Below are 140,999 nucleotides of genomic sequence, written 5' to 3' on the forward strand. Positions count from 1 at the left end.
AATCAATTTTATTACCTTGCCCTCGCGGGCGCGTAGATGGACACAGACCAGGAAGATGAGGGTTGCGAGTGCGATTTGCAGGGTGTAAAGATCGAACAAAACTCAACCTCCAACAAGAACAAATGTGCGAAATTTGCGCACCAGAAGTGATATAAAATTCTGCCCAAAACCTTATCTTTCCTTTATCCGATGAAAAATGAAAAAAAGTCGAGCGCAAGTCGTAAAACGGTCCCATCACCAAACAAACGATCAACCGATGAAGAAATGGGTGCCAGAAAAAAAACGAAATAGGACTCGAATATCGAACAGAATTGACCAGGAAACAATAAACAACCGTTCGCGTTCAACGCCGTACAGGGGAGGCAGCTGGTTAATCGACAGAATTGTGTGACTGACAGGAATGCATCCCCTCGACATGACGTTTCGTGTCCGATTAGTTGCAGCGTCCGGGCTTAACAGACTTTGTCAGCTGATCGAATTTAGCCGAACGAATCCCAGAGAGCAACACCAAGCCATTTACAACCAGCATTGCAACTGCCGGATCACTCCTCGGTGCTTCCTGCATTGGCATTCGCGATCGTGGCACGACTCCAAAAATTGCATCTTGCCATCAACATTGAGCTCGCACGCTCATTTGCGACCAACCATCCAACCTGCTACCCAAAAAAGGATCTCCCGGCGAGCTTTCTTGCCCCGGGCATGGACATTAGACGATGCCTTGCGGTGGTCGCGGGTAGTGCACCGGAGAACGTTACTTAACGTCATTTGTACTCATTTGTCTGCGAAGCAATGGCAGGCAGGACCGGTCCATAATGTCGCCGATCGAGTGTACTGCGCCGGCAGAGAACCGCACAAACCGTTGCGACAAATGAGGATCTCGCTGCCGATTATTATGCATCGTTGTGTTGTGCAGCAAAATCGAAGCGCGATCGATCACGGCAGATAAGTGGCAGCAACGTATATGGTGTGTTGGGGAGCGAGCTCTGGAGTTCGGTTTCAATTAGTGTCTCGTAAGTGTAATCGACCACCGGGGAAGTGCTACGCCATTCGGAAGGAAGTGATTTAAAATTCTAATGCACTAACTGTGCAATGGGACAGTCCTTCAATGGTCAAGGACTGTAATTTGTTTGCGATTATGAGATACCTACAGTATTGGACAAAACATGTGCAACTCAAATAGAGCAATCATAACAAAGGATCAGGTAAATTTCAATTTTTCAAAATTGAAAACGGGACATTTACTGCAGTTGACGGGATGAGGATTTCATTGGTTCTACGTTCTTCAAAGTCCAAATTCTTGTGATTAAGGATTCTGAGGATTTTTCACTAGAATGTCTTTAAAATTTGAAACAAAAAATCGTCTTCAATTCTAGAATAATATTATCAAATTTCCCTTTAAGTTTGATCTCTGATCTTACCATCCGGACGCCTCTCTTATCCGCCTCTCTGAATGTCCGAAAAAGGGCTTCTAACAGTCCCAAAAACAAGTAGCAACCACTTACTGCATTTGTCTGATGCAGCAAACTGCACCTACTGCAAATATTTGCTACTGCCGCTCACAAACACACACATAACACCGGAATCTCCCTCTTGCACAATGTGCCAACTCATCCCTTTGGTATTCTTCCCTTTTTTTTTTTGTTTCCCTCCGCGTCACTTATCTCCTCTCGCTTCGCGTGTCTTTCTCACTACTTTGTTGGCTGAGTAGCAGGCAAGCTCACGGGTGTGAAATTGTTCTCATCTCTGCACCGGTCGCCCGCCACGTGAGGAACATGCGCTTTCATCGAAGGAAACCTCTCCCATATGCCACCTCCTGATTCTTCTTCTCTTGCCTCGCCACTAGGTAAGGCACGCAATGGTCAGGCGCACGAACTAAAATATTATATTTCCACTCCGTGTGTACGATGCGAGACGAACTCATCGCTGCGAGAAGTTAAAAATAATACAAATTCTAAAAAAAACACACGCCCCATCACACACAACGATCCCCTGAGACTGCCCACATCTCCTCATCTTGCCTGTCAGGGAGATTAATATGTAGGACAATAAATAGTACAGCAAAAGCAACAGGATAAAGCTATAGGAATATCCTATCCTGCGGCGTGTGTGGCGTATTATGGTTTAAATAAACCTATTTCTGGCGCATCAAACGAAATAAAACAGATATTAAAAGAACGTCAAGAATGTCACACCCCACTTACCTGTTTCATCTCCTTTAGAGGACAGGAGATGAAACAGGAGCAGGAGTAGACTACTTTGTAACGACTTACTGCGCCCGCACACACTGCTTGGCGGCGTACTTTGTACACCGTGTTGAATCGCTAACTAATTAATTAATTGATATTTAATCCAACTATCATCAAAACACTTCCTCGGATAAGGTCTGTCCCTCTTAACTTAAGGAAAGAATTACCCCAAACACCCGTTTTTAGCTACAGGCAGGTAAAACACACGAGAAATGCTGATTTATTTTTATGGCCATTACCTCTTTTTTGTGCGTTCGAAACGCTCGTAAAGCGACGGCACAAAGCGTTCCCCGTGTCTAGGTTTCGTGATCTCGATGAACGAGAGCGAGCAGTACACTCTGCTGCGTAGTAAACAGGTCGTGTGTATTATATCTACCTGCCGTTAATGTGTGTGTGTTTTTAATGTTACTTCGCATATGGGATTGGGAGGGATTTCCCTCCCCTGTGTGGCCACCAGGTAGTTGGGTTTGATCGAGCGCGAACCTCTACTAACGAGCAGATGAATGAATAATCATCCATCGCAAAATTGAAAGCGACTCCGTGTACCGAGTTAAAATACCGGTCTACCAAAGTGATTGCGAGTGACTCTAGTGAAAGATACGGTTAATAGAGTAGAGTAGACATGGCTTCAAATGTGGCCTGTAATTTAGAGGAAGTCTACGACCAAACCACCTGACTAAAGGTACACAACTTTAGGCTGATTTAATAGGCCTGATATTTGGCTAAGTCAATTAGCTAACCACCATCCGAGTGTTTCGGGATGAGTCCAGCTTCGAGGGTGCGCTGAAAAGTGACCGAAATCCTCATCCTGTCGATCAACAGCTGGACCGAGAAATAGCAAAAGCGTTCAAGCAAAGCAAAAGGAAACTTCCATTCGCGTTGTGGCTCAATTGCGATCGGGCTCGGAAGTTGTACGACAAGCTGCTGTGTCGCCAATCCTCTTGCATCGTGATGGACGATATGTTGTACGTAAAATTTTGACTACAAAAATCTTCCGGGTGATCAATACTACACAGTGCTACCAAAGCCAGGATGTCGAAGAAGCCGACAAATTTATATTTCTCGAAAAATTCGGAAAAAAATGGTGTGGCAAGCCATTGGCGAGTGTCTGAATCGAGGTTTGCTGTCCATGATACGAAAACATGCCGGTCCAGTGTTATTTTGGGCCGGATTTGGCCTCTGTTCACTATGCCAAAGACACGATCGCATGGTATGAAGAAGGCATACGGGGTACGTGCCAACAGAAACCAATCCTCCGAACTGGACGAGGATATCGACAGTTTGCAAAAAGACTGGAAAAAGTGTTAAAATCGTTGGGGACAAGTCTGTGCTGAACCTGATGGGAGGCGTCAGATGAAAATTGCGATCATTAGCATGCGATTGAATTTTTTCTAATTTTTTCGGGGGCACCCTTTTCGGCTAAATTGATCTGGAGGAAGATTACTAGCGTCTGTTCTACATATTGGGGGTGTTTACATATGTCCTAGCATCCTACGGGATTTTAATCCATTAAGATGAGGGGCCCTCCGACGAGACTAGAGTTTGGGGGAGAGGTCTTGCAAGCCTCAAGATTGTCCCGAGGTGTCCGGAGATGTTGGATTTGACACTGGTCCCTCCAGGTTCACCTCTGGAGCTCGATTTTTGGAAGACTTGTACTTCCGAGTTAGGAATAATCAATGCTATCAACATGAGAAATTGAAATTAAATGTTGCATTTGCCATACACAACAAACCTCCGCTCACAATTGGAAAACTATTGCCGAAACCCGGAAGAACCTCTCAGGGCATGTAGATATAAACCTCTTTTCTTGTTATACCTTTCACATTGAGTCTCTCCCTCCTTTTTCGCTCTCCTCATAACCATGCTGGAATTTCTAGTCTCAGTTACAACGGATAAATTACACCGCCAGTTCTCCTTCTCCTCCTCTCAAGGTTCCAACATTTCGCATCGTAATAATAATAATAGTTAAATTATGAACAAGCGGCAACTCCCATGGCCCCACAATTTACGCTATCGTTAAGCCGTTTTTTACTGCCAACTTCATCAGGCGGAGGAAACTCCGCTTACTGGCTCACTTACTTTCCCATGACCGGACTGGTTTGATTTAAATTGTGGCAGTGTGGTGAGGTCTCTGACTCTCTGAATCGTGTGTAAGAGGACTGTGGCGAGTTTGACGGGGAAGGGAAGGGGGACCGCTAGAGTAGCGTAGGCTTCGCTCACGCAATCACGCAGTTGTGAGCCGTGATCGTGTGTGTTTGATCGCGCTTTCCTTCTGTGAAACATGTCGAATGGTTTAGGCGCATCAATTTCCCTAGCGTCAAACCCTAGCCGCCATTTCTTTTCTGGCGGAAGGGAAAACTCACGGGGATTTATGGAGGAAGTGTGCTTCACGCGAGAAGATTTTTCCTCTTCTAATTTTTGCGTGGAAAAAAAAATGCGCACACACACGCGCACCGCTTTCGTGATGCACGCAAGAGACGCATTTCAATTGCGGCCAGGCCACATTGACTGTCAGAGCTGTTAGAGACGTACCTCCAATAAGCGCCATATTACGTGATTGGGGGCACCCAACAAGTACTCTTCGGGACGCACTAAACAATAGAGAAATCTACCAATCATGCCAATGCTTCATCGGTAGTGTTTAGCACATTATGCAAAAAAAAAAAACCTTGAGTTGGACAAAAAACGAACTACCGTTGGTCATCTGGTCTGGTCTGCAGAGGCGCATACATGTTGGTGTGATGATGAAAAGACAAAGCTTGGCAAACCCGATGCATTGGAATGCGGAGTTGATTGAAGATGAGGTGTGGGGCTTTTCATGGGTTTTGCTTAAGAATTCCGTGCACGCCATTGCCATTTCGCGCATTCAACCTACCAAACACAAAGGCATTTAAATCAATGTGGAGTTCAGATTGGCACACGGCAAACACTGTTGGGTCAATATTGTGTGGTAATGATGCTGATGAGGACTATGCTGCAGTATGAGACAATCTCCCAACAGATGCAGATTGCAGTTGTCTATTGCAAGAAGGGCGTTTAGAATTTTATTTAACAGTCCTATAACCACAAAGACAAAGAATGAGCGCAAAATAAGATCATTCGATAGAAAAAATGAAGCTCATAAAGACCTCAGAATATCCGTCCACATGTTAACAATATTATTCATTATTCAGAGTTTATAAAAACAATTGATAGGCAGCACAATTGAAGCGACACACAAAATATGCATAGACAAATTTTAAAGACGCAATGAGCGATAAACAATCAAATTGATGACACTTAGTGAATATTTTGTAGCAAGTTATCACCGTGACCTTGGCGTTTTCCGATAGTTCCGTGATGGATTAGTAACGCAAAAAGAACGATACGAAATCGCATCGTAGGATTAACAGTTCCCTCGATAAAGCTAAATTCTAGTTAAGGAAACAAACACTGACTGGTCAAGAAAATCTTTTGAAGTTGCAGTGCCAAAACAGAAGAATACGTCTTTGAACTTGATATTTTACTAATCTTAAGCTAGAAATTTGCCTTTTTTCAGTGGGCAAAACAATTTTGGGCTTTTTTCTTGAGAAACAGCTAGATTGCAAAAGAGCATCAATGCGAAGAAGACAAAATACCTGGTTGCAGGAGGCTCGGACCGTGAAAGAGCCTTGCTCGGAAGCAGAGTATCAGTTGACGGCGACGAATTCGAGGTGGTAGAGGAGTTCTGCTACCCTTGTACGATCGTAACTTAGGACAATCACGTATTATTCAGGGGAATCGTGTCTACTACTACGGACTCCACAAACTCCTGCGTTCCAGAAAACTTCAAAAACACACGAAACGTACAATTTACCGGACCTTTATACGTCCGGTAGTCCTCCCTCTACGGTTATGCATCTTGGGCTATGCTGATGCAAGACGCCAATGCATTGGCCATTTTAAAGGAGCATGAACCACGAGCTAGCTGAGCTGTTTGGCGGTCCCGATATCCTGACGGCAGTCAAAGCCGGAAGGATACGTTGGCTGGGGCACGCCGGATGCCGGACTCATGCCCCACCAAGAAACGAGCTCGTTGGTTGGATCATGTGGAGTCTGTCAGTCAGGAAATCTGTCAGATAACGGATGCAGTAGAGCCCTAGACCGAGTTTCCTGGAAACAGATTTGCATGCAAGCACCACCGTTTGCGGCACTGATATTAGAAAATAGACACAATTTGCTATATCGATCGTTCAAACATGCCGCTTGAAAAATCATAATTGCCGACACGAACCCCCAAACAAGCTCTAGGGCTTCCAAACGTTAGAAGACAGGTCTCCCTTCTAGGCAAAAACGTAAAATCCTCAACACAACACACACACAAAAGCGCAATCCCGCCGATATGATGTTTCGGTTTTGTATGCTTCAAATGCTCGGTCGTCAGTGCTCCAAGTAGGCTGGATTCCCCTTGCAAATGAATGTGCGGTGTGTGCACGGAAAAATTCCTGTGTGCGTTATTTTCCTCCTGTTCTTCAAAAGTTTTCTTCCCTTGTTGGAGAGAGGGATATTAAAACATAAATCGCTGAACCTTTCGCACTGGTGACACTGCTAATAAGAAGACAGACGGGATGTTCTCAACCACAAAATTGTCCCTTTATGCGTTATGTCTGTGCTGGTACCAGTATTAGTGGTGTAGTAGAAGTAGTAGTGGTGTGCTGTGTGTGTGTGTGTCTGTAGAGTACTATTTATAGTACGAGACCAATAAACCAAAAACCAGCCCGCCATGAATGACATTGGGAAAGCATACGGGTACTCTTCCACTGACCTCGCCCCCCTACCATAAGCATCCCCCCCCCGCTCCATTGTCGCGCTGTGCATTAAAAACAGCATCAGCGGCTCCATAAGGGGGTGGTATGCGACTGTGTGTGAATGTTTGTATTTGGCGAGCAAACGTACGGGGAAAATATGCATGCGCGCGTGTGCGGCTTTTGTTTGTGGTTCCGGCACATATAAATGTATGTGTGCGTGCGTGTATGTGTGTGTCTGTATACTACACATACTGTACACACTGCATACACATGACGAATAAATTCTTGGTTGCAGAGTCCGACTTAGAATTTTTCACGGGATGACGTTGAGGGGTCAGTGAAATGCCAAAAATTGCAAAAGCAATGCATGTCACATTGATTAATTTTGGTTTAACGAGCGAGAAAAAAAAAAAACAATGAACCTCAATGGCGTAATTTTATTTCGAAAACTGCGCTATTTGGGAGTTTTTTTTTTTAGTTTCGGACCGGACGGCGTGGCTGTAATGCTTTTAGGGAGTATATGAGTTGAATAAACTAAGGAGCGGCCCGGTGGAAGAAGCGGCAGCGGCGCTGGTCTTTGCACGGCAAGGACCTGGATTCTAATCCGATCTGAACCGTTCCCTCGTAGTGAGGACTGACTATCCAACAAGTCTAGTAAGCCATTCGAGCGGCCGGGCGTTACCTGGTAGGGTCGTTCAGCCAAGCACAAAATCCTGGCAGAGCCCATCTGCCTAGGTACTGCCAAGTTTTTACTTACTGAACCCTCCTTTACCAAACATTCCCAGTCTTTCATGAGCCTTCACATTCTATGTGCAATGTTCTTTCAATTTCTGGACTCTGGGTTGAGGATAAAGTGACAACTGATTTGAGATCGTTTGGTATCATTTACAAAGCAATAGAGGACTGCTTCCAGTGTCTGATTCTCTAATCCAAGCACACCCGTAACCCTGTCCAAATGCTTGCGGATGAAGATTGAAAAAATCAACATTCAAACACAAAGAGTCCCGTCACCTTCGTTAGCACATTGAAAGATCAACTTTCCGCCTTCTTCCCTTCCGACCCCCCCTCCCCCCCCCCCCCCTTCAGCGTCCCTTAACACATACTTCCCCCCCCCCCCCCCCCCACTTCTCTTCTAGGTCGATTGGTTGTTTATTCATACTGTAGAGGTGTTGTATATGCTACCTCTACCCCCACCCCACCCACAACATTTAACTCACCTTTTATGGTCGGCACACGGTTGTATGTGCGTCTGCCCGATGTGTCGTTTGCGGTGTATGTGTGTGTCGACTGTTTTAGTACGACGCAACACACGGGGGCTAAGCGGCTACGCTTGCTTCAATCCAATTTTGCGTTCCACTGTAGTTGTTGGTAGCAGCAGGCGCCTTTCGCTCTAAATTGACAGCTGACAGCGGAGAACACTATGAACAGACACACACGCGCACGCACAAACACAAACGCAGCAGGCGAAATGAGTCGATTCTTTCGCTTTTGTTGTGTTGTTGCACTTTTGACACCTTTTTGTCGTTATCCCGTTGGTTTATTGGTTCTAGATGTACGCAGGCACGCACGCACACAAACTGTAGGAAAGCGAACAATAGCTTCCTACACACTACACTACACTCTATTCACACTCCATACACACTGCATAGGAAACCGAGGCACATTACAGAAAAAAAGCATTAGAAATTATGTTGCTTTTGTGAACGAAAACAAACAAACAAAAAAGAAGCTCAAGAATTCAACTCGCAACCCTTTTAAACGCAACCCCCGCACAACACAAACAAACAATAAAATCGCGTTTAATCTCGTTTCCGATCGATCGGAGCATTTTTCCCCTCTCGGTTTTCACGTCTCTTTCTCCTATTATCTTCAATTAATTCGCGCATTTGATTCACCATCAACAACCCACCCAAAAAGTGTATAATGACCTGGTCCGTCGTGAACGATCTGAGCGGAGACGCACACAGGAATTGGGCACGCACGCACGCCTCCCACGCTCACGCGGAATGAAAACAGCACACATACACACACGTTTGCTCTTGGACACATACGCACACGTAACGAAAAGCACACGAATCGTAACACCCACGCACTAGGAGGCTACTAATTCATGCTCGGTTTGCCTTGGAAGGTGCAAGCATATGAGCGTGTGATTGAGATGGGGATACTCAGTGCGTGAGTGAGTGAGAAGAGGAAAGAATGAAGAAAAAACAACTCTTCTTCTTTTTCTCACTCTTTTGTCTCTGTGACGCATGTGACGTAGCTTCCAAAGTGTCACCACGGGAGAAGTGAAAGAGAAAGAGAGAGAAGGAGAGAGTGTATGTGTGTGCAAAAGGTGACAGAAAAACCGGTGCCACACTTTCGCTACCACTTTTGCACTTTTCCTTCCTCTATTCCACACACATATGCAGGCACATTTCTCTTCCCACTCTTTCTTTGCCATGGAAAAAAAATGCAGGCAGCCAAGAGTGTAGAAAAGTAAAAAAACGGAAACCTCCGTCTAGTGGTGTGGAGAACATATTTCCTTCCCGAAAAAAGAAATCAAATTTTTCTCCTTTCCCGGCCGCCCTACGAACAGAAAAAGGATCGCCGCCATCGACAGCGAGTCGGCGTAGTCAAGCGCACACAATAGCAATATCGTAACTACATACAGGGCCACACACAAAGCCACCGAGCGACATCATCTACACGGCGAACAGCACAGCAGTAGGCTATGGAGCGCTACCGCTCGGTATGTTGTTCCACTATCCCTCCAACGAAAAAGAAAAGCTTCTCGACTTCAACGTGGAAATAGCGTACGCAGCACGGAGACGACAGGCTCGATTTCGCTTCAGATTTGCCTTTTCTTTTAATACAACGCGCGGTTCTATAATCAGCGCACAACTAGGCAGATTTGCGTTGTTGCCCCCTTACGCAGGGTTGCACCACACACACGGACGGGAACGAACCAGCCAGCCAGACAGACGGCTCACTTTCTTCTTCCGCACACACACGCACGCAAGCACACACTTTAGGCCTTCCCGAGGGAGGAGAACAACTCCACTGTCGTCGCCATGGGGGTCACGTTGGCACGGCTTCTTCGGCCACCGTTAGCCCGTACTTTTGTAATCACTTCACACAGGCTCGATGTAAAATTGGAATGAATAAAACGGTTTCACACACTAAACACAAAACACACAGCGTGAATGAGATGAGCTTGTAACATATTTGGGAAGAGAAATTCGTCCAACACGTACCACATACACACGGTCGCAAGTAGAAACGCGTCCGAACGCACCGAAACTGAGCGAGCTCATTGAAGCAGTTGGGTTTTCTTCCGATGGTTGGCTACTGCATTCCAAAATTCTTCCCACATCGACCGAAGCACTCGTTCGATGTGTCGGAAGGGATTTTTTTCTTGTGTTTTGTTTTTGACGAAACAAACGTCAAAACAGTGTGCTCTGTTTTTTAACGAATATAACTTTCCAACAGTTTTCTGGGGGTGCTTTACAACCAGGCGAGAAAAAGGGTTTCGGATACTGAGCTGATATTCGATTCGACGCATTATGAATGGCTCTTCTAAAATAATTCCTTTACATTTAAATGTAATTATTAAAATTTAAAAAAAAAGAACAAAATCGAATCTAAATTTTGTGTCGTAAACTGTCAGCTAGTGTAAACGCGTACATATGATCCAACCTGACACATTCAAAATCCACAAAAGGGAGAAAAACAATCGGGGTGCCGTACGCGAGCTGTGGTGTACGCTTGGGATATTAATTCGTTTCCACTACTAAAAATGTTTGCCGAGGAATTCGGTACCGAAACCAGACGGCGAACAATTTAAGGACAACGTGTGCAAGCTAAATCACTTTCGCTAACCACTCACGCCAATGTCAAATCACTATGATATTCCATCTTGGTAGGCATCGAGCGGCTCCTTCGATCTGCAGCTCACGGTTCCTGTAATCTGTTGCGATTGCTCTTGCTTGTAGGGCCGGAAAACCACCGACCGGTCTGCATCTGGATGTGATGAAGGAGGACAAGCTGATCCAGAAATTGATGATCGACGAGAAACGATGCTACCTGTTCGGGCGCAATCCGCAGATGAACGATTTCTGCATTGACCATGCGTCCTGTTCGCGTGTACACGCTGCGTTCGTCTATCACAAGCATCTGCACATCGCCTACTTGGTAGATCTAGGCAGCAGTAAGTGCTAGTAGAACCGGTAGTGTCCCCACGGCATGTTGCTTTGAGGTCGATCTTTTTTTTTCTTTCCCTTCCCTTCCTGCATTACACTAGCGCACGGCACATTTATCGGTTCGGTCCGGCTGGAAGCGAACAAACCAACGCAGCTACAGATCAATAGTCAGTTTAGCTTCGGCGCCTCGACACGCCATTACATACTGCGCGAGCGACCTACGGTCGGTTCCCGCACGAACATTATGGAGGACATACCGATGATGGACATCAGCGATGGCACCTTCCTGGGGTTGCCCGAAAGTCAAACCGAGCTGGATGTAAGCGCCGTTATCAGCGTGCTTTGCTGCTAGCGTGAAATAATTCCCCATTGACCCATTGGCCATACCGTTTCAGAATCTTACCGAGTACAACACCGCCCACAACCGGCGCATTTCAATGCTGGGTATATCGGACGACGGTGGTACTGTTGGTGGTGCGGGTGGTACCGGTGGACCGGGCGGTAACGGTGGCAATTCGTACAAAAAAAGCAAACGAAACAAACGGAAAGGTGTTGCGTTTAATGAGGATGAAATTATTATTAATCCCGAGGACATTGATCCATCGATTGGACGGTTCCGCAATCTCATCCAATCGACTGTAGTGCCAGTGTCGGCGAAACGTGCCAAACTGGAGGTTCAAAACAATATGGGCATTGTGACGTCGGTTATGAAATCCGGTGGCTTCCATCTGCATGCCCAGCATCATACGCTTGCCGGTGGTGGCCAGCAGCATCCAAACGCACCGCCCAGCCTTTACCATGGAATTGATCCGGTAGATGGTGGGAATGCGGGTGGAACTGGCGGTGGATCTGGATCCGGTAGTTCCTCATCGGATGGGCGTGGGTACGGGAGCTTCGATATGGACACCACACCGAGCGGACTGTCGACAAAGTTGGGCATACTGTTGCCTAATCCGGCACCGGATGTAAATCCAACGCCAGTACCGGTACGGGAGGCAGCATCGGTTCCGATGTTTGCTGTACCGGGTACGACCACATCCGGTGGGGGTGGTGCCATCAGTAACAATGGTAAGGCAATGTTTTTTTTTCTTCTCAAGAGGTTCTCGCTTGAATCGCACTTTCTTTTTTTATTGCTCAAACTAAAGCAGGCGAGAAACAACCGGACACGTCGGATGAGCCGAAGAAGAAAAAATATGCCAAGGAACAGTGGCCTGGTCGGAAACCGCTCGGGTTGGGTAGCTTTTAGAATGGCCGCACTACTACTACTACTACTACTGTGTGCCAGTAATGTAAAATTAATTCATAAACAGCAAACCTCTACTCTATTATTTTAAGCTTAAGTGAGCTTTGATCGAAAGTAAAAGTGTGGTACAAACATGTACATTGAGAGTAAAATAAAGAACATTAAAATGTATGCAATTATAATTGCTAATAGAGTGCAAAACTGTGTCTGGTTACAAAGGGAAAAGTTTTTCTAAAGTGTGTTGCTCTTCGCTAGAGTGCGTGATAGAACATTAAGGTCACTAGTTTTTTGAGAATAACTGGAAAAGTTGAAGAGATAGGTAAAAGTGATGTTCTGCAACGTTTACGTTTACTCACAGTTTTCCACATTTTTACGAACACTATTATAATTTTTTGGGGATGGAAAGAGCTTCAAATATCATAATAATATGGCCACTTCAAATAATCCATTATTTTTTATGTCAATCGTCATTTTAGAATTCGGTAAAAACTACAGGAAGTAAAAAAGGCTCCCGAATAATGCAAAAACAATTTTAAATACTGTTTTAAAATGTTACCTGAACCCTAGCGTGCAATTACTTGAATTTTTTAGCCAACTGTTTGATATTTGAATGTAAATTACGTAGTGAGGACTGATCGAATTAAAGAAATATTAATTATGGTGTTGCCCGGACTTACCTGAAGGCGCGTCCACGTCCAGGACCTGTTGTTAACAGATGAACTTTCGCCTGGGATCTAGGTACAGTATGATAGTCATTCGCCAGGTAAAGTGCGTTACCATAGCAACTTCTCCAAAGCCTTTCCGCATACACACATACGATGGGCCAAGGATCGTTCGGTGTAGCTTCCACACAAACAATTCGGCGAAAAGGATCTGAGTTTCTGTGCCGGAAAACAGCAATGCACTTTCGGGTGGAAAAAAGCAAACGAAACCTCAAAACCACTGCTCTAATGCACCACCAACATTTATGTTTCGTTTCGTTCTTTTGCATCCCCTGCAAATAAACACACAAACAAACAAAAGAAAAAAACATGTAAAACTTACGCATACAACTAATACATGTTTTATCCTTCCTGTTCCTTAGTTTTCTTTCTCTCTCGTGCCACGTGTGTTTGTGTGTAGACGATTACAATTGGATTTTAGTTCTCTTTTTGCGTTTAACAATCCTCTTTCTTGGGTTAGTAATTTAACTGACAGAAATTTGTCAGCCAGTCTCATTTATCTTCTACTGCAAGTGATCCGGTCCCCCCTATGAAACGCACCTCTGACCTTCACACATATTCACACAACCGCACAACCAACGATGCGATGTGTAATAATAATACCATAATATATATATCTATATACTCTTCCATTTCATTAGCAGTTTAGCGGTACTATGTGAAACAAAACAACTAAGAAGAAGAAAAAAAACCCACCCAGGAAAGGAAAATATATGTTCCTAGTATGTTCCGGGGGTCAGAATTTTTGCCTTTCCCTTGGTAAATGTCTTATCCCTGTGTGTGTTTTTTTTGCTTTAGCAGCTCTTCCGGTTTTGTTTCCGTTTCCTGATTCATTCATAATTCTATACATATACAGTAGATATATTTGCGTAGAGCGGTTCATCTAACCACATCACCACCTCCACTCACTGCCACACCGCCAGTCGGTCTGTCTAGCTAGGCTTGCGTCGAATATCGGGAAACGAGCAGGAATGGCGACGCGCCGTTGCCCGCTACTCTGGGTCAAAACTATCGTACTAATTATACACCTGTTTTCAGGCTGCGAGTCGAGAGTCGCGGTACCGCCTACTTCGATTCGCTCGTTACCGTTACCATAGGAATCGCACCGCCGCCTATCAATGAATTTTGACAGCTACGACCCTAGGCCTAGAAATAGGTGTTTGTATTAATGTGATTCTATATGCTTCTTTTCTTTAATAGTTTTTTTCTTTTTTTCGTTTAGCTAAATAAGTAATTGCCCTACAATTCATCTCTACACACGTTATCTCCCTCCTTTTCTTTTGCTCTATGATAGTTGTGTTTTAGGGCTATTGAAACACGTCGCAATTTTGCTTGGAATAATTCCGGAATTTTGGCCGTCATACTTAACAATAAAATAATTCCGGAATTTTGCTGTCAAAGCGGGTTGACAAAAGTTACTATGGAGGGGAAAAATTAATTGGGCTCGACCTATTTACTTTCGGTCATTACGCAGAAGAATTCCATTGATACGATTGCCATGCAAAGCATGGTATTTTCCATCAAAAAGGAGGAGAGGAGAAATTTTTAGTGTAAAATTCCGGAATTATTCTAACCAAAATTACCATGTGTAATAGTCCCATTAGACTGGAGTCAACTTCTCGAAGCTACGAAGCTTTTGGACGTACTCATCTGTCGAACCCCATATAAAATTTCGAATATTCGTACTACCAAAAATCGTACGACCGAGCAGTAATTCCAGCCTTAGTTGTAGTTTCTACATACGGGATTTTTGCATCGGATAGTTAATCTGTTTCTTTTTTCCTTTCCTTTTTGCTTCGCTTTTGGCCGGACGGGAAAAGGTGAACGATGATTATGATGACGTGTGGATAATAGATATAAGTTACTCGGCCTCGTAGGTCCTTTTCTTCTATTGCCACACATCCCGCAGATTCATTGTACCGAACTGATTGCTTAGCTTGTCCTGTTGCTGCGACTGCTGCTGCTGCTGATGGGGGACGGTCTTGGGAAAGTTGGCGAACGCTGATGTCGCGGGCATTGCTTGTCCGTGCTGTGGTGGAATGCCAACCATCGGTGGAAACCCTGCAGCACCTGGATACTGTGGCATCGGAGCACCGTACGGAGAAGGAACCATTCCAGGTGGTACACCACCACCCTGTGCGTTGAACATGGAACCACCACCAGCCGGCATCATGTTCGGAGCACCATTGTTGTACACCAGCTGCGGTTGAACGCCTCCAGCAACCGGTGCCACACCGCCCATCATAGGATACTGCTGTCCAGGAGCACCGTTCAACCCGGGGAACGTTTGGAATGCACCGAATGCGTTCGTTGGCATCATCCCTGCACCACCAACACCATTAAACGGTACAGCAGCGGCCGGTGCATTGGCGGCGGGTGGGAATGTACTACCGGCTTGCTGGAATCCACCGAACCCAGGCCCACCAAACCCACTCGGACCAACCTGTGGTACCGTGCTTGGTGCCGATCCGTACAGAGCCATAATTTTGTCCTTCGTAAGCTTACCACTCGCATCCGTACCACTTCCACCCGTTCCGGATTGATTGAAAAAGTCCGCTTCGACCTTTGCCAGATCGTCCGAATCGTTATTTTTCCGCTCGAGCAAATCCATCCCATTGCTGCTGGCGGTACTAGCTGATACTCCATTAGCCGGTTTGCCGCTGTGACTGATCGTCGTACTTCCTCCTTCACCAAGCGAAAGTCCTAACAGATCCGTCCCAGCGCTCGTATTACCAGCTCCATTTCCACTACTGTTCAGCTGCGTGCCAGGATCCGAGGATGCAGAGGATGTGGAACTGTTCAACGACACACCCGATGTCCGGCTGGACGATTTCATACTGCTGGCGGGTGCTTTCAGCTTTGGCACGGCGGCGCCCGATAATGTGCCGGCGGACGATGGTGATGCTCCGGCCGAACCGTGCACTTTCTTGTCGGCGGGTGAGGAAAGCGAAAGGGACCCACTGACCGTGCCGAGTCCACCGGTCCCGGATGAGGAGGCTTTTTTCTTGCGCTTTTGCCGTTCGATCTCTTCATCGATTTCACGGTCCCAGTCGACTTTCGGTGCGGGCGGTGGTACCCATTCGCGGGCAAGATACTTCTTGTGCTCGTATTTGGCGCGGATGAAGCTCTCGAGTGCGGAATCGGTTTGAGGGCGCCGGAAACCGTCAGGTATCATCGCTTCGTATACGGCGCGGGCCCGTGAGTTGCCCATCTGTTCGAGTGATACCTAAAAGAAAAGTATATTGAAGAAAATATGGTTACGAGCAGATTCGAACTGATATAGACTGCAACCAATTGGATAGGGATCACAAGTGGTTTTAATGGATTTTTTCCTAGCTATCGTGAACCACGGATCTATCTCAAGTTGAAGTCTAACAAGTCTGAAGTCGAGGTTTCCTTGAAAATAGCCTTTTGATTTCTTCTATTCTTCAATAGAAGAAATCTTGCAATCATTATAGTTTTACTTCAAATTTACTTCACCGATTCGAAAACATAATGAATAGACTTCTACATTACAGACAGAAGCATTATCAGGTATTGTTAATCTGATGTACATATCGCGATCAGAACGACCTGGGCCTCCTGAAGTAATCCCTCCCAAGGATCAATATCAATGAAGCCTTGTCGAAGGTTACTTGACCAAAGGGATTTATTTATACTATACTCTCGTTCTAAAGGGACCAGAGATAGAAATTTGATACCCAAAGAATGGATTAAAAGTTCATCATCTTGATCTTCTTTGTTTGCACTACCACTATTAATTTTAGCCTGCCATTACTGACTTTCGTGACCTTTATTTAAGATGTCGAATATGAGGAAGGGCACTGGATGAGTCGCTACGAACTGTACAATGACCTTATCGTTATAAAAATCTGTTTAAGTCTTCCTCAAAGATAAAAAAACCCGCCAGCATTGGAGGATACAAGAGCACAGCTCTGATTAGTCTACAGTAGAATCTTCGTTTAAAAGGACCGTTAACGTGACGAAGTGAAATTAACGCACTTCCCCGTATCATTACTACCACATCTACACACGAATCCTGGCAAAAAAAAAAAAAATAGAATGGATAGAAGGGATCCGAGGAAACCAAGGCAGGAAATAAAGCAATTAATTAAGACACACCGGGATTGGCGGTGCAGGCTAGGAGTGAAACGGCGCATGGGCGCCACGCACCGGCTTCCAAACCCTCCCATCCCTCCGCCCTGTGTCACGTGCTCCGATAGCGTATATCACGCACACACACACACAAACAAAACTTACCACCTGCTCCGGTGTCCAGCTGTCCAGATTAACCGACTTTACCCGGCTAATGTGCACGCCCAAATTACGATGTATGCCGGCACAGCGTATGCAAAGGAAAACGCCCAAATTCCATGACGCCCAGCGTGGCCCTTTCGCATCACAGTCCACACAGTACTTGTTGTCATCGTCCCGCAGCATCTTCGTTAGCAGCATTTGACACTTTTCCTGTATCTGCTTCTGCCGTTCGGTTTCATTTTTTCTGCTCATCGTGTTTGTTTCAGGTGCTTCCTGTATCCTTAGTACGGGATCTTCTTAGTCTGGCAAATGTTTCTTCTTATCTTTTTTTGCTTTTAATCCAAGGAGTCCGTACCGCAAAACCACACACGCTTACTTAGATCGGTGGCAAAGATACTGCAGAGAATGAAGGTTAAAACAAAAAACAAATCATTAATATTCAATGTAATTAACAAGTACGTACGCATCGCGGTTTGCTGTGCGATGCGAAATACATATATACAAGATTCACTGCACACACTTCGGCACTATCACGTACCGCACGCCCCCCGAAAGTGGACCGGAAGTGGACAAATATAGGCGTAAAATGGAAGTCAAACGACGGACGGGCGAGAAGTCTTCGGGACGGGGGTCGTAAGGGTGATAAAAGTGAATTGATATTCCTTTTGCCACTTATCTACTGCTGTCGGTGAAGTAGCTTTTCTTGACTCCGGGCAAAATGAACGACATGAGAGAAACAAAAAAAAGCAACCATGAAATGAAACTAATTCACTCGATTGTGGTGAGGGTAGCTTATAACAGGCCGATTTTTAAATCAATTTACGATTGTAACAACTCGACCGAAAGTTTACATTTTCGCTTGTCGTTATGGAGTTGCAGAAGGTCATGAAAAGTGTGTGTTTTTCCTGCATGATTCACCACAGTGGGGCCCATCGATATCGAGACGCAAGGACGACGAACTTTTTAAAGGGCTTCCTCCTTAATTTCGAGTACAAAAGCAAGGCATTTTGGATAGCATAGGCGTCGCGTATGCATTCGTCACTTTTCGATAACATTTAGCTAGGCTTTGTTGGTGGGGGAAGACGAGGGAAAGCGAGATTGGACCAGGCGCGACATTTCACACACACATAACTCACTTGCACAACAGTAGTGTGCATTGTGGTGTGTGATAAGACGATTTCTTTTCGCTACTGGTATCATGACGCACAGGCGAAGAAAAAGACCACCAACAACTTGTGAAATTCTGTACCGTTTTTTGACCTTCGTTAACATTTCCAGGGAGCTGGGCGTTGTTTTTCCTATTTGCTCCATTTATCCATCACGAAACCGCTTTTTCCTGCTTAACACTAACGATCCTAATCAAAAGCGGGAGGGGGCGTAGGACAACATACACACCCTCTGCCACCCACTCCGTTATCGTAGATTATCGTCCATTGCTTCGCTGTTAGAATCGGAGATGTGCAAGGGAAAATCTGTTTCTATTTACCAACATACGCCCACACACCTTCGGCAACTCGGGAAAACAATTTTTGAGACCGGAATGTATCGACACCGTGTGTCCTGAGTATCCTGGGAGCAGCAGCAATTTTTGTTGTATTTCCACTTTCTGGGAACACTTCTTCTTCGATGGCTTTTTGCTTTCCTTCCTTTGTCGAACAGGAACACACTCCGGTTTGATCGAAACACTTGCTATTCCCGGGGGGAGAACTCATGCAATAGATGTTTGATCTTCACACACAACCTTTATCACAAACGTTCACCAATCTCATCAAATGGTGTGCAATGCGTGTTTAAAGTTTGCGTAAAATCGGGTGAAGATATTTTTGCCGAGTTGTACCTGTTTCGTTGTTTGTTTTCTTCGCAGCGTTTTTTGTGTGCGTGCGTGTGTGCGGAAGAGACTGTCAAATTCATGTCACAGAAAGTGACATGTTTAAACAGTGTCGTTGAGTTGACATAATTAGCAGCTATTGGATGGAAAATAGCAGTTGCTAAATATAATTTCCACATGCAAACAAAAAAGAGAGTTTTTTGTGAACGTGATGGATGCAGAAATTAATTACATGATATTTACCAATGCTGAGCTTCAACTGAAAATGAATGTCTCTGAAAATTGAAAATGATTGAATGTCGCTTTCAAAATTGATGACAATACAAGCAATTAGTTGCAAACTGTTATTGCCGTTGCATTTGATCAAACCTGCATTTCAAATCTCATTCAAATAAGTCAAATAAGTATTCAAATTGTAAAGGTAGTTTGCTCTACAAAGCATTTGCGAAAGTTACACAGGACCTTCGCAAATTTTTTTTTATTTGTTTTGATAGTGAATATCCGTTTTTGTTTTTGCAAAACGAAGATAAAACAGTTTGGGCAGTAATAGCGCTTCAGTCCCACGCATTCGCACATCTATTTTGGGGAACTTTGTATTCAATTTTTTTATGTAATTTCTAAAAAAAAAACTATCAAGTTTTTCATTTGCTTTCACCAAATACACTGCTTTTTCGATACAATTATTGAAAATTGCAATCCAGCACTAATTCAGTTAAAATCAAACAGATTCAAGCAGTACTCAACCACTCTAAATAAACCACCGAATAGCCATAGCAGAAGCTGTCACTCTACTACGGAACAATATATACAAGCTCGTGCTCGTTTGAAATTGGAGAGGACGCAAATACTACGACAAATATTGTCTTATTGCACCGAAATATTAAGCAAGAAGCATATTCGCTACTTAAATTTAGCGTTAGTTAGATTAGTTTGGAGTTAAAAACAGATTCAGTTGTTCCATCTAATCCAGAAGTTAGAGCAGTGCGTGAAAGCGTGTTTATGGAAGTGCGAAAGAGAGAAAGAGAGCAAAAGTATACATTCCAAGCATTGACGGGTGAGTAAAACAGACCAAATAGCGATTTGGTGCGTGAGAGTAAACGAAATAGAAACACTCGCAAAAGAGCAAGAGCCACGATCCTACGCACCATAGCGTGAGCGAGAAGGAAAGACAACGAAAAACATGCGTGTATGAGAGTGTGTGCACGCCCGCGACCGACGTACAAAGGAGGATATCGAAATCTTTTGCTCAGCGCAAAAGGAGTGGTGTGGTAGCGTTTTGTACCGTGTCCGACAGTTTAGTGTGATTTTTGACGTGTTCGGGCGAGTTTCAATCGCTGTGTTGGTGACGAGATTACTGCTAAAGGTTAGTCGTGTCTAAGAGAAACATTAGTTGAGTTGGAAAAATGTGTGAAAATGTTTAGTGGCCGTTATATGGTAGCAGAAAAAACCGTACAGTCCCATCTTCATTTGTCCACGGTGCCTACGGAACTGCAAATAAAAAATTTAAAGAAAACGACCAACATGTCGTCTCGGTTCCACCGTCGTGAACGAAGGTACACAGCAAGCGTGCGGTTATCTCTTTTTTTCTTCACAGCTCCGCTTGAAGCCGCCGCTGATGCTGCTCGTTCTCGGACGCGGGCTCTCTCTCGCTCTCTTGCACCTCGGCACAAAGCAAGTAGTCCGTCTCGTTCGAACGCGGCTGTCGGTGGGTGCGAGCGAGAACGTGCACATAACCATTGCAGATTTAAATCGTTCGCGCGATGTGACACGAGTGTTTGTCTTCACGCACATAACTCTGCACATTAAGATTTCGATATCGTGTGCGTGTGTGCGCTTCTGTTTTTTTTTTTAATGTTTCGCGAGATTGAGATGCATCTCGCGCATCTCGTTACCGCCGCTGCTGGATCAGCGATGCGAAGAAACAGGCACGACACAGGGTAAGCGAGCAGGATAGGGATGTAACATATCTGCGCTCATCTATCTTGTGCAGTTGTTGGGAGGATGAGTATAAAGAAGGGCTGGGAGTGGGGTGTGGGTTGGTTGGCGGGGGGTTGCAAAACAACAAAAAAAAGGAACCGGTTAAGACGGTGTGCTGCTTAACGCACATGGTGATGGGGTTCGGATGGCCAATTTGGGTTCCCTTGCCTCTTGACACACCTTCACCATCCCCTTCTACATGCTCGCGAGCTTGTTTTGGATGTGGCAGCACAACACACAACAGGAGCATAAACACTGTCCGGCAAACCAGTTGCCATTAGCTGCCGGTACGAACTGTTTGATAAACATTAGTTTTAACAAGAGCTCAGTCCAGAACAAAAAGCACTTTTTACTCATTAAAACTCTTTTTTCTAAAAATTGCAATAATATTCCAAACAGTTTGTGAAATTGGTTAGACGGTCGGCATTAACGGCTAGTTTATCTAAATGATTCAAATTTAAAGGCATTTTTTATCATTCTGAGACGAATATAAAATATATATGTATGAACTAGGAGCGGTACTGGAGGAGCCTATCTAAACACGGCAGGACCTATAGTTCAAATCCCATCCGTACCGTAGTACCGTATCCGTAGTGAGTACTGGCCATCCAACTATGTGGTATCAGCAAGCATTCTAAGCCATGAGATGGTCGGCGTCACCTAGGAAATCGTTAAATCAAGAAGTTTTTACAACATTCTAACTCTAGTACACTTATCGTTACTTTTGAGGTGTAGAAAGATAACTAAAAATGTATATATCATTTGTTAAATACCAATTTCTTACAATTTTTGGCTGAAAGATCAGGACATTCTGGAAGGTCTTGGCTTGCGTGTTTGATAGATTGCCATCCCATCCGGGGATAGAAATCTAGTAAGCCATTCGATGGCCGGCGTTACCCTCGTTACAGGTCGTTAAGTCAAAAAGAAGAACTCGGTGATAAATCTTCCTTAAACACACATAAGAGTGACTCGTGATGGGAAAGGAATATTTGATTTGTTGTGTTGAAAAGGATTATTCATTCTAAACAAGACCATCTTTACATTTGAAGTTGTTGTCCGAACATTGTAATGATAATTTTTCCACTTCCCTCAGCGGTAAGTTTGCACATCACTGTGGCACGTAAGGTTGTCGTGTCATGTCTTTTCACGTTTTATGCACACTGCAACTTCACTGTTCGTTGCTGCTGCTGCAGCTTTCCATCATCCAGTGTGGGGTCTCGTGTGAGTGTGTTTGTGTCACGTTTGTGCCGGGGAAAATCGGTCGTACAATTCTTTCGCCCCCTTCCAAAAAAAAAATTTTTTGCTATTTGGCCGGTTCTTGGCCCGTGGTATGCCGTGTGTGAATACAGCGGGGTATGTAAATAGGAATGGGAAAGGTGAAAATATACAAAACAGATGTTGTTTCGTGCTAGAGAGATGCATCATGGGGACATTAGAACATACGCAATGCATATACTAGACGCTTTTGGGCACGAAACACACCGAGCAAAAGCATCGAAATGGCGGTTTAGAATGTGCGAAACAGGCAAAACACAGTGGTGAAACTAGAAAAGAAAGGAAACACATGAAAACTGGTTTAAAGACGGTTTTTTGTTGCTGTTAGTAAAGTGAGCGCTTCTTCTTCACGTCCAGGGTCCGTCCGTCCGTCCTTCCGTTCGTTTGGTATGTTTTTAAGGGCTCAACTTTGGCTGCATGGATTCGCGCGCTAAATCAATTACCATTCAAACTCACCTTTTTGCCCCGTCCGATGTTGAGGTGTGTACACTGCGCGATGACATCGTTTGCGCGTTTTGTGTTCCTCAAGGAACCCCCTAATTCACATACACATTCATTGTGCGACGGTTGGGAGAGAAGGTAACAGACTTCATAATATATTTTGTCGGCCATGCTTAATATTATTTAGCTAAAATGGTGCACAGTTTTGTTGCTCTTTCTAGTAACAGGCAACAGCAAAAGTCCCAATCCAATATCTTGAACGTTCTGACGGCTTCATCATCTCTATTTGTGCCTTGACTACCTAATATTCCTCCTCTATCAGTGTGATCTTCTCCATAGACTCCGTCTGGACCATCGTCCAATACGTAGTCTATCCAGCTGCGGATAAAATCGGGTCAAGAAAGTCAAAAATGACAGACCGAAGCCTCTTGAGGTTAAAGTGCCAACTTCAAGAACAAACAGAAAAAAATCTCAAGCACGATCGCTTCTGTCGTCTGCTCGATCCCCTGCTACATAGTAAAGCGTCGATTCCAAGACGATTCCAAGAGGTGCTCCTAACACGTGCTTCCCTGTAGGAAGGCCAATTTATCTGAAGATCATAACGCTGTCCTAGAACAGGGATGAAGCTCCATATCGCCATGTCGAATCGGACCTAACGATGGCATATCCATTCGACCAAATAATGTGGGTTCCTTAGTCTAAATACAGAGGAGGCCTGACTATCAGTTGCACCTGTGAAAGACATGTTCAAGCTTACAGCTTGGTCATAATATTTTTTCAGTATATTGTCGAAAAAAACCTGCCTTTTTCTATCTATTGTATTAGAAGCATTACTTTCGAATTATTCAAAATTAAAGCGCTTTTCTTTTGCTTCCTGTTTCTCTACAGATATTCTTAACTCGTAGCGCGCGTTGTCTTTGGATAAACATTCGGAATAAAACATATAAAAGAAGGAATAAAGTCTTACCATGGAAGGACTTTCGGTAGCGTCTGCAGAGGATGATTCGGCCGCGGATGGAAGTGGTGGCGGTGGTGGAAAAGCTGGCGGTGGAGGAGGAGGCGGAGAAAGAGCAGCAGCAGTGCCATGTACCAGCAGAGGAGAAGAAACCCGTCGATGCAATGCGCCACGGGCAGCACGACCTGCAGCATCTATGTATGAAGCGAGTGGTGGAGGAAGCATCGGTGCAGGCGGTGGCGGAAGAGGCAGTGGTGGTGGTGGTGGCCATAATCGCAAAACGAATCAGCAGCAGCAGCGACATCAACTGCAACAACACGGAGGAGGTGGAAAGAAACAAAAGAAGGCACAAAAATGGAAAGCAAACAAGTATCGTGGTCGTGGCGGTGGTGGAAGGAAGGAAGGTGGCAAACCAGAAGATACCAACGCATCGAATGGTGTGGCAGGGGAAGATCATATGACAGCCGGAATGGGTTCGGTTTCCGGTGAACCACAACAGCAACCCCAATCGGAACCGGGATGCTTCCATCAGCTACAGCAGGGACCGTCCTCTTCCGGCAGCGCACAACAGCAAGCGTCCGGATCGCAAACGTTAGCAACCGGACATCAGCAGCAACAGCAGTCTGGTTCAGCTGGAGGTACAGCCATAGCATCAACATCCTCCGCCTCCTCCTCCACCACCGCCGCCATGCCAGCACAGAAAAACAAACACTCGAAGCAACAAAATCTAACCCCAATGGAGGTACGCAACAAGCGTCTGCAGTCGGTTTCGAAATTCTTTCTCCCAGAAAAGCGACCGCGCAAGGAATGTATCGTCCCGCCGACCAAATTCCTGCTCGGCGGCAACATTTCCGATCCGCTCAATCTGAACAGCTTGCAGAACGAGTCGGAAAATGCGGTCACACCGAAATCGTCCCCAATACCGACACCGCCACACTACAAGGCAAAGATCGAGGTGATCATACCGCCAAATATTAACGATCCGCTCCATCTGCTCGATCCGGTCGATTCGGTCGAGTACGAGATGCAGCTCTGTTCGCCGATGAAGCGCAAGCAGCGTACGCGCAACAAGCGCAAACGCAAATCACGCACCGCAACGGAACGCAATCTGGTGGAGTCGGTCGATCAACTGCTTCTGCCACCGCCACCCGGTGGGGACGAGCATAAGGCTGGAGGCAGTGGTGTTGAAGGAGCAGGACCTTCCGGTGCTGGCAAGTTGGAAGAAGCAACAACCGCTGAGGAAGCTTCCTTCACCGGGATTGGCCAGAAGCTGGCTGATGCTGCAGCTGCTGCTGCTGCTCCTCCTCCGGATAATGGGGACTCAACCACACACTTTAACTTTGCGGGTCAATCGTCGTCATCCGGCGGAAGCACATCATCAGTTGCACAGATTGGTAGCATTAGTCAACCGGGAGCGGAACGGAACGCTTCTACCAACGTTACGATAACGGAGCAAGATCGTACCGAACGGGAGAAAGCAATGCGCAACTTGAAGCTCGATCTCGAAAGTGCCGGTGGCCGGAAGCGGCGTACGAGTGAAAGTACAAACAGCACCAAGAACAAACTGCGCCGGATGGATTCGATGGATAAGATCGTGAGTCCGGTAATTCCTCAGCCGGGTGGATGGAAGCGTGCGCACTGGCCACCGAATGCGGGCGGCGGTGGTGGTGGTGGGGCGGTTGGTGGAATTGCGGGTAGGAATCGAACACGAACGTATTCCGCCGCGTCCAATACGGAAGAGCTGCTGGTGCATGGGGAGGATGGAGGAACGGTGGTGAACTCTAGTGAGTCACGGGTTCAGGCACCACCACAAGATAGTCAAGTACAAGAAAATGCCAACCGTAAGCAGGAGACGTTGGATGATTTTGCCATGCAAGCAGTAGAACCGGGTGCGAATGTACCGAAGGAAGGTGACGTTGCTCTGGGCGAATCGATCCAATACCGTCAGCAAATGGCGGCGGATGATAGCGTTGAACTGGTGGATCGTCCTTTGGCGCTAGCGCACGGTACACCGGAGGGAATACATCCACCGCCACAGACAGCGCACGATGCGTCCGGGCAGTTGCACTTTGGGAATTACGATCGATACTACGGCTATCATAGCCTGAACGAGTACATCGACGTACGGCTAAAGGTGTTTCTGCGCAATGCGTACCTGTTTCGGGATAAGGACGTGCTGGACATTGGCTGTAACGTGGGGCTGATGACGATAGCCATTGCGAAGATGTTGCACCCGAAATCAGCCACCGGGATCGATGTGGACGGGAAGTTAGTGGCGAAGGCGCGCAAAAATCTTTCCAAATATGTTCGCGTACCGCGTACGGTTGGAAGGAGAGCGTATCGGGAATCCGTACGCAACCTCGTGACTACCGCAACCTCGATGGAAGTGAACGAGGAGGAGAAGAACGCAAATCGGAATAGCAGCAGCAGCAGTACAATTCCATTAGAATGTGATCCGCTGCAGCTTTCTGTAGGTGAAACAACACCACAATCGCCAAGAACTACGACTAGTCAAACAGGTTGCGAAGAGGAAGAATCTGTAGCTGCATCCGTCGTCGTCGCTGGTGCCACAGCATCGAGCGTTGCTGTGACAATTCCCGATGCCGAAGTGTCAACAGCAGACGATGAACTACCGGGTGAGCCCATCCTACAATCCTCGGATGTGCTGACAGAAGAGGAAAAACAATCACCAAAGCCACCGGAAATAATGGAAGATCAACCGGCGGATGGTGGAGATGGCATAGTACCCACGGAAGCCGAAAATAATGGTGATAAATCCCTGCTACTGCAACAGCGACAAATTCGTCGCCGTAAGCAACGAAGGAAGGCTTGGAAGCGACGTCAGTATCAACACCATCATCACCACCACCACCATCATCACCAGCAGCATCAGCTGCGGCGGCAAAGGGCGGAACAGTCACAGTACTTCCCGATCTCGTTTCCACTCACCATGGGCAATCTCAGCGGGAGGGAGTGTCAGATGGATATAGGCCGGATGGATCACAAATTTCCGCACAACGTTCGATTTAAAACGGTAAAAGGATACAAGGCAGTAATGCTCTTTTAAAAAAATATTATTTTCAACCAGGGTGTTTTTGCTTTTCGTTTACAGATGAACTATGTCCTGAAGGACGAATCGTTGATCAACTACGACACGCAACAGTACGATCTGATCCTGTGCCTTTCGGTAACGAAGTGGATACATCTGAACTACGGTGATCTAGGGATAAAGATTGCGTTCAAGCGCATGTTTAATCATCTACGGCCGGGTGGTAAACTTATACTCGAAGCACAAAACTGGCCCAGTTACAAGAAGAAAAAGAAGCTTACGGTATGTGTGTGGGACGTGGGACGCCAACAGGCCCTCTAATCAACGTTTTTCCTTCCTTTCCTTCTCATCGGTTAGGCTACAATATTCGAAAAGTATAGCGGTATACAGATGTTGCCGGCACGGTTCCACGACTATCTGCTCAGCCCGGAGGTCGGTTTCAGTCACAGTTTCCCGCTAGGGATACCGCGCCATCTGAGTAAGGGTTTCCGGCGACCGATTCAGGTGAGTGTTAGTCGCGATTTTCCTCTCAGTTCCTGCACATTTCAGAACAGATGTATAGCAAATTTATCATTCGATTTCACAACAAAAGGCTAGGGACTCTCCGGACAAGGTTTCACTCTTCAAGCTCTTCATCATCAGTGAACGTAGAGCTATCGGGAGGGGCCTCACCTCTCACATGTTAATGAGTAGTTGTCGATTCGTTTGATATCAATACTTGCAGATAATCGGAGATAATCGAAAGAATCTAAAGATCTCAAGCTTTTCACTTCACAGTCAGCCAATTCTCGACTGCTACTGTTTCGGCTATGGCTACTCTAATTCCTCCAATAATTTTTTTTACAGTTTGAATCGTTAAGGACTTTTGAATACGAAGTTTTAAAGTACATTCTCATTTCCGCAGCTTTACATCAAGGGTGATTTTACACCATCGCAGGCAAAGTGGAGTGACACGTATCACCCCGGCACACCGTACGAGAACCATCGCGGTATCTACACGGACATTGTCACCGCATCACAGACCCAGGCCGGCTGTATGTGGGGTGCGACGACACCGTACGCACCGAGCTACAGCTACCGGCAACCACCAACGCCATCACACGGTGGAGGAGGAGGAGGAGGAGGAGGAGGAGGAGGAGGAGGAGGAGGAGGAGGAGGTAGCGGCAGTGGCAGTGGTTTTGCCTCCACCTCGCCCTACTACAATCCCCGCCAAACGGACAGCTATCTGCCGAGTTATGACAACATCGGTAATGGGCATCGGCCCGGCAGCTACTGTTTCGCATCGCCTCTTTATTCGACTACCTGGTCACCACCGTCGGATATGCTGGCGACGAGCGGTGGTGGTGGTGGATCATACCGACGTTCCGCATCCAACACACCGAACTCGGCCAGTATTCGCAGCGCAGACAATGACGAGCATTACTATCCTGGTGCGGTCGGTGGTGGTAGCCAGCGGCGCCATCATGTGTACCCACCGATCGATGTACTGCCACCGTTGCTCGGTTACGACGGGATGCGTCCCGGCAGCTATCGGGGTGGTGGTGGTGGTGGTGGTGGCGGTGCGATGACAGATTCGGATTCGGAACCGTCGTCGAATTCAGCATCGCAGACACCGACCCGTCAGCAGCAACTGGCGGGAAGCTTCCTGACGGACGATCAATCAAATTCTCCCAGCGGTCACTCGCAGCCAGATAAATAAGGGTGTTGAGGGAGAGAGTAAAGGAAAAGAACACGCTTTTTCTCAATCTACTTAGACACGACAGTATGTTAGGAGATGACAGATGGATCGTAAGGACGCACAAAAGCTCTTAGCGAGGAGACGTTAGAAGCGGGAAGTTGATGGCCGGTAGATGGTTTATAGACGGCCGTGTGTGTGTGATATAGATTTCATTCGAAAAAGGTGATAATCTTTCCAACCAAAAAACAAAACAAAAACCCCCAGAATGCCGAATAGTAGTAACGCATAGTGGACACAGGTGTACAGATACAGATAAGTATCGGCAAAGGTCACACACACCCATACAAAACTCACATAGTCTCTTGACTTTTAAAGTTCAGTATCATAGAATGGCACAAACTTGTAAACGCATTACAGAGAACTATTCTTCAGCGGATTAATGCTAAATCGGCTTTAAATCTCCGTCAAAGATCGTTCAAAGATGTTCCCCGCCTGAAGTATTTAACAAAATTTTCTTTCTGTTATTTCTTACTTTTATTATCTTGTTTGTTGCGCCTGCCTTCTCTCACATTCTCTTCTTCATTTTGCACTTGGATTAATTATTTTTGTAAGGGAGTTATTGTTTTTTTCCTTTCCTAATTTTTTGCTCTAATAATTCTTATTGCAAAATTATGCCAGTTTGTTTTTTCTTTTATTATTATGCATTAACGTAAACCGTTGTTATGGTAGTTGTTTTGTTTCGGAATCATCGTGACCACCAACGTATCCCACAACACACGCATCATTATTATGCGCGGACATTGTAAACCGAGTAAATAGAAATAGGTATTAGAGGGTGTTACACGCGTGTGCGATAGGTTGACAATTGTAAATTGTACGACTAATATGAAAAATTCGCTTAAAAACGTACTCACTTCCAATGTTGTGGAGTGGTGTGGATGTGTACGCGAAGAAAATAATATACATTTGAAAGAAAGTGAACTCCTCGTTCAAACGTATGCGGTAGTTTACATACAATTGCGGTTTGTAATACAGAGCATCATCCGAATATTCCCATATTCCCTCATTTAGGACCCTGGAATGTATCCTTTTAATGCTGTGTGTTGTGGCGGTGGCCTTTTGGTAAGTTTAAAACCCAGGTCCCTCTACACCTTATTCAAATCGGTCCCATCGGGACCTTTTCTCCGTGCTTTGAGGACTTGGTTATTCAACTACGTGGTATCAACCAATCTAGTAAGCCATTAGATACCCGGCGAGACTCATAGAAGGTCGTTAAGCCAAGGAGAAGAATAATGTTATGAGCTCGTCTACCGTTTGGCTACGATTCAAAACCGTCAATTTTTCGTCGGCAAACGTTTAGAGAAATCACCTTTCTGAAAGCGTCGCAACCACTCCCGACAGCTTGTTTCGCATAGAACAGCATCACCGTAAACATTTGCAGGTTGTAAAAATCGCGACACAAAGTTCGGCTGGCCCTATCGATTGCAATACAGTCGTTACCTACTTGCGGACATAAGCATATGTCCGCATGGCATGGCTTCTAGCATTGACTATCTATTTAAGTATACTATGAATAATAGAGGTCTTCACGATAACAGCTCCTCGAATTTACGATGGAACGGTCCGGATAGCGCCCGGAATGTTGAAAATATGCAAAATCGAACGTTCTGTTTAAAATTATCTCCTTGTCGAACGATGTCGGAATGTCGTGACATGCTGAGAAGTTAACTTTGGCTTCTAACCGTACAACATTCCCGACACGTGCCAAAAATGTTTTGTATTTGCTTTCCGCTTGTAAAACTTGAGAGTAAATTGAAAATCTCTTTTTACTAATAGGCGTTGTAGGCTTTGTTGATTCAATTGCAACACTACAATAATTTGCCTTAGCTGAAGCGTAAAAAAAGTTGTTTATGTTCTCCTTTGTAAAGGGAAGTTTGTTTTTGTTTTATAAAGGGAAAGTGCTACTAAGCAAATATTTATTTTAACGATAAATTTGAGCGTGTTTTTCCACACTCAGTTGCATGTAAATTAATTAACATATTTTATAGAATTAATTCCCGTTTGAATTACAAAACGGAATGAAATATTTCAACCCGATTCGTTCGTCGATCGGGTATGCTTGCTATATCGATCAGCACAGAATAGACCCCCATGACATCAAGCGAGCAAACCCCTTGGCGGGTAAAAGAGACAGCGGGAGTCACCGCGAGCGAGAGACGAACGTTTGCTGTCACATCTTTAGGCATAAGCAAGCGATATACACACGGGCTCTCGTTGCTTTTCGAAAATCTCCAGCATAAAAGACGCGTTTATTGTTGTGTAAATCGGGCAAAACCGACGGCAACTGTATTGGCAAGTAGCTGGCACAGTTCATACGGCTGAACGCTTGGTTGTGGTGAAACAAGAAACGGATTCGGATTATCCATAAAAATCCAGCCTGCACAAATCGGGCTGTGTGCATTTGTGAGCAAGCGTGTGTGTGCTCAACGAGAGAGCGAGAGAGATTAATCGAGAGCAGAGTGTGAGCGAAAGATCCGTGCGGGAGAGCAGCACGGCACATCAACGCGTTGAGAAAGGGAAAGAGATCGAACGAGTGAGAGAGAGAGAGAGTACGAGCACAATAAATGCGAGCGCAACAAACCGAGCAAAAAAAAAAGCACACACTCACACAAACACATGCAAAAAAGAGTCGTTCCTGTCGGACGGATCTCGGTCGTCGTTGCTGTGCTGTGCTGGGTTCGGTTTTTGGTGTGTCCCTTGGTACGCTTCCCTGGCCGTGTGTCCCTGTGTGCCTGGTTGGCAGCCAGCATTGACCTGTACGGTGCTGTATGTGTGTGTGTGTGTGTGTTTGGTGTGCAGTTAATGTTGTTGTTGCGGGGATGTAACTAATAGGAACGGTCGCAGCAACAGTCCTAGCAAGCAGCAGCAGCACTTCTGCTGACTCTGTGCACGGGCGTTGTACAAAAAGGCAGGGCCAACTACAGTGCCCACAGTACAAAGGCAGTGTGTGCAAAATCGGAACACCCTGGAGTATCTCTTCACGGAGCAGTACCAGTATCAGGGGGGGGGTGCGTTTTCCGCGAGTTTTCCTTTTTTTTGTTTTATTCGGCAACGATACACGGTGCGTGCGTGCGTGCATATGGAGGAGGAACAGGAGAAGGCAAAGTGTGCGAAGAAGAAGGTTTTCATTCGGCTTTAGCGTTACACCTACCGTGGAGGGCTGATCCGGCCAATGGTGGTGTGCAGGAGGTTGTAGGAGTCACACGACACGAAAGCACCTCATCGCTTTCTGAGGGGCAAGTTTTTCATTGTGGACACGCGCTGGAACTGGAAAACTTTTGGCAACAGAGAACAAGTGGCAGAAAAAAACGCCTCCTTAGGACGAATGCAGCAGAAGGGAAAAACTGGAAAAAAATTGCATCCAAAGCCCCACACTCCCACAGAATTTTCAGCGAAGGAAAAGAAAGAAAAAAGAAGCAACAAAGAACAAAATCTGCCTGCCACCTACATTGGAGCAACCGTGAAAATTGATGCGTGCGTTTTGCTTCTTCTGGGCAGAAAATCTTCTTTCCGACCAGAGAACAGAGGGCAGGATATAATTCACCATTTTCCACCAACGTTGTCGCCCTGTTCAGCTGTCAATCTCATACACGGACCTACAATATTCCTCCAAAAGCGTGGTCCCGAAATTGTGTCCGGGGTTCGTGTCGAACTCTTAGGACGGGAATCATCAAAGTAGTGTTTTAATTATATATCCTTCAATATCCTTTTTTTTCTCTCTCTCACCACCCTTCAATATCTCTAGTGCGCGCCCTGAATGAAAAGTGAAGTGACCGTGTATGTGTGTGTATGTGCGTGTTAGTGTTTATGGTGTCATTTTTTGTTGGTGGTACTACTAAAAAGGGTGTTTGCGATTATTTAGTGTAAAGTTAATAGTGTGCGGTGCGATTTTGAAAGAAGCCATTGGCCGTCATTAGTGTCTAGCTTTTTTGTTTTTCTAGTGAACAACGATCAACTAGGGAAGTGCTTATTCCAGTGTTAGTATATCAAAAGGGGCAACTAATGGAGTGTGTCGCCTCTCCCCAATGATTGTGATGTGTTTATGTAATTAAGTAAGGCACAAGTAAGGCTCGGTTCTAGCGTCCTAGGGTGCCTCATAAAGTGTTAAAGAGAAAAGTAAGATTCCACCAAAGCGACGCCTACTGGTATGTTGCCGGGAATAGAAAGGACGACGCAGCAACGTGAAGTGATCCGTTTCCGTCTAGGAACCGCACAACAGGATCTTGTCGTCCAGGCGCGATTGTTGAAGAGTCTGCGTTCTGACGACGATCAACTGTACGCCTCCGTCTAAGTATACCCGGCAGCAGTCTCTAGTATACCCAAACAGAAGTTGGGATGTGGATGCTGTGCTGAAAAGGGGATAAGGAAAGCGTTCGCAAAAGGAGTAACTGTTGCAGAGCGCTTCCAACAACCTTCCAACATTCGACAACAGTAATTGCCCAGTGCAGTTTCCCCAACAGCAGCAGTCGTAGTCGCCGTTGTCGTCGCTCACGGTTCCGGTGCCCATGTGCAGTTACAAAAATGGTGAAAACAGTGCTGCTACCCCAAAATATTAGTATATTCGAGATTTCTAATCATGACCGAGGCATATGAAGAGTAAGTGCACCAAATCTGCTACATCTGTCTTTCAAAACGTGAAGTATTACACCGCAAATGTGGTACATGTAAATAGAATAGTTTCTTCCTCCTTTTTTTTGTCCGCACGATCGTCAGAAAAGAAAAGCGAAAGTTTTTTCCCTTCAAGAAATGGAATTTTGCGATTTTCTCTACTCACTAGGTCGCTCTTTCTCTCTCTCCCTTTATTTCTCTTGTTCTGATACGCCTATAGGGCTTTTTTTTTTTGGTTGCTGTTGTATCAACGCACCAATCTACCTACCGAAGGGCCTTTCTTTTGCAAAATCAGGATACGGGTTTTATGGTTGCTCTCCGTCATCTTTGTGCCAGTGCCTGATTCTTGGCCAGGCTTGTTGCCATCTCTTGTTGGGGCGCCTCCGCTTGCATTTTGCCATTTCATTGGCCGGAACATGCTTTTTGCTCCCAGGATTCTCCAGCAATCGAGGCTGCTCTCCCTATCACTAAGGGTTTGTGCTTGCTCTCTCTCTCTATCTCTTCTCTCTGCTTCCCTCAACTTCTTTGATATTATTTTTGAGTATCCTTGTTTTTTTTTGTTGCTGATATATTATCTTAAAAATAAAGAAATACATCAACGTAGCCTTTTAGCTCACATAGTGGAAACTTTGACAGGTTGCACAAACACATGCAACCCGAGAGTTGTTGAAGTTTGTTTGACAGTTTTGTAGGAATAGTAGGTCCGAGTCTCAGAGTCAGAGGTGTCTGAATTTCTTTTATACACTCCACACAGGTTCCTTAGATATATTTCATTTTACATAGATTACGTCAGGATCAAAACGTTGGAGACTAACGCCAAACATCGCAACTATGAAGCACTGCCACCTTGACAAGATCTTGCGGTTGTAGAACTTCAGCGTAACTATAAATCTGTATAAGATGTAATATAAATATATGCTCTTCAATATTTGTTATTATACTAAAGAGCTATCACCTGCCAAAGGGCTTCAAATTCACAAAGATCTTCCCTCCATCCAGGTTAGCAGATTCAATTTGATAGTGGCCTCAACATTTCACTCCGCTTCAAGACCTCCGAGGGGCTAAATCAGCCACTGGATGTATGACATCTCTCATGGAGGTCTTCATTTAATGTTCTGTCACATATATCTAGGACTCTGAAGGGAATGTTTGAATGTATTCTTCATAAAGACGGTTCCAAGAGACCTATTTCCAATTTGAATAGTGTCTCAAGTCTCAGCGGATCTTTTTCGAATGGTTTTTCGTTGACCGCGGCGCGTAACCATCACAAAACACTCTTTAAAAGACCTTGAAAATGCTATTATTTTGCTTAATATTAGCAAAGACTTAAGGTCGAGTTTTAGTAGGAAATAAAAATTGTAAAAAAATACATATATTCAAAATAATTACCCTAGTTTTATTACTATCTTTAAAAGAATGCCAACCTACAGCACCATAAAATATGAATGAAAGCGTCCATCAGTGGGCTAACCGTTGTGAATAGCGTGTGCCATAATAGTAATACATTCATGCCATTTTCGTGCTTCGTGCGCGGTCGGGACAATACCGCACAGCAAAGAATCAATGGAACATCCAGTGTACCCAGTGCGCTATTGCCTGGCCTTGGTGGTGGAGCTTTTGCTACACAACGGTAACGGGGAAAACGCGTTTGGCATTGGCAACACCTATCGCGAAGGGGGGGACTGGAAATCATTCATCGTTTCGGAGCGCACCCGACGGTGTGTTCAGGCATTCAAGGGGGTGTCTCTCGGTGTATGTGTGTGTGTGTGTGCGCACACGCCCTTCGTCTGTGCGCTAATTTCCAACGCCATATATATAAACCAAGCCCAGCCTAGTAGTTTCAATTATATTATCCTTTTTCTGTTCAAACTGACGATTCGAGTTTAAGGTTTTTTGTTGTTTGTTGTTGTTTGTTGTTTGCAGACATTCTGGTTGGGGCTGTTGGTTGCATGCTCTCGTGGCGGAGCAGCATGTAGAGCAGACGCGCTCTGGGTCATTCTGGCAGAAGCCAGAAGAATGTTCCAATTTTCGGTCCATTCGCTCCCAGAAGGATGCTCTCGAAACTGTTGTCCTACGTGCTGAGAAAATCATACAAAAAAGATGCACCCATCCTGCGAGATATGTGTGAGATGTAAGGTTAGAATGAAAGGGAGCGGAGGGAAAGATCCTCAACAAGGGTATTTTATCAGGATATCACCTGTAAGGCCATTTTTCTTCGGCTATTCTCTGTTCCCATAATATACCTTTTGCTCTAGCGTTATTGACAGTTCTCTAGGTGAAAATGGTTGCGTGAGCATAATATAGTGTGCGAGAAGCACGATTTTCTCACCCCGTAGCGCGTTAGTGAGTGAGCTCTAGCAATAAAATCCCGAGAGCTACTCTCACTTACCCATCCAGGCATCAAAGCAACAGTCTCCCGCCGTCACCGTCGTCGTTACGGTTCCAAAAAAGGATCGCACTGTGTGCGTGCCTGTGTGCGTGTGTGTTGCTTTCATGAATGAGAAAGGGCGAGCGTTCAAGTGCTCTGGATTTCATTGAGAAAAATGTGGATCCGGTTGTGGCGGTGGTCCAACCAGCCAGCCAGCCAAGCCAGTCCACCACTACTTCAGCATAGATCATCATTACCCGTCATCGGCGGTTGGGTTTCGTTCGTGGCGAGTGCGTGGCAACTTGGGGAGGTCGGTTTGTTTGGTGGATGGCCAAAAATTTTAGCTACCACCAAGCTGGGCCGGACCGCCAAGGTTCTTTGCACGCGTTCTAGCTCGCTTTGGAGAGCACTCATGTCACCGTAAACCCCCTTGCCAACAAAACGAAACTCCGTACAGCATTGCTACTGCATGTGCACATGTATGTGCACATGGTGTGGTGTGTTTCATTCCGGCGTGTGATAGTTTCGTCTTGGTTTCAGTAGGAGCCCCTACGCGACTAAAGCTAATGACACTGGAAGGATCTCTTTATTACTAAAAAATGTTTGCATAAAAAAATCCACTTTATATTTTTTTCACCTCAAAAATCCTTCAAATCAAGCTATTGCCAATGGTTTTAGGTGTCTGTTTTCAAGCCCATGTGCGCGCATGTGTCGTCATCAGCGACAGCATCACAATTTATGTTTCTCCATTCGCGTGTCCTTTCCCTCCCGAATATGCTCTTCATTAGGCAGGACACCCAGGCAAGGGAATAACAAAAAAGCACCCCAAACCAACACTACTACATCGATGTAGTTCCTCCTACAAACACAGGGAAAGCATTCAAGGATTAACCTTATCGTCCCGCTTATTCCCCCAGTTCGTCAAGGATGTGCGATGCGCGCCTGTAGTCATTGAGAGAAACCCTGTTGTTGATGATGGTGTATATGTGTGTGTGTGTGCGCACGTAAGAAGCCATCATATCCCCCACATCTAGTAGGGTCTTGTGCGAGGTACGGCCCCAAAACTAGGCCAAAGGGAGTTTGGAGCTTTTTCAGACATGCATTGTGAGCGGAAGAGGCTTTCGGCGCAAAAGAGTCGATAGTTTTGCCTGGGTAGAACTGCTCTTGCTTACGCCTCACGTATGTAGCGTAAAGGACAAACAGCAATAGTTAGCAGGATAATTTTTTTTGATGAAAATTGTTTTATTTATACAATTTTACTAATAAAAGTTTGTAACTACATTTGTCTGAATCAATTACAATAACTCATTATCAAGGCCTGGTGGTTGAGGCGATAGCGGAGCCGGGCTTTCCATTGCAGAACCAGGACTCAAACTCTATCCGGACCGTTCCCCCGTAGTGAGGACTAACTGTCTAACTTATACCAACAACTTAAGTCAAGAAAATGAAGAAGAATCCTTTATCCCGGCGACAACAACCGTCATCTTCACACGGCAGGACCCGGTATCAAATGAGGACTGATTATCCAACTACGTCGTCGTCAGCATGTTTTCTTCTTGTTCTTCTTGGCCTGTTCAGGCACGGCCCTTTGATCCTCTACGCCTCGTGCCGGACGGGTCGCTGACGAGCACCTTCTTGGTGGGACATGAGTCCGGCATCCTCATCACTTGCCCCAGCGAACGTATCCTACTGGCTTTGACTGCCGTCAAAATATCAGCTCCGCCAAACAGCTCAGCTAGCTTGTGGTTCATTCTCCTTCGCCACACCACCAAAGATAATCCCTAGCACTCGCCACTTGAAAATGGCGAGTGCATTGGCGTCCTCCGTCAGCATGGTCCAATACTCGTACCCGTAGAGGGAGGACTACCGGACGTATAAAGGTCCGGTAATTCGTGCATTTTGTGTGTTATTGGAGTCTTATGGATCGCAAGAGTTTTTGGAGTCCGTAGTAGACACGATTCCCCTGAACAATACGTTATTGTCCGAAGTTACGATCGTACCAGGGTAGCAGAACTACTCTACCACCTCGAGATCCAATCCAATTCTATTGGCCTCGCGTTTCAGTCGGGTGTACGCCTCGCACACCGCCACATTTACTTAGCCAGGCCTTCGAAATAAGAAGAAGGATTGGCCTGCGATATCTTGAGGATATTCACAGCTCAGAAACAGTGCTAATACCGTTCGAGACGTTGTCCAGTTGAGTATGGGACGCTTACCTTCTTGCTTTTGAATGACAAGTAAACGATTGTCTAGAGTAGCCAGAAATACTAAACCAAGAGTTAATGTGCTTGGACTTGGACCGATGAAGGCCGTAGTGAGTACTGACTATCCCAATATTTGGTATCAATAAGCCTTGTAAACCATTCGATGGATGACGTGATCTATCTGGCAGGTTATTAAACCAGAAGAAGTCTTTGTGCCTAAAACAACTTAGCAATCCAGAATTCGAGAAAAAATGGACTAAAACTTTTGATCCTAACTGAGACACTCTGTGACCACCACTCTGGACCTGGTGTACCAAACACGTGTTCGTATGCTCCGGATCCCTCCTCTCAGGGACTGCCAGATGAGTTTGAATGATGTTAGAAGTTGTAGAAAAAATGCTCCACACCCTCCGGTGGCTGGCATATCCAGTAATGCTTGCTGGCGCCACCACTGACGCTTCGAAAGCATCTACGCTGGGTGTAGGGTGTCGGTGCGCGTTCAAGCTTAATTTCGAGTGTCACGCGAAGGTTAGCTTCCCGGCCCAGCCCTTCCAGCCCTTCCCCAGCAGAATCGAATAAAGATATGCGCTGAAGTCATGTGGGCGACGAGATCATCGATCCAACACGAAAGGGGACGATGGCAAGTCGTTCTAATTTGTGTGAATTGGTACACCTCGGCTGCCAGTTTGACCTACCAAGACCGTGATCGTATCGTTTCGTGTATCTTCTGAATGTGCACACACGCACACACACCCCCTCTCTGCATGTACACGCACACTCACCATTGATAACGAAGTGTGACTGAAGTAGAGATTCCGAAGCGAAGTAGGGCCCCGGGTGCTATAGCAACCGCTCTTAGCAAAGGATGAGATCTTAATTGATTTTTGTTGACTCTAAAGCGGAAGTCGTGTGTTTGGTGAGAGAGGAAAAGAACCGAATGGAGGAGGGCCAAAAATTCTTTCAATTTATAGGAGGAGGGAGAGGAAGAGATGGAAGAGGTGCGAGCGGAAGATGCTGCTGAGCATGGTTGATCTTATCGGCAAGCAAACGACCTCCGCGAGATTTGACGTCATAACTGGCCTAGGCGGTGCGCGACCGTCTTTTCGCTCCGGTCGTTAGTAAGGGTCGGCAAGTCGAGCAAGAAATTAAATATCAAATTTTTAAATAACTCACCGTAATGTCGCTACCGACCTAGAACGCGGGATGCCAAGGGAGAAAGCATGCGTTTGTGGAGTAAGAGGAGAAAGAGAGAGAGAGAGACCGTACGTGACTCATTCGCGAGATCCGATTGGGGGGGGAGGAATAGCCATCCCTACGAGAATTAAAATTCAGGCAAGACGCAGGCAACATTTAAGGGACGAGCTAATTTTGCTGCTCCGATGAGACACCCGGCACAATGATGCTTGATGGGGACCCCGCCACGTCCATTGTGTGGTCGTGGGGGGGGGTTGTGTTTTTTTTTTTGCAAATAAAGAAATGCCGAGCCGCTACCCGTACGGAACCGGCCAGGAAATGGTGATCATTAATAACATCTCGTTCGTGCTCGCTTGTTGTAGCCAGAAGTCACTTGTGTGAGATGTGTTGTTTGTTCCTGCTCTTCCCGCGGAAACCTTCCCGCCGACACCATCACACACCGACCGACCGATCGACGACGGTTTTATGAATGAACGCGTGCGCGCGCCCTGTACATTGCGCATCAACCACCTTCCCCTTCTGCCAGCATCAACCCGGCAGAGGTTTCGCGCGTCACGATCGCTTTCGCCAGCGCGGCAGCGAAGTGTGACCATACACTGCGGGACGGGTACTGGGACTTGTAAAGCGGCGTCATCGGCATCACGTGCCCTTGCGAACGCGCAGTGGCAAGCAGTACTGTCGGGGCTGGAGGGCAAGAAATTCGAACTGTAGAATGTAAACCCCGATGTAATTTGAGGAGTCCGGCCAAGAAGTCGGGTTAAAGGTCTCCGAAGGGCAAACGCGCTGATGTGTGCTCATGTGTGCCTTGGAGTTACGAAGTTGTGACGACGTTTTCTGAAAGCTGAAAGTCATAGCCAAGACAGATTTTAATAACGATTCGAGCGATTCACCAGTTGTTTAGTTCTTCAGGACCTCTGTTAGAAGTTCAGTTAACCGAAACGTTCAACATTTTATTTGTTAATACCTCTTCAGTTTTCGTGTCAAAATTGATGGATGGAGGTCGTTAAGCCAAGAAGAAGAAGAAGAAGCCCTTACACTCTATTTCCCCGTTCACATGGTCAGTCTGGCTGTCTACCAGCATCAGCAGCTTCTTGGGGACCTTGGTGTGTGAAATAGTAAAGCCTCGGAATTCACTTCCTTCCTGAAGCGAAATACGAAGTGCCCTGAAAGTCATTACCATCCAGGGTGAGACAGGTCTCGTCGTCCATCACCAACGTCTCGTTCGGCGTCCACAATGTCCGTTTTCGATGCGCCGTGGTACCGGTCTTTGATTAGACATACTTCTGACCGGAGTTCCTTCACTATTTTTGCCATCACGGTTAGAGTTTTACTGATAGAGCTGTCAAATTTTGTCTGCTGACTCATGGGTTTATATACTACTGTGTCCGAAAAGTAAGGTAACATTGGATGTCAAATTTCGCGCGCTATAAGAAGCCCCTTGGTTTTAGTTTTCGTTTGTCAATATGTATGTTTTTGCCAGTTCTGCCACGGTTCAAGTCACAACATCAACTCGGTCTAGGAGTGACAGTTTGATTTCGGAGCTGCGCCAAGTGTTTTTGCTCATATTGGCCATGTCCAGTGTTTGTGGAGCAGCGCGCATTTATCAAATTTTGTTTGTGCAATCAAATAAATGCTGCGGAAACATTGCGGCTGTTACAAAAATCCTTCGGGGAAGAATCTTTGTCGAAGAAAAATGTGTACAAATGGTACAGTGATTTCAAGAATGACCGTGAGAAGGTCGAAGACGAGGATCGCCCTGGGAGACCATCCACCTCGACCGACGACGCCCACGTCGTTCAAATCAAGAATTTGGTGGTCAACAATCGTCGGTTGACGATACGAGACCTTTCGGAAAGTGTTGGGATTTCCAAAGCCTCGGTCAACACCATCCTGAATGATGTTCTAGGGTTGAAGCGGGTGAAGTCTCGCCTGGTGCTGTCATTTTGAGGGAATTTTTCGCAACAACTGGCACACATAGAGTTCCGATTAATATCAGCAACACTATCTCTTTACTGTGCCGTGGACTATAAATTGGTATTGCGTATGTTTCCATTCATTGCAAGTCCTGATCAATATTGAAGGACTCTTTCCTAATACCTGAAACATTACCAGGAGAAACTAAACCTCCTGATGGTCTCTGTTAGCCGTGGACGTCTCGTCGCATCCTTTGCCTCATTTTTTCGTTTATTTCGGGCTATGAGTACATCTATTAACTGTTGTGGATTTCAATCATTTTTATGCTACTGTTTTAAATATATTAATTATACCTCCTTCCCATTGTCTCCATGTCTTGCCACCATTTCATTCAACGGCAGTTCTTTAATTGATAAAAATTGATTCACAAAAATCCCCTCAACTCTACACCCAGACAATGGGTGTACCATAATCGACCGCAGAACAGCAAACATGAGTCCGTTCATTCACGAAATCCGCACGAAATCCTTGAAGAGCAGCGCACAAGGGAGGCCCACTGGCATTCGCAGTTGACAGCGACGACCCCTCCTCTTGAATGGGGACTCTTGCACGGCGCAAGGGCAGTTGGAAAAAAGAAAATTGCAGTGGGAGGGAAGAGGAGGCCACACGCGGTATGAAAATGGGGAAGCACCATCTAGCAACTTGCTCTTGAAGAAAAAAACGGAAGCTTTGGATCGTCCTTCTGGTCGTTCATTTACTAAAATCGCAGGGACGCGAAGTCTTTCGCAAAATTTTAAAACAGCACAAAATCCCCGTTTAGTTTGGCTCGGTTTGTACGCGCCCTCCATGCGCGTATTGTTCCGTCCCCAATATCCTGTCCGTTCGGTCGCTGGTTGTTCTGTCAGACAAAATAGTAAACACTTGTTATTAATGATGTCATATATATTTGATGCTCGCCGTCGTACCATCCTTTTGCCCTAGATAAAATCATTGAGCGAACTAGAAACTAAGAGAGGTAAAGATGGAGAGAAAGAGAGAGACTATGTGTGCGTGTGTGTCGTGACAGAAAGTCACACAACGCACAACAAACCGTGACCGATAGCGCCACATCTCAGCGAGCTACGAGAGTGAGAGTGAGAGAGAGAGAGAGAGAGAGATAGAGAGAGAGAGGGAGAGAGAACGTGTGCCCTTTCGCCGCGAGAGAGCGCAGCATCGAGCGCCAGGAGTGCGCATATCAATGAAAATTAGAGAAAAAGAATGAATGGGATTATTTTCGGAATGTTTTTGCGCGATGGTGGTTGTGCTGTATGGCCCTGTCGCTTTCTCTCTCTCTCTCTCTCTCTCTCTCTGACTTCCGAGAGGGGAACTAGGCCGCCCTCTACCCTTTTGGGGGAATGTGCTTCTTCCCTACTGTGGCTAGAAAAGCGGGGGGGGGGGGGGAGGAGGGGGATGAGATCAGTATTCGTCACCCCACGAGGTCATGAAGCGATGGTAAGGGAGGGGGGGGGGGGGGGTGCAGTCTAAGTTGTTGTTGATGATGATGATGATGATGGTGGTGGTCCCAGGATGACGCCAGTAGCCAATGAACAGAACGAGCCCCAAACAAGGACGATAAGGCGCTGCTGCTGATGACGTACCGTGGAACCTTACCTATACATTAAAGGGGATGGGAAGGGAGGACATGAAGGGGGGGGGGGGGGGGAATCCGTGAAGAAACTTGTGCCAGAGGCCGGAAGCATAAGTGCATTTGGAAATTGTGACCTTAGGGCAGGACGGTCGGTCGGTCGTTTTCAGCTGGCAAATGTTTATTTCTCATTAGTTTTTATTGCCAGGAGTGGCCAAGCAACCATCGTCGAGGGAGAGGGGGGGGGGGGAGTGGTGGAGCGGTGAAGTTTTTGTTAGGTTTGAATGGAGCGCACAAGGTGGCCAGTGAGGGGTTGAGGTCTGGTGCCGGGGGATGTGTGTTTCATTGAGCCAAAGGTGGAGGGAGCGGTGGATGTTTTTGCTTCGGATGACATGAGGATGGGCACATTGGAAGCCAACGGTTCCCAAGGTTGATGATGTTTGAGTTGGTGAAGCAAACAAAAACCATCAGCTCCATTTCTTTCTTTTTTTCTACGAAAACAGCAACAGAATTAGGTTATGATGACCCCGCGGGTATCTGCATCTGCAGTTCGATTTTAGATTGCTTTTTGGCGACGACTAATTAACTTTGAAGCAGAACTGTGGGATGGGATTTTTTGGGAAAAGTTTGACATTTCTTGCTGGTGCTTTGGATTGATCATTTTGTCTGCTGATTGATTGCGAATGTTCCAGGTGCGATTTTCCTCTTTTACAACTTGATGATGCTGTATCTTTGAGATGGATCTCGCCTCGGCTGGTCGAAGAGTGTTAAACCTTTAAATGCATGATGATGTCTTTAAATGCATTTAAATATATTTCTTTATATTCGTACATCTGTTGAACTTTATCGCCTGTATCAATAAATCCTATTAATAAAATCCAACATCTTTTCTTCATTCTCTTACAGTGATTTCTTAGTTAGAGTACGCGCACAAGTGATGGCCAGAGATGAGAGCACGGAAGGATGGTTACCATTGCAAGGCGGTGGCCTGGCGAACGTTTCCATCCGCAAACGCGCGCGACTGCCACCGGACGGTGGCGGTCACGAGTACATTATCTACGGGCAAAGAATATCTGACCAAACCGTAAGTGACCAAACCTTTCCTACCTCCGCCATCACCAACTCCGCACACCCCGCATATCGATTCATTAACGTAAACCGCTGACCCTTCCTTTTTGCTTCGTTCTCTAATTTTAGGTTATACTAAGTTGTGTTATTAATAGAGACTTGCAGTACTTCAAAGTCATGCCTACCTTTCATCACTGGCGCGCTGGCAAGCAACGGAACGGGCTCACCTTTCAGACGGCCGCCGATGCGAGGGCTTTCGACAAGGGAATCATCCGTGCCTACGATGACCTCATTGATGGTGAGCATGCACGGGCATATTTGTGGCATGGTGGCAGGATGGATGGATAAGCTACAGTTGGGGAGCCTTCGTTCGTAGGATAGAAGGATTCGGTTTTTTTTCTGCATAAGGATCGTATGCAAAGCTAGTTTAGGTTGTTCAGGAACACTCATTCACGCACACAAGGACACACCTTTTATTCGATGGATGGAATAGTTCCATTCAGAGAGGGAAACAAAAAAAAGCAGCTGGCAATAAATATTTAATCTCAATCCATCTAGGGGATGGGTCAATAATGCACCTGCTCCTGGATGAACGAAAGGGGGGAGGGGATGGTTGTGGAAAAGAATGTTCTCTTTTCGTCCTTCTTTTCGTTTCCCATTTGCCGGACATATGTTCCATTATGTGCAAACTCGGTCACAATGATTATATTCCTGCTTCCTATCTGAAAGCTCTGGCTCTCTGGTTATCATACTCTTTATTTTTTACCACTTTTCTTTCTGGCATTGGGGTCGGGCAACGGGCAACGATGGCAACGATCACACGGAATGGTTACTTAATCGCGAATACTTGCGTTTAATAATAATAACTGCAAAATACTACATTCTGCACACGAATCGAATCGAATCGAATGGGTAAGTTTGGCTGTCGAAACTATATGTTGATTTTCGACCTATTGTTTTGTCCCTTCGTTCTTTCTTTATTTTTTTTGTTTTCGTTTGTTTGTCCGTTGTGTTGTATTGTTTTTTTTTATGTTTTATGTTTTATAAACTTATTTTATGTCTTACTTAGATTATACTAGAACTTAAAGAAAGAGAGAGAAAAAAACGGAAGACCAATTTAGAACACATTAAATGGATTAAAACATATTGGAGGATCCTTTACCAGTCACTCTGCCTGCCTGCCTGCCCATAATTACTTTGGCAGACGAGCATAATTCGTTTCGAAAGCGATATGACCCCCTCAGGTGGGCAAGTGATCCTGCCATAACAGGAGACAGACGTACGACAACAACTTTGGGTTAGAATTTTACATAACAGACTGCCGGTAAAGCGGAATACTTTCACTATCCAAAAAGCCGGTACCGGTTGTAAGGTTTCTCCCGCTTGTGCGTTCAACTTTTAACGGAACTTGAAGGAATCAAATGCGCTTTCCCTTAACCCGCGTGTTCGAAGTCAAACACGCAAACACACCTAAGCCGAGTGTTTTCTTTTTAACCTTCAGTTTCAGTTGTTTCAGTTGTTTTTCTTTTGGTGCCCCCGCGTTGTTAAGTAATCTATTCGTTTCAGTTTCGACCTTTTCCGTTGGCTTCTGTATCCTGAAATGTACAATCTTATTAATGTTGGCGTTTTTAACATCCCGTCCTATCCGGGGGGTTTTTTTTCAGGTATGGCTGATGCAACGACACCAAATGCTTCAACCGCACCTGCCACCTCTAACGTTCCCACCGGTTCTCATGCTGTGCCACTGTTACGTGCGGCCGTTGACGATGATGACGATGAAGACGATGAAACGGTCGGTGAAGACGACGTGTTCATGGTAGGTGTGGTGTGTGGTCCCTCGAGAATATGTCTCCCTTCCCCTGGGGGGTGGGTGTCCACTACTGTGCTGTCCTGCGGTGGAGCGACCGGTAAAGGTTCGCATTCTGCCACAATCGCTGACCCAGAACGGAAGCGCCAGGAGTACTGCTTCGGCAGAGCAGCACAGAGAGAGAGACACCCACGCCACACGGCGATCGACACCCGTACAACAGTTTCATATTCCGCATATACTGAGCAATTCTTCTCGTTTTCCCCATTTCCTCGCACCGCTGTTCAATTAGACGCTGGACTTACCGATTGAACCTTCGGAATCACGATCCAACTCGGAGGGCAGTGGAAGCCATCGTAAGCAAGACCTTCATCTCTCATCTCTTCTTGACATCCCATGCGTGAATTGTTCTCATTTCCTGATGTGTGTGTGTGTCTGTTTTACTCCTTTTTCCCTTTGCAGAAAGCGTCGATAAACAATCACAACAGCAGCAGCAGCAGCAGCAGCAGCAACAGCAGCAGCAATCCAGTATTCAATACATATCGGGCGATAAACCATCACCGCTGATCAGCAGCAACAAGCCTGGTGATGAAAAAGTGACTCCTCTAGTACCTGGTGATAACTATTCGTACGTTCAGATAACCGACGTAAGTATCCGGAGCGGGATCTGTTGTGTTGTGTGGGCGAGGCGAGGCACTGTCATTTGTGTATTTTCTGTTTGATATCGCCATGCCGTGCCGTGCTCACCTAGGCCTAGGAACTACATTTAATATACCACCAGGGAACCACCAGGGATAGATTTGCGATAGGAATTAGAAAGCAAGAGGAGGGATGTACTCACCGAGAGTAGTTTTACATTTACATTAAAAGAAGAAAAAAGCTCACAAAAGAAATCGATCGTCAATGTGTGTGGTATCTCGTCAGCCTGTCGTTTCATTCGCTGAAGAATTCAACAGGAATCGATACATTTTGTACCAACTGCCACCAAGAGGACCATCACATCGCTCGTACAAAAGAAGCTGATTAGTTAATTTAATAGAATTATAGCGAACTATAGGTCCCTTGGCAATAGCAAGCTTTTTCGTTGTAGTGAAGTGAATTAATTAGGTAGCTTATTTTTAAGTTGATTGCCAGTTGAGTGCCCAATTTCTACCTTCGAGGCCTTCACCGCACGCACATACGTCAACAACATGGTGGTGGTCTATAATAGTTTTTTTCTCTTTTTTCCTTCGTGCATGCTATCCAACCACGACTACTACTGCTACTACTGCTACCACAACCCACTATTTCGGCTAAAAATGAATTTAAAACCGTGCTTTGTGCGTGTATTTTGTTGTGCCTTATGTTTGTGTGGCGTGCTAACAAACACATCCCTTCATATAATCTCGGAACAACCCTTCGGTCGCCGTCGTCGTGATCGTCATCGCCGTTGCCGTCATCTCTGCCCCGATGCGACCGAATTTCACCCTATTTTGCCTCCGTGCCCTGCAGCAGCCGTGCGACATCAAGCTAAAGTATAATTTCTATCACTTGAAGGTGCACGACTATAACTATCCGGTCATCGAAGAACCACCGATCGGCGGCTCCCTTATCGGCGGGCGGCGCGATTCGACCACGAGTCTCAAGAAACGGAACGCCCTGGACGCTGCCGCTAATGCAGGGGCCACCTCCGTACCGCCCATCATGAAGGAAGGCACGCTCATCAAGACACGGCTCCGGTGCAGGTAAGCGATAATAGAAATCCTCCTCCTCTTCAGGATCCTTACTTATTAGTGATGGGTCATACGATAGCGAAGCATATTGCACCTAGGAACACGAACTGAATCGACGGATCGACCAGAAGTCGCCCGGTGACGGCCACTTGTACACAAACAACCTTAATAGTTTCGCAGGATAGCCTTGTAAAGAGTCGAGTGCCTGGAGATTGTTTCCTTCTCCAGAAAGGCCAAAAACCTGATAGATATTTGTTCGATAGTGTCTGGCCGACAGAAAATGTGACAAAACGGCCAACTTTTTCTCTGGCCTGGTTTGAGCAGACGTTACGAAAAAAACTTTAAGGCAAAGAACTTTTACTGTGCTAGATACTGCAAATTAAGGGATAAAGCTCTCAAATTTTGACAGGTTGTAGTAAACTAGTGTACATTGTCCACTGATCGGTGAATCGATCACCAGGTGTCAGCGTAAGCGCTTGAAAAATCGGAACATTTTTCGAATTAGATACGTGTCAACCTAATACTAACTCTTTTCCCCCTCACAACACATCCAACAGATACTGCCAGGAGTTCTACAACGATGAGTGGAATCATAAGGGTTCGTGCGATTACGCACCGGACTGTATCCGGACGGCGATCGAGAACGTGTCTGGGATGCCGTGTGCCCGGTGCATGCTTTACCACTGCATGAAGGATGCGGAGGGTGAAACGGTAGCACATCCGTGCCTGTGTACCGGCGAGTCTGGCTGTACGAAGCGGTACGGTAGTAAACCGAACGCGCGTGTGCTGGCTGCACCACCAATGGAGAAGAATCTTATAGCTGACCGTTTGAAACATCTTTCTCCCACAGGTGGATCGGTTTGGCTTTACTTTCCCTGCTGGTGCCATGCCTTTGGTGCTATCCGCCATTGCGTGCTTGCCACTGGATCGGCGTTTCGTGTCGGTTGTGCGGTGGCAAGCACAAACCACAAATTTGACATCCGATCAAAATCATCAACCTTACAAGTATTAATCGGCTAGATTGGTGCGTGTTTTATTTGATCGTCGTAGCATTCAATCGAAGGGACGCTAAATAAGGATTTGTTTCATTTCTTTTCTTTTTTTTTTTTAGATAAATGCCACAGTGTGCAGCTCGATAGCAGCAAGGGAAGGAAAAAACAGGAGGACAAAAAAAGTAGTAACTAGAGACAAACTTGGTGCAGCATTAAAAACATAGATATAACAACAACAACCGGTCGGCAACACTCACACATTCTCTCTCTATCTCTCCGGAGCGCGCGCGCGCCATAAAAGATGACGACGCGCCGCTACATTATATATACATACATATATATGTAACAGACAGACAGCAAATCTCTTCCTGTTCAATCTCCGTTGATCGTAGTGATAAATGAAAAGAATCTGTAAGCTTTCTCATCGCAAAATGAGAATGTTTTTGGGATAGGTAGTGAAATGATGCTGTGCTGTGTCTATGCAAATGGCCTCTGGGAATATTTCGGTTCGCGGAAAATGGCAGAAAACACCAATACGATCACTGCGCAGCTCGGTGCTGTGCAGTTCACTCACAGGCAGCAGCAGCAGCAGCAGCAACCGATTTAAAACCAAAGTTTTGCATGACTCCCCATTCGATGAAAGACAGGATCAGCATTTGGGATCCGGAATCGAATCAAGTGAGCAAGAGAAGCGCGGGGGTAGTATTTTTTATCTGCTATTGGGACACAACAAGCGAGAATGAGCGTACGAGCAAAGTCCAAAGCTACGTAGAAAAGCTAGCAAGTGATGTTATGAACAAGCATGACGTTGAAATAAAAGTGGTGGCGCATCGGACGCGGAACAGAATATTACAATACTGATAATACAAAACTCATTCAAAACCAATTCTTCAATCCACGAACTATGCTCAGCGAGCGAGAAAATCGAAACCAAAAGATTGTAATGCAAGAGTACAGCAGGAACAGGAAAGAAACACCCTTGGAAGAGAGGACCCACATATGCGCCGGTGAACGGCTTAGTAGCTGGAACTGTAATGATAGAACACAATCTGCTATGTGTGACAGAACGGCAGACAAACCGGATATAAAACTGATCGAATTTCGCATCGCGTAGAAGTGATTAAAGGGGCATCTGTATAATAAGACAGCAAAGAAAGATAATATTAAAGTAAATCAAATCTTTCCACATCCCCTGCCAGCATAAGTAGATGAAACTCCACATAGATCTACCGATCCTTCCTGCGTTTGCTAAGTTACCAGTGTCCGGAAGAAAATTGAAAAAAATCCTAATGCCCACGACGAACCACGTGTATAAATGGTGTGAACTTTGTATAAAAAAAATCCTCCCCGTTAAATCTTCTCATTCCTGGGATTGGAGAAGAGGCAACAATAAAGAAGAAAATACAACGGGAGCGAATACTAAAATGGATTGAAACTGTCGAAAAAAATTGCTTGCCGGTGGAACCGCGTTATTCCCGCCTCACTCTCGGTAGAACACTTTCTCATGCACTTGGACTGTGGAGAGACTCTCGAGTCTTCTTACTTCTCGCCTGAAAGCAGAAAAAGGTGCGTTTTCTGTGTTTTTAATTTTATTACTCACTACTGTTACAAACAGTTTATAGATCGTTATGGCAGACACGAGAGAGCAATAATCATAAAATTAATGATTGCCACACAAACACCTGCATTCACAGGCTGCAATTGAACTTTTTGGGTGCTTCTTTTTTGTTTACTCTCTCTCGGATAAACCTGTGAGATAAAGAACTAGATGTGTTTTATACAAACCTGCAAAAAATTTTTATGTGACTGTTTTTCAATTCGATTCAAGTTCAAATGTTTATCAAACCCCGAAAGACTCGGCTGGTCCGTGTACCCATTCTATATTGGAAAGATTTAACAGTGAAGAAAGCCATACAGCATCAGATCAGAGGAAAAATCGCAAACAAAGATTTAAAAGGAAAACCTTTTCTGACTATCCAATAGCTACCCACGTTTAGCTCTTGTTTCCCCGTTTATAAATCGATGTTATTTAATTCACAGAAGCCGAAGTGGAAAGGGATATGTACATTTGTACTTGTATTATTACGTTGTTGAGATGCTCGGATTTTACACATAGAGATTTAAAAAAAACAGAGGAAGAATATTGTTACGTTTCCACGGGGGTTTTTTTTTCTCTTGTTCGTATGTAAAAGAAAATTCCCAAAATTTACAAAGAGAGACTTATTTAGCAAAAAGTTTCTAAAAAAGCGGTTCTTTGCGTCCGAGATGCAGTTGTTGCTTTACCTGTGAACCACAAAACCCTCAATCGTTGATATTATTCTACACTTGGCCACCTCGTAGCCATGTGTTTTGTTTTTGCCATTATTGTTTTTTCTATATTATAATTTTAACTTTTTTTTTAAAGCTACTGCTGCTGAGCACGACAAAACGTACCAAGAATCCCTGTTCAAGACTCAGCTGATCGTTTTGTTATCATCGTCTTCTCGTAGTCTAGTGTAAAGTTACTTGTACTGCTCGTGTAAACAAAAGGGGGAGAACCTCGGAATCCCGTAAACCCCTTGTTCCCCGTGAACGTAACGTGCAAACGAAATAGAAATCCAAAAATAAAAAGCTTTGATGAAAAAGCGGACTATAAAAGAAGTTACTACAATAGCACGAAAGGTGTCCCTAAGCATGTCTCATCCTTCCCCAGTTAGGCGAACACCCTTTTTTAAGCCTCGCCAAATGGGAAATGATGAGTTTTCGGGGGTTTTTTCTTTGGTTGAAATTTTTTCTTTTTACTAAAGGAAATTAAATCGTAAATTGATGGGAGTATTTCCGTATATCGATAGTGTAATAGTACCTAGTGTAATAGTGTGTGGTAGTAGTAAATAAGAATGTTTCGACGAGAGGAGAAACTGTACACCAAACCACGGATCGGCTTTCGAAAGGAACAAATCAAAAGCATCGGATCGGACTGTTGTAAGGGCTCAATAATGGTCCGATTGATGCTTTTAAAAAAGAAAGTGTTCGTAGATGGAAGTAAGTAGTAGAGTACTGCTACTACTACGGTCCCGACTGTGTTGTGGAATGTGAAAAAGAGAAAGAAAAATCTAATCATGACAAAAAAGAATCGGTGCAAAAGGAAACAGTTTATATAGCTAAACGTGCAAATACTTACATATATCTATAAATGAAAATAGATAACATACATAAACACTAAACGGCAGAGACAAAAGGTGCAAAAAATGGCACCATATAGAGCGAGTAAAGCCATATAATTCCATAGAACAAAACCCGGGTGCGGAAAGCCAGGGGCCAACGATCACCAAGCAAGCAGTTTAATGTGCGATTGAAGTGTAAGCGTAGCAGCTATCAGAATTACAGCCACACCCCCGAAGAATTCAGCCTAGTAATGTGTATGTATTCTTATTCACACCAAAGTGAAGAATATAAACAAAAAAGAAATATTCATGTTTTACTGTTGTGTATCGCGCGAAACGCATTTAAAAAGGAATGCAGCAAAAAGCAAACATTTAGTTCCGCTAGCCGAACAAAAGACTAATGTGTCCGTGTGGTTGGGAGGAATTAAAAAATAATATCTAGCCTCCGGAGGCTATGTGTGTGTGTGTGTGTGTTTACCTCTAAAAAAGGTAAACCACCCCTGGTGCGGATGGAGGAGAATTCTCCATTGATGCAATTGCGATAGAGAAATGGTGACCCGTAGCCATTATTGATGATGCTTATCCAACAAAACAGATGCACTACTTACTACTACTACTACTTCATTTGCCATTTTTGCCGCTACTTAATCATCCCTTGGAAGAAGAAAATAAACTAGAAGCTTACCTAAGCGGCCCCGCATTTGCATAGACCCCCATCGGGCAGGTGAATAAAAGACGTGAATGAGAAGTAATATAAAATAACAAATTGCCATCCACTTTCTCCTCCCGCAAGGATAATTCAGGTGATTCGTGGTGGTGGTTTGTCACAATTGCAATAGTAAGGCAATTGGAAATGTAGGCAAATTTTCGTTTATCCCCATCGTCTGGGGTTTCTCTTTTCCCGAACCAAAAAAAAAAAAAAACGATAATGTGTGTCGCATCATCATCATCATCCTTCACCCGGAGAAAAAATATAAAGGAAAAGCGTTGGCCGGTTCTCGGCGCTTTGCATTATAAATACATATGCAAAAACCAATATACATACGTATATAAATATATAAATATATGGACAAAACAATATTAGTACACAAACACACACACACACAAAAAGGACAAAACTCAATCCCGCGAACGGGTGGATAGGATAGAGAGACAGAAAGAGCAAAGCAAAAACCCTGCAAGGCATGGCTGATGTGTGGGCAAATGGCCCGTAGGCCGGTCATTTTACTAAGGACAAACAAACGGTTCGCCAAACCCCCGACCCGGTGGGCGTGTAAGTAAAGGTGTGGAGTAAAGCATATTACAGGGGGGTGGTTGTTTGGCCACGGACAATGCGAGAGATAGGTGGGAACGCAAAAGCTCGACAAAGAAACAAACAGAAATGAAATGAGAGAAAAACAAAACAAAAAACCGATATTTGTAAAAAGCAAATATTTATAATTCTAATAAATTATGAAAGATGAAAATAAGATCATAAGAACATTAAGAAGAAAAAAAAACAACACAAAAAACTGGTGGACTTTTCGATTGCTGAACTTTTGGGGAAAGAGTGTGTGGGCCAGTGATATAGTGTTCCGAAAGTAAATGCTTTAAAAAGCGGTCGGTTCTGTGTGGGGGAAATCCACGTTTTTTTAACGTTCTTATTATTCAGTAACACTTCTTTTCTTTTTTCTACTTTCAGTTGGTTCCGATTTGATGTAGGTGACCGTATCGTTAGGATCGAATCGAATTTTCTTACGCCTTTTCTCCACCGTCCCACTGTTTGAAGCCGATTTCGTCGTAGGTACGGTGGTGGTATCGTTGGACTGGCTGGTGCTGTGGCCAGAATCCACCGATTCCTCCTCATCCGTCGATAACGGTTCCTGCTTAACCACCACCGGAGACGAAGCTTCCTTCGCCGGGATCGTCTTTTTAGGTGTTTTTTTCTTTTGCCTTTTCTCCTTTTCACTGCTGTCGCCGTTCGTAAGCGGATCGCCAAACATTTTGTTAATGAGCGATTTAATTAACAGACTCTTTTCGTCCGTTGAATCGTCCGAACCTTCTTCTGATGTATCAGTAGCATCAACCGGTTGAACTAATGGGACACCCGCTTTCTTTATCGTTTTCTCTTTTGCTGGTTCTTTTAGTTTTTTAGATTTCTTCGCCTTGCTCGTGTTGTCCGGTGCTTCCTCTTTATCGCTGTCTGGTTCCTGCTTAATTTTTAGCGCTGGTATCTCGTTCAAAACGAGCTCACCCTCGATCACCGGTAGTTCGCTCTTCATGTCGCACGATTTGACGTTAAACGTAATGTCCGAGCCCTTCTTTACCGTTTGCTGCTGATTAACATTCTTGCCCAGTTTAACCGTCACGTTAAACACCCGATAGATCATGGCACTGACGAACTCCTTCGACACGTAGTTCACGGTACCGCGCAACGTTGATCCGATCCGGGGTTGAAACACGTAGTAATCGATCGTGGCCCGCACGTGCAGATATGGACTGTCCAGCCGCAACGCGGACAGTGCATTGTCGATGCGAATTTTCGCATACCCCAGCACAATTCCGTTCACCTTCGCATGGTATCGGCCGATCTTGTCCGTGACGCAGCGCCGTACACCCTTTATGATGTGCTCACAGTCACGCGGTCGCAGGCTTAGGATTTCGTTCAATTGTACCGCAACCACGCACGATAGCGGATCGGACAGGGATTTATGTAGCTCATCGGCAGAAAACTTTGTGTACTTTGCTATCGTTGTCCTGTGCATGGTGAAATGGAAATTGCGACCCTTTCACGCGATACCGCAACAGCGTGGTAATATTTATGTTGTGATGTTTCGTTTGTCAAACGGGGAAGACGTTTGAGATGAGACGTTAGACGTTTGAATAACGGTAGGGTGAAATATTTCATCGATGGATGGCGGAATGGAATTTATGACCACATTATTTACATTTTTCCGTTAATATACTAGCATTCTATTTTTCTGTTTAATTTTATAACATTATTTTGCACTTCCAACGATTATTTTTTCTATTAATTCAAAGCTTTTGCCAAACTTCTGGAGCGCTTTCTCGCAGCTATTTGGATGACAGCTCCGTACGAAATATGTAAACAAACCATCGCAATCATCTGTGGAGAAAGAAAACAAATCGGCCAACAGCAGCACGTAGAGAACAGGTTGCACGGTTACAAGAAAATGGAAAAGATTAATCTTAATCTTTCTACCCGCCCGAAAGCGAGCATCCTGGATAAGCCGTTAAGCCGCGGCAAGGGAGAAGTGTCGTTGAGCTGCTATGCGCTGTTGTTCTCCGAACTGGTTCAGTATTCACAAAGCCGTGTCAGCACCATTCCTGATTTGCAGACCAAGTAAAGGAAATGCTAACAATCACACTAGCTCTAAATCTAATAAGGTTTTCCATTTTTCTGGCAGGTTGCACGATATGGGAAAGGATGTGGGATGCCGCATAATTGATTTGTATTTCGTTCGCGAACGAAACTCGAAACGCGAGACGAAGCTGATCAACATGCTGTTGTTTATTAAAACTACCCTATGGAAGGTAGGAAACACTGACTGGCTGATTGTGCGTGGCTTAGTGTACAGTTAACGGATGAATTTTCTTGCTGGCTTTGCAGACACTTTTCGGCAAGGAAGCGGATAAGCTAGAGCACGCGACCGATGATGAGTGCACCTACTACATCATCGAAAAGGAACCGCTGGTCAATAAGTTTATAAGCGTACCGAAGGATAAGGGTTCGCTGAACTGTGCCGTGTTTGTGGCTGGTATTGTGCAGGCAATTTTATCGAATTGTGGTTTCGTAAGTCCCATCTTTTTGTAGACTGTTCCTCTGTACGGAAATGATTGTAAATAACTTTTTTTTTCTTTTCTTCTTAGACGTGCCAAGTATCCGCCCACTGGCACAAAGGTACAACGTACATGGTTAAGTTCGAAGATCACGTCATCAGCAGGGACAAACAGTTGGAAGATAAATAAATAAGTTATTACTTCGCGTAGCACACAAGGATAGGTAAGAAAAATTATATATGAAAGAAACAGTCCGTTTGGAGTCACATCGTAACCGGTTAAATTATCGGGCATCAGGGGCGAATCATAGTGCAAACAAGCTCAACAAGAAGATCATACGTTGTGCAAATTTTCCCTCAAAATTTGCTCAAATTTTCCGTTGTGCAAACCGAACTAGAGTCCGACATCAATTTTGGCTTGAACCTTCAAAGGTCTTGTTCCGCCACTACCAATAGCGGAGGACATCAATAGCACTGTCAATTCAATATTCTAGCGAATGCAGCAACGTCTTAATTCCGTTTCAATTAGGTCCTGTCAGATTTCCTTAACGGGCTAGGTCGTCCGTTTTTATGACATGATAAAAGACCCCTAGGGAGTCAACATCTATCCCTTCAAACTAACTAATTGTTTAAGGCATATTCATCTTCATTCATCATATTGTACCTGCCAGTAATCCAATCCTTTTTTAACACCTTATACTAGGATCTGGATTTACAAGATAGTCCTCGAAATGTTCACCAGTGAGTTACGAATAACCCTCTATCAGGTCAGGTTGAAGAGAAATCAAGCGCAAGTCCATCACTCAAGAGCAGGACATATGATGTTGACCTGTGTTATGCTCATAAGTCTATACTGGATTGGGATTCCGATAGTGCTTATTGCTTTTGTATCATAAGGGGACTTGAATCAATAAAGTGTTGATAAGGGGGTGTAGCTCCTGCTTTACCGGCTTGTCCACAATTTTCCGCTTCGTTGCGATCTGCTCAATAGTTGGCTTTCCGTATTAAGATCTTTTCGCTTTATTACTTACTTACATACTCCCTTATCTCAGTAATAATTTGAGACATTTCTTACTCTTGTATCGTTATACCATTTACGCACAATTCAGCTCCAATTTTGTCTAATAGCTTTTCTCGTTTCCTTAATTTTAAATGGTAGTGAAAGGAGGACTACTGTACTTGGAATATGGCTACTTAAAACAGTAGCTTTTATATAAAAATCATAAAATGTCAAAAAATATTTAACTTGTCCTTCATGAACATATTATAAGTGCGCATTATGTTTATTCAGCTATCGTATAAACAGAAGAAAATCTTTGTATTTGCTTCATCCCAAAATCGGGTTATGAAAATTAAAGGGAAAAACGATAGTGCAAGACATCTACCTAGACATATTTCTAATTCCAACGCTACTCATCGAGACACGGGTGAGGTTTCTTTTGAGTTATAGCGAAGTACGGGGCAAAGTCGAGCACGATCCGTCTGGACATTTAAACCGGTCCCATCGCAGTGCACAAGAAATTACCATAACCGTTGACAGGACGGTCCCGGATGATCACAAATTTGCATCGCAATAAGCAGCTTCCCTGTTTTCTTTCAACTTCCTTCGCTTCTTAGGAGAATCCCTTACAGTCTTATCCCGTTTGCTTTCCCTTTAGCTGTTTCTCCTTGGTCCGGTTGCGATCCGGCATCCGTTTAGCTCTTTGAATTCCTTTTTGCCTATTTTTCTTCCTTCCCGACTCGGTTTACACACGTCTTTATTCGTCTTTATGTCGTGTTCCATTTTACACTGTCCTTCTTGGAGAGTGCAAGGATACGAGTTTAAAGAATTGCGTACATGATGCAGAAAGGCAAAAACCAGCTGATTGTACACTGCGAAGTGTACATAACACAACACACATTGCTCGAGCAGAACTCCACTTTTCTCTATGCTCGCACGCTGCGTATGTGTGCGGTTGGATTCCTGCCGTCTTTGAAGAGCACACTACTAACAAGGGAAAAGGAAATCCTCGGGGCCAGGGATCACGCTATCCGATCAAGACCATTTTTTCCCTCCAAAATGTATGCTGCAGCTGTAATTGTACTTCAAGATGTATTTTAGATTTCTCTAAAGGCAAACGTCGTCGTCTGCGATTGCGATTCACCGAGACGCAAAAGGGAAGCTGTAATGGAAGTGATTTATGTTGAAGCAATATGGTTTTGTGCCCACGTCGTACTGCCCTTCGGGATATCAAAGCTTACCATTTGTTGTGGTGATTGATAGAGGGTCCTACTAATCAATTTCAATTATCAAAAACGTTTACTATTCGTTGTTCATTTAGAAAGTAAAAATTCCATTCATTTTCTCCTATAATATCGGTTATATACTGTAAAAAATTGACTACGTTATCAGTTGATTGGAAGCAGGTGTAGCCAAAATGGTCGAAGAAATTAATGTAATGTCTAGTTCAAAGCAGGAGCGAAAAAGATGGAAATAATAATGTAATTCATGGCTATTTGGAGTCGATTGACCTTTTAGAACATTTATTGAGGGACAGGTTAGGACCCATGCAATAGACTTGTAAAAAAGTTAAATGCTCCACGAACTGAAAAGGGCCAGCTGGCCTTTGGTTTTAGCGTTTCCACATCTAGACGTAAATTTCTTCTATTTTCTGAAGCCAGCACAAGTAAATGAGGAGTACCTGCACCGGAAGATAACGATTCATATCCTACTGTCTGCTGCCTTTACTGCTTCGGTATCTGAAGTCCATGGATTCAGAGCATTCGACCAAACATTCAGGACAATCTTGAACGCGTTTGTTAAGCAAAACACTCAGTCCATGCAGGTCCTGTGCAATAGACAAAAGCTCACAGGATTCCATCTCCAAAATTTCCAACAAATGGATCGAATGATCGCCATGGATTCTAAAAACCTTAAAGATGCCATGATGTTAATGAGAAGCGCTAGCACCAAAAAATAACGAGGAAAAACCTAGTATCTGCTGTCTTTAATGCTTCACATCTCAAATAAGTTGGCAGCTAGCTACTCTAAGGCTAAGGTTCTACCGAGAAACTATGGTCATATTTTTCTAGAATTGTAGGAAAATTAAATTGATTGCTTCAGCTGAACTGTAGAACTTGTATAACCCCACATACGCTTCTGAGACATGGACCCTGTCCAAATGTTGTGCAAGGATAATGAAGAACCGCTCCAATCTGGTGGAAAAGCTCTGTTAATATTGGTGAGCAATTTTGAGAATTGCTGAAGCATGCCAAGACCGCGAATTGTTCGTGGGCCCTAGTAGGTAGTTAAGTTTATTCCAAATATTTCTCATTTCTTGTGCTCTCAACTAGAACTGATATCGAAACATCGATACATCGTACTTTAACCATAATAATTTTATATCATAAATCTAATTAAATGAATTCCATTTTTTACTCTTTATCGGACTATTACAGCTTACGATCTTCAAGCAGATGTTTACAGGGGAGAAAAAAAAGACCGCTCGCACCGACACCTAATCATTGATTTACACAACTTCACAACATTCATGTACGTGGATCGTACCGATAATCGTCCCTCAACGCTAACGCTACTACCGTGGCTTGAAAACGGTTCTCCATGTCGCTCTAACGGCTCTTAAAAAGCCCGCCAACAGTACGCAGCAAATTGAAAGTCCTGCAAGAAGGTTTTTTCCCCCTTTGCTATGGTTTTGGTATACCTGAAAGTTTCTTTACGACACGCGCCAAGAAAAGGATGTCCTCCTGAACCTTTTTTTTTTTGTCTTCCTTCAGTCCCTTCATTCGCTCGCTGTTTGCTTGATTGTAGGAAGGGTTCCCTGTTCCCTACTGTACATACGGGCACTCGTTATTGTGTGCGCGCGTATGTGTGTGTGTGTGTTAGGACCCTAAACGAGATGCAGCGCGACGACCGTTGCCGCTTCGATCTGTTTTGAGCGGCGCAGTAACATTTTATTCGTTACGGAACCACGGTCAGGAACGCATCGCAAGCGTCGGTTAGGCAAAAAGTTTCCCCGCTTTCCAAGCACCGTTCGGACATGTTCTAAGGATAGAGAAAGTGTGTGTAAAGTGTAAAGTGTGGCTTAATGAAACGGAAAGGGACAAACGGAAACAGTTACTTTAGTACGAAAACGGCACAGAAATATGTGATTTAATCGTGAGCAAGTTAGCAAGATTAAACGATACCAGATAACCAGATCACAGAGAGTCGTTAAAAATAGTTTTAAAAAACTGCAACAAATGTTATCCAGAAAGCAATAGTGTACGACCGACACCGACACTTTCGCGCCCACGTTATGTACAAAAGCATTCGGAACCACTGTTAAGTTTGGTTGCCACCACCGGGAGATCTGTATCATCCAACGGTTTTTTTTTGTGTGTTTAAAAACTTCGTTTCGTTATTGTTTTTTTTTCGCATCAAAGTTTTCGCTCGTGTTTGTTTTTGTTTGCCTTTGTTACACAACTCATTTTTCCCTCGTGGTTATATCCAAAAACTCTATATAAATGTTGAAAATGTCGTTCTCGAAGGCGAAGCTGAAGAGATTCAACGATGTGCCAGGTAAATATCGTTTTTCATTCTAAATCGCTTTCTTAAGTTGGTATACGATGGTTGTCCCTCGGAGTTGCATGATGTCCCTTTCTTAAATTCATTTTATTTTCCCCTCCGTAGTCCGAGGTGAGCAATAGCTTAAACTTCCTGCGCAGTATGCTGGATATTGCGTGAGAAAAATGCGTCCCCTTGGCAACGGGGAACAACGCTGCCTTTGATGCATAGTTCCCCCTAGCTAAACCGAAACCGTCACAATGACGATGAGAAGAGTCCGTACAGTCCGTTTCCCGAAGAACTTGGGTTACGGCAGGCAGGAAATTCTGCTTGATTACGCATGCTGACATGCTGGATAGGGGTCCTTCATAGATGGAAAACGTATACATGTCGTGAGAAAGTGGTTGGATGCAATTTCCCGCGAAAATCGTTCTAGATCTTGGTCTTGTACGGATCGTTATGGGAATCGTTTGTTGAAGGCAAAGGTCCCAAAGAGCCAGCAATATAAAAATGGAATTCTCTAACTGTTTGTGGGCTGCTTAACGAAAAATTGCACCACATTTGAACGATGGGGTTGGTTTAAATGTGCGTGGAACTCGATAGAACTATGAAACACCTGTCTGAGGGTTCAAAATCTTTGTCTGAAGTAAGGGGAGAATTAGAATTATAAACCTAACACTCTCAAAAACCCCAAAATATGGCGCAGGTGCGTTGTGCGGGAAGTGGTTTGATTTAAAACACTCCACGCACGCGCGGCGTGTGGCCAGTTGTTTCTAAGCACGTGCAATCTACCTCTTATCTCGTCCAATCTTACGCCAATCCAATAAAATATGTTACAAAAATCATTCTCCCCCATATTAAAATACACACATTGCGCCCTCGTTTCAACTTTCAAGAGCAAGATAATGTTGTTTGACCGTTAACGGAAACGGATTCTTACGGACCACGTGCGCTGCGTAGGTAATTATAAGCAATTAGATTCCTCGGAACCATTTCCGGCACAAGCTGTCCCTTTTCTATATTGTACTCTACATGTGGTGGAGACCCTTTTTTGTACCTTGGGACACACCTTTTATGGCTTGTGTTCTTCATCCTGGATGGTTCCAAATTTTGTTGAGAAAACGCCGTTTGTGTAAGCAAACGAGCAAGTTTAAAGAAGGTAATGCACACCTTTTCGGTCATGCCGAGTAGGCCACCGTCACGCCGCGCACACTCTGTGTGCTCTCATGCGTATGATTAATGGAGACGACCTGCCGATCCGAGTGGACGAACTTTTGTGTTCGAGGAGAAAGACTTGAGTATGAGTTTTTAATTAATCATCCTCCTTCCGTGGAAGGAAAGGAGTGTCACATGTCGAGCCCTCCAGATATTCTTCAGTAACAATATTGTTTTTTTTTGCTTTTTCAGATTTTTTATTCAGATTTTTTTTTGCGTTTTTAATTCTATTCTTCTCTCGGAGATGCCTTTCTTATGATAGTTTAATGTAAGTTAAATTTCACTGAGACGAATCCTTGCCCTTTGCTGTAGCATACAATAGGCAGGAACTATGCGGACATTATGGGGTTTTCTTTTTGTACAATTTTTTCTTGTCTTGACGAACGCCTCCAGCAGCGAAAGGCAAGCTGCAATTTGTATTTAAGCCCAAAAACCCGTCCACCAAGTGTCGACAGTTAGAGGTGCCTGCTTACTGGTGCGTGACATTAAACCATCTGTCCAAACATCGGGCAGACGGTTACGCGGCTTGAAGATAAGGACACGAGCGCACGAGCTATAGACGATGGTTTTAAAGAAGGAAACAGGGGACACCCAAGTAGTTATGCCTGCTGTGTTTTGGGATGTATGGTTGCGGGATATGTCCAGGGCGTATTTGGTCGTTGTTCCTTAAAATAGAAAACGAACTTAAGAACCTCTTTTTTCCTTTTTTTCTCTCTCGATCCCCTGTTCTTCCTCGCAGCCGTTTCATCTCCTTCAGCGTTCGCTGAACCGAAGGAGAAGGAACTCCCCAAAAAGTCCTCCAAAAAGGAGGACAAAATCAAGATCGGTGGCAGTATGGATGCGGAGTCGATCAAAACGACCAAAAGCGCCCTAAGCCTGTTCCGGACACCGTCGCTTCCGCGTCGCCTTAAGTTTAAGCACATCTCCGACCTAACGCCCAAGAAAGCTTCCTCGAAGGAGGAGAAAGCGAACCGCCTCGCAACAACGCTTGAAACGGCGGAGAAGCCATCGGATGCGCCCAGCAAGGTACCACCGATCGTGCAGCTCTACAACAAGATCGACGTGAACAAAGAAGCGCTGGGAAAGGCGCGGGAAGAAAATGAACAGCTTAAGGCAAAGATGGTCGAGCTGCGGGCCGAACATCAGCGTGCGGAACTCGAGCGGATGAGCGTGCTGGCGGAGAAGGAGAATCAGATTGTGCTGCTGGAGCGTGAGCTGACCAGCATCAGCAAGGCGGACGAACTGTTGCAGCACATTGCGGAGGGATGTCTGGAGAAGGTGAAGGAGTACGAGCGGGAGATTCGCGACCTGCACCAAAACTATGAACGTCAGCTGGGCGACATGCACGACTCCAAGACGGAGCTGGAGATCCGGTACGATGAGCTGCTCGTGGTGCACAAGATGCTGCAGAACGATTACGATGTGATCGAGGGTGAGAATCACTTCCTGAACGAAGAGATGGTTGCACTGCGCGAGATCCTCGAGGCGCACGATATGGAGCTGCAGAAGAAAACGGACGAGATCAAGCTGATGGAGGACGGGTTGAATGAGCTCGTGATCGAGGGCCGTGATCTGAAGGAGCAGGTGAAGTATCTGAAGGCACAGGCCGAGGAGGATATGCTGCGGTACGTGGAGGAGGGTCGTAACACGATCCGAGAGATTGATCAGCTGAGGCAGGAGAATGCCCGTCTGCTGACGCTGCTGGCGGAGAAGGGTGCGATTGTGGCGGGTATGCAGGAGGAGCTTAACGAGCGTCAGTTCGAGATGGACGACATGCGGAACGATATTCGGAACGAGTTTAACCAGGAGCTGAGCGCGGTATGCAAAAAGCATGAGGCCCAGATCGCCACCATGACGGAGCTGAACGAGATGAAGATCAAGGAGTGTGAGTCGATCTTTGTGCTGGAAAAGTCGAAACTGGTGAAGGAACATTCCGATCGGATTAAGCGGCTGGAGAAGGAGCATCAGCGTGAGATCGAACGGATCGGTGAGCAGGCGGAGGAAAAGATCCGCATTGCGGACATCCAGAACGAGGAGCGTGTGAAGGCGCTGGAACTTTCGATTCAGAGTTCGATTTCGGCCGCACTTGCCAGTGAGAAGATGCACTGGCAGAAGGAGCTGGACAAGTGTCAGAAGATTGCCGAAACGGAAATCATGCAGAGTGAGTTCGAGAAGCGTGATCTGCGCACACTCTGGGAGGCTTCGAACGAGGTGATCAAGGACAATGAGAACAAGATCGCTGAGCTGGAGCGTCGACTGCACGTGGAGTTGGAACCGGGTGCAAAGTCTCGCGATGAGCTGGAGACGGAAGTGCGCGATATGTCGCTTGAATGTTCGCGGCTCAAGACGGAAAAGTACAACTATCAGCTGACACTGAACAATACTCGCTCCACGGTCAATATCTTGATGGAGCGACTGAAGAAATCGGATGGAGATGTGGAGTTGTTAAAGGCGGAGCTGGAGCAAGTTTTGCGGAGTAAGACGGAGATTGAAACGGCCAACAATAAGCTGCGCGAGGAGGTGACTGAGTATCAGCGTGTGCTTGGTGCGCTGCATGCTTCGTCCAGCTTGCTGGAGAAGGAAATGCGCGAAAAGAACGAAGTGTTTGAGAAGTTGATGAGCTCGGAAGAGGACGCCATACTGACGGTGTCGCAGATTGGGAAACTGTTTAACGAGCGTATGGAGCAGAGCATGGGCCGCTATCTGGAGATGTACGAGGAGTTGAAGAAGAAGTACGATGCGCGGGAAGCATACATCCAGGATCTGAAGGCACTGTTGGACGAGTTCGCCAACGGCATCGAACTTGCACGCATCGAGCTGGATACGAAGGATAAGAAGATTTTCGAGCTGGAAAATGAGAACAAAAATATCAAGCTGGAAAACATGACCATACGGTTTCGGTGTGAACAGTTCGAGAAGTACAATCAGGGCGAAAGCCGAGTGCCACAGCCATCGCCGGAGTTGCAGATATGCAGCAGTCATCACAGCGAGATGGAAGAGGATGAACGGTTGGTACCGAACTTTTTGATCGAAAACATCATCAACCAGCTGGAGCAGGATGGGATGTCGGATAAGGACCCTCTAGGTACGATTCAGGAGATTATCGAAGGTAGCACCGAGCATCCGAATGGGACAGAAATTATCGATAAGGTAGGTTGACTGCAGTGTGAAGTATGCAATCCGTATAGCAAAAATTACCGTTTTTGTGTCTTTTATTCATTCCAGCTAAAGGAAACGGAAGAAAAGCTTCGCATTGTGGAAGAATTTGCCAAAGAAACGTCGGATAAATATACGGAACTGCTGGAGAATCAAAACAATCGGCAAAAGATGAAGAACCTGGAATGCAATAAGGATCAGCAGCAGCTTAAAGCGGTAAGCTACAGCAAGACAATTTTTTCAAACTACGAACGATACTTACTTATGATTTTCTATTTCCCTTTTATTTCCTTTTTTTTGCAGAAAATTGCCAAATTGCAAGAGCTCAACAAGAAGCAGGAAAACACAATCCAAACGCTACAGCAGCAGCTCTCCACCTTCGATTCGCCCCAGAAGATGAACGGTTCGGTGAAATACCTATCAGCAACGGCCAGTCCAAAGACGCCAAAGAAGCTGATCGTTTCACCGTTCCCCGGCAAGGAGAATCGCTCGCCGGCACAGGTCGGTGTGTTCAGCCCACGGTCGAACGTGCTGAGGGCGCGAAACAACTAGATGTGATCGTAACATCACGTGATCAGCAACGCTGTCGGTGATGATGATGATGGTCAGGATTCCTAGCAAAACGATGGATGGTTGATGCCATTTGTGAATCTGAACGGCTACGGATGGCGCTGCCTGATGAGAGGCCTGAAGAGTGATCTATAGAAGATGTAAATTTTGAAATTATTTATTAACGCCCGATTGCCAATGTCCTCCCCCCCCCCAAAACCTAAACCCCTCACGAATGCGCTAGCATCGATGCTAGCGAATACATGACCAAAAGTCGCTCACACTCGCCACGTCTTGATCGATGGATGGTGTGAGGAATAAATTCAGAAAATTTTATGAAAAACATGTGTTACTAGATTTATATTATTAGTGTTAATTGTGAAAGAAAATGGTGATTACAAGCAAATAAATTACAGAAATACACTGAAGCGAGAGTCTAATTTTTTATCACTTATGTTAACGGTTTTTTTGAATTTTTGAACGCAAAACTGAATCTTCGGATTCTTGGATTCTGTACTGTTTGGAAAAGAATTTAAGAATTTTCTGTACTTAATTTGCACTAATAAATTTTTAGAGAAAATATATAAAATAGAGTTTTTTTGTGAAAATTCCACAAAATTTTCAAAAAAACCTTTTTAAATGCTTTTACCAAAAATTTTAATGACATTAGCCCACTGTGCCACCTACCCATGCGGGCGTGCTGTCAAAAGCATGTAAACAAATAAATAATTCGCAATTGCCGCTCGCACAAAGCCGGTCTGTTTTTCCTTTGCGGCGTACTGAAAACTTTACCACCTGGAACCACCATGGAACTGCTCTCCGATCAGGGCCTTCGATTGGATGGACGCCGAGCGAACGAACTGCGCCAAATAAAGTGCAAAATGGGAGTGTTTAGCCAACCGGACGGTAGTGCATACGTCGAGCAGGGCAACACGAAGGTCCTGGCTGCGGTGTACGGTCCCCATCAGGCTGCCTCGAAGAAGGCTAACTTTGAGGAGGTTATCGTGAATTGCCAGTACAGTATGGCAACGTTTTCTACCGGCGAACGGAAGAAAAGGCCCCGAGGCGATAGGAAATCACAGGAAATGACGATCCACCTGAAGCAAGCGCTGAGTGCATCGATCAAAATGGAGCTTTACCCACGGTCACAGATCGATGTGTATATTGAGGTGCTGCAGGCAGACGGTGGGAACTATTGTGCATCGGTGAATGCGGCCACACTGGCGTTGGTTGATGCGGGCATATGTTTGAAGGAGTACGTGTGTGCTTGTACGGCATCGCTCGCCAATGGCAATGTGCCGCTGATGGATGTGTCCCATCTGGAGGAAACGAGTGGTGGACCTACGCTAACGGTTGCATCGTTGCCGAGCAGTGGAAAAATTGCTTTCATGGAAATGTCCCAACGGTTTCATCTAGATCATCTGCCGAAGGTGCTTGAGACGGCGCTGAAAGGATGCCGGGAGGTACAGAACGTTATCGATCGGACGGTTCGGGAGCATGTTACGTACCTGGGCCGGGCAGGCGGATGGGGCCATGTTAGTAAATAAACCAACACACAAGCGTAAAACTTACCTTGCTATTTGAACCTTATTCTCAACGAAAATTTCATGCAAATACGAGGAGCAACAACGTAGAATACGAGGAACGAGCGTAGAATAGCGTGTATTATTTTGGTCGTAGACACTACGGTTAATTGATTTATTTGCATTCTACTTCCACCAGGCGACTAGATTGTTACAGTCCACAGCTAACATTCTCGATTAATAATTTCCATAAGCTGCTTCTGGCGTTGCGACCGTTGTAGTTTTTCAATCAGCTCATCTAGCTGTTCGCCACCTTCCAGAAAACCCTTCAAATTGTGTGCGGTTCCACCCTCTATACGGTGGTCCGTAATGCGATCCTGGTTGTAGTTGTACGTGCGAATCTTCTCATTCCTCAAACTTTGACCGACTTGTGATTTTTTGAGCGCTTGTGTACTGCTAAAACGTGCTTCCAGCTCGATTTGCGTAAGCTTAGCGATCAGCTTTTCCTTAGCAATTTCTCGATTTTTCTGCTGCGATCGTTCGGTTTGACACTCAACGGCTATTCCGGTTGGGATGTGCACGATGCGCACGGCACTATCGGTCGTGTTGACGTGCTGTCCTCCAGCTCCGCTAGCACGTTTCGTCTCTATCTTCAAGTCTTTATCCTTCAGATCGACCTGAAAATCATCCGGCCGGGGTATGATGGACACTGTGACGGTGCTAGTATGTATGCGACCCGATTTCTCCGTTGCCGGGATACGTTGCACCCGATGAACGCCTCCTTCATGCTTCAGGTAGCGATAGGCATCCTGTCCGGTAATGATTGTAGTCGCATGTCTCGTGCCCCCGATGTCCGTATCTTCCGTCTGGAGCATTTCCACCTCCCATCCTTTGTACTCCACGTACCCGCAGTACATGTCGAACAGTTCGCGGGCAAACAGCATCGCTTCCTGGCCACCGACACCCGCCGTAACTTCCATTATAAGCGATCCATAATCTTCCTCATCATCCATCGACAAAATACCGTTCAGTATTTCGCTATCTAGCCGCATCAGAATACTTCCGTACGCTTCACGTTCCTCCTTTAGCAGCTGCACCATCTCATCGTCCTTATCGTCCTTCAGTTCCTTGAGCGAGTGTAGATTGTCCACTATTATCTTACGCTGTTCGTACATCTCCACCACGTTCGAAAGCAGCAGCATGCGTTGAATATCCTTCCTGGTGCGTTGCTCCTGTACCTTCAGAGCGTAATATTCCAGCCGTAACCGTTCTAGATACTTCTGTATCCTATCGTCCGAGATTTGAAACAGTGCTGTTCCGTTCATGTTACTAGCCGGCCGGTTAAAATTCCTCGGCACAGGGATCGTTCGAGGTTGGTAACATTTGAACGGAGCGGTTAACTTACTTCCTCCAGCTTGCACGATTCGTGATAAACGTGTGAAAATCATCGCTTTTTGAGGTGTATAGAAATCACTGCAGCCGATTGTTTTTGGAGTAAATCACGTGCGGATAATGATTTTAAACCTGCTCGTCCTTTAAGAATGTCGGATTTGTTTACAATTTTGCGATCTTATTTCATGTATTTTTTGTCCTCTTAAATGACGTTTGGGAGAAATGTTTAAACATTCTATTTGAATGCTGTAAAGGAAATTTAACTAATTTTAGCGGTTAAATCTCGATAAAAACCTCCTTATTCGTATATTTTCACTACAAAGCGCTGTAATGCTACTTTACATGCCTCCATGAGACCGAAAAAGAGGGTTTTACATAAACTTACAACTACGTACAGCAACATTTGTTCGAAAATACGGTCGTGGCCTGATTGAATGACTAGAATTAATGGTAATTATGGTGATATTAAATTGTATTGTGAATTGTAAAAGTGAAATTACTTAAAATCATATGAATAACTGATGTAACATGTCAAAAAACAAATCCCAAAAATCAGTTATTTGAACGCTTTCGTCATTTTCGAAATTGCAATAATATTCCAACTTCAAACGTCAAAACTCAAACTTCGTGCACCGTTCGGGTCTCACATCGGCTCTCGCTTCGTCGATGACGTTTAAACCGAGCGGGGGTTGAATCGAATTCTTGCCTTATTCTCTCTTTTAATTTTCTTCGAGTAGGTACGTCGCGCTTCCCAAAGGCAGGTTAGGTTTTACATAACCACCTTTTTTTTCTCTCATCAGCCCCGGCCACCATCTTGTTAGATAACCAGAGAGTGTGTGTGCGGTTAAATCAGAGTTTTTTCGGTGCTAATTTTCAACGGTTTCTCTCCACCCCTTTTTTTTTTTTCCAGCCGGCCCGTTTCGGAACCAGCGAAAAGCGAGAAAAACATCACACGAAATCCGGGTGTGTGACCATCGAGCAAAGAGATGTTTTCCTCGATGAAAACGCTCATGTCCGCGGCGATCCGGGCCGACCAGATTATGGCCCGGTCGTACGCGGCCAAGGCAGCGGCAAAGGCTGCCGCCGGTGCACAGGGCAAGGTTGTGGCCGTCATCGGTGCCGTCGTGGATGTGCAGTTTGACGAGCAGCTGCCCCCGATTCTGAACGCGCTGGAGGTGCAGGGCCGTAGCGCCCGACTGGTGCTGGAGGTTGCGCAACATCTGGGTGAGAATACCGTGCGCACGATTGCCATGGACGGTACCGAAGGTTTGGTGCGTGGCCAGCGTGTCCTCGACACTGGCTCGCCCATCCGTATTCCGGTCGGCGCGGAAACGCTCGGACGCATCATCAACGTGATCGGGGAACCGATCGATGAGCGTGGTCCGATCGACACCAACCTGTCCGCCCCGATTCACGCCGAAGCGCCCGAGTTCATCGAGATGAGCGTAGAGCAGGAGATTCTGGTGACGGGCATTAAGGTGGTGGATCTGCTGGCCCCGTACGCCAAGGGTGGTAAGATCGGTCTGTTTGGTGGTGCCGGTGTCGGCAAGACTGTACTGATTATGGAGCTGATCAACAACGTCGCGAAGGCGCACGGTGGTTACTCCGTGTTTGCCGGTGTCGGTGAGCGTACCCGCGAGGGTAACGATCTGTACAATGAGATGATTGAGGGTGGTGTCATCTCGCTGAAGGACAAGTCGTCCAAGGTCGCGCTGGTGTACGGTCAGATGAATGAGCCGCCCGGCGCCCGTGCCCGTGTCGCCCTTACCGGACTGACCGTGGCCGAGTACTTCCGTGACCAGGAGGGACAGGATGTGCTGCTGTTCATTGACAACATTTTCCGCTTCACCCAGGCCGGTTCGGAGGTGTCTGCCCTGCTGGGTCGTATCCCGTCCGCTGTCGGTTACCAGCCAACGTTGGCCACGGACATGGGTAGCATGCAGGAGCGCATTACCACGACGAAGAAGGGTTCGATTACGTCGGTACAGGCCATCTACGTGCCGGCTGACGATTTGACCGATCCGGCTCCGGCCACCACCTTCGCTCACTTGGACGCCACCACTGTGCTGTCGCGTGCCATCGCCGAGCTGGGCATCTATCCGGCTGTGGATCCGCTCGATTCGACCTCGCGTATCATGGACCCGAACATTATCGGCGCGGAGCACTACAACATTGCTCGTGGTGTGCAGAAGATTCTGCAGGATTACAAATCGCTGCAGGATATCATTGCCATCCTGGGTATGGATGAGTTGTCCGAGGAGGACAAGCTGACTGTGGCACGTGCCCGCAAGATCCAGCGTTTCCTGTCGCAACCCTTCCAGGTGGCTGAGGTGTTCACTGGCCATGCCGGTAAGCTGGTACCGCTCGAGGAAACCATCAAGGGCTTCACCAAGATTCTGAACGGTGAGCTGGACCATCTGCCGGAAGTCGCCTTCTATATGGTAGGCCCAATCGAGGAGGTCGTCGAGAAGGCCGAACGTTTGGCTAAGGAAGCTGCCTAAGTTGCGCTGCCATTTTTGTCGAATTTTCCGAACGGCAAAAAACACCAACAAGACTCGCCATTCGTCGAAAAAACAAAAGCATATTATAGCGGCTAGAGAAAGAGACAGAGATCGAGCCGTTAGATTTTACTTAGAGAAGAGAATGATGTTTTGACCAGCTTTATGATGAACTCCCGTGAAAATCGAACACGTGCGGATCAAACAACAACAACAACCCAACAACGACGGTGAACACCGACCGAAACACAGCTGCTGCTCCTTTCTAACGTGCGCGTATTTATTCAGGACTGCCCTACCAAACCAAGGGTCTTGTAGGAATGAGCTGCCCCGATGCGAAAGCCAGCAATGCACCTCTCCTCCCAAAACTCTACCATCCATCGCAGCGGATTTTGTGCGGGTCACCTCATTCGAAGGTCATAATCGTTTAAAAAAGAGGAGTAAAACACAAGGAGGTAAGCATAAACCACCAGAGCCAGCAACAAACGAATCGAAGAACAACGTCCTACACGAAACAATCGACGAGCGCGGAAGAGCCTTTTTTATACAACCCGGTATAGGTTCTTTCGGTAAATGTGTGTGTGTGTGTATGTGTGCGTCACAACAACAACAACCGCAACATTGGGGCGGGCCGGCCGGTGGGTGTTGTTTTAAATTCGCTCGAAAATACACGTAATCGATAACAGAGTTTGTCGTTTCAGTAATTTCCTTGTAATTGATTGGGCATATGTTGGGTGTGTGGGAATTGTGGTTTAGAGAAGAGTTTCCGGTGCATCCGAAATCCTTTTTTTGTTTTGCGCAAAAATATAGTAATGTAATAGGTGTTTTGAGCTTAAACTTTGTCTTTCGGACACAACAAATGCGCACTGTGTTGTTTCTCATGTCGTCCACCACAGTTGTTACCGTCACCGGACGGGTTGCTAAAAATAGATGCAAAATTTAAAATAAAAGCCACACAAACACAATTTTCTCTGTCGTGTGACATTACGGAGCGCAATTTTGTGGCAACTTAATACAACAGCGGGGATGTGATGCAATTTTATGTAATCATTATCGGAAGATTAAAGAAAAAAATCGCTTTGCTGTAGTGGAGCGTAGTGGAGTGGAGCAGCTGCCGGATGTTGATAGAAGGTAGCGCTGCCGGCTGCTAGCAGGACATGGAGCTACCGGTATCGAGCTCTAATCTGGAGATCATCTTCCTATCGAGCTATGAGTATTTTATAGTACGCTTTATAAACCTCCTGAATGTTGTACTGTCTCAGAAGAAGCCGAACAATTTTTCTATGAAGAGGGTGTGTGTAATGGAATGTGTCTCATCAGCTCTCAGCTGATATTGCATATTATTGGAGGTTATGTGACAGGAACAACAAGAATATAAGGAAAGCATAATAATGTAGAAAGGAAAGAAATTAAAATCAATATTATAAAAGCCGGGTAGAATAGATTTTGTTCTAGCTCTTTTAGGTATTTTGTTGGAGGAATTGAGGAATAAGAGGCATTATTGGCAAACACGGGAATTGCTGTTTCGCAGCAATCCAGCCAAAACATCGTCCTTGGCAACCGGATGATGATATTACTTCAAGAAATCGGAGCACAACCTATAGGCCGCGGGCTGATCTCAGGATGTCATGAATGTTTGTAAAATGTTCTCGCTTTGAAATAACTTTTTCACATTTTGTTTCAGTTAAGCATCGATTTACAATGTTACAATTTACAATCGATTTACTTTGAAATTTCCCGTGGCCTTCCCAGGAGCAGACGATTGATTTTCTTTGCGGTAAATTTAAATAAAGTTCAATAATTAAATACCATTGCACGATTTTACATGAGTGTGTGAGTACGGTTTTTTTTTATTACGATTTATTATATTCAATTAGCATAGTGCATTCATCATCTCGAAAGTGCATAAGAAACGACCGAATAATTAGATTAAATATAAATATTTCTCACTTAACAACTACTCCACCACCAGCACCGCGCGCTCCACCCTTGCTCTTCTGCCGTCAGCCACGCATCGGGGCAGTGCGCGATTCCTCATAGTTGGTAAAATCAGGAATGGTTTGATTCTTGCTGTACGCTTCCCGCGAGATGGATTTGGTCAGTACGAGATCCGTCGCACCGTAAATAGACCCCCCGAGCCACGCGGTAAAGTTGGCTTCGGCTGGTGCGCTGTGGAATTTAAACGTTTGCAAAAAGAGGCGATCTTTGTAGAGGTCCGATTTTAGCAGTTTCAACAGTTCCGATTTCAAACGTGCCGTTAAACCTTGCACCATCGTTGAGCCACCGATCAGGATGAGATTGTTCGCTAGTGGGACGCGTGTATCACGTGGACACTTGAGGATTGCGTTTAGGATGATGTACGGTAGGCCGAGCCGATCGTTGTCTTCCGGGAACATCACCTCGTAGGCAGTTTCACGCAGTCGACCGGTTACTTTAATCATCGCATCACCTTTCGCTGGGTAATCTACATCCGGGCAGGGTTTAATTGATGCATCATCCGGTTGCCGAAATTTGGCCGCTCTTTCCGCTGTTGTTACAAAGCAAGTGCGTATCTTAATGTCCTCAACTATCGTTTCAGTTAGCAGCTTCTCATCCACACCGTTCTCCAACAGCTGTCTCCTGATTTCGGCGTGCACACTTTCAGCTGCGAGTGGTTGTGCTTCCGCTGCGTATAGTGCCTGTACGCCACAGAATACTGGCACCACAACCGCTTCCTTGTACCCGATATCTACCACCAGGGCTGTTTCGACCGCTAGTGTGGCCAGCACGACCAGATGCGTCGGTACGAAGAATACTGACGACACGTCAAAGTGGCAGAACAGTGCACGAGCCAACTTTTCCTTAATGATGGTCGGACAGAGCACGGACTCGACGATCACAATTTTGCGTTCCTTTGGGCTGACGAGCACGTACTTGAAGAAAACGGTCTTTAAAAACTCGATCAACCAATCGTACAGCTCCACCTCGCTGGTGTAATCGAACAGCTTACGGTTCGGGGTGGTTAGGCCCGCATTTTTTGCCTCATGATCGAGCACCTCCGATGGTATGATGCTGCGTGGATATGGTTCGCCGGCAAAGCCCAATCTTTGGAAGTGTGGGGTGTAAGCGAAGAATTGTTAATGCTTTCAGTGGAGAAAAAAGATACATTTGGATGCTTGCCATACTTACTTGGTCAGTGCGGTACCGATTTCCAGCACGATGGCCGGTTTTTCCTGCAGCATTGTATCGTACAACGGCATTTTGGCTCTTAACTTATTAAAACTTACTTCAATATGCAGGTTATAAGGACGAAACACGAGCTTTTACAAGTGAAATGCAATTGCAATTTTCGGAGTGTTGTTTTTCTTTTATTTATTTACATGTATGTTGCCACCAACCCGGCAGACGAATCTTCGGTCGTTGACAGGTTCGTCGTGCAATGTCAAATATGTCATCCCGGTGAAAAAACTACAAATTTCTTTCCGTTTAAAAATTTAAACACTCCACGTGTTCGTGTAACGAAAAAAAGCATCTTTTTACATTTAAATATTGCTAAAAATACACATTTGTGTATCTTGTTGAAGTTTTTAAGGATTTGCAACAGTTTAAACGCTTGTGAGGAAATTAAAAGTAGAGTTTTATAGAGCCTCTTCCAACGGTGGAGTCGCCTAGTAGTCCCAGTGTTTGTTGAAGAGGCGAGTATTTCGGGCGTACGAATCGACAACACAACCACCGGTGCAGTAGCTTTTTGTACGTTTATTTACTAAATTATATTGCCAAAATTTTATGCCATTCAAAAGCCGCTAGACATTCAATTTACAGGACAGAATTTTGAACAGGAGACAGCTTCTCGGCTTATCGTTTGCTCTGCCGAAAGTTCGTTCGTAAGATTATGTGTTGCATTCGAATTCGTTACGGGAAACAGAAACATTCAACATTTTCGTTTCGATACAGTTTAACAATGAAACTACGCCCTCGGTTTCGGTTGTACGGTCGTTCGTTTTGTTTGTTCGTTTGTTTGTTTTATTGTAGCTTTTGTGACAGCGACTGGTGATCGTTATATGGATGATCGTGCAATCGTACCATTGTACACTAGACGGGTATATGAAGATTCAATAAATAGGACACTATCGGCACAATGCGCTTCTGCAGGATAGGAACGAGTCTCTTAGCTAGCGAACACGATGCTACATATACAGCGTTCATATATGTACAGTGTTGTGACCATTGCGAAAAATTATAACCGTATCTTAAAGCTTGTTGAAAATCCAGCCCCCTTGCTGTCTATGTTGCGGATTGATTGCCTACAGTCATACAGAGTCCTACAGAGCCTTGTCAAAGAACCTCGTTGTACAGGGGTACTCGCCTTCAAAGGTTCGATCAAGAAAGCAAGTCGTACAAGAGAATTTTTCGTTTAAGGGACCTCGTATTAGAAACACCTGTTTGTATTAGGGCTTTCGCCATCCAAAGAAACTTATACTTCAAAAATATAAGTCAGTGCAGGAACAGTCAAGAACTTATTGGACCAAGACATCGACGTCAAAAGAACTTCTTCCTCTCCGTTCTCCACCAAGAGACCTTATGTTCGAGTGATCCTTGCTGTCCAAAAGACTTCAAAATTTTGCAAATATAGCACACCCGCCACAACTTTCTTAACAACTTCATACGGATACTTTTTGTTAACGGAATACGGTTACCAGTCCTGAACCGGACAATACTAACTTTGGTAAGTAGTGGTTAGCATCTGCTAGCTATCGCTGGTATTAGGAGAAGGGTTTTTTTCTCTGTTTAGTAACTTTCTCCCTCCCCTACTTTGTGTGGCCCTAGTGGCGCGATTGATGCGTGTTACGCAACACGAATATGATTTTAAAAAGTACATTTATCCCTATTTTTCGTGGGAAGCAAATGAATTTAGTTAAGTAGCCAAATAAAGGAATTGTGATGAAAGTGATAAAAATTAGAGCGAGAGAGCGGACGAATTGAAATAAAAAAAAAGGTTAAAAAATAGAAACAGGTCGTAAGGCTACATTTAATCGACCATAAGACCATAAGACATCCATTCATCCATACATACATACATACATATATTTACAAAACACACCTTGGAAGCGATTTCTGCTACCACGAGAGTGAATTATTTTGTACCGACGATTCGATGCTTGCATGCATACTACGCGCGTACGAATAAATAAATAAATAAAATTAAAATCATCATCTGCAACGGACAACCGCCTGACATCCCTCGACAACCGGCCACTGCTTGGGCTGATGATTCTACTGGCTACTGATGCCTAAATCTGTGAGTTTGCACTTTTCTTTTCTAAACACAATACACACCTACATCTAAATTTATATATATTATCTGTTTCTCTCTCTCTCTCTCTCTCTCTCTCTCTATCTCTCTCTTTCTCCTCGTTTTCCTGTGTTTGTAGATCTGCTCTAGTGTGTCACTGCAGTCACGCAGGGAAACCCATCTTACACCTTTGCAAAGAATACTGGAGCACGTGTAGCAGAGGATATGGAGACAACCTGACCGATTGAATGGGAGAAATATACAAAAACACGTACACGTAATAGTTCCACCTGTTTCCTAGCAGGAAGTATTAGTAGTAGTAGTAGTAGTAGTAGTAGTAGCTGCCACTCTTTTGGAAAATAGCTGCCCGTCCGTCCCTTACCGAATGGACAGATGGCCATTGATCGGATGGGACTAATACTTTCTGTTTACATTGGAGATAAATGCGTTCCTCTGGTTTTTTTTGCCACAAACAATTCCATCACGAGCAGGCACACTCCAGCACCCGCATATTGTGCCACGTGGACACCTTCAGCCGCTGCGGGTTCTTCGGATCCGCGTGCAGCACATCGATATGATCCAGGCTGGACGGTGCGCAGCAAGGTTTCGGCACATCGTACTTAATGTGCTCGTGCAGCAAACTCTGCAACAGTGCGTGATGTGTCGCCGGGTTAAACTTGGTCGGACAGCGGCCCCGACAGAACCCGGCATCGAAGATCTTCGGCTGGATGATAAAGTCAAACCCTTCGATGTCGCGAAAGTCCACCAACAGTGGATGGCGACAGCAGCGCTTGTTGCCCGCAGTGCAGGCAGTCGTTTTCGGTGGCGACAGGTAGTCCCGCATCTGCGGCCGATAGCGCTGCAGTTTGGAGCGTTTCTCACGCTGTACCAACCGTCCGACTACGTTCAGTACCGGCGTTTCATCGTACGTTCGAAAGTAGGGCGAAGAGTCATGCACGATGTGTACGTCGTGTGCGTGGCATCCCTCGCAGTACAGCTCGAGACCAAGGTTCTTGCGCGATCCATCTAGCCAGGTACGCACGGCTTCCTCCAGCGGCAGCTGATACCAGCGGCTCCCGTTCGGTGGGATTTCCTGCACCGCTACCGTTTTAGATGTAAGGAAGTGGCGCTCGTACGGCTCCACTAGCTGGTACACGTGTATCGTCACCGTACGGCCCGGCATATGGAGATGAGGATGCTGTTGTGGGACCTGCTGCTGCTGGTGTTGGGTGTGATGCTGATGCTGCTTGAACCGTACCCGTCCCTTCCGCCGATGGCCGTGCGTCTGCAGCTGATGTTGGTGAAGCTGTGCGGGTGACTGTTGAACTTGATGCGCCTGCTGCTGTTGCTGCTGTGACTGCGGCGAGTGATGTTGTTGTTTACTGTGCGCGTTTGTGCTGCGTGCGCTGTTTTGTCTTCTGGTTAGCATGATGTTCAACGACGACTCTTCGATGTTCTCCGGCGAGATAGGCGGCAGCTCGGACAGAGACTGACGATGCCCCCGTCCACTGTGGTGCAGGGTCTGCTCTAGAGCGTTGGTAGGATTATCGCCGACCACCGACGACTCCTCATCCTCACCGTCCTCCCCGGGGGTGCTTGGGTCGTGGTAAAGCGAGGGCGACTGGAAGCCCGTCATCTCGCCCGTGCTTGCATTTCGTGTCGGTATATCGAACCGGATGTACACGAGATCGAAATCGTTGCTCAGTGAACGCTTGCGGCGCAATTTTCGATGATTGAGCGCATGATCTGGGAAAGGGTAATAGAGTGAAGAGAAGAACACGCTTGCATCAGTAAGGGAACTCGATATATAGGTCGCGTGGATAGAGACTATGTTTTCTTCTTGCTAATGAAGACTTTGATAAGCAACTCCTCCATCTACAGGCCCTTTACCATTTCGGGATTATTCAAATTACTTGATCGAGTTTTAATCGCTCCCCATAATTTACCGATGGCCTTAGAATTAAATCTTCCAGCATCTTTCGAAGTTAAGCAAGTTTCTTAAAAACTTTGCCCTATACTACCAATCAGAATTAAGAGTTAATGCTTGCACAAGAATTGGGTTAGCCAAAATCAAAGCACTACGCGACCCTATGCTAATTCGCTTTCGCGCCAACCAACCGTAACGCCACGAATGGCGGAATCGAAAAGAAAATCCTACAATTTATGTACCATTAATGTTTCACTTTGCGTCACTGCGCTCTGCGCGGTCAATGGGTCGCTTGGGAGCGATAGCGTTTTATCAGGAAGCGCCGAGAGGTTCTCGGCGAGCACCTTCCGACCTTGACCTTGAAGAGCGATTCCGGGGCATCAAACGCAAATAAATGGGTGGGTGGCCGATCTGTGTCGACCTCTATATTTTTGAATTTTCTTCTATTGCTCCTTTAGCGTTCATAAAGCTGTCAGCCATGTTAAAAAAAGGACCACTTTTCACTCACCTGTGCCTGGAAAGCTGTAAAGGTGGCGCTGCTCGTGCCATCCGTCCACGGTGTTCCCGGTCAGGGATTGGTGGCGACGATTGACACGGTCCAAATATTCAGCATACTTGGTTTCGTACTCCTGCTGGCTGATGTTCATCTGGAAATGGGGAATCGAGAAGAATCGGTAGAAGTGAGCGATACCGATACGATACAGAGAAGGTGGAGAAAGAATCGAATGCCAAAGTTCCGGATAGCGTGAACGGGTTATGATGGGAAAACCGTCAAGCGGCAAATATTTTCGCTCGAACCCTCCTCCCCTACAAGGTTTACGTTCCGATGTTTGATCTTTTTGGGACGGTGGAAGGATTTAAGGGGTCCAGGGTGAGCATTATCATGCATAATGAAACAACGACCGGGTGGAGGCTGCCCCAAAACTAAAATCGTCACAAATTTTCATGGACCGGTTTTTTGTTTTCTTCAGCTTTGGGGCAGCACTAAGAACATCGAACACGCAACGAGGTTCTCTCTTACTCGCTCTCTCTTTTAACGCAACTTTTTTCCTCCATGTGAAGATACGAAAACGAGCGAAAGATTCACGAAAGATGGCGACAAACAGGTGCCAAATTTATGTGCCAATTAATGTCGATCGAGTTCGGTCTGTCTTTCCACCACTTTTACCTGTCTAGAGCTTCTTCCATGCCCTCACCCCTCCCCACATGGTTTGCAGATATGGTCGTTTTTGGGACTGAAAAGTCCCATTCGCACCCAGTGGGAATGGGCAGATGGAGCAGAATGATTTTTAACTTCAGCTGGAAGCTAAACTTTTGCAAATGTCTTATGGATTATGGCGTATGTCATAATCGTGATGCTTAATAGTGCTTTAAATCATTTTCATACCTTATTGCCCCTTTGTGAACATTAATAAGGGGAGTGTTTGGTTTCAGTTTCGAGTTTGGTTTGAAATTTATGAATGATTAAAATTGTTTGTGATGATTTTTATGCTTAATATCTTGTTTTAAATACACAGTTTTCCAACAGTTTCTCCTATTTTCCTAAACAACTTCTCCTTTCAACCTTTTAGAAGCACGTGATCTTGATAATTTGCCAAATATTTATTAAGCGCCTAAATGTATGCAATAGATTAGGGAGCTCATGCGTAACAGAATATTAATGTTCTTATAGGTCTTTTGACTTTAAATTTACAGATATATTAATGAGGCGGATTTAGCTCCTCGGATACCTTTAGAGGGGCCTCGATCGGCCGCTCACTCTGCCTACCGTTAAATCCGCCACTGGTTTTTCTTCAAGGCTAAGTAAGAACCTTTCACTTTTGAAAAGCACGTAGCCTTAGGAGTCTAATGTAAGAACCGGTTGGTAAGTACTTGCTAAAATCATTAGAATTAGTATATTCCGTTGATATTGTTGCCGTAGTGTTCCAGGCGCTCCTGAATCTATGCAATGTGTTACTAAATACGCCAGTAAGTAATGCCCGTGTTTTAGAGGATTTTTTTCTGAAATTTTTAGGATCTCTTTCATGATACAAAGGTTCGTTCTAAATCTAATCTAAACTGACTTATGATTAGTCATCAAATTTCTAGAAAATACCAAAAATATTACGCAAAAAAGGATCTATTTTTTGGCTTGTGTACGAATCGAGCAATTTTGCCATCGAACAGAGTAGGAGATATTCTGCTGGGAGCTGGTGCAAGGACAGGTTCTGATGGTCAATGGATTGGCTCTATCTTTGATCGATCTTCGTCAGCTCAACTCCAGCTTATAACATTACCTTAGTGTCCAAGATTGTTCAAGAACAGTTTCCTTACATAATTGACGATGGGCATCAGAAGGCATCATCGGACATTCCGATCATAAATCTGTAAGCAATCTAGACACTAAATCAGCCATATCCGAAGAGCCGATAATCCAAGGCACAATCTATGAATATTGTTAATTTGTAAATTTGAAACTATCCAAATGCTACCTTCAACAGTCGTGTGCGTGTGTGGCACCCAAAACATCTCTCTCTCTCGCTCCCCCAATCACCTAGATGCTTACGTCCAAAGCGATTGTTTACTACAAGCATGACCATGTGCAAATATGAAGGTGGGTTGGCTCTGTTTTACTCCATTCATTTCACACGCCATATACATTCCACTAACAAATGCCCCTTCCAGTGGTCGGGCGAAGCATGGTGGTAAGGATTCCGCGGGCAACCCTCCCCATCATCGTCATGACGCTAATCTTGCACTGTTGACGATTCGGTGTGAAAGAACGCAACAATTTCAGGAATTTGCAATGTCAATTAGCGAGTGCGCGTGCAGACAGTGAAAACGGTAGCGGGTTTTACGCCGCGTATAGGTCACGGTACCGTGTTCGAACCATCTGTTTTGGTTTGAAAATGAACGGTGCAGGAAGAGATCATCTGCTCCTTCCTATTCGCAGCAGTTAATCGTGGCAGATGATCGGCAGATAACGATCACGTACCGGCGATTATCGGAGCACGGGTGGTCCACTACTATTACCGTGGGTGCTTCTTCGTCTGCCACACACACACACACACACACACACACACACGCTTTTATCCAGCTGACCTCGGATAGTCTGGGGCTCTCGTCAGGGGCAAGTAAACAAGGTGCAACGCACCTCTCGATTTGTTGCGCAAAGAATCAAGATCTCCCCACCCGCATCGGACGACCACGTACTCGAAGGGCCAAAAATTGATGGACTTGTACGGCACAATGTAGACTCTCCACTGGCATCATGGCGGCTCAAGCGTAAGGCGTTCGCCACCAAGTGCTGCCAGTGTGCAAATATTTTGACAGCCCACTACTTGACACGGCGGAGAACCCGAAGCACTTGGTGGGGTCGATTGCTTGCACCATAACTGACACCAGGTGCGCGTAATGTGTGACCTATTGTGTCTATTGAACGCAACACTTTACACCGAACGCGGAAGATTTCGCTGTCCTTTCCCGGTAATGATGTGTGTTTTGTGTGCACTGTGCGCGCTGAAAAGCTACTCCCGTGTAAGGAACCGGATCCTGCGGATGTAAAGACCAGTCCAGACTTTTCTATAGCACAACACGAGAGACTGACGATAAAAAGCCATCTGAAAGCCGCTTTTCTTTGACCTGAAAAGCCCCATTGAGCGAAGCAAGAGTCGACTGTTTATCCTGGCAGGGAACGATGTTCGAGGGCGTTCACTGACCGTCTGGCACGGCACGGGGGACAAGGATTCGTCTGGAAGTGAAGCGCGACGTGATGGATGGAACCTTCAGCTTGCAGCCTGATTTAAATTGTATCGTACCATCGGCATACCTGGCAAGGTTATGTGTCAACCCGGCAGAAGTAGTCAAAGAGCGGCTCCCAATACACACAAACATAATGATGCTAATAGGGTATGGTTGCGAGCGCGCGCGCCCTTAACAGTAAACATTCCTTGGGACATTAAAGGCCCCCGGATTGGGGAACTGAATAGAGGCGTATGTTAGGTAATATGTATACGCTTTTTGTGTTGTGCGTGTGTGTGAATGAAGTGTCAACTCTTCAGCACCATCCGTACTACATAAGAAAAGATGCGGATGATTCGGGTGTGAATGGGTCTCCAAAGCGGACATCCAGCAGTCTTCGATCTTATCGAAGTTTATTTAAGCCATCTGCTGCGGGGTTTTCACGAAGATCCGAAGATGCATCCGATTTTTGTCTTATCTTTCTGGAGGGGGTTTTTTTATTGACTTGAGTGTTTACACGTGGCAGAAACTGGGCTGGAATTGGGAGAGTTTTAGAAACACAGGAGGTCGTTGACACGTTGACGAACTTCCAAATCCGATTAGAGGTTACCAGGCTGGTATAATAGTCATAAACTACCCGACTCATTACCATCGGAAATCTATCGCTTGCATTAGAATTAACGGTTATTTGTGGTCTTCGGGAAGATCCGGTATCTGAGCTAGCAAAAAAAAAAAGAAAAAAAAGTGACCCCAGTAACTCATCTTCCCATCAGTTCCACAAATGTATAACCTCGGAGGATTTCGGGTTCCGTCGAAGTCAAATCTGATCCGGACCCTTACAACTCCGGCCATGGCGGGAGTAATCCAAGGGATTGTTTGTCTAGCACGTCGTTTTTGTCGACCATGCACCACAGTTGTACGGTGCATCCTTCCGGTTGCAGGGATTGGTTTGCGTGCCCGTGCGATGTTGGTAATCCGACAATTTTACGGTCATGATCGAGCGGATGAGGTATTGCTTCCAACAGGCCGAAGGATGGGCACCCTTTTTTTTTCGGGGTTCGGGTCGAGGTCACCGGGCGTGTGTGTGTGTGTGTGCCATATGCCTTTCGGATCGATCCGCGTAATGGGTCGTTTATTGACGGAGCGGGGAGTTGTTGTTGGTACTGATTATAAACCCATTTAAAGCCCTTCGCCCTTGGGGGCGAGCACTCGATCCGATTTTAATGCTCTTGCGCCGCACATCCGTAAAAAGAGGGTCCTCACAGTGGAAAACGGTGTTTACTTAGGCTGGCTTGGTTCAAAATGGGTAGGATTGCGGTGTCCGCAAAACTCAACCCCCCGAGATGATTTAGTTGACGTTTGTGTGTGTGTGTGTGTGGGGGATTTTTTCTAGATTTTGGAAGATTGATTTTTTATGGCCAACTCAACTTAGGAACCCTCGGGTTCGGGGCGATGCAGTTTAGCTCGATTACAGTTTATGTTCTTTATGAAAGACCGAGAGTTAGTGTGGCACTTATGAGATGATATATGTATGGGGTGTGCGTGCGTGTGTGTACTTAAACTTGACTTTCCAACCGTAGGGCGAACCATAGCCACACTTTTGACGCTCTTCAGCCCTTCGGGGTGGTAGGATAAACAACAAACCCCGTCACCGCTGTCACGGCCCATGTGCACGCAGGGAGTTGATGCAATGCAAGGCGGCGCAATAGACGCCACGAGCGTGTCCATTTCTAGGCGACCATCTCGAGCATGCTCGTGACAATTATGATCGGTGTGTGTGTGTACGTGTGTGTGCACACTAAACAAAACATCAATGCCTTCGAGAAGGGTTCATATTTCAAGCTGCTGCTGCCGTCGTCATCTGCTCATCATCTAGGAAAGCGAGATTTGGTATGAAACGTTGGTCCTCAGCTCTGGGAAGATTACTTGAGTCGTCGCCGGTTGAGTTAATTTTTCAATCAGAAAAAGCTTAAAAAACGTTTCGTTTAAGCCGTTGCCTCGGCACTCTAGCCGAATGGATGCTAATTTTATACGAATGAATGATCAATTTGGATGTAAAGATGTCGCGGTGTACAGTGTCGAGAGAAAAGACCGTTGTTTCTATGTGCAACAAAGACAAGTCGTAGTCTAAACACCAAACTTTATCTGGATTAGCATCATTTAGTAGCCTAATTCACTGTGCCGTGTCATAGGTTCAGCTAGATGAGGATAGAGTTGACTGTTGAAGAGTTCGCCGGCTCCCGAAAAGCAGCTGTTATCGGGCCTGTATGTAAGGATTAAGGTGAGGATTAATGCAGCTTAAGGTCGATCCTATACCCAAATGCCTATATACCATTGGAAGCGCTAACCTCACTCTGGATGTCATCATCATTCCACGGTATGACACCATCCGGTATTTGTTGTGCGAGCCCACGAAGCTCCTGGACCACACGTACGTAACTATCCATTTTCCCATCCCCAAACTTCATCCGGACCACCGGACTGCTAATCGGCTTACTTTGTCCACACGCATCGGTACGCATAGCGCAATTTGCAAAACGGGTTGAGCTGTCCGTATGCTGGAGGTCCGTAGCCTTGTTTGAAGTATGCACAAGACCACCACCAAGACCGAGCTACCCAGAGAAAAGAAAGCTCATCTTCATCTGTCACCTGTGTGCCGCAAGCAACAGCAATGTTTGCACAGTGCGAATAACCGAGGTTCGATTAGGTGGACACCGCTTAGCCACAGAGTATGTGCAGGTATATGTGCATAAATTACGCCGGAACGCGCATCGCCGATAGCTGTTCCGACTCTCCCAGGCAAAAGCTACGCACACGGGGACAGATGCGGGAAGAATCGCTGCCGACACAACACACAGTCAACAGCGATAAATAGTAATTAGCGGTGCGGTGGCAATGAGCGTGCAGCACAGCATATGGAAGGATCGGAAAGAAATTATTAGCCAGCTCATGGTGGCCTGTAAGCAATCCTCAAACGCGAGACGCGATCAGTAGGGACGGGATGGAGCGATGCCTCAACAAGTTATCCAACAGTCATCATCCCAAGGCACCGATCGATCATTCAACTTCGCGTACATGCCATCGGGTGTGGTACTTATTTTGTGAAGTTAATGATGTACTGCGAGGTCCTTTTTTGAACGTTCGGCACAATACACAAGCGAATGCGACGATTTTTAAGTAGCTTGATTGAGACCTATAGCGAAAGCGAGATGCTTCGTTACCTTGTTCTTTGATTGGGTGGATGGAAAAGTTGTTGTCGAAAAACATTTTTGCAGAAGTGCTTCGTGACGTATGAATGGAAATCAGCTTGCAATAACGAACGTCTCATTCGGTGCATGATGATTCCATTGGACGGAGGGAACATAAAAAAAAACCCTCCCGTAAATCATTATCGTGTGAACATGGGCACACTTTTACAGCCGTTTGTTTTTGTTCACTTGACGAGAACTCTCTTCTTTTCGAGCCCGCTGCTCGCAGCTACGGTAGCACTAAAGATTATAATCAAGCACAGCTCGCCTGATCGGACAGTCTTTCCCGCACGCATGCATCGAACCATTGAAGTGAGCCTCTCCGACAATCTCCGACCCGAATCGACTGTTTATCACACAATCCACGTAATTGTGGTGCCGATTTTCGGACGACGGAGCCACCTCGAATGGGTTTCAAGAATAGTGAAATAAAACCGAGAAGAACTCGCGCCCTGCACCACTGCGAACTGTGCCTCAGGTCACTCGTGCACGGTAGCGATAAGGATCGACTGCTAATTAGGTTGAGCAGATCGGAATTGATGACTCCATCAGAGGGGTTGTCAGGCCGTCCCCTCGGCTCCACTCCACGAGCAGCTTCGCTTTGGATCTCTAAACAATTCGATACCCTCGGGGGCGCAATGGCGCGTTTTTCTTGTTTTGCTGCCGTTTTGTTTAAATCCATTCCAAAAAACGTGACGAGAAACTCCCTTACGTCAAGTGGGGCAGGCCACTGCCGGCTTTCGCATTGCCGAAAAATATCGCTGATTCATTCAACTGCATCCGCATCAACTCCACGTGACGCTCCAAAAAGCTTCTTCCTTTTCCTTTTTTTTTTTTTGGGGGCACCAGCAACTCTCCAGATCGCCTAAGATCCGCAAACTACCTGGACGATGTGCGATGGCGGGCTGGTTTGATCTCGCGGATCGGTGTTTCTTTTTGCACTCTTCAATCTCGGCGATCTTCAACGTTTTCTTTTTTTTTTCGTTGCTGTTGCTTCTTCTGTGTTGGGGATTTTGCTGTCACATGGGGATTTCCCTTTCGAAATGTTTGGAAACGGTACTAGCTTTAACCTTCTTTTTTCGGTGCAAAAAAAAAAGCAAGCAAAAACAGGTCGAGAAAACCGATGCCTAGCGGCGATTAGTTTGCGATTAGTACGCTCAATTTGTCGCGTTTGAAGGTAAGTAATGGTACCGTCACCGCCATACGGTGAGTCGTGGCTGTGGGTTGAAGCAACGACTCACAAGGGAATTCCCAACCGTTGCTTGTTGCTATCGGGCGAAATCTCGCCAGGAGGTCTTGCCGGGTTCGCAGGGGGATGCGGTTTGCCGAAAAGCAAATGTTGGGGTCTTTTTTATTGGTGAGATCCGATCGCGCTATGGGTAGCGAATAGCTTCATCATATCGCAGATGGAGTAAGGTTGAATGATTTATAACAATTGCTTATTAATTAGAGCACGCCTTAGAAGTTTGGAGGAGATTGTTGTTGATAACTAGGAAGCGTAACACCACCAGCCGGGCAAAGCCAGCGGGGACTTTTCCAACCTGAGGTCCGCGTTGATGGATCGTGCTGTCTGCTTGACGTGGGTATTTTTTTTTGGCCTCCCCAACAACATTATGATAACAAAAGACATCCTAGACAAATGCTGCTTTGTTTTGTTTTAGATAAAAAAAGCTATTTTAAGATTGTGTGTTGATTTTGCTTTGTTTTGGGTCAGTCTATTATTGCTGCAAGCTGATTGTCCCAAGGAAAGTGAACTGGCGAACATGCGAACACCTTTTGCTTCCATTTTTGCGCTCTTATATGTGCCTGTAGTTTTATGACATTTACCGTCCATAATTATCAGTTGGGAAAGGTAAAGAAAATACTTTGCAGAAGGTTGTTGTCGTGTCCTCCAAATAAAACCTCTGAGTCCTCCAAACAGGCTGCTAGGAAAAACAAAGCGAAGCCAGAAGAACCTACCAGAACATCCAGCATCCGGTTGTTGTTCGCCGGGCTTTTGTTTATCGGAAGAAGATTTTCTTGTGTTTCTGCCAATGCTACATTACACCAGCAAAAGAGCCATAGAGTACGACCCTAACGATCATAGAAAAAAGATCGTCAAAAATGCAGAAGAACAACAGTGCGCACACCCGCTGGAAAAAAGGATCAAGGGCATGACAAATTGTTTCCAGAGTGCGTGAGTTGCTGTAGCATCACTCTGTGCGGGCACTGTTTTGGCGCGAGATCCTTCCAATGTCCAGCCAGGGAGAGATCTACAGGCATGTTTTACAGGGTGCAAGATAAAGATCACCGTTCTGCGGAGCGTAACCCATCAAAGGATCACGCAGGGAAGTTATGAGCATGTCGGCAGAGCAAAAACACAGAGCGAAGCCTGGACATGCACATCACAGCGTATGTCGGCGGCGTCGGTAATCCGTCGGTAAGTACGCTTAATCTGCCTCGTCCTCCCATGGTTACGCACCACGCCAGAAGGCCCCGAACAGCTGGAGTTCTGGCGGGCATCTTAGGGCCGCCCGATGTTGATGCAGTTGCAGTTGGTGCATATTTTTCGGTGCGACATGAATTATGGAAAACTGAAGGGGCAGGATGTTTACGTTCGCTTCGAAGTAATTACACGAATGTTTTTACGCTTTTGCCCACTTCTCTTTCTATCCACAGACCTTCTCTATCTATAGCTCGGGATCGTTCTGTTCTGTTGTGGGAGAAAGTCTTGCAAACATGTTCTCTACGAATGGTTTTGGGTCGAACTGCCCGCCTGCAAGGCGCATTGTTTCGATACGAGTTGAAGTCAAAACCAGACCAGACATCGAGAAAAGCCACCGACTTCGTCGTCCGATTGCTGTTTGTTGCAACAGAAACCAGATGCACATGCAACTCTCGAGGTACACTCGGGGCGTTAGTGGCGATGTTCGATGATCTTATCAGAATCCGCCTCAAGACCACCAGAAGGTTTTGTTGGAGGGTGTGCTCTGATTGCTTTTTAGCCTCTCTTTCACTATAAAAAATTAGGAAAAAGCTAGGAAACCACCCGGACGCCATTCGCAAAAAAAAAGATTCCGGATTCACAGGTACTTCCTCCCCAGTGAGGAGTTCCCCCCATCAAAAAAAAGTAACAAGTCATTGTGCGGAAAACCTAAAATCGAAAGCGTAAGCAGTTTGCGGCTATCTGTGAGTTTGCGAGGGTATTTTTCTGACCCAACTGGACAATGTTTGATGCGCTTCGATAAGTAATTATCTGATGGTGTTTCGAAGCCACGGAGGCCGACAGTCAAGTGACATCAAGTGTCATTTTCGAGACCTAGCAGCAAGTAAGCAGCGATGAGTCAAGTGTTCCGTCAATTAGCTTTTTTTTTTTTGTGCTGTGTTATTGTTGTGGCTCTGGGCAATTTGAAGGAAGTCGGTGCTGAAGAAGAAGCACAAACCCGCTGTTTGCATGAAGTCATGGTCGATTTTTAGAGTATAGTTGTTTTGCTACTGTTCTGACATACGGACAAAGCAAAAAAAAGAAAAAAACTGCTTACCGTTGCGTAACGTAACATAAATCTAAATGTATCGAACGTGAATCAACCTCGCGGAGCTCATAAATTCGTAGCTTCCCGCTCGATGACAGCTACCCGTCAACGGTTTTGCTCCTGTCATCGTGAGTCGCCCACTTAGTGGTAGCATTGGCATATTTTTTGTGGTTGTGTTACTACGCATAGTATAGAATCCTGGCCTCTTATTGGGAGGATGATTCAACGGATTGAAATGTAAACATGGTCGGGGCAGTGCGTATACATGGGCTCATAAAATGTCGGAAACGTGCGGCGCAATGTGGCTGCCATTGACCATCGTTTCGGGATGAAGGGATCTGCTACCAGTGTTGGACTAGCCGCTACTTGGCGGAAGAATTAGCTTGAACAGGCTAATTGCCACTGGAGGGGGCACGACAACGAGGAAGCTGCTTGATGATGTACCGAAAATGACTGGTCGGTGGTCTGTCAATCGGTTCACTCCATAAATCGTGCGCCAATTTCACTTCACAGCTGGCTTGTTGTGGTGGTGGTGGAGCTAGAATATCCAAAATACTCTCCCCGAGAATCGGATCCACCACCACCGAACCACTGTTGGTGAAAACATTAAGAATGGAAAACATAAACAAACAAATCTTGCCCCCAAAGATTCCTCCCTTGCACGGGCGACTTCTCTCCGTTCTCGGCAGGAATGTTGGAGTGCTAAAATTAAATCTCCATTGATATTTGCAACACCAGGGGGTGTATTGGGACGGGACAGCAAGGGACCTATTAATAGTGACGATTCGATTATCTCGGGGAACGCGGGAAACGGCCCGGGCACGCATCGGGAAAGGATGGTGTTTGGAGCAATTTTTGGAACGCGCCAAAAATAGTGCTCACATTGACCCGAAGGCGACCGTAGCTCGCATGTACCCGGTGCTCAGAAATAGCAACAATGTTTTATTTATGAAGCTGTTGTTGTTGTTGTTGTTTCCTTTTTTCTTACGCCATTTCCGCCAGTATCTGGATTCGATGCCGAGTTCGAAACGATCAGCTAATCGGCATCACTGTATGGCGCACTGTTGCCTGACTTTGATGTACTTCCGACACGTGCTCAGGTCGGTGACGCACCGGAAGCATTTTCAAACGGTGTGTGGGAGCCCACCCGCTTCCTGACGACCAGCTGGCAATGATGGTCAGATGGAGAAAGGGTTGTGAAATTCGGTGCATTCCTGACATACTTCTGTCAATGTTTTCTTTCAAATTAATCACACTAGCAGCAAGGAAAACACCGAGATAAGAACCGTTTTAGCGGACCGAGCTAAACTGAGGCAGTTGAGTGAATGTTATTCATAATATTTACCGCCCGGGTAATAATGTGCCCGAAGCAGATGCTTCAAGGGTGACCACATCCACAAATTATTACTCTATCTTTTACTGCACGACACATCCTTACGAGCCGGCGTTCCGGCTCGGTTTGTTTGTTCAATTGCCGAACAGCGTCAAGAATGTGGATCACTGATATTTGTACCACCGGACGGTAACTATAATTCCTTCGATGACGCGTATTGTGCCTTTGCCGAAAAAACAACACCCGTTACGCCTATTAGCATCTTTTAATGGTGTACGTCACCGGACCGAGGTCGCTTTCAATGGAGCAGAATTCGGAACACTTTCATCAATCACCATATTGCCGTCTTAATGTCTGCGCAATTGAGTATTGCCGAGTTTCAAGGATGGGATCTTGAAACCTGTTCGATCCGAAGTACTCGATCATGATATGTGCTGTACACGGTGTGATGGCGTGCCGTGCTGATTAATGGGAGAACGGATTGAAATATCGTAAAGCCCAAAGGCGAATGGAGCTGGGGCGGAAAAACCCAGCCTCCCAAAAATAATGATGACCGATCGATACGTTGCTGATCACGATCGTGCACGTTTCCGTCATCCGTTCGGAACGGTTTTGTCGCACGCGACAACCCGTTGGTGGTGTACTTGATCAAATTCTCATACTTGCGTAGTTGCGCGTGGCTCACAAGCATGCTTGAGGGATTCTTGGTAGAGAAGACTCGCCTGCCCCTTCTGTTTGCACATACACACACACACACACGCGAAGAAGCGCACTTGAGGGAATGTTTTTGTTTGCTACTGCTGTAGACCGCTGCTAAGTTACCGTTGAGAGCTTGAGGATTGCCAAAAATTTGTGAGCAAGTTTGATCAAGACCCCGAACCGGATGTGGGGGGGTAAAAAATAGTTTACCGGGTGTTGTCTCGAGTATGTGCTACATCACAACTTTAGGCGTCAAGTGCGTGCAGCTGACTCGAAGTTGATCAATGGAGCGTGAAATTATTGACACACATTTTTAACACCCGCGCGGCATGTGTAGTAATGCCGTTGCTAGAGATGGCGCTGCAAAATTGCTAGAGCACAAAAATTCCGTTGGCAGGCTGTTTGCTCTACCTGGCCGCATTCTTCCATCCGGATGTACCGGACCTAGACATTTGTTTGTAATTCTTATCTTGAAAGAAAAACATCGAACAGTCGTAGTCGTTGGCAGCATCATCAGAAAAAGCTCAACCGAAACAGAATGCTACCTGCCGAGCAGCCTGCCCGGTTACCTGCCGAGACAGTGATGTGTCGGGACAGCCGTGTGTCCATTAGCGTGGCGTCAGCGGTGAAGAAGCGATAGCGCCGTCCAGATTCTGCCACCTACAAACATTCTACTGGGATGCTGATGCAACTTTAAAACATTTCAGCGGCAGGATTGAGATGCGATAGAGACATAGAGACGTGCCAGGATATTTGTTCAGGATCGTCGAAGGAAAGCGTGATCGTAATATTGAGGGATCGACGCCGATCCTGTAGTTTGTTGATTTAGGTTATCCTGATGGAAGGAGAGGAGAGTGGCCTTTTTTGTGGCGAAAGAGAGAGAGAAAAAAAAAACAAGCATTCATTTTATTGTGGGCTTATCGGACTTTATTGTCGAAAGAAAGGACATATTTTGGTTTAGGAAATATTTGTTGTTATTAAAGAAATTCTTAACCCGCAACATGTTTTCCCAGGTCCTTCTAAATTCAAGAGTTGTGGTAGAAAAATGTGTTTATGCATGCTTCAGAGGTGCGGACTTCGGTCAACAGTGTAAGATCTTCTCTTCCCCGGGCACAAGGACGCGGCACTGATGGGGATATCTATATAATTACCAAGGCTGTTTCACAGAAGCTACGCAACGCCACGAAAGTCACCACCAAATCGCCGCAAAATACCGCGAAAAATTATCACTCACCTCGCACATTTTTGTCGGCCCCGGTTGCGACACACACACACACAACCAAAACGGGCGAGCTAATCGCTAATTCAATTTGATTTGCTTGTTTTTTTGTCGCGTTTAGAGCAGCTGTAGTAAGTTGATATTTTGCTAGTCCACCGCTATTAACAACGGGAGGAGTCATAAAGTGAGTGTGCTGTTATCGGACACTGAGCGTCAATCTCAACCTTATTATCTTCGATTGCGGTGTGATAAAGGCACAACAAAGCACAGCCCAAAGAAAGTGACAGTTGTCACAAGATACAGCCCGGGAAAGCATTCACCTAGATGCGTGTCAACGGCTTAGGCCGTCCAGCAGGTGCATGACAAAATCCGGTGAGGCGTTACATTTGCTCTCTCACGGTTACCATGCGTGAGCTATGGCCCATTTCCTGCTGCCTGCTGCGTGTTTCGGGGCTGCGTGGTGTTGTGAAATTTGTGACAGCAACAGCGCAACTGACGTCCACAGGAGATCTTCTACTGGACACATCTCTTCCCCGGGATTGTAAGGAAGGCCAGTGCAACCGAGGCCAGTGTGCTGGCGGTGGCGTGTGAACACATTAGTCAGATAACCTTATTACGCTTCCCAATGACACGTGCAGCGCTAGTATTGGATACGATCGGTTGATAAAATGTCGGTCGTTGGCCCATAAAAACCTGCTGGCGTGATGGGAAAGCAAAAACTTGGTACTTCCCTAACTCTGTCGGGAACACTCATGAACGTTGTGCTCATGTGGAGTTCGAGCCAGACGTCTTCGGGAATAGAATGGTGACCTCCCAAAAAACACACACTCACACCAAATGGCTTACACTCAAACACACCCATAAGTAACAGCGGGACAACGACTCACTCGAGATAAACGGAATGGCCCTGGTTAGACCTTGTGCAGCTACCATACCGCACCATATCGACCAGTATCAGCCGTAATGCGTTAATACGGGGGCCCCTGCTTTTGGCGGTTTATGTGGCGGCCTTTTCTGTTTGGTGATGCTTAAGCGTTGTTTGCGCGCTGCAGCACAAAATACCACGTGGTCGTGGCAGTTGCATGTGCAGTGCATTGCAGCTAATCTAGCTGGTTTAGAGTAGTTGCGTTCCCAATTTGGAATGGTATAACATTCATCAAAATGTCTCTCTTTAATTTGTCTTGGGGAAGTAAGTTACCCATCACCTTTTGTCTTATACTCGTCACAAGTTCATCATTCCCCAAAAAAAAAAAAATAAAATAAAATAAAACCTCCACAACCTATCGCCATTGAAAACCTTCACTAGTGAAGCAGAAAAACAAAAACTCGCCAACTCTTTCCGACTCGCAGCAGCAAAAGGTGAACATCTTCCCAAACAAAACAATAATCCACCCACCCATAATCTGGCGGCTCGATTTGCAGAGCCAGAGTAGAGAACAACAAAAAACTGCCTTAGTAATCGGTAAGGTATTTCGCCGCTAGAATCCTGGCTTTTTTTTTCAGCTAGAGACAGGAATTGTCGGGGGAGCGCCCTCCGCACCGGTTGCTAGCGGTATCGAGCACCGTTCCGGTTCGGTTCTCCGACCCATGGCCGACTCTCGCCTGAGTAGGCGTTTCCGTTTCCGGCGAGCACAACCCGGTACAAAATAAATCGGACCACGGTTTGGCCATTGCCATTGAATCAGTAGCTGTGCCCAGTATCCATTAGGGGTAGGGTAGGGTAAGAAGCCTGTTGTCAAACGATATTCTAAAATTGGATCTCTGTTTTCCCGTAATGTTTTGGTGAATGTTTTAATTGTTTTATATTTAACGGTCGCTTATCTTCTCAGGAATTCGGCACCGTGAGTCACGTTTGGTTGGTTTGAAAATGTTTTAATGTCTCTGCCGAGCTTTTAAGTTTTGAATGCGCTGTGAACGATTGTCAGCATTGACAATCATAAATATGTATATGAACGTGGTTGATAGCATGTTTATGTCAAAAATTCTTTCCTACACAGACGACGGTCCACCTGCGCACGGCAACAAGGTAACGTCCACGTGGTTTTGTAGGATCTAAAGTCCGTCCAATAAGTCATACACATCCATAATGGACACGGGCACGATCATAAAAATCGATTCGATTCGTGTTTCACGGTCACCCATTTTGTCCGTAAATTTCTGGACCTGAAACCGGGATGGAGCGACACTTTGTAGCAAGCGGAAAGACCTGTTCCGGTACGAGAGCAGACCGGGCTAGCTACCTCCAGAACCACCTTCTGGATCGTAAAATTTGTGCTGAACATTACACGGGTCAATACCTGTTCCCGTGCCTCACCAGAAATGTCTGGACTAAATTGTTCTCTGAAACGTTTGCGATTGTGTTGTAAAATTGTACAAAAAAAAAAAAAGCAACGAACTCGTCTCCCGAGAATCCTCGACAAATCCCTTGAGCTGGGGATGGGCCTTGGCCGGGTGCCGATGACTTTTGCGTTGCGTTACAGGCCCCGTCACAGGACTGCGGGGACGATCGTCTATCAACCATCTTTACGATCTACTAGCGAGTGGCAAACGGGGCGTGCGGTACTACCTTTCCTGACTGATGTTGGTGTTGATGTCGCGAATTCCTCGCACCGTTCGACAGGCGCCACCAGTCGACTGGGGTGTTTTTTGTCGCTCACAAATTCCAGACATTCCTTGGCTTGATCACTGTTGACTTTTTGTTTGGTAAAGTGTGTCCCAAACGCTGCATCCGTGGTCCGTGAGTTTGAGTTTTCTTGTGCGCCAAACTGATGGGCCATTCGGTTGCTTTTCTTTTCGCGACGCGCAAATCATCGTGACTGGTGTTGTTTTGACAGAGGCGAAAGGCCTCCTCAAATCAAATGCGGTGCGCGTGGCGTGTGTTGCGGGGATAAAAATGGAACTTGGCGGTCGGATGACAAGCGGGCAAGAATGGAAAATGCGACCCAAAAATAGCAACGCCTATGAAGGCGACCGTTGTGACGATGCCCGGCATTGGATGGCATTCTTTTGCTCCGGGCAAGGACGTTTCGGCCAAAGTGGATCCAAATTGGCTGCCGCGTACTGGTGCTTTCCTTTTTTTTTTGGGTTATGAATTTTCTTGGAATCAAGATTTCTCATCTCAGAGGAATGAGTTATCTGTGTGCGAGTAAACAGCAGCAACATTCTTGAAAGGAATATCGGCGCATCCGTTGAAAGCAAAAACCCAACTGTCACCTACAACGAACATAAAATTTATAGCAAATTAATTGGTGTACAGGCAAGGAATTCGATACATTCAATTGGATGTTAGCCCTCGGCGATCTTTCGCATCGCGCCTGGCGGGGGTGTGTATTTCGCTCACATCCCCCGTCCCGTTAAACACGTGCAATAAACAAGTTTGACTTGGGAAAGGGGCGTTGGAAAACGAAATGGTCGCTTTCGCATGTTCGCAATCTGTAGTCATCATCATTAAATTAAGAAGTGTGATTAAATGTGTTTTTTTTTTAATTCAACCTTTCAAGACGAATACATTCACAGCGATCAGAGGCATGTGTGGCGTTGTAAGCAAGGTATGGCGAAGTAATGTTTTGTTGGATCGTTGTCACATCAGCTGTCATTTGGGATCGTTTTTTTGCGCTTATTAGTGTGGATTATTCCAAGAAGAAGCATCTCACGGCGGACAATTTATTCATTGGGGAATTTGGACGAACCAAAAAAAGAAACAGACAACCCCTTGCCCAGTGGTCTATCATTATTGATGAGATGCATTAGTGCCAGCATCGTGTTAGGCAGTCAAGTGACCTTCGAATTGTTCTTCACTTCAGCACGCTGGAGGGCTCTTGAAGAAGCAATGTGATTGGCAACATTCGGCAGCAAAGCATAAGACACTCGGCGGGTGCTTTGCTGCCTTTGCTTTTGTACGAGAGAACACTTTATGTTCTCTTGACGGGGCTTGACAGGTACGGCGGGTGGTCCGTGTCCATTAGGAAGCGTCGTCGCAAAAGCGATAATCAATCATTCGCAAATTTTACTACCAAAGCTGCTTGGGTCCGTAGGCTCAATTGGGAACCCCTCAAGAATTGGGATCTCTTTCACATTTCTCTTTTACAACCCGAAGGTGAAGAGAGGATCATAGCTTAACGATCCTAGGTGCGAGATCATGCCGACGTGTCTGAAGGATAGTAAAAAAAAAGCGGCCATAAATGAGCATCATATTTATGTCTTTGGGTCGCCATACTGAAGAATTCGCACATGGGTGCAGAATGGCGTAGCTGTTAACATCCTGCTGTCAACGGGACAGCAGCACAGTGGACTGTGTGTGTGCATCCGTTCGAGGTCTACTACGCATAAAGCGCGTCAACGGCCCGCGGAATGGTGCAAAACCCTCCGGAGAGAATCAAAAATATCAAAACCAGAGCCACAAAGCTAGCTGCTGGCTATAGGACGCAGTGTTGCACCTTTTTATCAGTGTGTCACCCCGAGTGGGGGCAGAAATTAAATTAATAAAAAAAAAGCGTTAAACCTGTTTAGCTAATGGGCGATTTTTATGGCTGGCAGTTTTCCATATACATCGCTCGGGCTCGCAGTCAACCCGGTCGCTTGATTGCTGCTGCAAACATGAGGCAAGGAATTGGGAGATGTTTTGCGTCAAAGCGAGCAAAGAATGCAAGCGGAATCATTAAAAAAATCCTCTCTCTGCAGGTGGTTGTAACCTTGGGATGTAAAATCAAAATCAACCAGAGGTCACTTCTAAGTGTCGTCCAATTATGGCACCATCGGGAGAGATAGACATTGGCTAGAAACATCAGAAGTCGGAACGTCAGCCTATGCCTTATGAGAGATACAACACACCCACCCTTCATCGGACACGCATCGGCTGTGCAATGCATCGGCCGGTGTGTGTTTTGTTCCGTCATGTTTAATTAGGTTGTTCGGCACTACCAACGTGCGTACCATAGTGTGCGTGCTTAATAAGTTCGCGTGATCGGTAGTAGATAAGCATCGGGGGGTTTTTTTGTTGTTGTGCAAAACGCATTGTTTTACGATTACGATTGCGTGGTGCGTGTACCACGTTGTTGTGCCCGATGTATCGAGCGGTTTGATGCGATCGTGAGACTTATCGACAACATCCGGCAAAGCGAGTGAGTGCGTGTGAGGTGAGAGAGCAGTGAGAAGCGGCCCCTTGCTCCATAAACCCGGGGTCCCATTTTCTTATCGAGATAGCCTCACGTGACCGATGGCGGCCGAGTGAGTGGTTTCTGAGTGAACAATCCACAAACCAATTCTGAAACCTTGTGGATAGGACCATTAAGTTCGACGAGCCATAATGAAGACATTTACAGGCAATCGGGTTTTTGTTTGTTGAGCTGAGGGAGCTACGAGTTGCGTTAAAACGCGTCGTGATCTGTTGGATGAGAAGCTTTTATCCGCGAGCTTAAAAGTAGCTAATTCCTTTCATCCTGATTTAAACCATTTGGGAGCAGTTTGCAAGCTTTGCAGGAGCTCCATTTCTTATCAGTTCGGAGCCGGGTTCAGAGTGGTCCGATCGATTGAGGGAAGCATTTTATAGCTTCTCTTCATTGTGCCAGTCCGATTCGAGCAGTGTTGTGCAACGTCAAACGTCCTCAACAACAATTTACTGGCGAAGATCCAAACAAAAAAAAAGCTCCCCAAAACGTGGTATCAGAAACTAGTTTTACTGCTTTTCCCCGTGTGGAACGTGTTGTTGCGTGGGTTTTTGTTTTTGAGAGGTGGAATCGGTATTTTCATCTCGTTCACTTTTCGGTCGCAAAGTCGCAAACATTTCTGAGCTATCAATTTTGCAAATTTGTGACCGGGAAAGCAGTAAAAAAAAACGAGAAAGCAATCGACAGAACCAATCTCGGCTGCGCTGATGCTCCTCGATACAACGGCACACACGAGCACACGAGCGATGTTTATTGTTTTTTATGTTGCTATAATCGGTTGGAGGAATTTAACTTGTTTTTTTTTGTGTGTGCTTTTATTGGTGGCCGCCTGAGATTGCACCGAGTGAAGAATAGAAGCACCGGAATGTTTATTATAAGCCCGATAGGCCGATAATTGTGTATTGGTTGTTAATCAATTTTACACCGGTGGAGTTCGCGGACATACCGGAGCAGATATGGGATCAGCCGTTCAAGTGTACGTAGAACGAGGAAGAAAATACCTGTGGCCTGGCTTTATCTTTATTTAGCGAAGCTCGGGTCGTACGAGCGAAGAATTTATGGCAGGCTCTTAGGCTCTCCCATCCGCAAGCTTTACGAGTCGGGTCAGGTCGGATTGCACTAGAAAATTGATCACTTTCTTGCTAGCGATGATGGGCGACCAGTGGTCAATCGCGTGACGGACGGGCGGACGTGTGTTGCGTGTTTCAGTTTACGCTGCTGCTTCAAGTGGGAAATACATAATCATCGTACCATTTAAGTATGAATGCTCTATTAGTAGCCTCTATTGTCGTTTGGTTTCGGTGGGTCGAGTGGAGCGCGAAAAATGGCGTTGCGAAGCTTTGATTCTCTGTTGTAGTCAGTGTACGGAACGTGATTAAATTGAACTGATTTTAGCCTCTAATTTGGGGCTATTTGTAGCAGTTGAAAACACCACGAGATTATTTCAATGTTCATTGATTAATAATTGAGAAATAATGCAGGAAGCGTTGTGCTATAAAATGCTGTTAGTATCTTCCGTTGCTTTAGTAAATAGTTATTAGTTTAGCACTGCATCAGCTCCGGTTTTTCTGCAATCTCCTAGAGTTCTTGGAGTGGCAAGCAAATTTAGTACGTGTCAATTCAAATAAAAAAAAAACCCCAGAAAGCCCACTTATACTACATATCTTAATACAACTTTGTTGGTGCTATAAAACATGCGTCTCCTTTTGAAGTCTCCCTGTCAAAACACTCGTGCGTCAACCAGTTTTATTGTGAACTTTGACTCAAGTGGACGGTTCATTCTACAACCACTCGAATAAGCTTCGAAAACGACACTTTAACGCACCCATTACTGTCAAATGCGCCAGCCGCATGTACATAAGTGTCGCACTTTATGGAGCAAAACCGCGTCCGTAACCTGTCCACACGCGTAGAAATAGGAACTGACGGTTTACCAGACGGGCACTGGCGCTTACAATCTGCAATCGATGATGGTTGATGATGATGCGCAATGAAAGCCGAACGATCGAACGATCGACGCTTGCTTGCGACCAGAGCTGGGTCGAACAATTTGTCGATATTACGTCGTCCATGCCGATGCGCCGATCGAGAGGATAATTAAAAACGTAGCAGGTTCGCTGGGGTTGGGTTATGCGGTCGGACGGATGAACCTCTTTGCGCGATAAATCACTTGCCGCAAGTGACTGGAGACGGTGACAGCGACGACGACGACGACGACGACGAATGCGATTTGTAGCACTTGCGGCGACGAATGCGACAACTAACTGCATGTCCACGATCAACCCCCCTTGCTGCGACGCCGTACCGTGGAGACATCAGGGGAAGCGGACTTCAATTATGTAAATTGAGCAAGAGTTCGAATGGTTTCCAGTGGGAAAAGTTCTCGATCGGCGCTTGGCAGACTTGGTTCTGGCACGGCGGGTAAAATGGCACGCGTACGCGAATAGCATAATAAGGATGTAAAATCGAGCTCCGTGTGCAAGGCCGCCGCATGTTCACTTGCCGGACACAAACACACTTTCTTTTATAAAGGCAAGACATCGAGAGCACAACTCTACATAGGATTAATTACCGGGCAAGTGAATCAGCTGCAGGAAACCTGTTGCCCCAGCGAACTGTTACGCAATAACTGCAAGGCCGGTTGATTCGGTTTCGCTTTGATAAGATTTTGTTCTTCCAACGCCGCACGTCCAATCCCACCGAACGGACAACGGGCTGAGGCGGAAAGGTTAATGTTGAAAAGGCGTGACTTTACCGGAATCTGCTGCTGCAGATGCAGCAGAGTTGCATTAAATTCAATTTTAATTATGCACGAAAGTGCCCATCAACCTAACCCATCGCCAACTACCCCTGGGGACAAATTTTGCTAATGGAAGCTGCCGCAATTCTGCGGCTTACCCCATGCCGAGCTTTGTGGGCTGCCGCACGTCCAGAGGTTCTAATTCTAATTATAATTAAATCAAACATACTTCAAGTTACTACGGTGTTAGTAGGTCACACTGGTGCTAGGAATCGGTCTGCATTTTTTTTTTGTGTGCTCTCCCCTATGTGCGCTCTCTCTCTCTCTCGGGAAATCCCTGCGAGTAAGATTTGTGGCGAGCGGTAGACACGGGTAGCATCTGGATACTAGGGAAGGGTAATTGAATAATGCTTCCGAGAAGGAAAACGGAAATCGTACCGAAGCGGAGACCGGCGGGTGTGATAAGGTATTAGCGGGTAAAGCAGGACTTGCGGCTTGCGGTTATCAAAATCACATCATCAGTATGCACTTTGAGGTTGAGAGGATCGATCGAAGATTGCATTCCTGGGTACGGTGTGATGTCAATGTTGTTGGGTTGTACTGTAAGTTATGGTTGATGTCTTGTCCTGGCTGCTTAACGCGGCTGGTCAGACCAGGCAATCTGATGGCTTGTGAGACTCCGCAGTTTCCGTGGGTTAACAAACGACTCCGAATCTCGCATATACTAGGAAGAGGTATCCTTTTTTCACGTACTTTCAAATTATTACTTCAGAAAACCAAGTAAGTACAACAGCTCAGACAAGTGAATTTGAAATACCAGCCAATATTTTAAAATTCCATACATCATCACATGTAGCCTACCAACCGACATCATCCTTGAGAATGATATATTAACATACTAATCTGGATATAATTCCTACCCGTTCGGTGCCATTATTGTTTTGCTGGCGCATGATGGTTTGAGACTTATGTTTGTCCTTTAAAAGTGTGACCAAATTAAACTTCCCTCCAACCGGCCACCGGCAACCAGCAAACCAATCAGGCTGCTGTATCTACATATTTATCGCATTATAAATGCACGCAGCAGGTTTTTTTTTTTTTTTTGGTTGCTTGGCGTGGCCATCGTGGCCTTTTTTCTGCCCAATAACATATGGTACGCCAACAGGGCGCTTCCCATCACTGACTGATGATGATGATGATGGAGAGAAGGAGTGGAAGAAGGAATTAAATTAATGTGCCAACAAATCAATTTTCTCGAACAGGAAAAAAAAAAACCTCTGAACCCTCGCTTTTTCGTACGAGACGTTTATTATGTGTTTTTGTTTTGGTGTTTTTCTTCACCTTTTTTGTTTTGCTTGGTTGATTGGTCTCCGGAAACAGAGACGACCCAGCATTTGCATAAGCAGCAGCAGCAGCAGCAGCATCAGCTACAAGTACAAAAGTACAATTCGCAAACAACCCGTGTACGACATAATCGGTGTGGTTTTGAGACAAGCGGCAGTAAAGACGATAAGGCAAGTCGTCGGTCCTCGGTCGCTTTCAGGATACATGTGGTGTGTATGTTTGGTGCTTTTTGCAACACAGATCGATAAAGTTAGCTGCATGCTCATGCAGTTCCCTCCCCCCTGTCCCTTCTTGCCAACCCCATTTGGCTATTATGAGCGACCTGAAACGAATCAACTTATCTGAAGTTCCCACTGGAAGCTGCTTATCGGGGTTTTTGCTGCCCGTGTGCCTCTTAACTTTGTGCATCTCATTTTAGAGGAGCTTTTTTTTTTTTTGCTGGAGATCAGGATGGAAGAAACTTCGCTTGTGTATGCGTATTGGATTTTGTGTGCAATGGTTTAACTGGCAGCGCTTTTTAATATGCTTCGATGTTATTTATAAATACTTTTTTTTTTACTCGTGGAAGGATAACAAATTTTCCACTGCTAGCCGTTTTAAATCTGGCTCAAGAGCAGCAGCAGTATCTTTGTGCCGGTGTCTCGTGCCATGGTTCCTCTCAAATCAACTCGCTCCTCTCCAAAGTTTTGTCCAAAGCTGGCAGCTGTTTGTGTAAACGGGAACGGGTAAATGTAGCTCCACGATCAGCTGGAACGGAAACCGTGCTAGCAGAGGGAGTTTTTGGGCTGGGACCGATTACAACATCGCAAATCTAATAAAATCACTCATTGCGTCTGACATCATGTGGGACGTCCTTTTCAGATCTCTTTCTCTCTCCTCCTCGATAAGCAAGACCATAAGGAACGAACGCTTATTAGTCAAGGATCAGATGTTTGCCTAACTTCGGAAGGGTGGAAAAACGAACGCGCAACCAGCGAACGTGTACATTCATGGATGAAATTAGAATATTGAATCTCCCAGAGTTTGAGAGTTTTGAGGTCTTTTTTTTTTTTGGGAGGAAAGCAAAAAAGGGAGCCAAAGAAATCGACGAAAACCTCGCAAAAGTTTGCTAACCAGCACCGGAGCACGGTGAAGCTCGCCCCCATTGCTTCAATGCTCCAGCTTTCGTGTCTACGTGTGGTGCTGTCAGGTAGTTGAAAATTGGCCCAGAATTATGCTCCATTCGTCCAACACGTTTCTCACGTGCCTTCGTCTGGCCCGTGTGCTCGGTCGGTCGAGCACACGAGCACGCGGGCGAAGATGTTTCGCGATGAGGCTCATTTAAAATTAATCGCACCGGAGTTCTATTTTCGTTGCCGAGTGTTGTCCCATGCAGTCGGCGTGAGTCCCAGCCTTCGGCGGGAACACCCATCGATCCGGGGTCTCTTCACACCCCAGTGAGCGTGTATGTATGTATGTGTGTTTTTAAAGGTTTTTATTTGCCCTAATGATGGAAGCGAAATTAATGCAATTCAATCGAATAGCAGCATCATGATTGCGATCGCTATTCATTCCATTCTGGAGGCGAACGGGACAGCTAGCAACGATTCCTAGACGGATCGATTTTGAAGCATAATTTGAAGCATTATCTAAACAAATCACTATCGACCATTTCTTCCAATTTCGGTGGTGGGATGGCGTGACATGGTGTACACTTTTTTCTTTTGCTGCTCCATTTCTCTTCGTAAACATCTCTATCACAAGAAACTATTAGTCCCGGGAATTGTATGTCTAGAGGCTCGTACTCGCAGGGGTTTTCAGGGCTCTCTACAAATATTTTAGTTGAATTTTATTAAATCATTACACAATTTCGGTTCATAATAGCCTTAAAGTGAGTTGCAGAGTGCCATTTTAGTTGATATATTAATCAAAAATCCACAGAGATAACAGCTGTCAGTATTTTAACTGGGAAATGCTCTTGAATTTTCAAATTTGTACTTCATTTTGTGTGCTACAAATCTTCCATAATAAATTATAGCAACAGAAATTTTTGAAATTCAATGTCAAGAAATTCATTATTTGAGGAAAATCAATTTACAATACTCGAATTGATAGTGAAAACTCCCCGCCCGATTGATAGTTATTGATTAGGCAAAAGCCACAACTCAGCCACTGGCAAGCACTGGTGCCACTAGAGGAAAAGTTCCTTAACCGCAAGCTATTTCCAAACGCCCTGGCCCCGGGTCGAAAGCCTCCCCGGATTCCCGGAATGCATTGTAATCGAGTTTTCCGAGATTTTTGGGTAGTTTGCCCTTTTTGACCTGGTTTCGGTACGTTTGTTTGGCCGCTTCATTCCGGGTTCGGAAGCAATGAGTACCGCGTGCAGCAGTCAAATGAAAAATGGAAAATGAAATTTTCGGTTGAACAGGCGGTGCATTGCCACCAACAAGCCGGGGCAACATATAAAGGTGCCAGTGGTTTACGGTTTGTGTGTGTGTGTGTGTGTGTGTGCGCGGTTCGGTTGGCATCAGCTTCTGGAATTCAAAAAGAAAATTCAACTACAACCATTTTCGCTCTCAGAAACCGAATTCTAGAGGGGATGAACTGTAGATTTCTGGAACCGAAAATTTGGCTTGAGGAAGAATTTTCTCATACACACACAAACACACAAAGAGACCAACCCAGGATGCAATCCAGCGCACCGGATGCTGCGTTGGGTTACGACGAAAGAAGAAAGTGGGAAAACTTTTATTACAGCAAACCATCATTTGCCATTCGCCAAACAGTGTCGGAGTGATGCTGTGGCCCGGAGAGTTTTGCTCGGGCGGGATGAGGCGGGTAGCAAGTGTTTTGTGCCCGAGGTTGTTCTACGGTTCTCTCGCCGTACTGCTCAAGTTCAAGAGCAGCAGCGTGCAATCTCGCTTCGGTTGGCACAAGTGTTGAGGATTGATTTTTGCGTTTTTCCCCCTTTTCGTGTTGACCTTCGGGGGAATTTGTCTCTTTCCCAGTTGTGGAAACGCTATGGCAGGCTGTGGGAAAAACGAAGCCAGGCAGGCAAACAAGGAACGGAAATGAAGCAACAGAAGATTGTGCTTTGCCTTTTGCGGGATGGCCGAGTTCTAGATTTATGTACTCCCATCATACGCCCGCAAGTGTCCTCAGGAACGCTGCGCTTTGGTTGATGCTGGGTGTTTGTGTGTTTAGTGTCGAGTGTTGTCTACTCATCTGGTTGTACTTAGACACATACATACATCCACAAACAGTGATTATTGGCACATTAGTGGTGGCCGTTGCACTGACGAGTGATGCTGATTATTAGCCTGGTGACGAGCAGGATGACGATGATTGACAACCTGACGGGCTCTTCTTCTGCCGTACCGGCTAAACCGGTAGCTTCGATCGCGGCGGATTTCACTTTCACCGCACCGGCAGAGCTGGGAGAGCTTTTAAACACGTTAATTGAAAATGTTTATAGCTCATCGAGCACAAAAACGTACATCGTACTGTGCTATAAATGGAGCAATAGAGCAACCCGGTGAGTCCTACTGTATCTCCCACTCAGGCTCCCTGGTCTTCGGTACCTTAAGACGTTTTAGAGTCGAGTTTTAAATCGATTTTTTAAAGCAAGAGTAATATACTTAAAAAAACATCATAAAGGTGGAGTCCTCCTGTATGCAGCTGCACTACTTGAGCTCTGGTTTCTCCACGACGACTCCATCACTTAATCTCAAACCTTGCTGAAGTCATGCTGCCTCGACCAGGGAAGGTCGCTAGGTGTTATAGAGCACCTATTTTCGTACCATACCCCGAATGTGCGCCGAAATATCACACGGTCATGATCGCTTCCAACCACATAAGCGTCTTTTTCCTCTCCGGATATTCACGACCGACCGACCTCCCGAGCTATTCACGACACCGGATACGATTAATTAGGCAAACCCGCTTGGTTTCTCCCATTGCACTTACCAGTCGTACGTCGGGCAGCGCACTGAGACCGAGTCCTTCCAGCACGATCTCCTGCAGCTTGGTGCGGTTGCGAATCGCTGCACCGGAAGTGGGTGGGCCGTGCTCGTCCACCACCTCACCGCCACGGCTACTAATACTGTCGGTGATACCCGCCGCCGAATGGCCGATGGTAGCGGCGGATGCCCGAAATGCAGCACGGGACACTGTCTGACTATCACAGATAACTAGGAACAACAGGAACGACAGGAATTTGGACACTCTTAGCACACCCCGTCTCCGGGCGCTCGGACGATGGTGATGATGGTGTGGATAACTGTAAGTGTGCTTTTGCTTGCCCGGGCTCGGTGTGTGTAGTGTCCGCTTGAAGCCGACGGCAAGCAGTGTGTCATCATCGGTGGAGGACTCAGCGCCCGGGCCCATACTGCATCCGGGATCGAGGTGACTACTGGTGGCTATTAGCCTAGAATTGCTACTGACACGCATCATCGTGACACTGTTACGAGACTGTGCATTGCTTTACTTTGCCCACTGGATTACTGCCCGGGGGGGGAGGACCGGGTTGTTACCGCACCTGAACACAAGTATACACGCGAATACTTTCTCACTTGCTCACTCACTCACTTGGGAACAATAAAAAGGTCATATGCTGCGGAGAATGAAAACACACAAAAAAAAACTGTGAACTTGAGTCATGCGGAGATATGTCACTGCCACTACCTATCCACTATCTTCTAGATAGAGCTAGAATAGTAGTAGGCAGTGCTTCGTCACAAACACACACAAGCGATCGATTCGATAAATGTCGTCCAGCTTTGACCCCTACGCGTTTTCATCCGATACTTGAGCGATCGAGTTCACATGCACATATGTGCACAGAAACGGGGTAGAACATGGGAATAGAGTGTTAGTAGTCTCGAATAGATCGACACAACATTCAAGCTGTGCGGGCGGTCGTCTATCGATAGAGAAAGAGGCAGATCTGGGGTTTGTGTCACACCAGACGCACGCGGTCCAAATGCGGTCAAAGTAAGTGCAAAACCCGAATGGTTGGCGTGTACCAGCTATTAAAGCGGCTGTAGTGAGAGTCTTACGGCGGCAGTTTGTACACTGATTACAATTATACTTTCAAATCGGTGGCGTTTTCGCCCGGTACGATCGTCTGCCAGGTCCACCCCATTTACCAACCCTTTGAGGGACACGCACGCACACACGCACGCACCCAAACACTTGTGGAAGGTGGGGGGGGGGGGGGGGGGGAGCATGGGAATTGTGTTATGCAAATTTTTGTGTTGCTTCAACACCAAGTCAACAAGCGGTGGTGCTGGTGTCCCCGTCGGACTTCGGACGGTTCCGTCAATAATCCCGCTGCCGGCTATATGTCGATGCTGCTACCCGAGAAGATGTGCGCCCTTGCGTGCTGCGTGTGTGTGTGTGTGAAGTCTTGTCCCTTCGAAAAAAAAAGTCCTCAGAACCCTTCCGGGGGTGTTCGCTGTAGATTGGGGCAGAGCAAACAACCACCAATTTGCTCCTAATTTTCACTTGTCTCAGCGAAGATAGCTAGCGAACGCTTGCTTTGGAGCATAAAAAGGGAACTGTACGATGTGCTTCTCGAAAGGAGGTTCCTTGGAGAGAATTGGCAGAGTTTTGCCGCACTCAAAATGCCGTCACATTGTATAAAGCTCGAGATAAGGATCTTGATAGGCGTCTCAAACGAGTCAGTTTTCAATAAGCGATTTTTTTTTTGCTTTGGGAATTCCTCGCTTTTAGGACCCCCCTAAAATGGATGCGATCCAGCAAGAATGCTCCAGACAAAATGCGGCAAATAAATAATTCTGTCTTGGTTTTGATGGCGCGTTCGATCGTGTCGCGGGAAGCTACAGTTAACAACATATTCTTGGATACTTGGTTCGTTCATCGTTTCGATCATGCACTGCATCCGTTACCATGGATACACCTTTCATCACTCGGCAGGGCTCGGTTGGGTGAGCTATTTAATTCTTTCTCGTTTGCTTCACAATACTGCACCGCGCAACCAACAAACACCCCGGTGCATAATGCATCAAGTTTCACGAACTGCATCGAAAGATGCATGCAACATACCACCCCAAAAACAAAAACAAAACACACACACATGCATCCACACTTGAGAACATCGCTTTTCACCGTATGTTCCACCGGTTCGCGGATAGACACTTTTTGCTTGTTTTATTCCTTTTTAGCGGAAATGATTTACATTCCAGAACACTTTCCCACCGATAAACACTTGCTTTTTCACCATACCTTATTTGCCACCATTAAATTTTACCTGACACGCACGTGTTTGTTAATTTTCGTTTCGATTTATGCTTCGAATGTGGTCGAACTTAGCTAAGCCGCTTAGCTAGTCGTTTGTTTCTCTCTATATCTCGCTCGCTTTCTCTCTCTCTGTGTATGTGATTTTAATTATATCCAATGCACATTGCACAACACGGGAAGCGAAAAATGCACTTTTCCGTTTCGGGGATCTCGGAGAATACGCGCGATCGCCGGCTTTGATTGATTTGTGCGGAGCACTGCGGCGAACGAACCGCACCGTCGGAATTGTCGTTTTGAACTCGTAGCCGTCGCCGAGGGCTCGTGGAACACGAATGAAAAATCTGGTTAGCCAAACACGAGCGAGCCCTTGGCGCGGTTGCGACTGCAGGGGTTGTAGGGAGCGAAGCAGTGACCGGCTCTTTATGCTGGTGAAATGGATTTATTTATTTATATTGCGTTCTGCACAAGTTTTGCTATTTTATGAACATTTAATGAGTTTATGGATTTTGTTTGACGAACAAAAAAAAAAAATCATTTTTATAAATTTTTGGACATTTTTTTCTTCACATGGGTGGACTAAATAAAGTACGCAGAGCTAACTATTTAACTGCGAGTAAAATTAAGCCTAAGAAAGCTAAAAATGGCAAATGAAGGAGGTCTGCGGTCCAAGTGCCATAGTGCCAAAGAAACAAAAATAAGCCGAATGAAAAATAATTCTTCCATTTTAATGGTTTTATTACAAAACCACACACTATGTACTCTGGTCCACAATTTGCTACATAAATGTTTCTCTCAACATAGTGCGGTCAGCCCTGCATTTGAGCATAAAACGAAACATGAAACCCGAAGACGAAACGAAGTTGGCTCGTACTCATTGTACAGTGCCTGACAAAACTTTGCCAACACTTTGGGGGTGTTTTAAAGGAGCTCGTGCGTGGCTTCTGCTACTGTAAACACTCACGTAAAGCATTTTAATTGAGTAAAATATAATTGAAATAGAGTAGATATTTTCAAAAGAAACGATATTTACATATTAGTGACTTTATGCATCACGATGACTTACAGTTGTTCCCCCTGTGACGCATGATGAGTCAAAGTATTTTTCTCACTCCACGCGTGATGAGTAAAGGAACTTGATATTTGCAGCTAATTAGCTACTTTAACAACAATTAATATTCGTATCAATTCTGTCACCATTTTACCATTCAATCGCACAACGATTCCTGTCCATTTTGTGTCGTGCTTTGCTTGTGATGATGGAGTCATTTGCTAGCGGCGGAATCATACAACTTTCCCACCAGCAGCGACGAGCAGCTCTACAGGATTAGTCGTTCCTTCGATTGAAACATCAAACAGACGATTTACATTAATCATACATCTCTACCGGCACTTCCCAGCAACAGCCCGAGTTGTGTCAAGGAAATCGGAAGAAAATGAGGATAAAGGTGAACATTTGAGGTCACTGGTTCTTGGTAGAAGGCTAGCAGGAACAAGGTACAAGCAAGCCCTCAAACTTTGACTTTGACTTGTGCCATACTTTAATTGCTCCCCAAATAAGTCGTCGTTGGTCGCTTAGTCATTGCTTTTTGGCCACGTTCGGTCGGAGTATGTGACGTTGAATGTTGGGCTCGCTGGCGGGGAAGATTGTTGCGTGTTCGTTAATTAATTCCTTCTTGCTTTTTTGACGCACGCCGGCTGGTCGAAAAATCAACTGGAAATCGGGAACTTGCCGAGGTGAAAGTGAGACGAATTTATTTAGCACCGTGCGTATCACAGGGAGGGCCAGGAATTCTCTACACAGCTCCAAACAAGATGGTATGTAATGCTCAGAAAACGTCCCAAAAGTATTCCTCAAACAACCCGAAAAAAAAGTCGTTGAAGCAATCAATTGCTATCGCACATATTAACGAAAGTGCTTTTGACGGCGTAAAATTGAATTTCCAACACCGCATCAATCATCGAGCGGCAACACGTGGGAACGCTATGGATAAACTGAGTCTTCTCCCTCTGCAGGACTGCCCTGGACTGCGGGAGTGGTTAGAAACCGTTGGGGATTGGAGCTTCTCCCTTTGACACACCAATATTTACGAGCAATCTTCTTATCAGAGTGCAACAGGCACGTTGCACCTGCCCCCGAGCGCCAGGAATTATGCATAATCTAGCATCTTATCTAGACGTGTGTGAGGACCAACTCCACCAACAGATAGTGCTGTGAAGTAGTTTTTTAAATGCTCAAAATGCATCACGAGGGCATGCTTTGGATTGCACAATGGGCTCTCTTTTGCTTCCCCTGATACGTATTGCGTGAGCTGCTGCTGCTATAAGAGTTTGTCGCGTTTTTGTGTCATCAGACTGTCCACTTATATTTTTGGAACTCATTTAACTCGTCGGTATTAGGATCAATTCACCTGTCCGATGGAAATACCACAACTCGATACAGTAGCAGGCGCCTGCTAATTAGTTTTATCAATCAAAACCCCAACCGGGCGTTAGTACCGGAGCGATACGATAGCTATCCCTTCTGGATGTGGTCCCGATAACGGATACATAATCATGCACCGATTTGAGGGTTTTTGCTTGGCACTCAACGCCCCAAAACAAAGCAAAAAATATGACAAATCAATCGCTACCGACAAATCACTGTGTCCACCTGTGTGTCCACACTATCTCCAGCGTGGGGGGAAACCCAAAAACCATAGCGCCTTGGTTTGGGTCTTGGTCTAGCCGAAAGAACACGCAATTCGGGGCAACTTTTGCGACACTATCTGCAGTGATTGCACGTGCCACACGCCACCGCGAGTAATGCGTGGGGGTTTTTCCCCCCCTTCAAAACACACACACACACACACACAGCAAGCAGGCACATGATCATCTTCAAGTTTACCGGGTGAGCAAGCAAAGGGGTGTGTGATCATTGTCCAAAAATTGTACCATATTTTTACAGTGTGACGTTACCCCTGTCGCACCTGTAAACAGTTTACAGAAGCATTTTTGGGGAAGGGAGGGCCAAAAAAAAAAAGAAACGACGCGAGGAACGAGCTGTGGGGACGTTTTTTTGTGTGTGTGTGCAAATTCTTGTCTGCACATTCCAATCACACAGAGAAACGCGCTATCCGGTGAACGGTTCCGTTTCGGAAATGGATGACTCAGTGTGCATCCGTTCGGAAGTATAGATCGGGGCGTAGAATAGATGCTCGTACGTTTGGAGGTATCCGACACTTCCGTTATAGATTAATCGTGCAGACACTTCTGGGTTGATAGAGATTGAATGTGGGGGTCGTTTTTTGTTTCGTTGAACGGAACTGCGGTGGAAATGAAATGTGATAGTTGTTGGAGTTTTCTTGAATAAATTTTTAATTTAAGCATAAAATATCTCATTTTTTCACGTAATCTTGCGATCTTTTGCCGGCTTTTCAGCCAAGAGTGTCAAAAACTAAATTTTAAAACCTTTTGTTTTTGTTAAAATATCGCCTATTTCCTTGACTTTGACCATTGAATTATTTAGATTGATTTTCCTCATCAAATTGATCTAGAAAATTGCGATCGCACGGTACTGGGACACATCTAGGCCTTCGCCATTTTTGTGGTCGTTTTAAATGCACGTGCGGCAACTATTGGGAGGACCTACTTGTACTATAAATTACATTGGTCAATGCCATTCCTGGAGAACATAAAACGGAATGTGACGTCCTTTTCATTGATTGTGGACCGAAGCTTCTGTTGAATGTTCCAGGGGCTTAAAATGGTAGGATGGCCAGATGGCCAGGCTCCCACTTTGGAAACGTTTCCTTCTCCAGATAGACCAAATTCTTATAGATATTTGCCCGATCATATCTGGCCGATAAAAAATGTTTTTCCCGGGCCCGGTTTAGCAGACGCTACGAACAAACTTTTGCCCAAAGAATGTTTTTCTGTTCTCGTCCTAAATACTGTAAATTATGAGATAAAGCTAGTATGTAGTCAACTAGTCTACATTGACCACTGACCGGTGGATTGGCCTCCAGGTGACAGCGTAAGCGGTTGCTCAGCATTTAAACGGAGTCTAGTAACTCTTCAGGAGCAGTAGAACGACCGAGGTGATTATTGTGTCGGTCATCACTAGGGCAGTCTTCCCTCGTAGCGAAGACTGGCTGTTCATTTTCGGGGTATTAAAGTATCTGAAGGCTGTGCGATCAGACAACACATTTACTTTTTCCTCACAAAATCTTAGCCTCGACAAACCCAACGTTCTCTTTTCTGATAGCGCGAGTTTCCTTAACGCCTTTGACATAGGATTCTTTAAAAATTCACACATGAAATTCAAGCTAACGGAGCTGCCACATTCTTCCAAAAGATGGACCAAAAATGTGGTCTCTGACACCTGCCAGAATCATTTTCTACGACTCATAAAACTCTTCACTGATTTCTAAATCGATACTGGCTTTTAGCCTAGATCATAGGGTCCCTATCGATTGCTTGGAATTTGCTCAGCAACGATTTACTCTTCACAGCTTGATCATAACATCGAAACTTCACTATCAAGCAATACTTTTGTGGAACTGAAGTCCATTCGAGTTTAAAGACACTACAAACACTGCGAATTCTCTTAGAATTTTTCTCCTAGATGGAAAACAATGGAAATGTAACATCCTTTTGGTCAACTGTCGTCTGTCTGGTATTCTTGACAGCCAGAAAAATATATTTTAAAAAGAATAAACTAGCTCCTATAGTTCTACGGCTGAATTGAAGTAGTTGAAGGAGCATTCGTAATTATTCTTAACAGACATGTTACAAAAGAAAATGACACAGCTACAAGCGAGTAACTGACATTTTTAAAAAGCTTATTGCATATTTTCAAGGGTTTAGGTTTAAGGTTCCATTACAACAACCTTTACAAAATTTTAATCTCATCCAATTGAACCTTGTTTTTAATCGAAAAACCCGCACAAAGAAATGTTGGACAGTCCTGCACCTACAAAAAAAAGTGTCAAACCAAAACCGAACGCGTTTGCTTAAGTGTCGTCGAATCGGAAAGCGAGCGATTCGACACCTTCATCCGGCGAGGACAAATTGGCACCGAAAAAATTGCCCTACGTAGGGGAAAGGAAGATTTCCCTGAGGGACAATTATTTCAACGGTAGTTTGGGGGTTTTCTCTGTGATTTTCTTGTACTTTTCTTCTGTCGGCCCTTTCAGGGTGCATTAATTTTGCGCACCTCCGTAAAAGGATAATAATTTGCCGATCACAAGCTGTTAGAAAAGTGGTATCCCCTTGTTAGTTAAAATACGTTATTTCTTGCCTCTCTTGCCTCCTTCTGTGTGCTTTTATTCTATTTACACCGAACCTTTCTCATTCGCAGAATCGTTTGGCATTGTGCAGCCAGCCGGCAACGGGTCGTCCCTGTGCGCTAAGCATACGAATCGGATCGTAGCAATTATGGAACCGCACGATCGATCGATCGAATGCGAAGGGATGCATTCTTCTTCCGCCTTTTTTTTGTGAGGGTTTAACTTCGGGATCAAATAACGCGGATGCACTTCGTTTCGGGGTAAGATGGAAGATCCAGATTAGAGCTGAACGATAACCATTCTCGATAGCTTATGTTCTGCCACGGATTTACAATGTGTATCGAATTTGGAATCGCCATCCTCAACAGAACCAGGCCTACATTTAATGGTCAACTGTTGTGGTCAAACTGTAGTGTTTTACACGGTAGCTGGGTGTGGTGAAAGCTGATAGCCCTATGCAACCTATACCTGCAATTATATCGCTCCCTATACGCTCCCGGATTACCAAAAAATACGAAAACAAGCTCATAAAAGTAGAAGCAGACAGCTTGTTTGTTACCTTACACACGATAAAAATAAGGTACACATTTTAATGACCCATCCCAATGGCACGGTGCACTGAACGTGTAATTCCTCGTAAAGTCCCTAATTCTCTACCACTATTCCCACCCAGTGGCTCTAATTGAAATCGCAGCGAGGTTCTCTTCCCTTTTTCTGATCATCAACCTGGCAGAATGGCTACTCCTATCATGCCCATAAATCACCGAATCCCACCGGTGCTGCTAGTGCTTGATCTACCTTCTCCCCACCGGTGGTGGGGAGTTTTTGTTTTTTGCTCCACTTTTCAACTCATCGTTGATCCCGCGATGGCCCAAAAAAAAAAAGATGGAGAATAGATACGTCCAAACGCATAGATGGACCCAACCACCCAACAAAACGCACACACACACACACAATGGAGCAAAACGATGTGCATGGTCCAAAAAGGGCCACCAGGTAAAAATTGGTGCTTTTCGCCCATCAGCGGTGCACTATTACACTGGCTCGCTTTTGGATGCGAGCGAACACAAAAAAAAAAAACGGAAAAATGCATTTAAAAAAGATAGTTAAAATGAAGCAAAACATGGCAGAACATTGGGGGAAAGGGAACGATTGGATGCTTCCCCATGGGAATCGGGCAGCTGGGCTTAAGGGCTCGGGATGCTCTTTCGAGAGAGAGAGAGTGAGAGAAAGACAACCAAAAAAAAGGGGGGTAATGTCTGGCTGATAAGCGGTCGACGACGGACGACAGATGACGCTCGAACGCAAATGGGGAAGAAATGAAAAATGTAGCCTTTTTTTTCACTATTTTACTTTTGTTAGTTTTTTTTGTGCTTACCTACAGCGTCCCGGACGGTGATTACTGTGCCCCGGTAGAGGTTCCCCCGAATTGATTCCCTACTGACCTACATTCGGACAGAGCACATGCGTTACCTGTTACGAGGTATCGGTCTAAAGTGTGCGGGACACACACATGGAATTCTTGTCGTACTCGCTTGTCGAAATGAAGCCCTTTTTCTCTGTTGCTGCCTGGACACGGTGTACATTAGCCGTTGGGCACAGGATTAAACCGGAAAACTCTCCGTCGCCGTCTCCATTACACTAGAGCGTAGTGTAATTAATTTGCGTGTAATGGATGACCTTACCGCGGGAAAGTGGCGTATGTGGAGTGTGTGTGTGTGTGGAACTCTTATTATTATCTGGTTCATTACGTTTTACTTTATTTACTTACGATTAGTGGCCTAATGTGTGTGTGTCTTTCTCTGTTTGGTTGATCAGTACTATCATCATGACGTGTTGGCGGCTTCCGTCATATTGTCGGTCTCAGTGACGCCATTTTGTAATCACCTGCGTACGGATTAAGTATGATTCTTCGTGACGTTAGCTTACCAGGAACAGTTGGCTAATTTATCTACTTTCCTGGGAAATCGCTTTTCGGGCGCTGTGAGCAATGGCAATATGATGCGTCCAAGGTCCCTTTTATCGAAACGTCATTGAGTAGGACACCGATCGAACGCATCATTTCATCGGCTTAATCGAAGCGATGGTTCACAAGAATTAAGGGTTTTCCTGCTTTCCTTTACTGCGTCCATTTACGCTCGATGGAGTGCATTCTGTTGGCTCGAGCCGATGTGACGTTTGATTAATGGCGCAAGCAATTTGTGTTGCATGTTTTCGTGTGCGCAATTCGTTAGGATTCGTCCCAATGGGTAAGGCTCATCAACAACAAGCCCTTAAGAGCACCCTATGGTAAAGTCACGACTCAGGTGTCGGAACAATAGACCTCCGAAAGGGATTTTTCACACATCACAAGATTTTGCTGGCCCTTTTTCACCCATTTCCGGCTCTGGGTGGTTGAATGGTGGTCACCTTTTCCGTTACACCACTCTGGACGTGTTTGCTATAATAAGCACTAACCTAACTCGATCGCATGTTTGATCTTTTATAGACATTTTTGTCCGATCAATTGATATGTGTGTGTGTTCCTGATGTGATTAGACTTCTTCTGCAGAGTGATAAATTGATTTCTAAATCAATGGCGTCGATTGTACGCAATTTTTTGAAGGTGCGAACGTGCCTCAAATGCGGGCCTTATTTTTGCGACGTTTTCATCTAAAGATCGGCAGCAAATCGGGTGGTAATCAGTGTGAGTGACAGAACAGTTGGGCGAGTCTTGTTGTGAAGTACGCCCATCATCATCCGGGTTGAGTGAAAAATGAGCGAACGAATTTTGTTAACGCTAACGATAATAATCATATGGTTAGTGTTCTGAAGTGAGCTTAATAGATTTTTCAAAGGCATCATTATCGGCTTTTCCAATTCGCTTTCTAATGTTTGAGATCTATCAAACATATTCAACAGTTAATACAGAGAATGGTAGAAAAGCTTTATATTAATGGACTATTGAAACCTAGGGTTTGGAACCTCTGAACAGCGTTTAAACAGTTGTAAATTCTTCTTTTACACGCAATCTTTTATTGAATATTGCATGAACTCATCAGCCACGGGTAAGCTAAATTAATGGATCCTTTTTAAGGAACATAAAGACTTTTATTACACAAATTTTAGTGATCTGTTGCAAAGTTATTCCTGAAAAATCAGTCTGAATACTGACTGAAGACTACGCAGCTAAACAGTCAGCATTTGCATGATGTACTCTCAGCACGAAGACGATGCCTTTTACTTTGAAATTTATTTTGAATTGTCTTGTGTCAATGCTCATTGCGAATTGTTAACTTTGCAACTATTTTGCCAGGAAATGTAAGCCGTAAACCGATTACCCCTTCGTACTCGAGTCAGATACGAACGTAATACAACGGAATCAGAATCACCAGAGTAAAGGTTACAAGTTATTTAGCAATAAGGGTCTTCAATGAATAAGAATATTTAGTTTTTCTCATAATACTTGTCGTTTAGATATTTATTGAATCAAATTTGGAAAAAAACAAAAATCTGTTCTACATTCAAAGTTTTAATTTCAAACTGCTTCGTCCAGTAGCGCCACCTGTTGGTGAGTAGCAGAGATACGAGTTTGAAAAAATTGTATGCTTCCATTCTGAAAACATCTTTTTGGATTTAAAAACATTTGGTTTTCTTAAAAGGTATTTGTTCTTTTCAGAAATACAATAATTTATTTATGAAAAAAGGATAAAACCCCTATTTTCCTAAAACTTGCGCGAGAGCAGCTCGATTCTATAAACCTTGTTTGTTCGTCAGCTGTCATCCACCTGGGCGCAGATCTGTTTTCACATCGATAGGAAAACACGGTCCAGAATAGTTGAACTATTCACAACGGGAGAATCCGGCCATCAATTAATAACAACCAAACCTATTAAAAGGTAGAAAACTTTATTTTCCTGCGGTAAGGTCAATAGCTAGGTTAATCTATCGATTTTTTTTGTAGCTTCATCGTTCTTGTGCCTTGGTGATCGTGCGATCGTATACTCTACCGGCGTCAAAATGAGCGAAGGACTGACCGATAAGGAAGCGAAAGAGCTGCTAAAGCTTCCGGATGCCGAAACGAAGGTAAGAAAGCAATTGATAAGTAGGATAAATGATGGTTTTTTTCTAGAAATTCAACCACTTTATTGGGTTGCTTGGTTGGTTGAGCATCAATGTTGTTGTGTATCGATTTCCGCGTCTTGTTTACGCGATGGGCCGGCATCGGCATTCGCTACCCAACACGTCTTCCTCGTATTGTATAATATGGATTGCTACTATTTTTATCACATCGTGGTGTAATGTTTTTATAGCTCCACGTCATCCTTGAAGTGATACTTGAATGGGACATTTTTTTAGTACAAATATTTAACAGTAATTTTTTTACTGTCCATCCCCATGGGGTGAGCATGATTAAGCATTATCTTATCGCTTGTAGCAAGTAACATGCTGCTAACCGTTATTGGTATCAAATTGGTTTCTTCTTTTAACAAAGATTGGGTAGTAAAGTGAACACAGAAAAGACTACCCTTCGGTGGTGAAGAAAGTAAATTCCCTATTAGAGATAACTCGGTGGAAATGTGTATTCTACAAAACCTAGACCACTTTGAAGCGTGGCTATTGTACTTATTAATGATCACAATGAAATATGTTCATTGTTGGACTTTGGCCGGCAAGTACTTCCCCGTCTCTGGTCACTAAAATGATTGAATACGCTTTTATAATTAAGATTTTCTAAAACAAAATCATGGTACAAACATCCTCCACCATTTCGTCCATAGGGCCTACAAATCATCTGAAATTGCTGTTAATTTTTGGCTCCACACATGCTTATGAATCAATCTTGTAACTTATCCCATTTCCGGTTCTTTAGAACTTCCTATTCCAACAAACGATGTACCGCATCAAGGATCCACGAGCGTCGCTCCCGTTCTACAACGAGGTGCTGGGCATGAATTTGCTCTGCAAGCTAGACTTCCCGGAGGCAAAGTTTTCGCTCTACTTCATGGGCTACGAGGACATTGGCAGCCAACCGTCGGACCGGAAGGAATGCATACAGTGGGCCATGAGCCGGAAGGCAACACTAGAGCTTACCCAGTAAGTAGGAGCAATTTAACCGTCGAAAAAATGGATTTACTAAGCAATATGTATCTATTTTGCTCTTCCACCAGCAACTGGGGCACGGAAAATGATGCCGACTTTAAGTACCACAACGGCAACAGTGATCCGCGCGGATACGGTCACATCGGCATTATGGTGCCGGACGTAAAGAAGGCATGCGAGCGGTTCGATCGGCTGGGCGTGGAGTACGTGAAGCGTCCGGATGAGGGCCGTATGAAGGGGTTGGCTTTCATTAAGGATCCGGACGGTTATTGGATCGAGATTTTCAACGCCTCGACGGTTCAGGCACACTAAAACAAGCGCATCCGTACGGTGGGATATTAAATGTTGGGCTTCTTATTATACAGTATCGGAACAAAAACGGGCCAATGAATTATGAATAATTTAATCCATTGATGGTATAGGGGTGTTTCTGTTTTTCTTTTCTTTTTTTGCCGGAAAGCAATAAAATCTCCGTGCCTTTCTATGACGCTCTTTGTGTGTTGTTTGCATGTAGTTCCTTATAAGTTAAAAATAATCCCAACGTCTTCTCTGCTTTGCAGAGATAGCGACAAGAAACGGTTCGAGACGGCATGTCGCATGAGGCAGCTGTTTTAGCACTAATGAGGCACAGCTTGATGCTGTTTGCCACACCAGTTCATACACCTTTTCGTGTTGAGAATATTTTGCTGAATGAAAGAACGGCTCATGTTCTGGTGCATTATGCCGTCAACGCATCGTAATGGATGCCTTTTGCAGAAAGCAAGCAGCGTTGAATGAAGCCGCTAGTTGAGAATGGATTTACCACAGCAAATGCCACCACACCCGTGACAAACGACGCACAACTGTCGGCGCGATTTAGCATATCGTTACGCACTCGCTGGAATGAATCTCGCCACAAGTTGATTCTAAAATAGGAAAATCCCACATTTAGCACGCGCTCGTTTCATTGCAGCATCTTTAGGTTCGGTTTGTGGGGAAGCAATAACGTTTTTTTTTTTTTTGTTGGAAAGCATGCATTTTAAGAGACAGTTGGAGCACCTATAATATGGCAACAACAAAACCAACTTTCTACTGCGACGCAATTTACCCTTGCCTTAGTCTGCTGTAATGCAGAGATTGCAAACGCGTGTCCTCCTTATGATACGCTGCAGGCGTAAATCAGTTGATTAGAAAATTGTTTCGCCACACCATCGTTGGCGAACTGACCAGACAAATCGTTACCGCGGCGCAGCAGTTGCACGAGACAGTTGAGAGTCGAGAGTGGACTAAAATTTGTCGGCTAAACTTGATGGGAAAATTGACCACTCTCTCAAGGCATGGAACGCAATTGCGCGGCACTTCTTGGCGCCTTACAAACTTGATCTTTAACCGTACTGGAATCGGATTGTTAGGCGAGAACCACTTGAATCGCATTAACTCCATTCAAATGCATCGATTCAACTGTTATCTCGGATGTATTCGTTCGAGTGGTTTTGATTTTACTAACCAGCTTAACCGAAGAAAAAATATTAAATTCAAATACGATGCTTCTACGTTTGTCAAAAACAAAAAAACAAAAAAAAGGTATCCGCAAACACATTTCCGATGCAGGAAACAGATTTCGCACATCTGGCCCGTTCGGGCTTGGCTGACAACAGATTCGCTTGATGTCGGCTTAAGCTAATTGATTTAAGACTAATTCAACCAAAACCGCAACGCTTCCGATGTTGGAAGAAGCGCTAATTGAGGGCAATACTGCAGCAGTGCCGTGTGTGTGTGTCCGTGCGTTAGGAAAAGATGGTTACACTTAGGGACATAAGTGTAGAGGGTTAAAATTACAAAACTTCCTTCCGATGAATTTATCTTTTTCTGTGGCACTAAATCTTTAGTCGGGAGTTATCTTAATAATACCTGGTAATACTCATAAATCTTATCAGGGATTAAATGCTTTCCGGACCGGCTTCCCAAAAGACAGGCTAGACTATCCAGATGATAAGTGGTAAGTGTCCGAATTTTGGCATCTGAAGCCATGTCATCCGATTTTTAGGTTTTTTTTTATCAAAATTAAGCAACAATCATATCTCGCCTGCTAAAAACTGACTTTGGCGAGGAGCCAAACAAAGGTTGCCTTTAAGCTACCTGTACTTTTGAACAATTTTTTACATAATTGTGGTGGAAAAACTTTGAGCGTGACTTTTGACGACAAAATCTGAAGAAAAATAAAGATTAAAATGTCTCTAAGGTAAGGGTTTTCTTGAATGAGGTTGTTTGAATGATTAGGCCCCTTTGAGAGATCTCTTTGTAGTTGAAGGTCCTTCCAATACCTGATCTCTTGGTGGCTGAGAAGTCTTACAAGACTTCTGTGGCCTCATAGACCACAAGTTTTTTTTCCACTAAGGAAAGGAATCTTCCGAAAGATGTGGCACATTCAACGGAGTAATTCTTAAGTCTACAAAGCCTCACGCAACCTCCTGCATTTTGAAGCAATTTAGAGTAACTGGAAAAGCACAGCATGATTTGAAACTAACCGGGACTGCCCAGAATTTTCTACAGAATAACATTGAGCTCATTTCAAAGATGGTTGAGTACAACCCACTCTGCCCCTAAAGCAATACTTCCCACTGTAATCCACAAAATGTGCCACACATGGATTTTCCGACGAGCAAACCGTACTAGCAAGCAAAAGCAAGATCGCTCAACACCGAGCTGTCGGAGGTTTACAGCGAAAGTCGCGTGCAGTAAAATTAGAATCGGAAGTGCACCGGGGAGCAGGGAAAAAACGACACATTGGAAGACTACGGAAAGAGCATAAGTGTAGAGTCTGTCGTCGGAAGACGGCACCCACCATACATAAACATCGCACCAACACAACGCCACAACCGCCAGAGAAGCTGAAATGGGGAATTGGAATGGCGACAAAGACGATCATGGCGATCTTGCGATGTCCCAGACATCAACACGGGGAAGCACATGTTGGAGAGGGTTGGTTTTTTAAAAAGAAACTAAAATAGTATTAGTGTCGTACGGTGTGCGAGCTAACGACGGTGCTCCAACTGCCAACGGTTGTAGGACAAGGATCTTCGTCTGTGTCGTGCGTTTTGTTTTGATCCCGAGCGAGGCCAGCTTCCCCGTACAGGTCAGTTGCGTTCGGTGTGCCGTAAGAGTAACTGCTGCTCGATCGTAGCTCGATCTAAAGCGCGCGCGCACGTCTGTGTGGTTTTGAAAGATAAATGAAGTACGTCTTGAGCATTGCCGATTTACAGTAGTGAGTTCATAAGTGCAATTTTTGGAAACTATAAGAAAATTAACACCACCATCAGCTGCAAGTGACAAAATTTTAAAATAAATCCTGCTTTACAAGACCCGTTTTCACACGGCTCTTGATCACATCTTGATCGCGAAAGCGTGTGCAATGTGCGACCAAAAAAATAAAAAATAAAATAAAATAAAAAGATTTCGCAAAACAGGAAGTGGATCATCATTTATAGTTGGAAAAAAAAGTCACCAAAAATGTACGAAACACGTGAAAAAGATGTGCAACGACAGTGAGGAGCAAAAGGGTATCATGAAAACTACAGGCGAAGGCCAAGACAAAGACGAAAAATCCCAATCCCCGACACAACATGCCCTCAGACGATCAGCAAGAAGGGACTGGCCAGACCAAAAAAGAAAAAAACAAGGAGGGGGATGTAAAATGTAGTGAAAAATAAAAATACCAAAAAATGCGCACCGTCGTCGGTCGACGATGGGGGCGACCAAGACGCTTCACCGTTGAAATGTCTCAAAAGATGCCAAATGTACGTCACGTGCGCACAACGGCGGTATCGGGGTTGTTTGCCAGCGTTGATGCGCTCGTTTTGCTCGATCTTAGTTTTTTTTTGAGTGAGTTTGTGTGTGTGTGCCTAAATTAATTTGTTGAGTTTGAGTCCTTCTTCGTACTTTAAGTGTGTTTTTTAATGTTTTATTTTATTACGAGTAAAAAAAAATAAAAAAAAACTGCTTGGCAATTAGTCAAAAGATTTCATCATTTTCCTTACAGAAGAAAAAGTCCAAACAAGCTACACTTTTGCGGGGAAAACATTTCTATGAATGAACGCCGTCGTCATCCATTCATTTACGCGCGCGCCACTTATTGACGTCGCCATCGGTCACTGTCGTCGACAGCTTCTGTGTGTGTATGTGTCCGTCCGTCCATTTCCTTGGAGTATGGAAATTGTCCAAATAAATCTGTAACAATCAGCCCCACCAACAGACAGACCACTTGGTACATGGTTAATTTAATTCCTGCTGCTTCAGCATTAATTGGTAGCGAACGCCGCGCATACGTCAGGCGGCTTGGTTCCGCCGGGCGATCCATCTTTGCCGCCGATCGCTGTGGTCGATGATTTATACAGCTTCACTTTCGTAAGTGATATGAATTCGGTTTGAATAACCATGAAGGTCTGATTTGAAATGAATGAAGAAATGGTACTCAATTCAAACAGCTGGGTAGGGTAGGATATGGTTGCCTTGGAAAAGCCATTCCTAGCTCCTAAATTCCACAGCAAAGTATTTATCTTCAGTTGGATATTCTTGTCTTTTTAAGAAATAAGAAATCATCGAAAAACGTGCAAATTAAACATTTTGGTTTCATATTTTTGTATTATTTTCAAGGATGTGATCAGAAACTGCCTGAGCGATCCTAGGATTCCTCACGAAATTGTAGGAAAAATCTGAAAATCTAATTCGGCAGGAAGTCTGCGACGGTCTTCACACGGCAGAATCATGGTTCAAGTCCTATACGGACCGGTATTGTATGTTTTTAGATGACCGTTGTGACGTAGAAGGTCGTTAAGCCAAGGCGAAGATAAAGAATGTACTAACTTGGATCTTAAACGGTGTATAAACTAAATCTTAACATGAAAATTAACTACTACAGGATCGAAGGTTATGAGGAAAAGAAATTAATTATAGCAAAAAAAGAATACGTTGGAAGGAAAAGAGAAATGAAAAGAAAAAAGTACAAAAGAAGTGGAGTTTGAGGATGAGAGTCGAGATCGAAAAGTAGCTAGAGATTCATTAAACTCAGAACTAGTAAAGGAGGAATTGAAGTGGCGCATAAAAACTCGTAAGAGGCTCGTTATAGCTGTGTTAAATACGTCGACGGGGTAGATACAAGTGATCACGGGTCCTAAGATTTCAAAAGCGTTGGTATTACCTAAAATAAGGCTAGCAACAAACATTGCCCATCCCATCAAAAATGAGTCCTAAAGTTTTCATTGCTGAATTAACATAAAGCTTCAATATGGACATTAAAAGACATATTGCAATCCATGTTTCAGTGTTGTTGATAAGATAGAATTGGAACTTTTCTGTACGTTTAAAAATGTCCACGATCGGGGAAAAGATTTTGAAGCGAATTATAAACAGAAGCCTTGATCACTTGGGTTTACGCATCATACCAGTTTCAAGTGCTGTAACATGTTAGCTAGGTCATGACGACTTTATAATTGTTTTCGAGAAGTAGAGGATCAAGATCCTTAGAGGTTCCCTATCACCCAGGATTCTTTCCAATAAATTTCCAAGAAAATTATCTGAAATACGGCCAAATAATGATCCATGTCGACTTACAAAGATTGTCTCTGCCATCGATGGAGCTTATCCTTTCCAGAGGTCTAGTTTCAAGGAGGCTCCCCTTACAATGTTTGTGGGAATTTCCTCTGAATGCCTCCTAAAGGCTCCCATGATCAAACAACTACTTATAGCAGGATCCTTCTCAGGCAAGGCTTCATGAAAGTTCGGCTATGCTATGATCCGCCCCTGCTTACGAGTCTTGTTGATCCCACATAGTTTGATAGTTAGTCCTCACTGGTTATCGTCCTTCTCGCAATGCATCTATCCTATCAAAGTATTTAACTGTCACCATTCGCACATATATCGCTGGTCTATAAAAGCCTTTATGTGACAGTCTTTTCCGCATATTCTAGTCCATGTTAGGTCGTCGATCGTTCTTCTTCCTTCTCAAAATTGAATTTGTGTATGAAAATGAGCACTAGTGAACGATCGTCGAAACGATCCGTTCTATGTATAATACATTCAAAAGTCTTTTTTAAATAATCTCACGATTCTCGATTGATTGGCTCTGTGGCTGCTTTCGTCCTGAAAGATTTCTTGTTCTAGATACGGCTGACCAGTGTATGAATTGTATGAGAAACGTTCCAACTCATACACCAACAAACCCATCGTACATGGTCACTCCATCAGCAACACCTTTCGCGTACGCGTCTGTTTCATTTTCATATTTTCCGTATGCGAAAAATATGTATTTTTAGCTAGTCAGCCGTATGCAAACCACACATAAACCGTGCGCGAAAGGGAGTTCCGTAAGGGAAAACGTTAGTTGGCTGTTGGCTTAAAACAAACGATCGCAGCGGAAAATAACCGAATAAAAATTTTCCGTTGTCGTTGGTTTGTTATGGCGAGCGCCCTTGCATTATTTGGGGTTGTTTTCGCTAATTTGCTTAATGATTTGTTTTGCTGTTTACCGTGTTTAAATGGAAAGCAAATTGGAGATGTTATTAAAAGCGGATCGCATGCGGCACACAGTCCCAACAGTGAATTAAGTGGCTGTAACGACAGGGGAATGTGTTTCCTAGGCATTTTCCAATTTGCTGCACAATTAGCTACTTTCGAAACGCAATTGCGTTTGCTTTAAAAACAAAAGTACATTCTAGAAACTAATCACAACAAAACAAATTCCTAATTGGTTCTAATAGGCTGCTCGTATCGCATACGAGCCACCATGCGCCTCCATCGAGTTTTTAAAGATTAATTTAGTATTTTTCCATCGGGTTTTTATCCTTGCACCTCGAGATTAAGCGTTTATTAAGTGTAAAAGAAAGGGGGATAAAAGAAAGTAAGGGAAAAAGGGGGTATTTGGGTGTGCGTGTGTGAAAAATGAGAAAAATAAAGATTCTCATGAGAAAACGTAGGCGAAAAATATAAAAGAATGTGAAAACAAAAGGGAAAACATTGGAAAAAATGAAAATAGAGAAAAAAAACCTTACAAAAAGGGAGAAACGGTAAAACAAGTCATTATTGTAGAAAAATATTTAAGTTCCCCTAGAAGAGACCCAAAAACAAATGCAAAGAAAGCCCTTTTTCGCATTTAAAAATGCATTTTTCCATCGGAAGTATCGGTTGAATGTTGGTATTAAACACTCACAGCCACGGTGAGAGCTGCATTAGGCTACTCACCACCGAGTGACAGACCTGTCTGCACCGCTTGCTGTTTATTTGCTTTACCATTTCTCCCTTCTTTCTCGCGCCTTTGAGCTCTCCCCATGCTTCCTTTACTTCCAGTTCAATGTGCACACGCAGTTCGATATGGCACTGTGTTTTTGTTCCACGAACCATGGAGACTTTTCCGTCAAATTCCAAGGCACTCCAGCACGAGTGAGCAACGGTCACTCACCGATGAGCAGGAAGCTTTCCTGCTGGTTCGGATGCTGCTGCTGGATGCTGTGTGAGCGATGTTTGAAAGCTTTCACAATCGGGGAGCTTTTCTCTTGAGAAGGTTAATAGTCTGGTTCTCTCGCAGTTCACGATTCTCACTCTATCTCTCTCTCTCTCTAGGCAGCACCCATCCTAGCAAAGGAATTTAGGAATATTTTGTAAAGAGGAAAAATTCGTATTTCAACATGGAGATTTTTCTCTCTCTCTCTCTCAGTTGCTCTCTCACTCAATCTGTTTAATGTGTGAAATAAGGATCCAACCAACTTGATCCTAGCCGAGCTTTCCACTGCTTAGATTACTCATCTCATCTCCCAGCGAACGAAACTCCGTGATGCTGCGAGAGCCATCACACACCAAAGGCATCTCGGGGATTTGGTGCCACGAGCTACGGGAGAATAGCTTACGCGAGGCCCCCAGAAGCAACACTCCATCGCCGACGAAAGCTCGCAGAAGACGTACGGACGTGCGCCCCAGTCGGTGTGTAGTGGCCCACTGTGTAGTGCTCCCTGTTTGCTCCACACAAAAGAAGAGAAAAAAAGCAGCAAAAGAATAGAGAAGAAAAAAAAACATCCCACAAAACGGAATAACAACCGATCCAAATCCATCCATCTTATAATCTTGGGCTGCCAGCCGCCATCAGCAGTAGCCGTAGCCTTCACGGTGGACAGCAAAGTGCACGGATTACACAAATGGTGCTCCGGCAGGTTGGATAGCGGAGAAAAAACAAGTAGGTTCCAAATCGAATCAGTGTTTAGTGTGTGTGTGTGTGTGTGACGCAGCAGGAAACGATACGGAAAATCGCTTTTCCACGTCTCGATTTACGGATTCGGAACGATAAAGTTTGCCAGCAGTCTAAATGGGCAGAAAAACTTGTGACACGCAACGAAAAGGCAAAGCGCATTCCATCTTCAATTGCAGAAATTGTAATCGCAGCAGCCATTACGGTGTGGTTTGACTGTATGCGTGTGTGGCTGTGTGTGTGTGTGTGCATACATAACTACGTGCGAGTGTACACCCGTGCGGCGTACGCCCTGTTTTCGAAGGTTGAAATTTTCGGATTAGACAGTGACAGTGCGCTCTCGTCTCTTCACCACCCCGCCCTTTTACTGTTAGTTTGTCGCCATCTCTCTAAGCGGAATTGCCGAGATTCGGAAGGACACATGAACGGCGGAAGGATTAAATCGGTGACTCCAACTCTCACCTATCTCGTCCCTTTTCCTTCTCCCGTCGCATCCTTCCTTAGAGTCGCACACACACGCACACACACACAGGGCGTGAACGTGTGTGCGTACGTGCAAACTGATTTTTCCAAATGAATGGAGCAACGACGAAGTGAAAAATCGCCCCCGTTTCAACTCTCGCTCTCACGTCTCTTAAACCTACCTCTCCCAAAGAAAAAGCTGGGAAAAGCGTGAGCTCACCGTGAGGTGGTGGTAGAGTGCGTGCAAGCACAGCAGCATCTCATCGTCCCTCATCAGCCAACCAGCTCACAGCAACTTCTTGTTCGCCCTTTTTGGCTTTGCAGGAAAAAGAAGTAAAGCAGAAACGCAACCTACTTGGATGTAAAATTATGCCCCGAAGCCGTCCTCACTATTCAGTTGCGTTGCATATGTTTGTGTGTGATTTGTGAACAACACTAGGCTCCAGCATCGTTCAAGTTAGAAAAAATCAGAAAAAGACGGCAGTAAAAAAAAATAAGATAATTTAAATTTCAACAAGAAGCATTGTGTGTTAAGGAAAGTGATTTAAAAAAATATTTTTCTTTACAGGAATAACGTCGTGTAAAGTGAACCTTTTTCTTTTCGGTTCGTTCCCCATGTGAATATGTGTACGTGCGGTGTGAGCCTGTGATTGTGTGTTTGCGGAAAAGCGCTTTTGTTCCGTGTCACAGGCTGTCACAGGATGTGAGTTCCTCGTTCCCGGAAATAGGTGGTTCCAAAGTCGTGAAAAAACCCCTCATTGGCAAGGTTTAAAGTGTTGAGAAAAAAAACACACACACTCAAACTCACTCACAGGGATGGTTTTGCTTGCGGCCGGTTTTGGTTTGATGCCGTGGGCAGCTAGGAACCCTGCCCTATCCTCCCCTATACCGTCGCGTGCTCGCTCGATGAAACGATAACGCTAAACGACCTCCCCGCGCAAACGGTGTGGTGCGTTTTATGCAACACACGGCATGCTGTGTCGTTCGGAAGCCTTGCATGCTGCAAAAATGGCCGTCGGGACAGTGCTTGGCGAACGTCCGGCGTACAGAAAGGGCGGACGGGTAGAGCTTTATAACCAGGTGTTGCCGCAGCAGTGTGTGAGTGAGTGATCGAGGAAACTCCTAGTTTTCGTACGGTAACTTCATTTTCTACAACCTGTTCAAGCTTAAAGACGCCCTCAGTTTTGCTGTTGTCTTGTTTGTCATTTCTGGCACCTTAAGAAGTGCTTCCAAAAAATAAACCTCTCAATAATGAACGCAAAACAGGGCACCATGCGAGAAACGGAAGGAAAAAATGTGCGCTGGAAGGGAAATGGGATGTCGTAACAGCAGGCCCACACACGGCCCAACCGAAGGGAAGCGTTCGCTTATCAAACAGACAGCATTCTAAGTGGTGTAATAAGTTGCCATTTTAGTGTGTGTATGAGAGAGAGAGAGAGCGAAAAATACAATCAGCAAACATTAAACAAGAAAAAGAAAGTGTGACAAGAAGAAATTGCGACGGCGACGACGTAAAATTCTCAATCCCGCGACGGTGCTAAAGATTTGCAGGCAGGACAGGACCGCAACCCACTTTTTTTTTTGTTTGTTGGTCGGTGTTTCACGTACGCAGCCTAAGGAGCAAGGTCGCACCGAGCATCCGCCTGCTATGTGTTTGTGCGTGTGCTTGGTGAGAAAGGCGCGAGACGTGCTCATACACGCATAGTGAGAAAGGAGTGAGACACGCTCACGAGATGAGTGAGAAAAAAAACAAAAGCTTCTCTTGCTTGTTATCCTGTTATCGGTGTGTGTGTGTGTGTTTATTACGTCGAGTTAAGTGAACAGCAACCCAAAAAAAAAGGATGCGAAATAATAAATTGCCAAAACTTGGCTAATTGGCCGATATAGAAGAGCTACCTAATCGTTTCTGTGAGCGTGCGTGTGCGTGTGTGTGAATGAGTTTGAAAAAAACGTTTCAACTTCACCGCCGTGCTGTAACGGGATGGAGAATAACGGAAGAACAACAAACAACCTGCCGCACAGTGAGTTTAGCGGGCGGTGTAGACTTTTAACGGTTGCGCATCGTCGCAAGATGGCGCCGACCGTGTGTGAAAACCGTGGAAAGGTGTGCGTTCGTCGGTTATGTCGGTACAATGGTGCGATGCTGTGCGGAACGTTGGTAACAGTTGCGGTGTTGGTGCTGTTTGCACCGCACCCCGTGCAGGGCCAGCGCCCGCTAGGGAATGCTACCTTCGGTGCGTCACACAACTCGTCCGGCGTGATAAATGTCCATCCGGTGCTAACAACCAGCACCACCACCTCGACCGAGGCAACGCCACGCTCCATGTTTCCGGCGTCTTCGTCCGGGTTCGAGGACGAATCGTTCGAGGACGATAGTTCCGATCTGGAGGAGCACGACCATGATGACCACGATGAGCACCATCAGGAGGAGCACGGTGGGCATAGTAGTGGCGGTGGCGGCATCGGTACCTTTCCCCAGCCGAACGAGGTAAATGCCGGTGCGAGCCGGAACGGGGGTCACGATGGTGCACCGATCGGTTCCCGGCAGCCTGGCAGCCGGCTGATCAATCCCTACTTTCCAACGCCCGCCTCCACGCAGGGTGGTTCGAAAACGACCGAACCACAGAACGGGCGACGGTTTAATCCGGCCCGGCCGGGCCGCGGACGCAAAACGTCACCAATCAACGAACTGCGCAAGTTGAGCAAGATTTCGACCACCAACATGAATGGGCTGGAATCGGGCGGTGAACCAATATCGTACGGTTCGACGACACACAGACGGGGTCAAACGGTGCACCATGGTAGTGGTGCGAATGCGTACGGGAAGGAGAATGCGGGAGAGCGTGGTGGGAATGGTGGCGGTGATGGAACGGCGGATGGGACGGATACGAGAGGAAGCACTGGGCAGGAGCAGCAGCGTGGACGCGGTGCAGCGGATCATGGTAACCGGGGTCGATCGGATGCTGGCCGCGGACATGGAGTTTTGATGCAATCGCCTGGATACTATACGGTCGGTTCGTCCTACAATCGGCAGGGTGATGATCCGCTACGAACGTTACGGGCCCGTTACAATGAAGAGGTAAGAGCCTGACGCTAATCAAATGAACGCACAATTTACAGAACACTGGTCGGCACTTTACAATTACATCTGCCAAGATACTGAGACACGGAGGCAAATGAGGATAATTAATTGAGGTTAGCTAGCCTCACGGGTCGTTTGATTGGCCGTTTGTAGAACCGAACCCGAGAACCGACCGTCAATAAAGCTGACTTGATTTAATTAGTTGCGTACGGTGCAGTTCACCGTGAGTGGAATCAATCATTCCAATCAAAATGGATATTTGTAAGCCAAGATGGTGGCTTAGTAGAATGGGCGACAGAACTTGTTCTGCAGGTAGAGTACGATTTGAAGGAATTGGTTTCAACTTAAAGTTATTTAAGCTTGCTTTTGGTAGTTCTACGACCGAGGTTTAGATTTCATTCAGATCGTTCGGCCGAAGTGAGGACTGACTGTCGAACTATGTGGTCAGTCAGCGAGCCTAAAGGTTGGTTTAGTCTAGAAGAAGAACTACTACGGTGTGTAAAATATCTGCAAATGAAAATATCCTTACCGAAGACCAATCCTTGCCGACCAAACCAATTAGCCATTTAACAGAAGAACTATGCAAAGAGAGTTGGATCATATGGATTCCAATCATAAAACCTTCCAAATCCTCCTGTCCTACGCTATCAAGGAGTGGTTTGGACGTCCAGTGACGTCAAAGACAAACACAAGTAAATGAATTTGAGATTTTTCAAACTCATAAACCATGTACATCCGCAGTCTGTTGGGACTATTTATATCTGATTTGATCTCGAGCTGATTCCGATTTGATATCATAATCGAGGATTTTTTAATAGCTGATATGGCACAGTAACTTAATGTCGATTATGTCGACATTTATATCAGATGAAGCTGGAACAGTCGATTGTACAATTGTTCTTACAGTTAAAGTTGCTCAAGTGCACCAACTAAGGTAGGTGCTTTATGAGGCCACAAACGTGCAGATACTTGTCGTGTTGATTGTTTCTAATACATCATTTACCAAGCCACTGTTGCATCCCGTTATAGCAACTGTCAGCGATTGACGGCCGAGAGTCGTACGAAAGAAACAGTGTACGATTGAGTTGCTGGAATAATTAACGCTTCACATTTCATCACCATCAGCTCAGCATCAGCGATGTTGGCCGTTGACCAAGACTTGTCGACGTCAGTCACGAAAGTGCAACGATTGCAGATTGTTTTGCCCACGTGTGTTTGTGGAACGTTGCGGGCATCAAGCGACACACAAGAGGTCCTTTATTTTCGTAATCGCTATTGAAAATAGATTTCTCACGATTTCTCTGTTTGCCGGCCGTCCCCGTTGAGAGGAAACACGGTCGATCGGTCACGAACGACTTCCAGCACCAAACGTCCATCAAAGCCAACGTGGGGAGGCGAGGTTGAAGTTGAGCGCACTTGGAAGACGCATTACATTCCCAAACGTGGGCGTGCCTGTGGATTGGGGGGGCCAAAGCAAAGCAAAACCAAAAAAAAAAAAGTTTTTCGTTTTGGTGGAGAATAGGAAATGGATCGACCGATGCTAAATATAGCGTTACAGCAGCAGAAGGACATACAACAGTTCTTGATGAGTTTCGCGTGAGAATGAAAAAAAAACATATATTTTGTGTCTATATCTGTTTGGTCTGTGTGTTATTTCCCAACAGCGGTACCACAACTCCGTCACGGACCAGGGCTCCGAGATGGACGAGATACTGGGCATGAAGTGTAACTTTGAGTCGGAATGTGCGTGGACGTGGGATGAAAACGATCAGCACGGTTTCCAGGTGGTAACTGGGATGAATCTAACCGAATCGAACCGTACCGGACTGATGCCGGGCCCCGGTGCTGATCCGGCCCACAATGCTAATGGACACTTTCTTCACCTACGACTCACGCAAGACAGTCAACCGCAAATACTCACCTCACCGGTGTTTGGTGCGACGAAGGAAAACTGCTACCTGGAGGTGTTTACCCATCAGAGCGCAATGCATCACGGCAGTATACGTATCGTGATTGAAACGATAGGGAATCAGGAATCGAGCTGGGTGCCGGCCGAAATTATGGGCAACGATCTACGCCGCTGGCAGATAAATACCTTCCGCATCGATCGCATTTCGAAGGACTTTAAGGTGCTGTTCGAGGTGGTACCGAACAAGCTGGGCGGACAGGCACGTGGGCATGTAAGTGTGGATAACTTGCGGATGGTGAACTGCTTCCCGGACTCGATCAGCACCAACAACTGTAGCTACTCGCAGGTGCAGTGCACTGCTAGCAAGGTATGTTACATCGAGTGGAGGATCTTAACGAACATATGGACAGTAATAACTTGAAAATTTTTTCCAAAGGTTCCCGTGTGCATCAAAACACCAAAGATCTGTGACATCACAGTGGACTGCGATGATAGTGAGGACGAGACGTTAAATTGCGGTAAGTTTATTTGGCATCAAAAGAAGATGAATAGCTGAAGCACTGACAGCATTCATATTTGCTTCTCTCCAGACAAAATTCCATTCGGAGGTCGCTGTGACTTCGAATCCGGCTGGTGCGGTTGGCAAAACTATGGTAACGTTATCCTGTCCTGGGCGAGACACTCCGGTCCAACGCCGACTGAGAAGACGGGCCCGGATATGGATCATACGCACGAAAACTCCAACGTAACCGGATACTACATGTTTGTCAACATGAACCAGCACGCGAACGATAGCGAGAAGAAAACGCTCGTTGGATTGGCCAGCAATGCGATCATGAATAGTGTCGTCTTTAATCCTCCCCCGTTGGTACATACGAACGCAAGCTCACCGTACAGAAACTCGTGTGTGGTGAGTTATCGTAGACAAGACTTAGTTTAAAAGCGAACCCGCCAACAGGGCTAATGACTAATAATATCTTCCATTTCCAAAAGGTACGCTTCTACGTCCACCAGTACGGCATGAACCCGGGAAGTATCAATCTGTCCAGCGTGGAGATTCGGGAAAAGGAAAACTTTACCACCACGCTCTGGTGGAGCTCGAAGAATCTAGGCGAAGACTGGGTGCGGGTGGACATTATCCTACCGAACATTACCACCAAGTACTATCTACAGTTCGAGGCACGCATGGGAATGCGCATCTTTTCCGATGTGGCGATAGACGATTTTTCCCTCAGCCCGGAGTGTTTCGGTTTGAACATACCGGCGGAACATCTGCACGGGTACAACTACTGGGATCCACGGATAGGTGGTGCCAAGCAGCCGCACAAAGATTTCGTAGGAAAGTCATGTAAGTTTTTCTGATGCCGTTAGGTCGACAAAGTGCGGACGGTGGTATAAACCGAGGAACTTGCTTGGTTTCTGTTACAGTCCTGGAACTCAATACCTGCGGTGCGAAGGGTCAGCAAGGTCCAACGCCGGCCGATTGTCTGTCGTCCTACAACAATACGGAAGCGTTCAGTGCGGTGCACGTTATAGACAGCCATCCATTCAAGGGTATCCAGGCGTGGAAGGTACCGAACGAGGGTTACTACACGTAAGTAGTGAAGATTTCGCTTGCCCCAAAAAAACAGCGTACCAAAACTCAAATTAAATCGTCTTATATTCGATAGAATTATTGCCAAAGGTGCTGGAGGTGGGCTTGGATCCGGTGGCGTTGGTTCCTCCCGCGGTGCGATGGTTCTGAGCGTGCTGGAGCTACACAAGGATGAGGAAATTTACATCCTGGTCGGACAGAGTGGAGAGCACGCGTGTATTAAATCGATGGGCTACCGGGACGAGTCCTGTGAGATGCGGAACAAGCAGCTCAACATGGACACCTGGATGCACTCGAAGACGCAGCAGGTGAAGAACACGATCATTGAGGAAGGTGCTGGTGGAGGTGGTGGTGGGACGTATGTGTTTTTGGTAAGCATTTAACTCTTGTGGGAGGTTACTGTGCCTGGGTGTAAACATGTTTGAGTCCATTCCTCTCTAGTTGAACTCCGCAAACACAGCTGTCCCATTGCTGGTGGCCGGTGGTGGAGGTGGACTCGGTGTGGGTCGCTATCTGGACGATGATATCCAGCACGGCAAGAAGTATCTGTCGTTCAAGAAGGATGTCTCGGGTACGGCCCACGGAGAATCCACTCGACAGGCCGGTCCTGGCGGTGGTTGGCGTGCTCAGGCCGATATGGGACTCGATCCGCACTATGGCGCATCGCTGCTGGAGGGTGGTCGCGGTGGACTTCCGTGCTATACACCGCGAGGAACGCATGGACAGGGTGGGTTCGGTGGTGGCGGTGGAGGATGTGATACGGGAGGTGGTGGTGGTGGATACTCCGGCGGTGATACGATGATCAATTCTACCAACGGTGAAGGCGGATCCTCCTTTATGGCATCGAAGCGCAACGTACCGGAACTGTCGATGGAGTTTACCGGAGCAAATGGTGGCCATGGAGCGGTACTGATCATACCCGCCATACAGGGCTGTGGATGCGACTATCGATGTGTTGCGCTCGACGAATACCGGGCAACGGTGGGATGCATCTGCCCGGATGGATGGACACTCAAGCCGGACAATTATACGGCATGTGAATGTGAGTGTTTGGTTGTCTGATGTTAGTTTCGCCTGTCCGATGCTGAGATCTAATTTAGCTTCCACTTTCTTTGCAGTGCCCACGGAAACGGTGGAAATGAAGTACCTAATAATGTTCTTTGTCGTCGTTGTGCTCGTACTCTGTGCCGCACTGGCTAGTCTTATACTAATACTTTGTAAGTATCAACTTCAAGACATGGACGGTGAAGACAACGTCCTTACCTTTTCGCCTCTTTCGTTCCCTCGCTCACAGATAATCGTTACCAAAGAAAGCGTCAGGCGGCTCTGAGGCATAAGATGCTGCTGGAGCAGGACCTGCAGCTAAGCCGGCTGCGCAGTACGGCCGACGATTCGGCACTGACCAACTTCAATCCGAACTATGGTTGTGATGGCATCCTGAACGGGAATGTAGATGTGAAGAGTCTGCCACAGGTAGCTCGTGAAAGTTTGCGTTTGGTGAAGTAAGTGTCCTCTCGAAACCGTTGAAGCTGCCAAATAACGAATCGCGTCTCTTTTGCATTCTTTCCCTACCTCAGAGCTCTTGGGCAAGGTGCTTTCGGTGAGGTGTACCAAGGTCTGTACCGTCATCGTGATGGTGACGCAGTGGAGATGCCCGTAGCGGTAAAAACATTGCCAGAAATGTCGACCGGACAGGCAGAGTCCGATTTCTTGATGGAGGCGGCCATTATGGCAAAGTTCAACCATCCGAACATTGTGCATCTGATAGGCGTTTGCTTCGATCGCCATCCAAGGTAAGGAGTTGTCGATTGAATCGTCCCAGAAGGACCTCATTATCTCATCCATTTGTTTAAATCGCTTCTACAGATTCATTGTGCTCGAGCTTTTGGCTGGAGGTGATCTGAAGAACTTCCTCCGGGAAGGTCGTAATAAACCGGTATGTACTTAGGCTACTCTGACCACCAGTTTTTTTTTTTTTTGTAAATGTATTTAAACAATTCGTTTGTATCCGTATCCCCTACACAGGAACGTCCCTCGCCACTCACGATGAAAGATCTGATCTTTTGTGCGCTGGACGTCGCCAAAGGCTGTCGGTACATGGAAAGCAAGCGGTTCATTCACCGTGACATAGCCGCCCGGAACTGTCTGCTTAGCAGCAAGGGTCCCGGCCGCGTGGTAAAGATTGCTGACTTCGGTATGGCGCGTGACATCTACCGCTCGGACTACTATCGCAAGGGTGGCAAAGCGATGCTCCCGATCAAGTGGATGCCACCGGAAGCATTCCTGGACGGTATCTTCACCTCCAAGACAGACGTCTGGTCCTTCGGTGTGTTGCTTTGGGAAGTTTTCAGCCTTGGTCTGATGCCGTACACCGGTTTGCCCAACCGCGACGTGATGCAGCTGGTAACGGGTGGTGGTAGACTTGACGCTCCCCAGGGCTGCCCAATGGCCGTGTACCGCATCATGGCGGACTGTTGGAACCCAACGCCGGAGGAGCGTCCATCGTTCTCGAACCTGCTCGAACGGCTAACGACGTGCACGCAGGACCCGGAAGTGATGAATGCCCCACTGCCGAGCTTCTTCCGACCACCGTCAAATGAGCGCGATACGACGATAATGCGCCCGCCTGGGAACGATGACTTCTGTCTGCAGGTGCCCAACTCCTCGGACTATCTGATACCGCTGCCTGGGCCACGTTCTGTTGCGGAACGTTTGCTGAGCGAAGCGACCGGTGTCACCATTCCGGATACGCTGATGACCTGTACGCCACCGAAGAATGCATCGCCGCGTATCGTGAACGGTCATACGGTGGTTGTGTCGAATGCTCTGGTAGGACATGGTGGTCCTCCACAGCAACAACCACTTACGACTGTCACTGATGGCGCTTGCTGGGAAACGTCCTTCATCCGTAAACACCCGGGACAGGCATGTCCGGCCGGTGTTCCACTACCACCACCGCCGGTACTCGATCCGGCCGAAGCAGTCCTTCCACCAAACGGTCCCACGATGATTCCACCTGTACCGGATGTAGCTGATAAGCTGATTTCGCTCGATACTCCGCAACAGACACCGACCGCCATACAACCGCCCATCTCGTTCAGCAATCCAATCAGTGAGCTTGGCGATGGTTCACCGCCTGGTCAACCGAATGGTGGACCGTTGACGAACGGAAACGGTCACAACCATGGTCCACCGATGGTGGAGTCACCGATAGAAACGGCGAAGCTGCTCAGTAGTATACCGCCACCGATAACGCTCGACCCGGCGGCACTCAGTATGCAGCAGAACCATGTCGTCGGTACGTCCTACGCCAACATCCGCATGATGAGCAATGCGAACGGGAATGGCTCGAACCACAACCACACCAACCACAACAACAACAACAACCATGGCGATCATGGCGTTATTGTGGATAAGCTCAGCGGAACCGGGGGCATGGTGATGACGACCATACCGGGCTACAGTAACGGGCCGACAGGCAATGGTGGCATTAATGGTGGTAATGGCGGTGGCAACGGTAGCACCAATCACAACACCAACGGACACCATGGACATGGTCACGGTGGTGGCAATGGGGGTAATGGTGGAAGCGATAAAGGGTCGGGTGGCGGTGGTGGTCAGGATCCTTCCAGACAGGCGGCACCCTTTACGATCCAGACGTTCAGCGAGCGGTACATCAGTCCGGAAAATCATTCCGAAATTAGCTGTTAAAGAGTTCCGTCCGTCGAAAGATGGAAGACCTCTTTGCTAGGGAAGCATACTTACTCTACGAGACGGGGGCGGTAAAGTGTAGAGAAGTGAACATATACACACACACACACAAATCCACTCATACACACACACACCTATATAAAGTATCATTGGTGGACATTCAATGGCCACTAATTTGAAAAAGTATTTCGTAACGAAAATCAATATATACATATGTACTACTGTATTTAAGAAAAGGTTAAAAAACACAACAGACACACGAATGGCATTATTTGTACATATAAATTTGCGTACACAGTAGAAGAAGCGCAGTTGATAGAACGAAACCAAACCAACAAAACAAGAAAATAATGTTAGAATATATTTATAAATAAAAACCAAACAACCAAACAGCAAGAAAGTGGTTGAGTGGTTTTGGCGATAATGTCTACACCACAAGTACAGAAGAAAAATCGATGTTTACAACCAAAGAACACTGTTTTTCTTTGTCCAGCATTAGTCCACCGAGTGGAAAAAGAAGTAAATGTGACAAAAACAAAACAAACCCAATACAGTAAGCAAAGTCTCTAAGGGAACTAGTAAATGTCTAGCAGCGCAAGCAGCACAAGTGAAGTATGTTTGTATTTAGAATTAAATAAATTAACAAGCTTACAAAGATGGAAACAAAAAAAGGTGCATGACAGAAAGGCAAACACCCAAACCAGTAAGTGTAAACTGCTTTCGGCGGTGAAGAAGTGTCAAAAGCGATACTAAGCCGAGCGTTAAGTACTCAGCCCCGTTTCGTTCACACTACTAACACACACTAAACACTTGAGAGAGAGAGAGAGAGAGAGAGAGAGAGAGAGAGAGAGAGGGGGGAAAACGGGTTCTTTTTAACAGACCGGGCGTCTATTGCAACAACTCGAATGGCGAAAGAGTGTCAATGAATTTTTGATATTTGTTCGAAAAAAAAAAGGATGAAAAATAATGAATTATTGGAAGTATATTGGTATGTAACATGTGTCACCCGCATTAGCATTAGGGACGAGCTTATCCCGTGTTTTAACAACGACTAATTCACACCAAGTAGACACCGTTGAACCGAGGAACGAGCCTTTGCTTTTCTTTGTGTACTAAAGGGGGTCCCAACACCCATTAGTGTGTTGGCATTTTTGGGTGCATTTCAGTTCAAAAATATTTTATTTAGTTTCTTTTATCTTTTAGTCAAAAAAAATCTTCATGTCTTCATGCTAACTCACAACGCGTAACAATTAAAGCTTAAGTAGATTAAACAGAAAAAAAGTATAAATATGTAAAAGAAAAAAGGGTCGAAAACAAAATTTAAAAAAACCGACTTGCTCAAAATTTTTTGTCTGTTGTGAGAGAAAAAAAAAAACAAAACCAAAAGCTAATGGTAAAAAAACTGTTACGTTTTTAGCAGTCGAGGGTTGTGATGAGTTAGTAAAACGAGGAAAGAAACCGACAGGACAGGTCAGCATTGTTTCGCGCGATTTTTCTTTTCCTGCGGTTTTGATTTTAATTTCTCGTATAAGAAATTAACCGATGGTAAGATTGTTACGAATCTGTTTGTGTTATTTGAACGGTTTCTCGAGTGCACGGCGGCGGATTGACGTAAAATCGTAAGTGTTGCATTTTTTCCCGATGGAGCGAAGAGAATGTAAGAGAAAAAAGTGTAACTGTTTTGTGTAAAGCACGCGCATCGGCATAGTATTGTTAGTTACTATTTGGAAATGAAGTAAAACTTAAGTATACATAAGCGAGATGTAGAACCGTTGTTGGATAACCCATTAAGAAACTGGTTAGTGAGAATGTGTGTTGATGAAACCAAACCAAAATTGAAAACAAAATAACAAAAGCAGAGAAGCAAACCAAAAGAGGAGGAGGAGGAAAAAAAGAATCTTCCAAAATGGATTCTTTGTCACTAATTTGCAAACACTTGTACGCAGGACGTTTTGTTTTGTTGTGTACAAACACGCTAGTAGCTTCAGCCAATCGAATTGGTCCTTGTTTAATGGACAAAAGGGCGACCTTCAGCGGACAAGGAAAGGTGCCAGAAAAATGAGATAAAACCCGCCCCAAAATCACTTTACAATATTTGCTAGCTCGCTTTGTGACTAGCGAGAAAGAATTCTCTGATGCCAAAACTACAAAAAAGCTCACAAGAAAAGTAGCAAAATAGAGCTCGACAAAAACGACAACGCATGAACATGAAGCATAACAGGTAGAGCTCGGAAGTAAATGGAAAATAAAGAAAGAGAAGAGAGAAGGAGGGATAGTAAAGAGGAAAGAAAAAACGGAAACACCTAAAGTAAATGTAACTTTGTACACAACATGAACATTGCAGATTAATTTTGATAGAATTGTACAGGATAATCAGTTTGTAAAGTCGTGTCACCCCGCATGGCGGATCTCCCCCCCCGGCCCGGAGCGGTGCATGCCGACGTAGAGGGACGTTGCGTTCCCAAGGGGTTGACAGTTAAAAAAAATAACATTTAAACAACACAAAAACACACCCAAACACGCGTACATACGTACACAGCCATTAAAATAGCATAAAAAGAGAGAAGTATGTGTAAATGAGACATGTTTTTTAATGTATACAAAAAAGATAATCTACCACTGATAAATAAGGTGTCGATAAAACCACCCTAACATAACTTATAAAGAGCAACACATTAACCCATTGTGGGGTTTGTGAGCGAGGCTGACACCGTGTGTGTGCGTGTATAAGTGCGTGTTAAGTGTTATTAAGCGACTCAAGGAAGTCAAGTCAGCTGACCGAGTCAGACCGCGAACGGGCGGAAGGAATATATTAAATAAATATTAAAGGAATAATTAATGGCACTACCCCAAGATCATGCAAGGCAGGCAGACTTCCCCAATATGGATGTAAATGAGTGTTAAATACTTTGTACTGTGTGTCACCCCGGACGCTCCCTATTCCTCTCGCTCCTGCTCAACTCCTGCTCCAACAACATCCCTTAAAGTCCCTTCAACCAAAAAAACACGAGAGGATGCGAAAGCCTCTTAGTAAAAATGCGTTAGAATTGGATCGCTTTTTTCGTACCCATGCGTGCAGTAGTAGCAACGAGATCGATCCCAGGTTTTGCACCTACGCACATATAATAATCGAAACATCTTACATGCAAACCGTACTCTTGATCGATATTGGTTGATTTTATTTAGCAAAATTTAATTACTTTTTCTCCATTTCCGTTCTTTGTGGTAACAAAAAAGGTAAAAAGGACGTGAATGTAATTTTGGCAACATTTAGTATTGTGTTGCTTCTGAAGGAAACAGCAAACGATGAGGTGATGATTAAGGTGCAGCGTTAAAAGGGTGAGACATTTTGATCATTTTTGTAGCCCAAACAGCGAACTGATTGCAGCCGTGATTTGTTAAGGATAACACATTGAAAGCAAAAAAGAAAAAAAAACAATGCCACAAACTAATAAAAGTGTTTGAAAGTGAGAGAAAAACAATGAGAACAGAAAAAGAAAACAAAAACAAAAGAAACATTTGAAGAAAGTATAACTAGACATATATATATATATACACACACGAAGGGTAAAACAAAAAGGCATGAAAGTAAACTTATATTTATTTTTATATATTAGAAAAACAAACCAACCAATACGGGCCAGTAGACGATGTGCGGGAGATGCATGTAATGTGTCTTCTGAGTAAATTTAGGTGAAAGATAAAACTTGTCCCAGACAAACCAGAGAAGAAGAGAAACAAAAACACAACTTGGAAATAGGAAAACAAAGAAAAGGAAAAACAAAGAACAGAAAAAAAGATGAGCAAACATATAGCCAAACAAAAGCAGAACAACACTAACAAGGTATCCTAAACGATAGAGCCAATCGGGGGGCGCCATTGAGAATTGAGTAGATAAAATACAGTTACACACAACCACACAGGAAAAAGAGTTGCAAAATGCAAACCAGATATATGTGTAAGTGAAACGTATGATGATACTAACCGTTCGTGTAAGCTAACCAAAAACAAACTAACCAAGTTACCAGGTTGGTAAGTGGTAAGTAATTTAAAAAAATGTGAAACAATAGGAATGTTTAAAACAAAACCGAAAGAAGAGAAAAAACAAACAAATAACAGCAAACAAATATATATATATACATAATGATACATACATAAAACAAATTTAAGTGATTGTAGAAGGAAAGGAAGGAAAGGTGAAGAAGAAACATGCCAGAACACGGATCCAAGTGGAAGGTGAAACATGCTTTAATGACCTATGTGTACATATAACAATTTAGTGGAACATTGTAAAACAAACAAACACACATACAAAAGAGGAGAAACACATACACAAACACACACATAACCCCAACAATACAGAAGTGAGTAAGAAAAGAGCGCTTAGCAGGGCAGTAGGAAAAGCACAAGGATGGGAAAGCAAAGAATGTCCAGCAGATGGCGAGGCCACAATGCAAGCGTTCCTTCTGTCCGTGTCATGCTAGGATTTCGGTATTCTGACGTTGTGCCCCGTTGTAGTGAATTAAAAAGAACGCTACCGTCTAAATAAAACGTATGTAAACTAAAAACAAACAACAGCACACAAACAAAACGAACGGAAAAACCCCCCAACCCAACCGAAAGTGGAAAAAAAGAAACATAAAGGCTAGAAGAGCAAACTAGAAAGGAGAAAGGTAAAGAAATGGGAAAAAGAAAACATGGAAAGCACACAAGGAGGGGAAACAAAATATTAATGTTATTTATTTATTGATATTTATGTAAAAAAAGAAGAGTAAAAAAAGGCGAAAAAAACAACCACAAAAAAAAACAGAACAACAAAACAAACTGTAGGACAAAAAAGCAACACAACACAAATAAGGAAACTACCAACAACCGCACAACTACCGATAGGAAAATGACTGATTGCCGCGAATGAAGAAATCATCGTGGATGGGGAAAATAAGGGGGATGGATTAAAGAAACATACCAACAAACAACAGCAAAGGGAATAGAAAAAAATCGAGTGAAACTAAGAAACAAGAAAAAGAAAATGGTAGAGAAACTCAAACTACAAATATAAACGCACACACACACACACACACTGTTAATACTGGACAAAACGCGAAGGAATTGTGAAGAAAGTAGGAAATGAAACAACCCATAGAAGAAAAAAGCTGAGAACAATACAAAAAACAGACACAATCGCACACAGATACGCACATTTACATTAACATAACAAAAAAAAAACAACACCAGATCGTACAGTCGTCTATACATTATGCCGAAACCAAACCTACCCCAAACACCCTTCAACC

At 45.3% G+C, this 140,999-nt stretch overlaps 14 protein-coding genes across 14 annotated transcripts; 9 read left to right on the plus strand and 5 right to left on the minus strand.

Moving 5' to 3' along the window:
- The first annotated feature begins 10,866 nt into the window (after positions 1-10,866).
- On the plus strand, positions 10,867-12,439 carry LOC126568713 (nuclear inhibitor of protein phosphatase 1). Its single transcript, XM_050225231.1, has 5 exons — positions 10,867-10,913; positions 10,987-11,201; positions 11,295-11,512; positions 11,589-12,261; positions 12,333-12,439. Exons 1-5 carry the CDS (start codon positions 10,885-10,887, stop codon positions 12,437-12,439), a joined length of 1,242 nt encoding a protein of 413 aa, XP_050081188.1. The 5' UTR covers positions 10,867-10,884.
- Positions 12,440-15,005: 2,566 nt separating this feature from the next.
- On the minus strand, positions 15,006-17,670 carry LOC126568355 (stromal membrane-associated protein 1). The gene is made up of 2 exons (XM_050224817.1): positions 17,419-17,670; positions 15,006-16,384 (listed from the first exon to the last, which is right to left on the minus strand). The coding sequence occupies exons 1-2, from the start codon at positions 17,665-17,667 to the stop codon at positions 15,047-15,049; spliced, it is 1,587 nt and encodes a 528-aa protein (XP_050080774.1). The 5' UTR covers positions 17,668-17,670; the 3' UTR covers positions 15,006-15,046.
- Positions 17,671-23,904: 6,234 nt separating this feature from the next.
- LOC126567783 (7SK snRNA methylphosphate capping enzyme bin3) lies at positions 23,905-28,639 on the plus strand. The gene is made up of 5 exons (XM_050224081.1): positions 23,905-26,925; positions 27,004-27,222; positions 27,298-27,444; positions 27,845-28,043; positions 28,092-28,639. The coding sequence occupies exons 1-5, from the start codon at positions 23,905-23,907 to the stop codon at positions 28,637-28,639; spliced, it is 4,134 nt and encodes a 1,377-aa protein (XP_050080038.1).
- Positions 28,640-33,144: 4,505 nt separating this feature from the next.
- On the plus strand, positions 33,145-48,201 carry LOC126568210 (sprouty-related, EVH1 domain-containing protein 2). The gene is made up of 9 exons (XM_050224653.1): positions 33,145-33,274; positions 43,497-43,674; positions 43,788-43,956; positions 45,323-45,474; positions 45,758-45,821; positions 45,928-46,112; positions 46,957-47,189; positions 47,735-47,935; positions 48,028-48,201. The coding sequence occupies exons 1-9, from the start codon at positions 33,255-33,257 to the stop codon at positions 48,152-48,154; spliced, it is 1,329 nt and encodes a 442-aa protein (XP_050080610.1). The 5' UTR covers positions 33,145-33,254; the 3' UTR covers positions 48,155-48,201.
- Positions 48,202-50,155: 1,954 nt separating this feature from the next.
- LOC126568299 (probable DNA-directed RNA polymerase I subunit RPA43) lies at positions 50,156-54,057 on the minus strand. Its single transcript, XM_050224754.1, has 2 exons — positions 52,949-54,057; positions 50,156-50,166 (listed from the first exon to the last, which is right to left on the minus strand). Exon 1 carries the CDS (start codon positions 54,054-54,056, stop codon positions 52,956-52,958), a length of 1,101 nt encoding a protein of 366 aa, XP_050080711.1. The 5' UTR covers position 54,057; the 3' UTR covers positions 50,156-50,166; positions 52,949-52,955.
- Positions 54,058-54,459: 402 nt separating this feature from the next.
- Positions 54,460-55,297, plus strand: LOC126568504 (trafficking protein particle complex subunit 5). The gene is made up of 4 exons (XM_050224992.1): positions 54,460-54,655; positions 54,720-54,846; positions 54,923-55,105; positions 55,183-55,297. Exons 1-4 carry the CDS (start codon positions 54,486-54,488, stop codon positions 55,279-55,281), a joined length of 579 nt encoding a protein of 192 aa, XP_050080949.1. The 5' UTR covers positions 54,460-54,485; the 3' UTR covers positions 55,282-55,297.
- Positions 55,298-59,561: 4,264 nt separating this feature from the next.
- On the plus strand, positions 59,562-64,578 carry LOC126567861 (interaptin). Its single transcript, XM_050224185.1, has 4 exons — positions 59,562-59,649; positions 61,589-63,999; positions 64,075-64,221; positions 64,309-64,578. The coding sequence occupies exons 1-4, from the start codon at positions 59,595-59,597 to the stop codon at positions 64,555-64,557; spliced, it is 2,862 nt and encodes a 953-aa protein (XP_050080142.1). The 5' UTR covers positions 59,562-59,594; the 3' UTR covers positions 64,558-64,578.
- Positions 64,579-65,350: 772 nt separating this feature from the next.
- On the plus strand, positions 65,351-66,104 carry LOC126568450 (exosome complex component RRP41). Its single transcript, XM_050224929.1, has one exon. It carries the CDS (start codon positions 65,361-65,363, stop codon positions 66,099-66,101), a length of 741 nt encoding a protein of 246 aa, XP_050080886.1. The 5' UTR covers positions 65,351-65,360; the 3' UTR covers positions 66,102-66,104.
- Positions 66,105-66,299: 195 nt separating this feature from the next.
- LOC126568249 (peptide chain release factor 1-like, mitochondrial) lies at positions 66,300-67,525 on the minus strand. Its single transcript, XM_050224696.1, has one exon. The coding sequence runs from the start codon at positions 67,523-67,525 to the stop codon at positions 66,302-66,304; it is 1,224 nt and encodes a 407-aa protein (XP_050080653.1). The 3' UTR covers positions 66,300-66,301.
- Positions 67,526-68,388: 863 nt separating this feature from the next.
- Positions 68,389-70,013, plus strand: LOC126568152 (ATP synthase subunit beta, mitochondrial). Its single transcript, XM_050224579.1, has one exon. The coding sequence runs from the start codon at positions 68,456-68,458 to the stop codon at positions 69,968-69,970; it is 1,515 nt and encodes a 504-aa protein (XP_050080536.1). The 5' UTR covers positions 68,389-68,455; the 3' UTR covers positions 69,971-70,013.
- Positions 70,014-71,954: 1,941 nt separating this feature from the next.
- On the minus strand, positions 71,955-73,206 carry LOC126568283 (actin-related protein 10). Its single transcript, XM_050224731.1, has 2 exons — positions 73,136-73,206; positions 71,955-73,051 (listed from the first exon to the last, which is right to left on the minus strand). The coding sequence occupies exons 1-2, from the start codon at positions 73,204-73,206 to the stop codon at positions 71,971-71,973; spliced, it is 1,152 nt and encodes a 383-aa protein (XP_050080688.1). The 3' UTR covers positions 71,955-71,970.
- Positions 73,207-75,671: 2,465 nt separating this feature from the next.
- Positions 75,672-104,618, minus strand: LOC126567995 (bone morphogenetic protein 5-like). The gene is made up of 3 exons (XM_050224389.1): positions 104,092-104,618; positions 77,675-77,813; positions 75,672-76,985 (listed from the first exon to the last, which is right to left on the minus strand). The coding sequence occupies exons 1-3, from the start codon at positions 104,575-104,577 to the stop codon at positions 75,721-75,723; spliced, it is 1,890 nt and encodes a 629-aa protein (XP_050080346.1). The 5' UTR covers positions 104,578-104,618; the 3' UTR covers positions 75,672-75,720.
- An 11,027-nt stretch (positions 104,619-115,645) lies between these two features.
- LOC126568529 (lactoylglutathione lyase) lies at positions 115,646-117,052 on the plus strand. The gene is made up of 3 exons (XM_050225024.1): positions 115,646-115,718; positions 116,506-116,729; positions 116,804-117,052. The coding sequence occupies exons 1-3, from the start codon at positions 115,653-115,655 to the stop codon at positions 117,045-117,047; spliced, it is 534 nt and encodes a 177-aa protein (XP_050080981.1). The 5' UTR covers positions 115,646-115,652; the 3' UTR covers positions 117,048-117,052.
- Positions 117,053-127,390: 10,338 nt separating this feature from the next.
- On the plus strand, positions 127,391-135,705 carry LOC126567740 (tyrosine-protein kinase receptor). The gene is made up of 13 exons (XM_050224012.1): positions 127,391-128,488; positions 130,156-130,767; positions 130,837-130,918; positions 130,991-131,310; positions 131,394-131,748; positions 131,829-131,994; positions 132,071-132,365; positions 132,436-133,036; positions 133,113-133,211; positions 133,289-133,496; positions 133,572-133,787; positions 133,861-133,930; positions 134,020-135,705. The coding sequence occupies exons 1-13, from the start codon at positions 127,391-127,393 to the stop codon at positions 135,703-135,705; spliced, it is 5,808 nt and encodes a 1,935-aa protein (XP_050079969.1).
- Positions 135,706-140,999: the final 5,294 nt, after the last annotated feature.

This window comes from Anopheles maculipalpis, chromosome 2RL, assembly GCF_943734695.1.
Source record: "Anopheles maculipalpis chromosome 2RL, idAnoMacuDA_375_x, whole genome shotgun sequence".
NCBI classification, from domain to species: Eukaryota; Metazoa; Arthropoda; class Insecta; order Diptera; family Culicidae; genus Anopheles; species Anopheles maculipalpis.

Coding starts and splice junctions, on each gene's coding strand:
- LOC126568713 (XM_050225231.1), top strand. CDS start 10,885: ATGTCAAATCACTATGATATTCCATCTTG. Junction 10,914..10,986: donor CACTATGATATTCCATCTTG/GTAGGCATCGAG, acceptor TCTTGCTTGTAG/GGCCGGAAAACCACCGACCG. Junction 12,262..12,332: donor TGGTGCCATCAGTAACAATG/GTAAGGCAATGT, acceptor TTATTGCTCAAA/CTAAAGCAGGCGAGAAACAA.
- LOC126568504 (XM_050224992.1), top strand. CDS start 54,486: ATGGAAAAGATTAATCTTAATCTTTCTACCCGCCCGAAAGCGAGCATC. Junction 54,847..54,922: donor TTAAAACTACCCTATGGAAG/GTAGGAAACACT, acceptor CTGGCTTTGCAG/ACACTTTTCGGCAAGGAAGC. Junction 55,106..55,182: donor TTTTATCGAATTGTGGTTTC/GTAAGTCCCATC, acceptor TTTTCTTCTTAG/ACGTGCCAAGTATCCGCCCA.
- LOC126568249 (XM_050224696.1), bottom strand. CDS start 67,525: ATGATTTTCACACGTTTATCACGAATCGTGCAAGCTGGAGGAAGTAAG.
- LOC126568210 (XM_050224653.1), top strand. CDS start 33,255: ATGACCGAGGCATATGAAGA. Junction 43,957..45,322: donor CTACGATGACCTCATTGATG/GTGAGCATGCAC, acceptor GTTTTTTTTCAG/GTATGGCTGATGCAACGACA. Junction 45,822..45,927: donor GGAGGGCAGTGGAAGCCATC/GTAAGCAAGACC, acceptor TTCCCTTTGCAG/AAAGCGTCGATAAACAATCA.
- LOC126567861 (XM_050224185.1), top strand. CDS start 59,595: ATGTTGAAAATGTCGTTCTCGAAGGCGAAGCTGAAGAGATTCAACGAT. Junction 59,650..61,588: donor GAGATTCAACGATGTGCCAG/GTAAATATCGTT, acceptor TCTTCCTCGCAG/CCGTTTCATCTCCTTCAGCG. Junction 64,000..64,074: donor GGACAGAAATTATCGATAAG/GTAGGTTGACTG, acceptor TATTCATTCCAG/CTAAAGGAAACGGAAGAAAA.
- LOC126567783 (XM_050224081.1), top strand. CDS start 23,905: ATGGAAGGACTTTCGGTAGCGTCTGCAGAGGATGATTCGGCCGCGGAT. Junction 27,223..27,297: donor AGAAGAAAAAGAAGCTTACG/GTATGTGTGTGG, acceptor CTCATCGGTTAG/GCTACAATATTCGAAAAGTA. Junction 27,445..27,844: donor GTTTCCGGCGACCGATTCAG/GTGAGTGTTAGT, acceptor TCATTTCCGCAG/CTTTACATCAAGGGTGATTT.
- LOC126568299 (XM_050224754.1), bottom strand. CDS start 54,056: ATGCACAGGACAACGATAGCAAAGTACACAAAGTTTTCTGCCGATGAG.
- LOC126568152 (XM_050224579.1), top strand. CDS start 68,456: ATGTTTTCCTCGATGAAAACGCTCATGTCCGCGGCGATCCGGGCCGAC.
- LOC126567995 (XM_050224389.1), bottom strand. CDS start 104,577: ATGATGCGTGTCAGTAGCAATTCTAGGCTAATAGCCACCAGTAGTCAC. Junction 77,814..104,091: donor CGCTGCCCGACGTACGACTG/GTAAGTGCAATG, acceptor CCCCATTTCCAG/ATGAACATCAGCCAGCAGGA. Junction 76,986..77,674: donor TTACAGCTTTCCAGGCACAG/GTGAGTGAAAAG, acceptor ACCCTTTCCCAG/ATCATGCGCTCAATCATCGA.
- LOC126568450 (XM_050224929.1), top strand. CDS start 65,361: ATGGAACTGCTCTCCGATCAGGGCCTTCGATTGGATGGACGCCGAGCG.
- LOC126568283 (XM_050224731.1), bottom strand. CDS start 73,206: ATGCCGTTGTACGATACAATGCTGCAGGAAAAACCGGCCATCGTGCTG. Junction 73,052..73,135: donor ATCGGTACCGCACTGACCAA/GTAAGTATGGCA, acceptor ACACTTCCAAAG/ATTGGGCTTTGCCGGCGAAC.
- LOC126568529 (XM_050225024.1), top strand. CDS start 115,653: ATGAGCGAAGGACTGACCGATAAGGAAGCGAAAGAGCTGCTAAAGCTT. Junction 115,719..116,505: donor TTCCGGATGCCGAAACGAAG/GTAAGAAAGCAA, acceptor CCGGTTCTTTAG/AACTTCCTATTCCAACAAAC. Junction 116,730..116,803: donor GCAACACTAGAGCTTACCCA/GTAAGTAGGAGC, acceptor CTCTTCCACCAG/CAACTGGGGCACGGAAAATG.
- LOC126568355 (XM_050224817.1), bottom strand. CDS start 17,667: ATGAGCAGAAAAAATGAAACCGAACGGCAGAAGCAGATACAGGAAAAG. Junction 16,385..17,418: donor GCTGGACACCGGAGCAGGTG/GTAAGTTTTGTT, acceptor CTTTTCTTTTAG/GTATCACTCGAACAGATGGG.
- LOC126567740 (XM_050224012.1), top strand. CDS start 127,391: ATGGAGAATAACGGAAGAACAACAAACAACCTGCCGCACAGTGAGTTT. Junction 132,366..132,435: donor GTGGGACGTATGTGTTTTTG/GTAAGCATTTAA, acceptor ATTCCTCTCTAG/TTGAACTCCGCAAACACAGC. Junction 133,497..133,571: donor GAAAGTTTGCGTTTGGTGAA/GTAAGTGTCCTC, acceptor TCCCTACCTCAG/AGCTCTTGGGCAAGGTGCTT.